At 46.1% G+C, this 144,179-nt stretch overlaps 1 protein-coding gene across 2 annotated transcripts; it reads left to right on the forward strand.

The window, feature by feature from the left end:
- The first annotated feature begins 8,802 nt into the window (after positions 1–8,802).
- SSH3 (slingshot protein phosphatase 3) lies at positions 8,803–98,521 on the forward strand. Of its 2 annotated transcripts, none has more exons than XM_089683716.1 (14): positions 8,803–9,004; positions 35,895–35,932; positions 36,115–36,280; positions 38,235–38,353; positions 39,631–39,702; positions 39,780–39,845; positions 42,869–43,057; positions 45,570–45,651; positions 50,653–50,781; positions 53,170–53,216; positions 62,939–63,085; positions 83,764–83,964; positions 87,025–87,475; positions 96,352–98,521. In XM_089683716.1, the coding sequence occupies exons 1-14, from the start codon at positions 8,942–8,944 to the stop codon at positions 96,568–96,570; spliced, it is 1,989 nt and encodes a 662-aa protein (XP_089539842.1). In that variant the 5' UTR covers positions 8,803–8,941; the 3' UTR covers positions 96,571–98,521. The 2 variants fall into 2 exon arrangements, with proteins under 2 accessions (XP_089539842.1, XP_089539841.1); XM_089683715.1 differs by having other exon boundaries at positions 8,805–9,004; positions 96,316–98,521.
- Positions 98,522–144,179: the final 45,658 nt, after the last annotated feature.

Here is a 144,179-nt window from a genome sequence, read left to right on the forward strand (position 1 = left end):
AAATATGTTGCGCATCAGTTAAAATAAAACTGCTTTTTTCACATTTGTCAGCATATAATAAAAATTCTTATATTTAATAGGTATTTATTAAAAGTGTGCCAATTAAAAGCCCTAGGAGTCTACAAAAAATAATTATTATGTCAGGTAAAATAGACACAGAGTTATTGTGAGGTTAACCACTGCCTACTATGACTGCTACATTTAGCATGAGCTTCCTGGTCTCATTGAGCCCTGGTCATGATCAGGTCAGGGATTGGAAAGCAAAACATAAAGTAGGGGCGCACTTGTGGGGGGTGGGGTGGTGGTGTTGAGTCTGCAGGTGGGCTATATAACCAGCCATTGCTGGGGTGAAGAAAATCTCATCTGAGTGCTGCCTGTTGCCCATCTGGCCACTCTTCATTTCTCCAAAAAAGAAATATCTTTGGTCAGCCAAGCTGAACATGCCTGTTTGTCACCACCCTTAGAGAATAGTGCTCAAAGTTATTGGAAGCTGGACTAGATGTCTGAGGGCCTGTACATGCTTGGTTTCATTGTGGCCACAACACATTTTATTTTGCTTTGCAGTGCATTCCATTACCCCAGCCTAATTATTGTGAATGGGTTCCCAACATGGGAAAATGTTCCTCCTGGTTTTTTAGTTTTTTTTCATGGAGCTTTATCAGGATGTACAACATGTGGTATGCTGTGTTGTGGACATGAACTCTGTAGATGTGTTGGGGTGCCATTTATAATGAATAGGCACTGCAATGCCTTGCCAAGTGCTTTGTGGACTGTTGTATCACAATGGTGTGAATAGGCCCTTCACTGTCCTGTTAGCACCTACAGTGCATTCATAGAGTATTCAGACCTCCTTCACGGTTTTCAATGTTGCAGCCTAATGCTACAGCTGTTTGCATTAATTTGTTTCCTCATTAAGTGAGAATTTTAGAAATGTTTGCATATTTATGAAAAAGGAAAAACTGAAGTATCACATTGGCGTAAGTATTCAGACCCTTTGCAACAGCACTTGAAATTTAGCTCAGGTGCCTACAATTTCTCTTGATTGTTGCTGAGATGTTTCTGTCTTGATTGGAGTCCATCTGTGGTAAATTAAATTGATTGGACATGATTTGGAAAGGCACACACCTCTCTATAAGACTAGGTTCACACCTATGCAGGTTGCTTTTGAGCCGTTTCTGAATTGCGTTGTGTTGCGTTTTGCACCTGCGTTTTTGATGCGTTTTTTTTTTTTGTTAGGCAGATTTAAAACTCAAAATGCGGCAAACACACAGCAAAAACACAATACATGCTTTTCTGCAGCATTTCCATTGAAATCTATAGAAGCAAAAACGCAAATTTTTGCTTGCAAAAAAGTTCCTGACCCTTTCCAAAAAATGCACCGGGTGAAAACTCAAAATTTGTGAACATGTCCCATAGGAAATCATGTTATATGGACTGTATTGCATTTCTACAAAGTGTTGCAGAAAACGCTTAGCTGTGAACCTAGGGTAAAAGGCCTCACATCTGACAATGCATACTGTGTCAGAGCAAAAGCCATGAGGTCAAAGGAACTGCCTGCAGAGCCCAGAGACAGGATTATTGCAAGACACAGATCTGGGGAAGGCTACGAAAATAAATTCTGCTGCACTGAAGGTTCCCAAGAGCACAGCGGCCTCCATAATTCTCAAATGGAAGAAGTTTGGCACAACCATGACTCTTCCAAGAGCTGTCCGTCTGGCCAAACTGAGCAGTTGGGGAATAAGGGCCTTAGTATGAGGAGTGACCAAGAATCTGATGGTCATTCTGACTGAGCTCCAGAGATCCTGTATGGATATGGGAAGTTCCAGAATGACAACCATCATTCAAACTCTCCACCGATCTGGGTTTTGTGGCAGAGTGGCTAGACGGAAGCCTCTGCTCAGTGCAAAACACATCAAAGCCCACTTGGCGATTGCATGATCCCCTGGCCAATCAAAGTGGCCGGGTACTGGCAAGTTGGGGTACCACAAGTGTGCATGTGCGAAACGATGTACGGATACGTCACTTAGCCTGTAGCTGCTGCCTGTCCCCAGTATTTGTACTGTGGTTGGTCAGCAACTGGCTAAACAACTGTAGTATCAGGCTGCAACACAACAAAATTGAAAAAAGGGGGTCTGAATACTTTATGAATGCACTGTACATTCTTCAAGCACCATCCATTGATTGAATTGTACCAAGGTACTAATGAAAGGCTATGCAAACCCTAAAAAATTACTTTGTTTTGGTCGGTTAAATATTGAAAATATGTGGCAGCAGCCCCTTTGTGCTGCCCAGCAGAATGTTGCTTCCCTGCGCTCCACAGGGAGAAAAAAAGTGTTTATTTCTCATACCTGCACTCTTTTTGACCACAAGGGAAAACTCAATTGGCTACTGCAGGGACAGAATGTGATTGGTCACTGATGCTGATGGTACTGTAGCTCTGTCTACCACTGTAGGGTAGTCGTAGTCAGCCCAGAGCTAGAGAGATAAGAGGCTGCTGCTGGTGTGTCTGTGCCCAAGGGCCCGGTGACAAGGGCTCAAGGCTGCTCTAAGAGATGGAGTCTGCAAGGATTCCGTGACCTTCAGGGCAGAATGGCAGTAGAAAAGCTGCTGAGAGAACTGCTATGCAGAGAGTGAAAAAGCCGCAGGAAACTGCAGGACTACTGTGTACAGGCCAGAGGAAAATGACACAAAGAGAAATATACTACACCCAGATGGACTCCCCACAGAGGCGAACTGACAGTGCTCCTGCGCAAAGTGTCTTCCCAACACTGAAACAACTTGAAAGTAAGGAGTGAAGAGCCGGTAACTCGTCCTTCCAAAGAATTGCTTTATTACATTGAGTAGAGTGTACAGGTAAAACTGGCTTGTGTGTTTCAGCCATAAGCCTTAATCATGGCCTCACGACCTCAGAGACCTCATGACCTGCTAAAAGTCCATGTGGTGGAGGGAGCTGATTTGCTGGACCATGATGTGGTGCTGCTGTGGGAGGGCCACCTGCTATTGTTTTAAGAACCAAGCTGCAGAGAGTCTGTTCACGGGGGGAGATTCAGTGTCAGAGCAATATAGGGTAGAGCCCCATGAAGAGAATCACAAATAGAGTGCAGGATTGAGAGGAAGGTCTGAAGTTACCTGACTTCACCCAGGAACTGTGGCCTAGCAGAAGTCTACATCCATCTTGTCCATAGGACCACTTGCAATCAAAGGGACATCCTCAGAATTTCTGTATAGCGAGCGGCCTGTAGGCCACCATCACGCGTTCTTTAGTTGCCATTTTTTAAAGCTATGCTGATGAGTTTTGCCAAGAGGGGACTGTGTGTTTACTGGACATCAAGTATACTTTGCTGAGATGGAGTGAGTGCTCCACCAAAAATTGTATGGCTCCAGTGCCAGCAGGACTGTGGCTACATTTTCCACTGGCCAGTGGCTCAGGCAGAGACAGAAATTGGTAGGCCATTCTCTTCAAAACTGTCTGTTTTAATTTTATCTGACATTCATGGAGCCACTATTTGATATTTTGCTGACCTTGTGTTTTTCTATATTTCCCTAACACAACCTTTTCAGGAATTTTGCTAGTTGCCTTCCAGAGGCTTCCCCCCCCCCCCCCCCTTCCTGACCAGGCCATTTTTTACAATACAGTCCTGCGTTAACTTAACTGACAATTGCGCGGTCATGCAGCGCTGCACCCAAATGAAATTTATGTCCTTTTTTTCCCCACAAATAGAGCTTTCTTTCGGTGGTATTTGATCGCCTGAGCGGTTATTATTTTCTGTGCTATAAAAAAAAAAAGTCCGACAATTTTGAAAAAAAAAAAAACTATATTTTTGACTTTTTGCTATAAAACATATCCAGTAAAAAATCTAATTTCGTCATAAATTTAGGGCAAAATGTATTCTGCTCCATGTCTTTGCTAAAAAAAAAATCCCGATACGTGTAAATTAATTGGTGTACGTGAACGTTATAGCGTACACAAATGGCGGTATATATACTGGAATTTTTTTTTTTTAAGTAATGGCGGCGATCAGCAACTTCTAGCCCAACTGCAGCAGGCATTCTGACACTGGGGGGAACTGACTTCCCCAGTGACACCAGTACAGTGATCAGTGCTAATAAAAAGCACTGATACTGTACTAATGACACTGGGCAGGAAAGGATTAACATCTGGGGCGATCAATGGGTTAACTGTGTGTGTTTCACTGTAATCACACTGCTTTGTATGGCTGTGCTATGCAGATCCATACAAAGCAGTGTGCAGGAGCTGAAAGGGGAAATATCTGTATTGTTTACATACAGGTTTCTCCCCCGTCGGAAATCCTCAGAAATCGCAGTGTGACGGTGATTGACAGGCAAGACCGCAAATGGTGGTGCGGGTAGGGCACGTGCGCAACCTACCCAGAACTTCAAAATCACGTATATATACGTGATTTTGTGCACCCATGCCGCCCCGTAGCAGTATTTCCAATAACTCCTCTGGTGGTGGTGCTACAAGTATTTTGCTATATTTGTTTGGTAAGTGCAAAAGAAATACCTGTAATACCAAAAATCCCGTGAGCTGATAACTTCCTGTGCAGGAGGGGGAGGGTTCGTAGTCCTGTCCTATGGTCACAAAGCTGCTCCTGCATATAGACAGTATTACGAGTGAGTGTACAGGATGTGTGTTACTAGAAGTAAAACGCAGGGTTCTGCTGTGCGGGGCAGCTGTCAGGTGGAGGCCTGGGAAGAGACAATGTCATGCATAGATATAGATTTGTATAGCGAGCGCTTACTGTGGTCAAAATCAGATACAAGCCGCTAGAACACCAAAAAAGGCAACCAACATAACCTTCCAAGACAACGTATAGAGAAAAGGTGCAGCGCTATTAGTATGAATAATCGAATATCAATATTGCTTCAAAATAAAGACATTAAATTATAATTCTCATAAATGCGTTATTCAATCTAGTGTCCAAAAACATAAAAAAGTGTGATGTGCAGGTTCTGTCCGGTCTCCTTCCTTAATAAGGATAAATGATCCGAAGATGAACAGGGAAATAAATGAAATAAGCACTCACCAGAAGTGTGTTTATAAAACGCATAAAAGAAGTTGTCTTTTCTTGTCCGATACATCTAGGTCCTTGGCTCTCAGGTAAAGCTGTGTTCTCTGGTCCTCACCACTCATCCATTATGGCCAGGTTCCCTGATTCCTCAGACATTCATGCACCTCTGGGGTCCCTCCTTAAGCTTGGTACTGCAAAAGGGTGGTGCTCATAAAGAGCCCAATAAGGGACATCACATAGCGTGATACTGCGTAAAATACTTTATTTTCAAAGCAGAGGTGAAAAGACAAAGGAACAAAAATACTGACCCCAGTGATTACAGATGGCCACCAACGGTGGCTAAGATGTCCAATTGCTGTACCCCATCTGACGCGTTTCGTGCTATGCACGTTCTCAAAGGGTACAGGGCTTACAGCAGGGACATCTTCACAGTTCTATTTATATTGTAGACTGGCAATCGCGCTGATTGCGCCCGCCATTTTGCCGGCGACCAGCGCATGCGCAGTACGCCGGCGCCATTTTGCCGTGGATCGTGTCTATTAGCAATGTTCTCCCTTTAGTCTCCTGGCTTGTGTGTGGCGACGCCATTTTGTCATGCATGTTTTACCCCCTTCATGACCAGGCCATTTGTTGCTATTCACTGAGCTACCTTGACCCCCGGTTCACATATATACGGCCGTGTGGGCCGCGTTTTGCGCGGGCATGAGAGCCCATTCATTTGCATGGACTCCCGTGCCCCGTGACACGCACTTCTTCTGAAAACGCAGCCCACACAGGAACCTCGGTTCCCAGAACTGATGGCACCCGTCCACAGGTCCGCATTTCTCTGTGCGGGTGGTGCGGCTGCACGGATTTTTGTGCGGATCCACAGCAGCACCACCCGCACAGATGTGAACCTAGTCTAACAGGCAACTGTGCTGTCATGCAACACTGCACCCAAGTGAAATTTATATAATTTTTTTTTTCTCACACAAATAGAGTTTTGGCGGTATTTCATCGCTACTATTTTTTTTCTTATTATAAAAATGAAAAAAAAGACCAAATATTTTTGAAAAAAAAAACATTTTCTAGTTTCTGTTATAAAACATATCCAATAAAAAAAAAAGTTGTATTTCTTCATAAATTTAGGCCACAATGTACTCTGCTGTGTGTCTTTGGTAAAACCTCCCGATAAGTGTATAATAATTGGTTTGAATGAAAGTTATAGCATCTACAAACTATGATATAGATACCGGAATTTATGCCGCTATCTGCGCACTTGAGCGCCCATATTCCAGAAGCAAGCTGTTAGCTGAGCCTGCACCTGCCGCCCGCTAACAGCACATAACACCATGTACTTTTTTTTTTTTTCTTCTAACTTTATAAAAATGTCAAAATGACATTTCATTTATTTTTATGCACTGTGCTCATCTGCTATGTGTAGAAATGGATACTACATGAGCACACAATAGGCATTTTTTTTACTGCAGTGAAATATGGACATGAATTTGATTGAACATTACAATGTTTTTTTTTCAGCAGAGCAGTGTGAATGGATTGTCACGCAGAAAAACGTGCATTAACCACTTCCTGCCCGACCTATTGAAAAATGACGGCTGGGCAGGACTTTCATCTTTCTGGGTGGACATCATATAACGTCCTCCCAAAAATGAGCCGTGCTGAGGTACGATCTGTCCAGTGGACACAGCCAATGACAGATCACTGTACCGGGCTGCTGCCGGTACCATGTGATTGCTGTGACTAATCAAAGCAGATCATATGACAATTTTAACCGCCTCCCACTCTAACTGCGCGTGCGTGCCCCCTGGGACACAGCGGATCACCAATCAGTGGAAAGAACTGATGATTTCAGCTCTGTCACGTGATCAGCTGTGTCCAATCACAGCTGATCGCATGTAAATATGGAAATGCCAGTTACCAGTATTCCTTTTCTCACGAGCTGTCACACTGACAACTCGTAAGGATAGAAGAGCCGGTAATCGGCATTTCTCAGAGGGGACATGTACACTGATCATCAGGGCACTGGTGATCAGTGTAGCCCCATCAGTGTCACCTGTCAGTGTCCATCAGAGCTGCCTATCAGTGCCATATATGAGTACTACCTATCAGTGCCTCCTCATCAGTGCCTCTCAGTGCCATATATGAGTACTGCCTTTTAGTGCCCATCAGTGATGCCTGTCAATGCCCATCAGTGCCTTTTCATCAGTGCCCATCACTGCAGCCTCATTAGCGTACATGTGTGAAGGAGAAAAATTACTCATTTACAAGTTTTCAGTTGTTTTTGGTTTGTTTAGCAAAAAATAAAAAACGAAGTGGTGATTAAATACCACCAAAAGAAAGCTCTGTCTCAAAAAAATGGTAAATGTTTCATATGAGTACAGTGTTGCATGACCGCGCAATTGTCATTCAAAGTGCGACAGCGCTGAAAGCAGAAAATTGGCCTGGGCAGGAAGGGGGGGCAAGTGCTCGCTGGACAAGTGGTTAAACAATGAACGGCTTTGATTCATGACATTTATTGTGTACAGTTGTGTTGCTAGCTGAGATTGGTCACAGTGTTGACATGGGTCAGACAGGGACAATCACAGCCCATCTGTACCATGTGATTAGCTGTGGCCAATAAAAACAATACACGTGGAATGTATAAAATTCATTCTGTAAAAATGGTTGCTTATACCAGTGAAGTTCACTGGTATAAGCAATCATAATGTGTAAAAAAAATAAATACATTCCTGGGTCACTACCCTTGAGCAGGCGTGTTAGAAAAAATGTAACCTGAAAATTTTTTAAAATTTAAAAAAAAAAAAAATGTCATATATACTATCAGCAGTGTCCTTCATGCTGTCCTCCCCCATAGTCTGCTCCTGTCCTTCTCAGTGTCCTCCTGTCCCCTTCATAATGTCCTCTTTCATAGTGTCCCCCCTCATAGTGTCCTCCTGTCCCCTTCATAATGTCCTCTTTCATAGTGTCCCCCCTCATAGTGTCCTCCTGTCCCCCTCATAGTGTCCCCCCTCATAGTGTCCTCCTGTCCCCCTCATAGTGTCCCCCCTCATAGTGTCCTCCTGTCCCTTTCAGTGTCCCCCCTCAGTGTCCTGTCCTCTCTCATAATGTCCTCCTGTCCCCCTTCATAGTGTCCTCCTGTCCTCTCTCATAGTGTCCTCCTGTCCCCCTTCATAGTGTCCTGTCCTCTCTCATAGTGTCCTCCTGTCCCCCTCATAGTGTCCTCCTGTCCTCTCTCATAGTGTCCTCCTGTCCCCCTTCATAGTATCCTCCTGTCCCCCTTCATAGTGTCCTCCTGTCCCCCTTCATAGTGTCCTCCTGTCCCCCTTCATAGTGTCCTCCTGTCCCCCTCATAGTGTCCTCCTGTCCTCTCTCATAGTGTCCTCCTGTCCCCCTCATAGTGTCCTCCCTCAGTGTCCCCCTCATAGTGTCCTCCTGTCCCCCCTTATAGTGTCCCCCCTCAGTGTCCTCCTGTCCCCCTCATAGTGTCCTCCTGTCCCTCTCATAGTGTCCTCCTGTCCCCCCTCATAGTGTCCTCCCTCGTAGTGTCCTTCTGTCTCCCTCATAGTGTCCTCATGTCCCCCTCATAGTGTCCCCGTCCCCCTCATGTTCCAGGAGCGCTGATAGAATGTAGTGCTGTGACCCCCTCGGTCCTCCTTCTCCTCCCCCTTCCTCCCTCCGGGTCTCTTCCCTCCTTGTAGGGCCATCATCTCACTTTCCCCTCTTCCCCCTCACATACCTCTCCGACTCCTCCCCCCTCCTTCAAGGGGCTGTCCTCGTCGTCTTCTTCCTGATTGAGTCGCAGGCAGAGTGTAGAGCGGAGACAGAGGACTGGAGCTCCGGGAAGTCTTCTCTGAGGGGACAGACAGACAGACACCCGGCGGGGAGCTGTGAGGAGGAGGCGGCCGGTCATGGCTCTGGTCACAGTCCAGCTGTCCTCGGTGGACGGGGGGGCGGAGCCCACTCCACTGCAGGTAATGGGGTTCAGGTGAGGGGCTTGTGTGTGAGGGGGGGCTCCTTCCTCCTCCATAGGGGGTGTGTATGTGATCCCTCCCGTCCCGGGAGCGCCCCTCTGCTGTCCCGGGCGATGGTGATAAGGAGGTGCAGTGTGGTGTCTGCATGGAGCCCAGATCTCACACCTATCTCCAGTCACAGGAGCACCCTGACCTACAGGAGGGCCTTTCTACACCCGAGCAGCGAACGGCACATTTCTAGGATATTGGCAGCTTTTTGGTTAAAAAAAAAAAAGAAATTCAATTAGAATACAACCTATTATTTTAAATGGGCATGTACACACAGGAGAGTCAATTCTGTCTTACTGGTCATTATTGTGCATAGATTGTGTATGTATATGTATGTGTGTGTGTGTGTATATATATATATATATATATATATATATATATATATACACACACACAGAGTAGATATACTTCTATCTAGTGTGTATATATACATTATATTGCCCACAGTATCGGTTGGCCTGCCTTTCCTCACAAATTAACTTTTTAACCCCTTCCCGCTGGTGCCTCCCGGCCCTTTAAGAGTTTCAGAAGTCGGGACAGGTGGGATTTAGGGATCATGTGACCGCCGTGACGTGTCATCACGGCGGTCACATGATCGGGAAAGGTCCCGATCGAAAGATCAGATCGGGACCTTTCCGTGTGTACCGGACATGTGTGCTGGGAGCGCGCAAGGTGTGCGCTCTCAGCACATGTTTTTTGTTAATTGCACGCAAATGTGCGGCCGCTCAGCGTCTAGGCCCAAACACCGGGAGGCCGCACATTTGTGTGCTGTCGGCGTGAAGAGGTTAATGGCCTCCCAGTCTTTGTCTGTACGGTTCAATATTGAGTTGGCCGCCCTTTGCAGCTATAACAGCTTCAACTCTTCTGGGAAGGCTGTCCACAAGGTCTAGGAGATGTGTGTCTATGGGAAGGTTGGACCATTCTTCCAGAAGCACATTTGTGAGGTCAGGCACTGATGTCACAAGAGAAGGCCTGGCTCGCAGTCTCCGCTCTAATTCATCCCAAAGGTGTTCTTTGGGGTTGAGGTCAGGACTCTGTGCAGGCCAGTCAAGTTCCTCCACCCCAAACTGGCTCCTCCATGTCTTTATGGACCTTGCTTTGTGCACTGGTGCACAGTCATGTTGGAATGAGAAGGAGCCATCCCCAAACTCTTCCCACAACGTTGGGAGCATGAAATTGTCCAAAATATCTTGGTATGCTGACGTCTTAAGAGTTCCCTTCACTGGAACTAGGGGGCCAAGCCCACCCCTGAAAACAACCCCACACCATAATCCCCCCCTCCACCAAACATTACACTTGGCACAATGCAGTCAGTCAAGTACCGTTCTGGCAACTGCCAAACCTAGACAGGTCCATCGGATTGCCAGACAGAGAAGTGTGATTCATCACTTCAGAGAACACGTCTCCACTGCTCTAGAGTCCAGTGGCAGCGTGCTTTACACCACGGCATCCGACGCTTTGCATTGCACTTGGTGATGTAAGGCCTGGATGCAGCTGCTCGGCCATGGAAACCCATTACATGAAGCTCTCTACGCACTGTTGTGCTAATCTGAAGGCCACACCAAGTTTGGAGGTCTTTAGCTATTGACTCTGCAGACAGTTGGCGACTTCTGTCCACTGTGGTTCAGCATGCGCTGACCCCGCTCTGTCATGTTACATAGCCTACCACTTGGTGGCTGAGTTGCTGCTGTTTCCAGTTGCTTCCACTTTGATACAATACCACTAACAGTTGAGTGTGGAATATTTAGTAGCCAGGAAATGTCACGGATGGATTTATTGCACAGGTGGCAACCTATCACGGGACCACGCTTGGAATCACTGAGCTCCTGAGAGCGACCCATTCTTTCACAAATGTGTGTAGAAGCAGTCTGCTCGCCTAGGGGCTTGGTTTTATACACCTGTGGCTATGGAGGGGATTGGAACACTTGAATCACATGATATGGAGGGCGGGCCCAATACTTTTGGTAATATATTGTGTGTGTGTGTGTGTGTGTATAATATATACACACAAACGTCAGCCATAACTTTATGACCACCCCATAGTACTGAGTAGGTCCCCCTTTTGTCACCAAAACATCCCTGACCCATCGCAGAATGGCCTCCTCTGGACCTCTGAAGGAATGCTGTGGTATCTGGCACCAACCAGTCAGTAGCAGATCCTTTCAGTCCTGTAAGTTGTGAGGTGGAGCCTCCATGGATCAGATCTTGTTTTTCCATCACATCCCACAGGTGCTTGATTGGATTAAGATCTGGAGAATTTGGATATGTTGAAGGGTTGGGGTGACCTTCGGGTGATAGGAGGTCACACCTGATAAGAGTGCCATGTCCTAATATAGATTATTGAAAGAAGGAATGTGAAAATGAACTTTCCAGGCACAGAAACTTTGTACACAAAAAGATAAAATCAATGTTCCTTAATTAAACATCACATCATCTCTAAAAAGTATCTTGTATGATGTCATTACATATTCGCCCACAGCTGATATCCCATAACCCACCAACGTGTTGCCTGCACAGCCTGAATATCCCCTACCTCTTTGAAGGATTACCTTGTTGGTATTTTCTATATTTTTGTATTTCAATGGTTTTTATTAATTTTAAACAGTATAAAACAGAGGCAACAAAACACACCCACGCAGGGGATATCAATTGCACCAATAAAAGAGGCATAATAGAGCAGACAACGCTCTAATTCCAATAAGGCTAAACGTATGCCCACGCAGGGGCTATCAATGGGACATAGGTTACAATAACATCAATAAGACTCTGACTATCGCAACTAAAGACAGTTGTCCACTGTCACATCAAAACAAACAGAAAAGGAGAGAAGAAGAGCAGAGAAGAAAGGGAAAAAAAAACAAAACAAAAAAACAAACAAACCAAAGAGCAGGGGTCCACGAGCGCCAATACCAAACTCCATTACCTCCCCACACTGGCCGGGGGGAGCGTGGGAAAGGCGTATTGCAACCACGGCTCCCATACTTTCAAAAATTTATGTTGAGAGTCGTTGCATATACTCGACATCTGTTCGTTGAGCATCATAGTAGTCCTACGATCCTGCACCCCCTGGAAAAGTACAAATGGACTCTTCCAGGCCTGAGCAATTGTCCTAGTAGCCGATAAAAACAAATAGGAAGCCAACCGCTGCTGACGAGCCAAGAGGCCCGGTATGGGGCAATGAAGCAAAGCATACCGAGCATCCCGGCGTATGGAGAGATGAAACAAAGTGAAAAGGAGGCCAAACACACGAGACCAAAAACGAACCAACCTCGAGCATGACCACCAGATATGCAGTACATTGCCACGATGGCCACAACCCCGAAAACATCGATCACTACAGGCAGGGTTAGCCTGGGCCAGACGAGCCGGAACCCAGTACCAACGGAACAATACCTTGTAGGCTGCTTCCAGCGTGGTCGTATTAAATGAACATTTAGCTATGAGTGACCAGGCCCTACTCCAGTCCCCCGGATCCACAGCCACTCCCAGGTCGCGTTCCCACTGAACAACATATGAAAGAGAAGTGTGAGACGAGCGTCTGTTCAAAACTGCGTAAAGAAGGGAGATAAGGCCCGGGGCGCCCGGGTGCTGCTGGCAAAGCCGTTCAAAGGCAGATTTCTGATATGGGAAAGCAGAAGTGGCCCTCAGCGAAAGTAGCCAGTGCCGCAATTGAAGGTACCGAAAAAAAAAATTCCACTGGGGGAACATCCCGAGACTCCCGAAGGACATTCCAGGCGGGAAAGGACCGAAAAGTCAAAAAGTGTTGCACCTGTGAGAAACCATGAGCCACCCACCAAGAAAACGCCCTCGGGCAATCTAGACCCGGTGGGAAAAGAGGGTTGTTAACGATTGGAAGCAAGGGCAAAAAGGGTGACATCAGGCCACTGGAGTAACGTACCGAGTCCCAGACTTGTAGGCTATGGAGCAACATCGGACTCAGCGCCATAGGGCGCAGGGCAGGGGGAAGCCATAGGAGTGTCGACAGTGCGATAGGGGCACAATTAGGTAGTTCCAGCAGGACCCAGAGAGGAACATCGGAGGAAGCGTGCAACATAGACAGCGGGGCAATCTGGCTCGCCTGATAATACTTAGCTACATTGGGTACCCCTAGACCACCCTGGAGTCTATGAGCAAAGAGCGTATTTCTAGAGACTCTGGGGTGTTTATCGGCCCAGATAAAACGCATGAACTTCGCCTGAAGCAACCAAAGAAAGTGAGGGGGAACCCGCACCGGGAGGGTGCGAAAATAATATAACAATTTCGGCAAGATGGTCATTTTCACTGAATGAACCATCCAAGACAGGTGAGGAAATTGCCAGGAATGCATAAGAGAAGATAAAGAGCTAAGCAAAGGATAATAATTTGCAGCAAAAAGGGAGTCATAGGTGGGGGTCAAGCGAATGCCCAAGTATTCCAAAAAAGAGGAAGCCCACTGGTAAGGGAAGTGGGATTGTAGGCGCGAAACCAAATCCGAAGCCAAAGTAATATTAAGAGCGACGGTTTTATCCAAGTTGATACGTAGACCCGAAATCAAGGAAAAGCGCTCAAGAACTCGTTGCAAGTTAGGAAGCGTTGTCAGAGGATTAGTAAGGGTCAAGAGGGCATCGTCCGCAAAGAGGCTCAGCTTAAACTCCTGTCCCGCGTATGGAACCCCCGATATATTGCAATCGGTCCGGAGCGCTAAAGCCAGTGGCTCAAGCGCCAGGACAAAGAGCGCCGGGGACAGCGGGCAACCCTGCCTCGTCCCTCGCCTAACAGGAAAGGGATCCGAGAAATACCCAGCGTATTTAACGGAGGCCGAGGGAAAGGAATATAAGGCCTGAATCCAAGAGAGAATAGAATCCCCGAAACCCCAACGAGACAGCACAAACCGCAGATATTCCCAAGATAGAGAATCAAAAGCTTTATATATGTCCAAGGACAGTAGGAATCCTGGGATTTTCCGTTGTTGCAGAAAATGTATAAGATGGACCACCTTACGGACGTTATCACCCACCTGCCTCCCGGGGACGTACCCTACTTGGTCCCGGTGGACCAGGCTACACAAATATTTATTGATGCGAAAACTAAGGATCTTGCCCAATATCTTCAGGTCTTTATTAAGAAGAGAAATGGGCCGGAAGGCTTGCGGTTCCTGGACATCGTCGGTCGTCTTAGGAATCATAGAGATATGTGCCCTAAGTGCGTCCGGAGAGGGCAAACAGCCCTGTCGTAACTCATTGAAATAGGCCGCTAAAAAGGGCGCCAATAGGGCTGAGAATTTTTTATAATAGAGACCGGAGAAGCCGTCGGGACCTGGGGCCGCGGTGGACCGTAAAGATTTGATCGCTTGGAGCACTTCCAGTACGGTGACACCAGCGTTGAGGGCTGCCTGTGCTGCCTCGGTTAATCCGGGAAGATGGAGGTCTTGAAAGAATGCCTCTGCCTGGGCCACAGGGAAAGGATCTGGGGCAGCATAGAGGCGCGAAAGGAAGTCCGAAAATCGGGAAACAATCTGCTGGGGATTAGAAGTACAGCCACCTGTGGAAAGTCGAAGTCGAATCGGTTTATGGGGTTTCCCCACAGAATTGAGTTTCCTGGCTAGCATGGGACCGGGCGCAGGAGTAAAATTTATGTCTGATCCAACGCAGGGCCCGTTCCTCCTCCGAAGAGGCGAGGAGGTCCAATTCTGTCGCCAGAGCGTCCCGAGCGTGTTTATGGGCCACGGATGGAGATGACTTCCAACGTGCATCCGCAGAGGCCAGGAGAGAATGAAGCTCCAAGAGTCGGCGTTCCCGCTCCCGCTTCCGGACCGCAGCCAGCTGTATAACATGACCCCGCATCGTGGCCTTATGCGCTTCCCAAAGGGGCACTGCTGAAGAGACCGATCCCGAATTTTTCGCAAAGTATGTTCGTAAAAAGAATTCTATTTGTTGGCAGGTAGCCTGAGTGGTCAGCAAAGAGTCATTGATGCGCCAATAAAAAGGGCACCGTTCCGACCCAGAAAGGGCAAGGAGGAGAACCAAGGGATCATGATCTGACCAGGGTGAGGAGGGAATAGTTATTCGTCGGACCGAGGGGAGCTGCTGGACCTGCATGAATATATGATCAATTCTACAAAAACTGTCATGAGGATTGGAATAGAACGTAAAGTCGCGTTCAGTTGGATGAAGTTCCCTCCAGACGTCCGCTAGCCCCGCTGTCCGCAAAAGAGCGCGCATACGTTCCTCCAGCACCAAGTCATGAGAGGGGGTCGCTCCCCGTGCGTAGCGCCTATCCAATGTGGAATCCAAGGTAACATTCGAATCCCCCATAACAAGAAGAAGACCCTTAGAGTGTCGAGAAACAATGGTGCAAAGATGCGAAAAGAATTTATGCTGGAAACGGTTAGGCGCATAGTAAGAGACAAAGGTAACCTCCTGGTCCCAGAGGGTGCCTTGCAGAAGCAAATACCTGTCTGTGGGGTCCGCTATATGCCTAGAACAGACAAAGGGGAGATTGCGTTTAAAAGCTATCAGAACACCCCGGCGCTTCTCAGGAGCCGAGGCCGTGTAAAAGATGGGATAGTGAGGTGAAAGATAACGCGGAGCGGAGGACTGAGAAAACCTGGTCTCCTGTAGACATACCACATCAGTTTGTTGCGATTTGAGGTGATGAAAAACTTTAGCCCGTTTCTGAGGCGAATTGAAGCCTTGAACATTTTGTGAATGTATTTTCAAAAGGGGCGAGGCCATGGCGGTATCAACGCAACACGCTCAGCAGAAAAAAGCCCAAAGCAGCCAGCAATCTCCACTCCCAATGGCGATCGGACCATGGCGTCCCGGAACCCTGCAGAAAACAAAAACGAAAAAAAACAGAGAAAAAGAAAAGAACAAAGAAAGAAAAAAGGGAAAAGACACAAAAAGTATACACAACAGTGCAATTGTGTCACACCAATGGTGACGTGCATCCTACACATGAAGGATACAGTTAGGGGTAACTCTACCATCGGACACACGGCTGCAAATGGAAACATCAAAACAGAAGCCCTCAGAGGGCAAAAAGGTAATAAACATAATATAATGTAGTAAAACTGAATAAAACTAAAAGTCCCAGGAGCAGGGACCTCCGCGATAACCTCCTCATAGAAACCTGGAGAACCATAGGGGCCAATCCCCTTCCACCCAACCAGGCCCACCGGGTCAACCTCCCACCCCGGAGCCCGAGGAGCAGTATCAACCCGGAATGCAAACAAACTGGGGGAGCTCCAAGGGCCAAACTCACGGTCCCGTCAGAGAGTTCATCGGTGAGATGATACATGGAAAATCCAGGACGCATCTTCAGCCCGGAGAAGAACAGGAAGGACTTGATCGCAAAGGGGTCTGAGAAAGGGCCCTCTTCCTATTGGACGACCGCTCCCAGATGCGGCTCGGAGGAAGCGGCCTCGCCGGGGATCCAGATGAATGAACTGGGCTCCGATCCGCAGCCTCCGGCGAAAGAAGGTGTAAGGATTCCAGGAGAGAGTGAGCCTCCTCTGGTGTAGCCACAGAGTGACTGCGGCCCTGGTAGGTGAAAGCCCCAGGCGTATTTAATACTATGTTTCACCAGGACCGAAGTGAAGGGCTTCAACTGGCGGCGCTTTTGAAGAGTGGTCTGGGAGAAGTCCGCGAAGAGCTGATAGCGATGCCCCTGGAAGCTGAGATCAGGTTTATTTCTGGCCGCCAAGAGGATGGTTTCCTTAGTGCGGTAATAAGTGAACTTGATGATAATGTCTCTCGGGGGCCCATCCGGTCGTCTGTTGGCCCAATGCACGATGTATGCGATCAAATTCAAGACGGTCAATGGGAATGGCGGACGTCAGCTCCTGGAACAGAGCAGTAGCAGTGGAGGTAAGAGCTATAACAGTTTCCGGGATACCCCTTAACCGCAAATTATCACGGCGGGAACGATTTTCAAAATCCTCAAGCCGTAGCAGCGCGTCCGCCAATTCTTTCTTGAGGTCGCATAAATCCTGTTCGTGATTTTCAAGGACCGTAGCCGCTGTATCCATTTTATCTTCAAGGTCGCTCGTCCGACTGCCCAACTCCCGAATTTCCCGCGAGAGACGGTCGGCCAGCTTGGAGGTAGCGGAGGACAATTCTGATTGTAACATAAACTGGAAGCGGCGCAGGAGCTCAGCATCCCGCAGAGATGGCATGGGAGACTGCTGGGATGGCTCTAATGGCATGGGAGACTGCTGGGACGGGTCCTCCACACGGTATTTTTCTATATTTTTATGACCTTTTGCAATTCTCCTAACTGGTTGGTGGGTTATGGGATATCAGCTGCTGGAGAATTTGGAGGCCAAGTCAATACCTGAAACTCGTCGTTGTGTTCCTCAAACCATTCTTGAAGCATTTTTGCAGTGTGGCGGGCACATTATCTTTCTGAAAGAGGCCTCTGCATCAGGGAATGCCATTTCCATGAAGGGGTGGACTTGGTCACAACAATGTTTAGGTTGGTGGTACGTGTCATGTAACATCCACATGAATGGCAGGAGCCGAGGTTTCACAGCAGAACATTTCCCAAAACATCACACAGCCTCCACCGGCTTGTCTTCTTCCCATACTGCATCCTGGTGCCATTTTTTTTCCCCCCAATTTTTGTTTTGTTTTTCCCAAAAAAATTGTATTTTACGAAAAAAAAATGTTTTTACAAGAAAAACAAATAATTTGCACATTAAAGAAAAGAGAGTCTCAATATTTAATAAGTATCCTGTTTTCCTAAGTTCTGGTTCACATCTGTGCAGTCTTGCGGGCTGCGATTTACATGGGCACGAGCGCCCATTCATTTCAATGGACTCCCGTGCCCCAGGACACGCAAGGGAAGAAGTCCCTGCACTACTTTGCAAATCACAGACTGCACGAGAATAGAGGTTCCCAGTACGGTTGCAATTTCCAGTGCAGGCAGTGTGCCATTAGAATTAATGGCACCTGCCTGGGGGTCCTGCATTCCTCTGTGGGTGGTGCTGCTGCCAGTATTTGTGCGGGTCCCGCAGCGGCACCACCTGCACAGATGTGAACCAGGTATAATTCTCTCTATAACCCATCTCTGACTACTGAATTCCTGTATACTTAATTCATTATTAGTTTCTCTCCTCCACCGCTCTCTTGCTATATACACATTTTCCCCTATAGCTGGAAACCTGGAATCTTAGATGTAAAATATAACCTATTTATTCTAACATTTATATTAACTAATAAATGCTTTTCACTGGATTAGTACCCTGTGGTAGTTGTGCAGTTTTCCTCTTCCCTGCGTTGTTTGCACAGGTGGATACCCCCCTCCTCCTTTATTTGCAGCTTCCTGCTCTGATGGTTTTCACTGGTCTTATTTATTTACATTTAGTTTGTTTCTATTTTGTTACCTTGGGCCAGTTTAGTTATCTTTTGTTACATAGTATCTTTAACTGAGTTTTTCTGAGAATTGAGTGCTGTGCACAGTGACTAAATGGTTAGCACTTCCACCTGGCAGTACTAGGGTCGTTGGTTCGAATCCCAACCACGGCACCACCTGCCTGGAGTTTGCATGTTCTCCCTGTGCCTGCGCGGGTTTCCTCTGGGCACTCCGATTTTCCTCCCACACTCCAAAGACATACTGGGAGGTGAATTGGATCCTGTCTAAATTGGCCTAGTATGTGTACGTATGAATGTGAGTTAGGGACTTTAGATTGTTCGCCCCTCGAGGGTTGGGGACTGATATAAATGTACAATATAGACATGTAAATTGATTGTGCTATATAAATATCTGTAGTAATAATAAAAATATAGGTGCTCAGCTTTTTTTTTTTTTTTTTTTTTTTTTTTGTTGACTGAAAATATATTTAGGCTGTACATATAAATACATAAATGCTGCATTTGGTGGCAAGTACATCTGTAGCTGAGGTGTAAAGCGAATTTAAGCCAGCCATAGATGGGTCGAATCTCAGTTGGCTCAGCATAGACCGACCAGGATACGACGCATGTATGGGCAGGCTAATTGTACCCAGTTGCAGGAAAGAAAATTGCATGTCTATGACTGGCTTTAATGATAAAATTTCAGGCCAAGCTGGGCCTGTGATAAGTGTGCTCTCAGGGTCATAAAGCATTGTCTGAAAGTATACAATGGAAATAGTTGTAGAGCATGTTCTTCAAAAGAAACTTGCTTAGTTAATTGCCTGATAGAGGACATCAAAGCAATTATCAGATCAGCCAGTCATCAACCCTGCCAGTGTCAGTCACTGATATGAACCTGTATATCAGAAGGAAGTTTTAACTTAGAAGGAGGAGTATGTAATAAAGATCATATCTGGAGTTCAGATTTAAAGTGCTACTAAACCCAGGACCCGGCGTTCACTGTATCGGCTCTCCCCGGACCCTGCGTTCACTGTATCGGCTCTCCCCGGGCCCTGCATTCACTGTATCGGCTCTCCCCGGGCCCTGCGTTCACTGTATCGGCTCTCCCCGGGCCCTGCGTTCACTGTATCGGCTCTCCCCGGGCCCTGCGTTCACTGTATCGGCTCTCCCCGGGCCCTGCGTTCACTGTATCGGCTCTCCCCGCGCCCTGCGTTCACTGTATCGGCTCTCCCCGCGCCCTGCGTTCACTGTATCGGCTCTCCCCGGGCCCTGCGTTCACTGTATCGGCTCTCCCCGGGCCCTGCGTTCACTGTATCTGCTCTCCCCGGGCCCTGCGTTCACTGTATCGGCTCTCCCCGGGCCCTGCGTTCACTGTATCGGCTCTCCCCGGGCCCTGCGTTCACTGTATCGGCTCTCCCCGGGCCCTGCGTTCACTATATCCGGTCTCCCACAGTACAAAGAACATGGAAGTACAATTACTTTAGTAAATATAAACTGCTCAATACCTTTTCTCATCAGCAGTTAGAGCAGTCTTGTGACTTCTATTAGTTTCCAGCCAAGCACTGGTTAAAGCTTGGAGGAGGAGGTTTCATGTTGCTCTAGAGCACGGGTGTCAACCTGGTGGCCCTCCAGCTGTTTCCAAACTACAAGTCCCATGATGCATTGCAAGATTGACAGTTACAAGCATGACTGCCAAAGGCAGATGCATGATGGGACTTTTAGTTTCACAACAGCTGGAGGGCCACCAGTTTGACACCCCTGCTCTAGGAAGATGCAGAACCCCTGACCTTTGTCTGGACAGTGGGGATTGGCCCTGTGCTGATCACATGCACTCTTCCTAGAAAAAAATATAAACCTCTCTAGCAATACACATCAAACTGAGCATGTGCAGAGTGTCTCCACACAATATGCCCTATCAGGAGATGAGGGGGGAGGGGGCACTGGAAGAAGGAGAGGATCAGAGAAGTCAGGATCATTACACAATGCAGAGGATTATCCCCTTAGGTTCCACAGTGAGTATAACAAGCACGCTTTAATGCATATACAGACTGATTTTACTATTGTGGGTATAGTAACACTTTAAGCCCTGGTTCACACCAGTGAGACTTGTCATGCAAATTGACAGATCAGAGTTGCATGAGAAGTTATACCCTATTTGCAGCTGACTCTGGGTCGTACCGGCTTTGAAACAGGTTCCTGCACTATTTTTTGCAGTTTCATGTGTGTCTTGTATTCACATCTGTGCATGAAACCTCACAGATGTTGGCAAGTCACACATGAAGTCGCACTGATCAGCTTTGAAATCGAGCTGAAGTAGTGCAATTTCAAAATTGTGTTCAGTGTGAACCAGGCCTAAAGGATAAATGCAACTTTTTGTAACATGTTACATCCATATTCAGATGCACTAGCCTCCAGTCCCTTGTTTTGACAGCTAGCAGGGGATCTTCTTCCCCCGTTGGCTGTCGTAATCCTCCCACCAGGATCCCATATGCGGAGAGAAGGAGGGTTCAAAGATGTAAACCTCAGATAAAGGGGAACCCAACGGACAAGGCAAGAGCCAGGAGTCCTAAATCACAGGCAGATCCAGCAACTTCCAGCTACAAGAGGGGCCTCCAATGTATGGTGTTAAGCACAGGAAGAACAAAGTGAGCCATATATCCTCCTTCCCAGCATTCCCACACATCTTCATTCAAAAGTAGCCCCAAAAGGTGCCTATAGATATGTACATTGCCCACTTTGGATGTTTTCAGCTGTGTTGGGTGACCATCTCCCATCTATGACTTTGTACAAACAGGGCTGCAGTGACCAAATGCTTGTACTGAGCCAGTGATTCCAGAAGCAATTATTCCTGGGACTGCCAGGAAACTAGCATTTTTAGAAGGTTAGACATGGCTGCTTTTCCCTTCAATTTCTGTCATAGACACGCAACAAGCGTGAGGAAATCTCCTTTACCCCAGGTTCACACCTAAGCGTTTTATGTTTTTTTGCAGAAACGCACAACAGTCCACTTAACATGATTTCCTATGGGACACGTTCATATCTCCGTTTTCACCCAGTGAGTTTTTTGGAAAGGGTCAGGGGATTTTTTTGCGTTTTTGGTTCTGTAGACTTCACTGGAAATGCTGCATAAAAGCATGTAGTGCATTTTTGATGCATTTTTGTGTTTTGCATTATAATTTGCCTAGCAACAAGAGAAAACAAAACACAACACACTGCTGAAACGGATCAAACGCAAACTGCATAGGTGTGAACCTAGCCTAAATGAGAAAAAATTTGCCTCTTAGGCCTCATTCACAGAAGCCTGCCTTTTTCTTTTGACAACTCTGAGCCTGGGTTCACACTTGTGCGGTGCGGCATACCGCATGTGATTCACACAGGAACTGCGCCGCGTTCCTTTGTAAATCCTAAGCGAATTCTGTGCGGTGCAATTTGAGCTATACATACACACTTAGCGGTTTGCATGAACAGGGTGCGATTGTGATGTGGGTGGGGGGGGGGGGAATTTGCACAGAAACTGGTGCAAATTCCACACCGCATCAGTGTGAACCCACATTGAAGTGGATCGCTTTTAATGCCAGTTGAGATTTCTCAAAAATGAGATGCCTCCTGGATGCCTGTTTTTTTGTTTTGTTTTTTCTTGCAGGGGGGGCGGGAGTCTTTCTTACCCCACAAATGCATACATTGGATGCAGTTGCAGCATGGTCCCATTCTCTTGAATAGGGCATATTTGGTGGCCATACTGCCTAACAAAAGTGGCATGCTGTAAAGATTTGATGCTCCACAGTTGCGTCTATTTACAGACAAGACAGGATATCGGCGGTGGGCAGTAAAAAAGGAGGATCAGCCGACTGTTTTACCACCTCCCTGCCACTCGTGTGCAACGAGGACTTTGAAAGTTGTCATCAGAACATTTGTCTCCGTTGGAAAATCCCCCCCCCCCTCCATCTTTTTTTCCAGTGACAACTCTTAACAGTTTGCATTTCCTATCCCTTTTGGGCTATATGACAATGGTTACAAATAGACAGCAAATCTCACCAGCAAGGCCACTGACAAGAATAAAACCTTTCCAGAGGGTTCTGCAGGGAGCAGTACAGCATGTGCTTCCTTTTTTTTCCCCAACCTTGTTTCTCTTCTTTCGTGTCACTGCACAGTAGGATGCATTGCTGTTCAGTGACATGTGGGGCCATCCAGTGCGTTGCCGGAAAATGCAGACATGATGCATTTTTACAACTCTGCACCTGCATTGTGGTATTACCAAGGCACATAGAAAACAATTGTGTTCTATGTACCCTAGCACTAAACTGATAGTGTGAACAAGCCCTTTAAAAAAATGTTGCTTTTATCTGCCCATTGACACTTCAGCACTACTTGAAGATTGTACAAAGCTTGCTAAAGATTGCTTAAAGTGACAAGTCAGCATAACCATTGAGATCTAACATTCTTCTGCTGCAGCTGATGTTTGCTTTAGGCCTTTTTGTACTGTAATGTTGCAGTGCACACCTTGCATGTGTCACATGTTAACAGGCATAACATGCTTTGTGCTTTGTGTATTTCTTCTAGGTCTATGCGGTGATCCAGTGTGACACTTTACCTCTGTGCAGGAGGTTCCTGCGCTAAAGCCCATTCAGTGCTTCGCTGTCTCCTTGTACAGCAGGAGCGTAAATCAGGGGAGCCAAACCCCTCCTAGAGCATCCATAGTACAGCAGCTCATGCTGACAGCCAATGCACTGACATTACCTTGTCTGTGCCTGTCAGGTCTAAACACAGGCAGCTACAGTTCAGAGCGATGGAGCCTGCTGAATGTCTTCATGATGGAGGAGATTTGTAATGGGGGGGGGGGGTTTATTTGTACTGGGGAGAACTGTACTGAGGAAAGTGGGGGGGGGGGGGTTGTCTACTGGGAAATTGTACTAAGGGGGATCTGTACTGGGAAGAAAATGTACTAAAGGAGATAGGTCTGAACTAAAGGAGGAGAAACTTTACTGGGGATGGGGGGGGGACTGTACTAAGGAGGGGGGGGTGCTGTACTAAAAGGAGAGATAATTACTTGGTGAGAGCTGTACTAATGGTGGGAGGCTGCTGTACGAATGGGGGTTATCGTTACTGGGGGTGCAGCTGTGCTAAGGGGGAGATCTTTACTGGGGAGGGAAGCTGTAGTAACATGGGATATCTTTACTGGGGGGGGGGGTGGATCTTTACTGGGAGCGGGGCTGTACTAAGATGGGTGATCTTAACTTGGGGCTGTACTAAAGGATGGGGGTGGGAATCTGTGCTTGGGGGTAAGCGGCACTAAGAGGGTAGTTCTTAGGGGATGATCTGTGGTGGTGGAGATCTTTGGTTGGGGGAGACATGTACCAGTATTTGGGGGAGGGGGGGAGCTGTAATGTGGGTAGATCTGTGATAGTTCTGCAATGCTGACCCCTGGTGTTTTATCCACTCCTGGCCCCTGTTGAACCCAAACTAAATACGGTACATTATGCTGTGTGTTTCATACTCCTGACCACTGCACTCCTTATGTTATACTGTACAACAATTGCTGGTTGCTCAGTAGTCAATGACCTTGTTTTTTAGTGTTACTAAACCCACAACCGTAAAATCAGTCTGTATATGCAGTAAAGCATGCTTGTTATACTCACTGTGGAACCTAAGGGGTTATTCCTCTGCAATGTTCCGGGGAGAGCGGATATAGTAAATGCGGGGTCCGGGGGAGAGCGGATATAGTGGATGCGGGGTCCGGGGGAGAGCGGATATAGTGGATGCGGGGTCCGGGGGAGAGCGGATATAGTGGATGCGGGGTCCGGGGGAGAGCGGATATAGTGGATGCGGGGTCCGGGGAGAGCGGATATAGTGGATGCGGGGTCCTGGGTTTTGGAACACTTTTAAGGTAGGCTTTGCGCAGAAAAGCATATGTAATGGAAGTGTTTGTTTTACAAACTATTGCTCTGAGCTTTATGTGAGTCTGTTAGACTCTTGCTGAGCATAGTAATTACAAAATATTTTTTTGGGTACAAGACCTGTTGCAAATGTTACTGCGTGCATAGTAAGTGGACTAAATTATAAGCCCCTCCCACTGTTCGCATAATTTTGCCACACCCACAATCCCCTGCTGCTGCTGCCTATTTTTCCTGTTGTGCAGGATGACTGGTCTTGTATCTGGCCAACTCCTGTAGTTTTCTGCATTCAACCTGAAGTGGATGGACTTGCTGGGCCCCTCTCAAAGTTTTGGTTTTTGCACAGATAATGTATGGTGCAGTGATGATGTCACTACTACTTTTACAAGGTAAAATAATTGATTTACGAAAGCATTTGCTGCACATAGTAGATTTATAGTTTTTGTGAATAGGTTGAGAGAGGCTGATTTACATATATATCTTAATTGCCACACAGAGGAACCCTAGAAATAACTCTGGTCTCAGAGGACTTCTGTTAAAAGCTACTATACTTGCAACTCATGATACATTAGTGCAGTGGTCTCCAAACTGCGGCCCAAGGGCCAGACGTGGCCCTTTGCTTCATTTTATCTGGCCATTGGGGCATTATTCCCTCACTGTTATCAACAATGGGGCACAGTCCCTCCCGCTGACCCCAGTCATGGGGCACGGTCCCTCCTGCTGACCCCAGTCATGGGGCACGGTCCCTCCCGCTGACCCCAGCCATGGGGCACGGTCCCTCCCGCTGACCCCAGCCATGGGGCACGGTCCCTCCCGCTGACCCCAGCCATGGGACACTGTCCCTCCCGCTGACCCCAGCCATGGGACACGGTCCCTCCCGCTGACCCCAGCCATGGGACACGGTCCCTCCCGCTGACCCCAGCCATGGGACACGGTCCCTCCCGCTGACCCCAGCCATGGGACACGGTCCCTCCCGCTGACCCCAGCCATGGGACACGGTCCCTCCCGCTGACCCCAGCCATGGGACACGGTCCCTCCCGCTGACCCCAGCCATGGGACACGGTTCTTCCCGCTGACACCAGTAACGGCGCATTTTTTTACTGCCACTGACACTAAGACTTTTTCTACTCCCGCTGGCCACAGTCCAGCCCCCCAAAAGATTGAAGGACCGTAAACTGGCCCTTTTTTTAGAAAGTTTGGAGACCCCTGCATTAGTGTGAAGGTCAGTGGGAAGAATACTCCTTACAGTCATGGTCAGTGGAAAAAAATCAGTGGTGTTAGCGGTAACTTATCTGAGAGGAATAAATTACTTCTTGCTCAAGGAACCCCTATCAATCTCTGGAGGAACCCTGGGGTTCCATGGAAACCCTAATTGAGAAACCCTGATGTAGATTAACACTTTCCTGCCCAGAGTTAAGCGTTAATGCTTTTTTCCCCATGAGCTGATCCTGCCATTAACGCACTTCCTGTCCTAGTGTGACTACACTCACTTGCCATACAATATCTATGGAGGAACAGCATTGTTGCCCTAGGAGGGGACTAAACGCCTCCCTCTCTCATTTTTTTTTTTATAATATAGGGGGAGGTCTTCTGTAGTTCACAGATGAGGAAAAGGCTGATGACAACAGTTTATTTTAGTTCAGCGTGCAGGAGGTTAAAAGGAGGAATATTGACAGGTACTTTCTGTAGTTGCAGCCGATGCACTTGGCATGAAAAAAAAGAAAACAAATGTAGCCACTACATGTAAGAACTGGTGTACTGTAGCATATATTACATTTTAGTTGTTGGGTTTAGATACTGTATATTTCATGGTAGACCATTAATTTTGAATGCCAACACAACAGAATGCAGCAAAAAACAGACGCAAAAAACAGACACAAGCCTTTTTTTTTTTAACAGTTTATTAAACAAAAGTTTATCCAAAATGTATGCAAGGGAATGAAAGCAATACTTTAGTTTGACTGAATATTGACTCAGTTGCTGGAGTGCTGGGACCTACCGTGAGTTTCGGTCTTAGTTGGCCAACAACAACCGCAAACATGCAGTATTTTTATTGTGCATTCTTCTACCTCCTAGAAAAGTGAAGGATTGGCCACCGTTAAAAAGAGGTATCCTCCTATCCCGCTCATTTTAGGTGATGAGTATTGCCCCTCCTCCCCTCACCTTGAAGGTCTCCAAAAGCTGTATGTTCTGCTATTTTTTTTATGTACCTTTTGCAAAATATTCAGGTTCTTTAAATGGCAATCAGGGTCTTCCTACTCCCTTTTTTTTTTTTTTTTTTTGCCTCTTCTTCAGCAGCAGGCAGTACTCGATACAGAGAGTGGTGCTGATGTGATAACATCAGCTCTGTTCCTCACACCATTACACAGGGAGTGCAGATGGTGACACCTCCTCAGGGGCGGATTCATGATGGTCTGTAGTTGCAGTACGCCCTTCCAGATTGAGTCACCCTGGGGTCATTCACCTGAAAGGCTGAAAGCATTTTATGATGAAAAGAGAGTACTGTGTGCTGAGAAAAGCCTGCTGTGCTCTTGCCCCTGTAGTGGCAGTCCAGGAGTGCCAGAAAACTCACTTTGGGGTAACAAGCTGTGTTTTTAGGTATGGCCCCATGGTCACAGCCTTCTTGCATGCTTTGTTTCCATACCTGCCTCCTGGTCTGGGCCTTTTGGCTGAGACCAGAGAGGTTTTTACTGGCTGGAAGGCAAGCCATTGTTTTGCACTTTGGCACCCCTAAGAACTTGTTTATTTTTGCAGTTTGCACAGCTTGTAGCACTTACTCCCAATTAGCAGGGTGTAGGTCCTTGGACTTGCCCTGAACGTCTTGAGTGGAGGGCAGGTGACCTTATAATCAGGTTCTCCTGCTTCCATAGGGTCTCCCTTCAGGGGAGCCCCACCTAGTACTTGGGAGGATCTTGCTGCGGAAGGTCCCCTAAAGAATGGGGTCTGCTTGGTTTCGGCTAGGTGGACCATGAGTACCCAGTCCCCATTAGGAGTCTTGCGCCCCAGGCGGTCAGGGTTAGGGTCCTTTCTTTTCAGAGGTGGACCATATATTATACCCTGTGCACTCTTCTGTGTGCTTCACTTTTTGTGTGCTTACTCGTTGGGTGTAGTATATTACTACAGTTTACATTGCTAATTTGCATTTCTAGATGTGAACAGGTTGGAAAGCAGAAGTTATTAGAGGGTGTAACATACAGTATAAATATCTGTCACTGGTAGTGAAATTGCAACGCTGCAGAGCATTATCACATTCTATTCTCTTCCTGCAATGTGTTTGTAAAAATAATCAAGTGCATCTAAAACCAGGAACAGAAATGTAATATATTACAACTTTCCGGTCCTTAGATGTGGTGTCCTCTATTAGTTTTCCTTGTTTCTGGCTTTTTCTCCTTTTTGTTTTCACCTGCTGAGTCTTCAGGTAATACATTTCTGTCCTAGGATGATCACGCTCATTCACTATACTGTACTTTGGAGGAGTAACATTGCTACCCTAGGACAGGACGCCTAACCCACTCCTCCCCATCTTAACATAGAGATGGTGTTCTGTAGTTCACAGAAATCATCTCAGTATGAAGAACCTCACTGTAGTATATCTGCCAATACCTGGGCACTGCTGCTGGTTTTGGCCTGCAACCCTCTAGCTGCGATCCCTGCTTGTTGATGCTACCTACCGGTCACCATGTTCAGAGCTGTGCAGGAAAGCTGCATTGAGCAGCTGCAGAGCATAGTAACTTCCTCATGCAATGCCTGTGCTTTGTCATGTTACACCATAGATGACATGACTAACTATAGGAAACACATGAGGGCGCATTACTGCATTCTTTTGTAGCTTCATGCTCTAAAGGATTTGGCTGACCAACGCCTATCCTCTAAGGCAGCCTTTTTCAACCAGGCACCCTGGGGTTCCTTAACCCCCTTCAAGCCTAAGGGTAAAATAAAATCTAAATGCCTAAGCACAATTTTGCAACGTTGACATGTGTTAGTAAAACCATACATATCATCTACTTTGTACATCCAGGTGAATTATACTGCATTTTTTTCAGGACAAATTGGGCTTTCATTTGGTGATAAATGGTAATGGATCTCTCCTGATGATGATTGATTTTTTTTTTTCCTTATCAAAGGAAAACTGGCCCAAAATAGTGAAAAAAAAATTTTTTTTTTTTTAATTTAGCTGTGTGTTTGTTACTGCCATAACCTACCACCAAAGAACAACCCAAAATAAATTCTCCAGCTTTTATTTTTTAATATTTATTAATCTCTTTATTTACAAACATTTTTTTTTTCTCTCTATGCCAGGAGTTAGTGCGATACAATGTATCTCTCTCCTCCATTCATAGAGAGAGGTAAAAAAACAAAGCGGCCGGGCTGTATAGTGACTGATCATTGTGATAGCTAATCAGAGGCTATCACAGTGATCATGTGACCCGGAGTCGGGAATCCTGGGTCCCGATTGTTACAACGGAACTCGGGGCTCTCAGTGACACCCCGGTCTTTGTGCTGGGAGCGCGCTAGACAGGTATGCAAATATGCAGCCCCACGGGAAAAAAGCCTAGTTCTATGAGGCTGCATATTTGTGTTACGTCGGCATCAAGGAGTTAAAGTTTCTTCAGGGGTGCCTTGGCAAAATGCATAAAAATTACCCAAAACTTGTATACAAGCCAGCTGGTGGATCAAGCCTGCTTTATAGTTACACAAAGCTAGAGGGTTTTCATTGTGCACCATTACAAACTTCTAGCCATCGGCGTCCTAACAACCAATGATCAGTTGATGTGGAGAATGTCGGTCGCCTGCATGACATCCTTGTTTGACCCTCCCCTGCCCTTCTTTGCCAGTAATGGTGTCAAATTAGCTGAGTGATGGAGAGAAACCAAGAGGGAAGAGAAACCTTGAAATACTATTCAAGGTGCAAAAGTGTATATTCTCTGGAAGGATAAATCCCCTCTAACATTGGGTGTCCTACATGTGTGGGTGTTGCTACATTAGGTAAAACTACAAGAATAGGTTTTTTTTTTTTTGTTTTTTTTTTTTTTACATTTTAGATTGGGGTGCCCTGAGACTGTCCCTGATTTTAAAGGGTGCCTCAAGATTGTTCAGAACTTTAAAGGGTGCGTTGTCTGAAAAAAGGTTGAGAAACATAGCTCTAAGGCCTCGTTCACACTGGCGTACTATAGTATACACCCATGCAAGGGCAGTGTTTCCTGCAAAGGAATAGATAGGTGTTCCATCCCCGTGCAGGCAGTCCCATTCATTACAATTGGGATACAGCAGGTGCATGGCTCTGAGCACAGGCAGTGTGCATGCAGGACCATGCACCTGCACACACACGGCTGTCAAATTGGGAGCAGCGGCTTTCAGTGCAACCGCTGTGTCCCAATCGACATAAATGGGGATGCACAATACATTATGTAGTTTTTGTTTATTTTCTGAAATGTTTTAATTTATAAACCTTGAGATAAATGCACATTTTATACAGGATAATCGGTGATATACAGTTGTGTTCAAAATAATAGTCAGATATCACTAACCTGATCAATCACTGTTTCGGTAGAAATTATATTTCTACATGGCATTTACTAGCAGGTGTAGTAGAATAATAGAAATCCAACAGACCCAACAGTCATGACATGCATGCTGCTGATTCTGTGTATTTGAATCACTCATTGAAAGGGGCATGTTTAAAAAAATAGCAGTGTGGATTTCTATTAGTGAGGTCATTCATTCTTTGAAAAACAGGTGGCAATAATTATTGCCCTTATTTAAGGAAGGAAGGAAGGCAGCAAATGTTGTACATGCAGGTTACAGTGCATTTCTCTCTGAAATTCTGAGGAAAATGGGTCGTTCCAGACATTGTTCAGAAGAACAGCGTACCTTGATTAAAAAGTTGATTGGAGAGGGGAAAACATATAAAGAAGTGCATAAACATATAAAGAAATGCAAAGAAAATGATAGGCTGCTCAGCTAAAATGAACGCAAATGCTTTAAAATGGCAACCAAAACCTGAAAGACGTGGAAGAAAGTGGAAAAACTACCATTCGAATGGATAGAAGAATAGCCAAAATGGCAAGGACTCAGCCAACAATCAGCTCCAGGAAGATCAAAGAAGGTCTAAAGTTACCTGTGAGTACTGTTACAATTAGAAGACGCCTATGTGAAGCCAAGCTATCTTCAAGAAGCCCCTGCAAAGTCCCACTGTTGAAAAAAAGACGTGCTGAAGAGGTTACAATTTGCCAAAGAGCACATTGACTGGCCTAAAAGAGAAATGGCGCAACATTTTGTGGCCTGATGAAAGTAAGATTGTTCTTTTTGGGTCTAGTGGCCGGAGACAGTTTGTCAGACGACCCCCAAACACTGAATTCAAGCCACAGTACACTGTGAAGACAGTGAAGCATGGTTGCGCAAGCATCATGATATGGGGATGTTTCTCATACTACGGTGTTGGGCCTATTTATCGCATACCAGGGATCATGGATCAGTTTGAATACATCAGAATACTTGAAGAGGTCATGCTGCCTTATGCTGAAGAGGAAATGCCCTTGAAATGGGTGTTCCAAAAAGACAACGACCCCAAACACACCAGTAAATGTGCAACATCTTGGTTCCAGACCAACAAGATTGACGTTATGGAGTGGGCAGCCCAATCCACGGATCTTAATCCAATAGAAAACGTGTGGGGTGACATCAAAAATGTAGTTTCTGAGGCAAAACCAAGAAATAGAGAAGAACTGTGGAATGTAGTCCAATCATCCTGGGCTGGAATACCTGTTCACAGGTGCCAGAAGTTGGTTGACTCCATGCAACACAGATGTACAGCAGTTCTCAGAAACAGTGCTTATACAACTAAATATTAAGTGATTCAAAGGAAAGCAAAATCTTCAAACATTTTCAGTTTATATAGTGAATGTTTGAGTTTGTAAAGAAGAATACAAACACTGCAATTTTTTTGAACAGTCTAATATTCACTTTTCTTCAATTGTTTTTAGAGGAACAACACAAATTTGATATATTTTTCTTCATGTTTTGATTTGGAATAGAATGTGTAGTGTTCCCAATGCATTTGTGTGTATGGAAATAAAAGCTATTAGAACGATTTTGAGCTTTATTCACTTTTTTTCAACACACTGCTATTATTTTGAACACAACTGTATATACAGTGGGTATAGAAAAGTATCACCCTTCAGCCTCTTGGCTGACATGATGGTTTTATATCTTTCACTTGGGTGTTCTACGTTGCACTGAGTAAATGCAGCTGGATAAAACAAAAACTGTGTCTCTGTCTGTCTTCATTTCAGGCTGCAAAGCAACAAAATGTGATTATTTTAAAGCGTTGGGGGGTGATTCTTTTCTACACCCCCTGTATATACCATAACCTTTTTATAAATTTTTAATTTACGTTTTACTGTTGTTATTGGTTGCAAATCCCATGACAATTGCAATTTATGTTTATGGCTTTTCCTTTGCACCAAAAGGGAAGAAAGTTTGATTACAAAAAAAGGAAAGAAAAAGTGAAAGAAACTTTGCCTTCAAACCACAGACATTCTGGTGAAGCAAATTGCATAATTTGTCAGCTGTGTGAAGGTTTTGTTCACAAATGCAGAACACAAAGTAGCTACTTAGGCAAACTCGACAGAACAAGGTACAACGTGAACTCAGCTAGTGGGGTCTGAAGTCAACTGTGTAGTCCTTTGGCTATAGATAAAAAGGCGTTCTGTTCATAGGGGCAACAGAGACTTTTTTAAAATTTTTTTTTCTTCCAGACACATGCAATAAGTATTTCAGATATTTGTAAAAGTGCCTATATACCATACAACACAGCAGTGATTTGGGATTGGGACTTTGCAGGCATGCAACTGTGTGTATAGGATTATAACTATTTTTTTAAACGGTTGAACTGAAAGGACTTTTGTCTTTTTTCAGCCAGACTAACTATGTCAACTATTAGATTATACGTAAAATGCAAATTTTTATTTCTCACATGATACAAAAAACATTAAAATTATACAAAGCTATTAAAACATCTAGTGATCACAATACAACTTGACTTCTAACTGCTGCGTTTTGAGCTATTCTCTTCTTTAAGGGAAATGAGACAAAACCCAATGGATCCAATGGCATACAACTGACAAAAAATACATCACACTTGATGGGCGCACCACCATCACTCCCCATTGGGACCTGGAACATCTCACTCAGCAAAGTCCACAGATGCCAGTCTTAATATACTAAGAATGTTGGAACACAGATCGTCCTACTCAGAAAACTCTATGGGGGCCCAAGGTGGAATATACAGCAAGCTATGTCTAGGACCAGGGTTGCCCTCTCCAAAGGGAACTAGGAGCCCAAATAGCGTGTTATAGAAGAGTTAGACTTCAAGAAAGTGCTCCTGACAGATGAGAGCATGTGGGCTAACCTTCCCCAGGTGGGCACAGTAAGGGTTAGAAAGTGCCTATAGACTATCCCACCACCTATTCTACAACCTAGTGCAATGTCAGGACTGGGTCATTTAAGGCTAGGTAATGAGTATTTGATATCTTCATGTCAAACTCTATGCTAACGTTTTTTAAAGGAAATGTCCCCCAGTTTGTTTAAAAAAAAAAAAAAAAGCAGCTCAGGGTGCAATACTTACCTTAAATCCAAAGATGTCACCGTAGTACCATTTTGTATCCACGAGGTCCTCGGCCCTCCAGGTTGAAAGACACCCAGAGTCACTCAACTCAGAAGACGGAGGACATGTTGTGAGTGCAGGGCATTACCACCGCCTTGTGCTATGGTGCAGATTTCCCTACCCGGACATCATCTTTAGCTCCTGAGCACGGCCACTGCTCTTCCTCAGATAGACACACCTTAAAAATCTGAACGAAGAAGAAGATTGCAACACCTGAAGAATTTTCCCCATAATGTTTGTGAGGAATAGACACATAAGCTGATTTCCCATTTGCATCTGACATTCCCCCTTCACTCTGCGATGTTTGAAACCTCAGCAGGGGGTGTAAATCTGCTGGAGATCCACACAATTGTGCCCTCCTGAGCAGTGGTCCAGACCTCCAGAATGCTGCTGACACAGAAAATTTTTACAATAGCTGTGAAAATGTGAAATAGACTCCCACAAGAGTTGGTTCTGGCCAGCTCAGTGGATTGCTTTAAAAGTCCTGGATTCTTTCTTGGATACACAGAATATAACTGGATACTAACATTTACACCCCGGTCACATCAAACCCTTACGGTTAAGTTGCACGATTATAAAGTCAGATGACATATGCTGATTTGAGGTACGATTTGGAAGACCTCAAACACTGATGTCTATGCAAACCATACCAAAAGTAGTGCATGTACTGCTTTAGAAATAGGGGCAGCTCCGACCAAGTTGGAACTGCACCGATATGACCGCTCTAATTGCGGAAAATAGGGTGAGACTTGGCATGCGATTTGTAAGTCGCATGGCAAGTAAATTGCATGCAAATTCACATGCAGAGTGACCAGTGACTTTTATAGGTAAAGTTGATCCAGGGAATATCCGATTGCCTCTCGGGGAACCGGGAAGGAATTTTTTCCCCAGCAGGAGCAAATTGGATCATGCTTTGCTGGGTTTTTTGCCTTCCTCTGGATCAACTGTGGGTATAGGATTATAACTTTTTATGGTTGAACTGGATGAACTTTTTGTCTTTTTTCAGCCAAAATTACTATGTAGCTGCATTACACTAGTACATCAAAAAAATTTTTTATAAAACCACTGACACAGCCTTTACTGTTTATGCAGACTATTATTACAGTAATAATAATGAAGTTCAAAAAGTTTAAATGGGCTTCAAAACATTGTCTTTTATTTAACTAAATGGTTCCTCCTGACTATAAAAGGATTATAATAATTTATGTAAGCTAAATTGACTTTGTGTGACTGTCTTGCTACAGCTGGTACAGTGCCATGCTATGTCGTGGCCTTGCCCAGTATGTAATTTAAAGGGAACCTTACAGGGCAGATCTAGACGTAGCCTTGTTTTTGAAGGTGCAGTCTACAGGGCCTTATGGATCATTTCTCTGGTTGGATTTTGTACATGATGACAGATGTTACTAAATGTTTGGTGCAGGGGAACGATGAAATTTAACAAAACACCATTTCTAGAGTATCATCCAGTACATATAACTCTACAGAACATCCCTGTCTGTACCACTGTGAGCAGTAGCTAATCATATGGCAGGCAAAAAGTGGCAGTTGGTAAGTTGCTATGAACTCAGCACCAGCTCATGAAAAGACCTCCTTACGTATGATAATTGATGGTAAGAGTTCTCATTATCTCCTGCAGTTGGCAGTTTATGAGGGAATCTGTAGCCTAAGTTTAAAATGCTGTTAATGAGAGGTTGCCATGTCTTACATCTGACAGATTTTGGAACGCCCTATTCTATGTGACAGTTGAGCTTGAGAGATCCTCTAATCTCTCGTGGGCCGCAGTTGGAGGGCCCTTATTTCCTGTTATGAATGACTGTTCATGAGTGATCCCAATTCATGGGATGGTTGCTTGTGAGAGATTCACCTGTCAAAAATGGCCAATGATGTAGTTCAGGGGTCTCCAAACAAAGGTCCAGTTTACTGTCTTTAAGACTTGGGGGGTAGAAAATGCCCAGGCATCAGCAGGAGCAAACAATGCCCTATCATTATTTTTAATGGGAGGAACTGTGCCCCATTGTTGGTATATGTGGGAATAATTGTGCCCCATTGTTGATGTCAGTGGGAGGAATGGTAGCCCATCATTGCTGTCAGTGGGAGGAATGGTGCCCCACCACTCGTGTCAGTGGGAGGAATGGTGCCCCTGTCCAGGGGCGGACTGACCATTTGGAAACTGGGGCACTGCCCGGGGTCACTAGGGGGCCCCATGAGATGCCCCTAGTACCTTTTTCATAGGCTTTTTTTGAGTTTGGGCAAGGACACGGGCCCCATGAACCCCTATTGCCCGGGGGCCCCATGAGTTGTCAGTCCGCCCCTGCCCCCGTCATTGGTTTTAGTGGATGGAATAGTACCTCAAGGGTCCGATAAAGGCCAGCACAAGGCAACATGCAGCCCCCAAGCAGCAGTGTGGAGACCACTGCTGTAGTCTAATACAAGTGACAGCTAATTAGAGCGCTCTTGTTCTACTTTATAGGTGACCATTCATGAGGGCTTTCTTATCTTTGGACAGCTGATATAATATTCCCACTTTTTTTTTACAAGTAACAGTTAATGGGAGATCCAGTAACTTATTCAATGTAGCAGTTTAAAGGTAGAGCCATTATACATGGAAGTTAATGGTGGGAGATTGCATGTCCTTTCTCATCATGAAGTTCATGAGAAACCGTTTGAGGTCCAGAGATTCCTATATCTCTTCTAGATGGAATTTGAACTGATATCTCATAACAAGTGTCAGTTCACGAGAGATTTAATTTATATATGGTAATTTATGGTGAGCAATCCCATTCCCCTAAAAGTGGTAGTTGATGAGAGACTCGGGAAGCCATTACAAGTGGCATTTGATGGAATATTCTCTTACACAATCAGTTTGTTTTACTTTTTGCCACAGACCAACAGATTTGTATGGTAAAATGTGATTTGAGAGAATGGCTTATGTTTTTTTCATTTTTATTTTATAGGAAGATGCGAAAAACCGGAGAAAGCGCATGCAGAGACGGTGAGCAAAGGCTAAATTTTATTTTCTTAGCCTTCCTTCCTTTGCATTATAATGGAGATCCTTTTTATACAGGCCCTATGTACTAGAAATGTATCTCTGCTTTGAACTTTTTTCTTCACCTTCTCTTTATCTCTTAACTGTTCACCACCTCTCCCTCAATATATGCAATTTTCATCCCACAGGCAGAGCTTTGTTATGGTTAAAGGAGCTGCCCTTCTACTCCAAGATGAGGGTGAGCCAGAAGAGGATAAAGAACCAGAACCCTCACAGACTGCAGGCCCTAGTGAACAGCAGCTTCACTTACAAGCGATGCTGAGACTTCTTCGGGAGGAAGACACTTTAAAATTGGTGAGACGTTTTCTCTTCCTGCTTTCCATACTATTTCAAAGGATGCCAAGAACAAGGTTTCTATTGCCACATTTGATGAAGTTGCTCAGTCACTGACCTTTTTTGGGATACCCAAATCTAGAAAGAAATTGGCACCATTCCTTTAAACTGCAACTGTATAGACCAGGGTTTCTCAGTGTTGTATGGAGCCCTAGGGTTCCTCCAGAGCATGCTAGGGGTTCCTTGAGCAATTTTTGCCTCTCAGATGAGCTTGCACTAACACCATTGATCTTTTTAGCTATCTGTAAGGACCATTCTTCCCACCGACCGTCACACTAATGTATCATGCGTCATAGATATAGTCATTTTTGGCAGGGGTTTCCTGAGACCTGAAAGTTATTTCAAGGGTTCCTCTATGCTGAAAAGCCTGAGAGGCTGGGATAGAAAAAAAAAACTAAACTCCCTAGAAACACTGTTCATATTAAACTTAAAAACATCTATGCTTACAAATGTATCCTTGGCACACTTACATGTGACTTACCAAAATCTAAAGTGGTATTAAAAGTTCAGAAAAAAAAAAATGTCATACTTTCCCTGTGCAAGGGTTTTGCACAGAGCTGCTCTGATCCTCTTCTTCTCGGGTCCCCTGCCGGATCCTGGCTCCTCCCCCTTGACCAGTGCCCCCAATAGAGTGCGTGTTTGCTGTTGAGCCTGACTCCATGCATTCATAAGACAGAGCTGAGACTTTGCCCCGCCCTCCATTCTCTCCTCATTGGCTAACTGGCTGCGATTGACAGTAGTGGGTGCCAATGGCTCAATGCGGTCTCAGCCAATGAGGAGAGAGAGTCCTGGTACAGCTGAGGCTCTCGTGCACATCGCTGGATCAAGAGGATGCTCGCGTGAGTATTAGAGGAGGCTTTTTGAGGGAGCAATACACAGAAGGTTTTTAATGCATGAAGGTAAAAAACCACCTGCCTTTACAACTGCTTTTAAAGGTATCCGGCTTCCCTGGATGAAATAAAATGACCAACTTGCTTAAACAACCAATACTTAAAATATAACTAAAGTTTTAAAAGGAGAATTTATCAGTGTTCCCTGGAATATACTTATACTCAGCTTGATGTGTTTTCCATCCAGGGGAAAAAAGTGAGATGACATCTACCTGATGAAGGCACACATATACAGCAGTGAAAACCTGCAGTTCTGAACCTTCTCCCAAAAGATTTTGCATGGTTTCCCACTTTAAGCAGTAATCTACTGATAATTTATTTAACCAACAAGTTTCCAATAAAAGTTATATACATTCAACATATTTTATGAATTTTATTTACCTGTAAAAGCTTCCCTTGTGTAGACATCCAAAAGCCCCGAGACTGCTGTCGAGTGCTAGCATCTTGTATGTGATGTCAGCAGCCTCTGAGTTGTCACTTAAATGATGCTCTATAGCAGGGGACTCCAAACTATTGCCCTCCAGCTGTTGAAGTACTAAAAGTCCCATCATACCTCCTGCCTCTGGGAGTCTTGCCTGTGGCTGTTAGTCTTGCAAGGCCTCATGGGACTTGCAGTTCCTCAACACCTGGAGGGCCATAGTTTGGAGACCCCTGCTCTATAGTATTCCTACCCCAAGAGCTACTAAAAGGAGTTTAGGTAGGAAGGTGAAGGGAGGGGTAGAGGAGCTAGGCCAAAGTAGGAAAGGACTATAATGGAGTGCAGGTAACTGTTCTAGAACAGAATTCCTGGAATGGTTGAATTCACCTAGCAAGTTCAAAGGCACATTGCTAGTGAATTAAAATTGGTTGATGAAAAGCAAAGACTCATTAAAAATATGTAATTTTATTGCGCTTTTACCTGTAATTTTTTTTTAAGTTGGTGACCGTGTCCCTTTTAAGAATGAGCACACTAAATGCAAAATATCCTTTAGAATTTTATGTTCAAGTTAACAACTTGAGATGTGCTTGGTATCTTTCCACCTCAGGCTGTCCGCTTGGAGCCTGTCCGGTCCTGTCTAACCAGATATCTGTTGGTGGTTTCCTCTGTGGGAAGAGCCAATGAGGAACAGACCATTCTGCTGGGTGTTGACTTTCCCCACAATGGGTAAGACTTTAATGACACAAAAAAACACTTTATTATGAGACACTGCAGTTGTACAAGAATCAAAGTAAACTCAGAATCATGTGTTTTTCTGTTCTCTTCGATTTAGTTTCACTTTGTTACTGGGGTCTGACTTCCATGACTTCTATGACTAAGCCTTTCCAAATGGCCATTCCAGGGTCCAAAAAAAATGCTTTGGTGGCACTCACTGGAAAGTAGAATGGCGGAGACTTAGCCATCAAATCAGGGAAAATTAGGCCCCAGCTGGCCAGTGCACAGCAATAATCACTGAAAGACTCAGATTCTGGACTGAGGGAAGTATGACGGGGGTAGCTTAGGTCAGGGAAGGAGGCAAAAAGGATAAGTGTACTGTTTTCCTTAAAATTTAAAGTGATTGTAATCCCCTGACATGAAATATGAACAAAGCATATCCCTATATAGTTGGAAAGAAATGTTATTTCTCTCTGCTGCCTCATTCCTCTGTCTGCATGACTCACTTCTGACAAGTTTTCCTGACACCAAGAACAAAAGGGTGATGGGGAGGAAGCTCCAGCACACAGCCTGTGATTGACAGCCTCAGCTTTGTTGCTGTGGGGAGGGGGCGTCCCTTCCCTTCAATCAGCTCTCCCTACTGAACTTTGCAGAGTGTAACATCAGCTCCCCACCCCCTGCTTTCTGAACGTTCACACAAGCTGTATAAATTCTGCACTTTGAACAGCTTTAGAGAAGAGCGCTGCAGGTAAACAGGCAGAACTTACTGTATGTAGGTGGATTTGTTTCATCTCTGTGTATCCTCTGAGGCTAATCACGTCACTGGGTATATGTAAGGGTTTACATCCACTTTAAGTCAAGGTTACTTTAAGCATTCACAATTGCCCCAGGCAAGTGTTTATCTGTATATCCTGGGTAGGCAATCCAGGCCACAACCATATCTAAGATGAACTATAGTGCCTGATCCAGAACAGTTCTTCCCCTGAGATTGCGATGTACCTGAACAGGTCAGGCAGAGCCATTAGACATACTATGGTACTCTGTTCAAGTGTAAAAGGCCACAATGGGCAATGATTCTCTCTTAGCACACTTACCTAGCAGTATATTACGAACAAGAGAACACGTGTTTTCACTGATCTACTGGATATGGTAAATAAATATAGCTTTTTATTAAAATGGATTTGCAGATATGGCAGACTGACCTATTTGTGTTCTGTGATGTGTTGATTCTGATCATAATAGTATGCCAATGACAAGTTATTACTAACTAACCTTCTTCACTTTCATAGGTCCAATGGCTGCACAATTGGCAATGTTGTGCCAATATGGAGTAATACACAGGTCTTCATAGATGGAGATGGGTAAGTTGTGTTATGTAAATCTGTCAGTCAATAACTTTTTGGCTATGGATATCTAATCCCTTCCAATGTTTCTTTAGTGGATTCAGCGTTACAATCGGGATGGATGTCCGATCATTTAAGCCTATATCTGTTCAAACAATGTGGTAAGTTAAAAATTAGTTTGCTTATTGAATATTTATGCTATTCTTCCTATATAGTAGTCTAGTACATTGGCTATTCCGACACATGATTTGTCACAGTGCAATCTGTGGATAGCTCTGTCAATAGAATGTAAAGCCCATTTAAAACAAAAGGTGTGGAAAGTCTTAGTTTGTTTTCCTTATAAAGCAGCCACAGCCTGAGTAGAAAAGCCTGTCTTCTGCCAATATGCTGCAGAGAAGGACCCTTGTTCTCTGTGTGGTCTGACTTGAGGTCTGATACACCCCTGCTGAGTTAGAGCTAAAGCTATCCAAACAGCAAAACCTAAGCTCCCTGCTGATTGGGGAACTTTAGCTCTGACTCAGGGGGTGTCAGACATCTGCAAAAAGATCACTGTTTGTACACAATGAGCAAGTACTCCTCTCTGCAGTATGCTGGCATGGGACAGGCTTTTCTGGTCAGCTGTGCCTGTTTTAAGAAGAGACATTTGCACACCTTTTTATTTTTCACCTGGCAAGTATATTGCTAATTTAACCACTTGCTCTCCTGAGGATTTACCCCCCCCCCTTCCTGATAGACCGTTTTTTACATTACGGTGTTGCGTTACTGTAAATGACAATTGCGCTGTCATGCAACACCACACCCAGATGAAATTTACGTCCTTATTTCCCACGAATTGAGCTTTATTTCGGTGGTATTTGATCGCCTGTGTGGTGTTTTTTGTTTTGGTTTTTTTTTTGGTTTTTTGTTTGGTTTTTTTCCGCTATAAACAAAAAAAAGGCTGACAATTTTGAGACAGAAGGTTTTTTTTTTTTTACTTTTTTGCTATTAAACGTCCAGTAAAAAAGTTTTAAAAATCAAATTTCATCATAAATTTGGGCCAAAATGTATTCTGCTACATCTTTGCTAAAAAAAAAAAAATCCCAATACATGTAAATTGATTTACATGAAAGTTATAGTGTTTACAAATGGCAGTATAGATACTGGAATTTTTTTTTGTCTTCTTCCTACTAGTAATGGCGGCCAATTTACTTAACCACTTGCTTACCAGGCACTTATACCCCCTTATTTACCAGGCCAATTTTCAGCTTTCAGCGCTGCCGCACTTTGATTGACAATTGCGCGGTCATGCAACATTGTACCCATATGAAATTTTGATCATTTTTTTTCTCACAAATAGAGCTTTCTTTTGGTGGTATTTAATCGCTACTGGGCGCTTTACTTTTTGCGCTAAAAATAAAAAAAGTAAAAAATTTGAAAAAAAAAAAAAAGTTTCTTTGTTTCTATTATAAAATTTTTCAAACAGGTATTTTTTCTCCTTCACTGATGTGCGTTGATGAGGCGGCACTGATGGGCATTGATAGGCGGCACTGATGGGCACTGATAGGCAGCACTAAAGGGCACTGATAGGCAGTACTAATGAGGTGGCACGAATAGGCGGCACTGATAGACAGCACTAATGAGGCGTCACGGATAGGCGGCACTAATATGCGGCACTGATAGGCGGCACTGATAGGTGACACTGATGATGGGTACTGATAGACGGCACTGACTGGCATCACTGCTGGGCACTGACTGGCGGCACTGACTGGTGGCACTGACTGGCAGCACTGCTGGGCTGCACTGGTGGGTGGCACTGCTGGGCTGCACTGGTGGGTGGCACTGCTGGGCTGCACTGGTGGGTGGCACAGGTGGGTGGCACTGCTGGGCACAGGTGGGTGGCACTGCTGGGCACAGGTGGGTGGCACTGCTGGGCACAGGTGGGTGGCACTGCTGGGCACAGGTGGGTGCACTGCTGGGCACAGGTGGGCGGAGCTAGTGGGCGCACTGCTGGGCACAGGTGGGCGGAGCTAGTGGGCGCACTGCTGGGCACAGGTGGGCGGAACTTGCGGGCGGCACTGCTGGGCACCGATCATCAGGGCACTGATGATCAGTGCCCTGATGATCGGTGCCGATCCCCGCTCTGACAACTGCCGGTTCTCGGCAGTACTTTCCTCACGATCTGACAGCGTGAGGAAAGTGCAGCCGAGAACCGGCACTTGCATTTCCCTCTGATCAGCGTGTCATTGGACACCGCTGATCACGTGGTAAAAGGCCGCTGTGATTGGCCTTTTACCACATCACATGATCAGCTGTGTCCGTAGGACACAGCGATCACGGAAATCGCCGGGTGCGCGCCCCCTGGGGCGTGCAGGAGAGCGCGTTCTGGGAGGACGTCATATGACGTCCACCCAGAACTGGCCGGCCGCACTGCAGCCGTCATTCGGCTATCTGCGGTCGGCTACTAGTTAAAAAAAAAAAAAAAACTGTTCGTGCAAAGGATCAGGGGAGGGATAATGTATTTGTGTGAAGACCCCCTTAAGCGTTAACTTGAAGTGTAACTATGGCCAAAATTTAAAAAAAATAATATATATACAGTGGGGCAAAAAAGTATTTAGTCAGCCACCAATTGTGCAAGTTCTCCCAAGTTGTTTTTCAACTCCCTTTGACTGACCAAGCTGTTCAGCAAAGGTGGCTGAAACAGACCTTTTAAAGTGGAAGAAAAATTGAAAAAATTGCAAACAGGAGGGCTTTTTCTGACAGACGACGACATGCATTGTCTCTAATGCAATAAAATAACTTACCTGCCTGTTCGCAATCCCCTGTGAAACGTACACTGATATGTGCATGTGCAGCTCAGTTTATATTCCTGTTCACTGCCTGTGTGCTGGGATGACTACCCTCCTGCGCATATGCAGGAGTGACCTCATCCCACAATGGCCAATCAAGGTGGCTGAAGAGCAGCACCTGGAAAAAGTTTGGGGAGAAGATGCCACCTGTGAGAGATCTCCATGACCATTGAAACGAAGATAACTATTTTTACTTTTTAGTTCCGCTTTATCACTGGCAGGGGTGCATACAATAGTCAGCTTTTATTAATTTACAAAAATTATCCCAATATTAAAAAAACAAACAAATAGAAGTTCACTATTAAGGTGTACATACACGTTATATTGTAGTTACATGCTTTAATGTGTTTTGATTGCAGGTCCCTACTTCAGATGCTCCACAAAGCCTGCGAAGCTGCAGAGTCTTATAACTATATCCCAGGCAACAGTGTCCATTCTGGGCTGGCATATTACCAGGACCATCGTCGCTCACCCCAGGGCTGTATTAACGCTTGGATGGCCACAACAGACTTAACGTCTATCTGCAGAGATGCCACCACACAAGAAAGGTCAGAGAAAATTGGCAAAAATCAGAGTATAAGGAGACTATTTAAGTAAACCCATTGAAAAATCAACCCTTCTTCCTACCCTAACTGCCCTGCACTATTAGAAGAATACAAAAACAAAAAAAACAAACCTGTCTTTTCTATGTCTGTCATAAGGAACAGCACAGGGCTCCCAAGGCAGTCAGTCACGTGACAAGATTAGCCAGTTGCCCAGTGCCACATGATCTTATCTAAACTAGGGGGATCAGAGTTCAAGCACTAAACTCTGCATCAGTGTCATTCCCCTAATGCTCTTTGTAGTGCAGAAGCTGATAAACACATAGAGTTTTTGCTAGAGAACAGTATTTCAAGCAACAGACAGTATGGATTCATGAAAGACTCAAGCTGTCAAACAAATCTGATTTCTTTTTATGAGCAAGTAAAGGAAGCAAAAAACGTAGACGAAGGAGTGGCTGTTGATATAGTATACTTGGATTTTGCAAAAGCGTTTGACACAGTTCGCCACACACGGCTAATGTGTAAGGTAAGGTCTACAGGCTTGGAAAATCTGTATGTAAATGGATAGAAAACTGGCTAAAAGATTGTATTCAGAGAGTAGTGGTTAATGATTCATACTCTGAATGGTCTGGGGTGTCAGTGGTGTACCCCAAGGTTCAGTGTTGGGACCCTTATCTATTTATTAAGGATTTAGAATTTGGTATTAAAAGTACCATTTCTGGGCTAGGGGTGGTGGAGGAGGTTGGTTTCAGTTCAGTGGGCAGCATTCAGAAACTTTCTATTTTTTATCTTTTCATCTGCTCTTGTTCCTTCTCCTTCCTTCCTCATCTTTACTACTTTCCTTTTTTTCTTTTTTGGTGTATGCACTTTCTCTCATCTCTTCTTTGTTTCCAAGTGTTATTAAAGGTGCTGTTACGTAATCTGATTTCACCCTCTAGATTGTTTTCTCACGAATACGTAAGCTCTCAAACTGAAATGGATGCCATGGTCAATACTATAAGGGCCAGTTCACACTACAAAAATTTACTCCGGATGCATTCAGGATACGTTTTTGCTTACAGTTCACACCACACGCAGTTTGCCATGATCCAGTGTGGTTCTGTACAGAGAAAATTCAGCCTGCTCCTTTTTTTTTTTTTTTTTTTTTTTTTTTTTTCCTCTGCACTGGAAACTGCACTTGTGTGAACCAGAGCCATTGGAATACATGAAAGACACTGTGCATGCATTTTTGATGCAGAAAAAAAGCGCACTGAACTGCATCTAGTGTGAACTAGCTTTCAAAACCTTAAGCCATTCTATACATTAAGGCTCCTTCTATTCCATTGGCTTTATATTCCAATGTTTGTGTTTTATTCCTTGTCATTCCTACTAGACAGCTATTTATGCTTAAGGGATAGGTTCACCTTTTAAAAATAAAAGCACTATTAAAAATGTGCATTTATTATTTTTTTTATTTTGCCTGGAAAGCATTGTACCAGTGATCAGATCACTGGTGCCTTGCTAGACGGTGCCATGGTAGTTCACTGAGAACTACAGCCCCAAAGGATGTTGGTATTTTGTAGTCGATTTCATTCAAAATGCCCTGTGAATGAATGACGTGGCTGAGTGGGCGGAGCCCCGCACAGCCACACTTTTTTTTTTTTTTTTTTTTTTTTAAAGTGACAGCTGGTACAGGGTACAATGCGTTTTTGTGTATTGTATCAAGTTAGGCAACCAATTTAAAAATGAATAGGCTGTGACACTCAACACCAGAAACCTTTCTGTCCTGCTGCATATTTTCTGTATACCACAACGCACACCAAAGAGAACGTGGGAACAAAATAAAACCCATCATTGGTGTCAGTGGCCCTAATTAAAACCCTCAGCATTGGTGTCAGTTGTGCCAATAATACCCCTTGCATTGGTGTCAGTGGTTGCAATTATAATCCCCAGGTTTGGTGTCAGTGGCAACAGCGATTAACTCCCACCACCGGTGTCCGTGGCCACAGCGATAACTCCCAGCACTGGTATCAGACAGATTATAACTTGTATGGTAAGCTTAACATGGGTGTTCTGTAGTTCACAGATGTAGACAGGGCAGAGCTGATAACACTACTTGATTTCTGTCAAGATTAATAGAGTTGGACTATTTTATTTTTGTAATGTTTTCAACCAGACATATACTTGCCAGTCAGGTTCTACTGAGAAATATTCAACACAAGCTCAGTATTACCTTTGGATAAGGGCCCATTTACACTTCAGCATTGCTGTAACACACTCCATAATGCATAGCAGTGCCATTGATTTTCAAAGCTCCCCCAGCATACCAATGTATGCTGCATCAGAGAAATATGGTGCATGTCCAATTTTCTGCCTGTTGTGTGTTAGCAGTCCAATCAAAACAGACCAGAAAGCTATGAATGGGTGCTAAATGTAACTGGCATTTCATGGGCAGGAGGCGGGGGGCAGATTTTACAGCTGTTATTTTGAAAAATATTATGCGTGCAGACCAAGATGTATTTTTGTCCTTTAATTTCAGAGAGGAGACTGAGAAGATCATCCGAAAAAAGCTGCGAGATATCTTGAGAGAAAGCGACCTTGAGAATATAACGTCTAAGCAGGTGAGTGGGGAAAAATACAAAAGACGGCAAATATACACTTGTACAATAACTTGTATGCCTATTTTCATACCTAAATTACTTTTACATTGGTTTTTAAATTAAAAAAATGGCTTTTATTTTTACTTATATTTACATTGTTTTAAAAATATCTTGCTGTATTTTTTTTTTTTTTTTTTATTACAAGCTGACAAATGGACAAAAATATATAGAAACCTTTTTATTTTTCTATACATTTTAGTGATTTCTTACTCTCTATCTCTCTCTATGCATTATAAGGCTGCGTTCAAATCTGAGTGTCGCGTTTTTGCTTGCATTTTTTGTACAGCATTTTTAAAGCGTTTGTTGAGCTTTGGCGGTTTTTTTTTAATAGTCGATTAAAAAAAAATCTGTTTATCATTTTTGTATTTCAGTTTTTTTTTTAGCTTTTTCATCAGCTTTTTTTATTTTGCTTTTATTTTTTTAGCTTAGAGGTTAGGGCTGCAAGTTAAGGTTGGGGTGAGGGTTAATCTATGTATTTATTATGATTAATTTATTCAAAATAAATATACAAGGGGAGTTTAAGTCAAACCAGGACTTTTGTGTTTTTATATACTAAAGCACAAATTTCAAGGAGTGGAAACTACATTTATTTTTAGACATACTCCCCTGCTACATTTATACACATATCTCAGCATTTAACTAATGCTTGGAAAGCTTTGGCATAGAAAGATTTGTCAGTACGTCTGAACCATCCAAGGACAGCCGGCTTCACTTCAATGCTGACCATAGAAACCCTCTTGTGCAATTTCACAATAGGCTATGCGTCGATCTATTTATTCCATGCACGCACTAACACTGTTGTCTGCCTTCTTGATTAATGGTCTCTGGACTGGCCTGCGACATGAGCACCGCCTATCAGTAATAGGACACACTTGCCACTTACTACTGCGTGTAGTACCGCCACACTAGCATCCCTTTTTTATACCTTTTTAAAATTAAAGTCCCAGTTTGATTTGAACGCCGTTTGTAAATAATACATTTTATTTTATAATTTTATTTATTAATTTTTTTTGTTAGGGGTTTGGTTTACGGTTAGGGGTTCATTTATTTTGTGGTTAGGGGTTAACTTTATTTTATTTAACTTTTTGGTTAGGGGTTAATTCATTAATTTTATATATTAATGGATTTTTTTTGTTTGATTCTTATTTATTTTATTTAATATGTATTTATTCATTTATTATATTTAACTCTTGTGTTTGAGCAGAAAAACTCTTTAAGAAAAACAAAATGCATGAATTGCTCATTTCAATGGCGAAAAAAAAAAACTTCAAAAACACACCATCTCCATTGAGAATGATTGATTGATTTTTTTTTTTTTTCTCCCTGGGCGTTTTGGAGCTTCGACCTGCAAAACTCTCAGGTGTGAATGGGGCCTAAGTGATCACAAAGAGGAACAGTGCCTTCTGAAAACCAGAACATTGATAGTGTTATGCATCAAAAATCACCTAATTAAAATAGATCCTCATTTTATGACATATTAAAAAAAAAAAAAAAAAATCAGAAAAACGTCATGTGAATCATAATCGAGTGTCAGCTCATACAGCAAAGTGTGCAATTTCGAATTACACAGTACCTTTCTTTGACAAAATTTCAGTGATCTCAATGATTGGCTGTTGTTGTGGTCACAAGATTAGGAACAACATGTAATATTCCTAGCCTACAACTGCAGCAACAGTTATTGTTCTCACACTGTTAATGTTAATTTAGAGACTAGAATAGCCAAGGGGTCAAAGAATAACACTTTTAAAACACCTGAGCTTATTACATCCAGGCAAATCAAGCAAGCTGGCAAAAAACCCTTTTACTTCATCCTTCATTCTGCATCCATGGTGCACAGTTCTCTGCATAATGGGTTGTATCTAAGAAAGCATCATCTGGATCCACCTAGAGATACAGTGCTTGCCTCCTAATTAGCTCACAGCTGGCTGAAAGGTATTAGGGGAGCATGCATATGTAAAAAGATATCAGGGATGCTTTCTTTCATATACAACCTCCTCCCCTTGGGATATCTCTTTATGTATGTGCATCCAGACCTTTGAAAAATAAAAAAACCCAGAGGTGATTAAATACCACCAAAATAAAGCTCTATCTGTCACAAAAAAAATGATAAAAATGTAATGTGTACAGTGTTGCATGACCGTGCAATTGTCATTCAAAGTGTGACAGTGCTGAGAGCTGGAAATTGGCCTGGACAGGAAGGGGGTATAAGTGCCCTGTAGGCTAGTGGTTAAATATATTCCTTAAATAGCCACAAATAATATAAATCCACTTTGTGTGCAGGAAATACCTTTGTATTAATTACCTCTTAAAAAAAAAAAGTGATGAGAAGGCCTGTACCAGTCAACCTTTAGGCCTCATTCACATGGACATACTTAAAGCGGAGCTCCACCCAAAAGGGGAAGTTATGCTTTAAGAACTGGTCCCCTGTTCCCCATTAAGGATTGGCACCTTTTGGGCAATGGGTACCTGAAATTGACAGGTACATACTCCCACTTCCGCTGCGATAAGCGGAAGTTGTCCTCTGCTGCAGGCTGTCACAGCTGGGTGCCCACACTGAAGATGCCGACGCCAGGAACACAGGGTGGTCGGTGAAACTGGCTGTGGGGAAGACACTGTGGGATCGAGGGACAGGTAAGTGTCCGTTTTTTTATAAGTCAGCAGTACAGTTTTTGTAGCTGCTGACTTTTCTTTTGTTTATGTTCACTGGAACTCTGCTTTAAAGTGTTATTAAACCCATGCCCCTGCATTCGCTATATCTGGTCTCCCCGGACCCTGCATTCGCTATATCTGGTCTTCCACAGTACATACAACATGGAAGTGCAATTATTTTAGTAAATATAAACTGCTAAATACCTTTTTCTTAGCGGATAGAGCAGCCTTGTGACTTTTATCAGTATCTAGCAGAGTACTTGTTATAACTTGTAGGAGGAGATTTCATTCTCCTGTTGGAGGATGAAGGACCCCTAACCTCTGTCTGGACAGCGCTGATTGGCCCTGTGCTGATCACATACACTGTCCCAAGTAAAAAAAACTATCTCTAACAATACACCCCAAACTGAGCATGTGCAGCTTGCCCCTGAGCCCCTGTTCAATCAGGAGACACTGGAAGGGGAGAATCAGAGAAGACAGGATCAAACGTCCTTTTTACACAATGCAGAGGATTGACCCCTTAGGTTCCACAGTGAGTATAACAAGCACGCTTTACTGCATATACAGACTGATTTTACTGTTGTGGGTTTAGTAACACTTTAAGCACACGCCTGTGCGAGGACTGCATTTGCCCACATGGAGATGCACAGGTGTTCCCTGCTTTGCTGTGCTGGCACTCTCGTTGTTCATATCAGTTGGGGCACAATGGCTACATGGGCAGAGCCACTACTCCCAACTTGACAGCTGTGTAGGTGCTCGGCCCCAAACACAGACAGTTTGCATTCAGGGCCACACGGCTGTCAGATTGGAAACAGCGGCTGAGTACATACAGCTACTTGGCCAGATAGACCTACGTGGGCTGCATGCGGGCAAACACAGCCCACGCAAGGGCATATGCTTAAAGCGGAGCGGCACCCAAAAGGGGAAGTTCCGATTTAATGCTTTGTCCCCCGCTCCCTGTTAAAGATTGGCACCTTTTAGGGGGGGGAGTTGTCCTCCCTCCACCCCCTGTAGTCTTCTGGGACACGTGACACGACTTAGAAGACTACAGGGCTATTCATTCACAAAGCGCAGCACTTCTCGTGCATGTGCAGTGGGCACCCAGCTGTGAAGCCGCAAACTGTCACAGCCGGATGCCCACACTAAACATGCCAGCGCCAGGGAGAGAAAACGGCTGGTGAAACCAGCGGTGGGGAGGACGCTGCTGGACTGAGGGACAGGTAAGTGCCTGTCTGTATTTTAAAAGTCAGCAGCTACGGTTTTTGTAGCTGCTGACATTTATTTATTTATTTTCAGCTGGAACTCCGCTTTAACTACGGCCATGTAAACAAGGCCTTAGGAGTGGAGAGAGCAGCAGTGCCTGTTCTTAATAATAGGAAGCTTGTGCACAATGGCAGAGTACAGGAGAAGTTTCATGGAAGATTACTGCACAGATCTGGAAAAAATACACAAATGACTCTTAAGTATGAATGAACATGCCTCTTGTATTTAGAAAATTAGGGTTGCAATGATACCATCTTTTATCGGAGAGTACAAGTACCGATTACTTCTGCTCAAGTAGTCACCGATATCTTTGCAGAGCGATATGAGCCCATACAAAATAAATGGGCTTAAATCACACTGCAAAAAAATAGCATATGGTGTGAACAGGAATGCGGTGCGACTCTTGTTGGAATTGTGTGTGGTTTCTCGCACTGCTCCTGTGTGAACCCAGGCTGAAGTCACTATGACAAGCCTTGATTCACACAGGAGTGGTGGGTGAAACTGTATGTGATTCGGACAGGAATTTCATTCTTGTTCTAATCTCATGCCATTCTTTGCAGTGTGATTTTAAACCCATTCATTTCGTATGGGCTCAAATCGGGCCACAAAAGAATATGAGCTGGGTATTGCAGCATTTTGAGCAAATGTTTTGGTATCGGTAATCGAACAGAATTTTTTAACTTTGAGTTCTGCTTTAACTGAAGGCTATATCGATATTGGGATTTTAAGTCGGCTAACACTGTAAGCATTAAAGCTAACCTATACTATGACACTTGCACTAGGTAATTATTTCTGACAGCTCCTGAAAATACTATTTAACCAAATATTTTCACTATTTTCTGGGTCTCTGACAAGTATTCAGTTCAGGCAAGTAACTATTTTCAGCACTGGCAGCCTGTGAATTTTTTTTCTCTCTGCAGGTTTGTGTGAGGCAAACCTTAATATTGTTTTTACTGGTATAAAGCTATTAAATAACCATTTAGGTTTTTCTTATTCTACACATTTATCATGATAAAGTGAAATCTGATGTAGCTGTATCCTCTCTTTTAGGTCCGGAATGCTCTAGAGCAGCACACTAATTGCAACCTGCAGCAGTACACAGAGTTCATTGACAATGAGATGATTATAATCTTGGCGCAAATGGACCGACCTTCAGAGATCTTCCCCTACTTATACTTGGTATAGTCTGATTGACAGTTCTTCTTGCAAAAAAAATCACAATCTGGCTATCATTTTAAGTTGTAAAAATGAGATGATTGGTTGTTCTGGGTAGCATAGAGCACTTACAAGTTAGTCATTATACTAACTTGTTACATAAAAAACCCTGAAAAAGAACAGTGTATTTACTCGCCTTCCCTGCAGCCTGTTCCGCTGAACACCCTTGAAACTTGTTCGACTGAAGTCTGCTGGGAAGCCGACACTTCTGGAATGTAATGTTCTTTAGTCCCCCACTGTGCCCACTAGTACATCCTGCTGAGCCCACGAGTTACAAGATAGAGTGATGTCATGGAGGTGAGCAGCAGGAACCAGTGAGCGCTGCCGGAGATCCTGGAGCTCAACTCTCCTATGCCAGTTTTCCAGTGGGCTTCCTGGAACATTTACCAGCCACAGAGTGGTGTTTATTGACCATCCTTTAACTCTGGTCCTTGGTGGATTATAACAAGGTAGGGTCCTTTCACACGGGCGTTCGTTTTTTTTTCATCAGATCAGTCACGTTTTTTTTTTATTTTTTCAAAGAAAACGTGGATCAGTTTACATCCATTTTTCATCAGTTTACATCTGTTTTTTTCATCTGATTACGTCGGCTTACGTCCATTTTTCATCTGTTTACATCCGTTTTTCATCCATTCACATCAATTTTTAGTCCGTTCCATTTCTTTTTTTTTTTACGGCAGAACATTCAAAAGAACGAATGTTAACGGATGTAAACGGATTATCATCGGTTTGCATCCGCCAGTCCATAGAAATACATGGGTGTCCGTTTTTTTATTCGTAAACGGAAATACAGAATGCCCATGTGAAAGAGGCCGTATGTTTTCCAAATTTGCAGGTAGCAGGACAGCATTGTCAAGTTTTCCTTCATCCACCTTTTTTACTTATTTTTTTTTCACAAAACAATAGTGCAGCATTAGGATAAATTAAAATGTAAGTGCAATACAATAGTGTAGTGCAAATATATCAAACTCTTGTGTCACCTCAAATTGAAAGAATAAAACAAAGGAATCCAAATGTGAAGAAAAACCTGTGAATTCAGTGGTTCTTTGATTATGAGAGAAATGACAAATGCGGATATCAAAAGCATCTTAATGATAAACCACACCGCAGCTCGGTGTACAATAGAGAAAGGCTTACCAGAATCCTATGACTCCCAATGAAGAGTGGTCAACCAGCACTTGTGTGTCAATACAAGATGCCCAGCTTTCCTCAAAACCACATGTCAAATGATGGTACTGCTGTGTTATATCAGATCGCTGTGCATATGTACTCAGATGGACACAGTATCATGAAAAAGAAAGACATGCTCTCATAGTGTAATCCTGATTTAAACAACTTTAATGTAATATATGCACTTACAATGAAAAGCTGATAACCAGGCACTTCATATCATATAAACAACTCATGTTCCAGAATCCAAGATGGCCGCAGCGGGATAACCTATTCGTAGTGGCATATGTCTCATCTCTGCCCTACTAGTTTCATCAAAGATGATGTCACCAGGAGCACAGGGATCCTGATGACCATGTGACCATAGTTTTAAGTGCTAAAATCATATTATATATATTTTTTTTTTTTTTTGTAGAGCAGGGGAAGGCTGGAAACTCCTATTAATTTTCTTTACTGCAGCACATGTTCAGGTTTTCCCCCACTTTCTCTCCGGTAAAACCATTGTCACCTGGACAGAAATGAAGGAAAAATCTAACAGAGCCTGAGATGGCAGTAGAAACCAGAAAAGATTTCTCATCAAATTGACCTTAAAGGATCAACTTTTGAAAAAAAAAGCATATGTTTTAGCAGGTAAAAGAAATGTGCATTTATTATTTCTTTTCCAAGGAGCCTACAGAGCATTGCACCTGCGATCAGCAGATCACGGATGCAATGTCAGGCTCCTGCAGACTTTCAGAATAGCTTTCTGCCTGTCCCTTCGGTATGGGCAAACAGTTACTTGAGAGCAAGAAGATCGATAAACTAAGAGAGCTCTCACCAGCATCCTTGTAGTTCACTGAGAACTACAAGCCATCAGCTGCAACATCTGATGGTACTTGTAGTCTATTCATTCACAGGAAACTGTGAATGAACAACGTGGCTGTGTGGGCCATGCTGTTGTCAAAATGTGACAGCAGGTGCGTTAGAAGATCCCCCGCTGGCTGTCACAAGGAGGCGGGGAGGGAACCTTTGGGAGAGGGGGTGGATGCTGAACATATTACATGTTACACCGTAAATTCAAAAAGGTGACCTTCTCCTTTTAAAAGAATTACACAAATGATTTTACCTGGGAACTTGCTTGTGTTGGTGACCGTACTTTGGAAACACATTCTAAAGCTCATGCTGTCGTCTTGGTTTTTTCAGGGTTCAGAATGGAATGCTTCAAATCTGGAAGAACTTCAGAAGAACAAGTAGGACCTGGCTGCTTGTTATACTGCAAATAATCAGCCTCATGTACTGTATATATTATGCTGGGCTTTTAATACACAGGGCTGCTTTTTTCACTGAGAAATAAATGAGGTGCTCTGTACCAGATGCCGAAATGTAGACAGACTACCCAAAACCTATGCAATTTCACCTACAGGGGCGGACTGACAACTCATGGGGCCCCCGGGCAATAGGGGATCATTGGGCCCCTGTGTCCTCGCCCACTACCAAAAAAAGCCTATGAAAAAGCCAATAAAAGGTACCAGGGGCATCTCATGGGGCCTCCTACTGACCCCGAGCCCTCGGGCAGTGCCCGAGTGCTTGAATGGTCAGTCTGCCCCTGGTCACCTAGTATTTTCGTAAATGTGTCAGAGCCAGATTATAATAAGCCACATTGCTGTCTCTAGGCCCCAGTTTTATGTGTCTTTGTCTAGTGCACACAGCATTACTACCTCTTCTTTATATGCCCCTGTTCTTCCATACACTATTATTATAATTATTATGTATTATTATACAGAATTTATGTGAAACCAACAGTTTGTGCAATGCTTTCAAAAGAAAGAGACAGCATAGTTGAAGTACAATTCAAGACGAGGGTTGGGAGGACTTGTTCATGATGGCTTACAATCTAAGGCAGGGGTCTCCAAATTTTCTAAGCAGAGGGCCAGTTTAGTATACTTCAGACTATAGGGGGGCTGGACTGTGGCTGTTGGGAGTAGAATTTGTCCTGGCTTCAGTGGGAGGAATAGTGCCCCATCAATGGTGTCCGTGGGAGTAATAAAGCCCCATCAATGGTGTCAGTGGGATCAATAATGCCTCATCAATGGTTGCAGTGGGAGGAATGGTGCCCCATCAGTGGTTTCAGTGGGAGCTATGGTGCCCCATCAGTGGTTTCAGTGGGAGCTATGGTGCCCCTTCAGTGGTTGCAGTGGGAGGAATGGTGCCCCATTAATGGTTGCAGTGGGAAAAACGGTGCCCCTCGTTGGTGTCAATGCGAGGAATATTGCCTCGTTGTCTGTAGCAGGAATTATGCCCCATTGTTGGAGTCAGTGGGAGGAAAATTGCCCCAAGGGCGAACAAAGGCAAGTAAAGGACTGCATTTGGCCCCTGGGCCGCAGTTTGGAGACCACTGATCTAAAGGATCAAGAATAGGTTGATATGCCACCTAGACTGTTTTTGCTTTGAATTTGGAATCCTTGATTCCAGTCCAAAAATATCATCATTGTTCCAGTTGTTTCCATGTCCCTACTACTTACCTGTATTTTTTTTCTTCTTTATATTTATCACATTCTTCTATCCGTATCCCCTTATGAGTTCCGGCCAAGGCAAGATGTCTGTCACTGGAACCTGTGGAAAAACAAAGTTAGGCAAAAAAAAGCCAGAACCTTTACTGCCATCACTTCTCATAGACAATACACAGAACATGTTTTACTGGTCCTTAGCTGGCTTGGTATATCGACAATGGGTAAAGAGACTTATAGGAAATCACTGCATTTCTTCTAAACTTTTAAAAAAATGTGTAGCTAATAACTACGCAGGGAAAGACCACCTTGTGTTTCCTGCCAAGTATAGGCATAAGCCTTCTGTGATTAAAATCTATATAAAACCTAGCAATACATTTCTTATTTTAGCTTCCCTCTGATCTGTTAATTATGGCGTTTTTGATTTATCTGTTCAGTAGTGTAAAAAATACTTGTTGATCCTCTCAGAATTTCCGTGAGCTCCCAACTTCCATTAGTGAGCTACCAACTCTGCCTCTTCAGCACTGAAATCCCAAGCTGAGTTAGGCCAGATGAGTTCCCTGTGGACCACAGAACACCTCCCACATTTGTAATGGAGATAAGAAGAGGAGGGGGTGTTCTGTAGCCTGAATTTGGAGTGAACAGCCTAAGGTAACAAGACATCATAGATACAGTATGGTGATAAAGCACAGTTACCCCAGGGCACCAAGTGTATTTCTGGCTGGATCACCAGGTGAAAATACAGGAAAACACCTGAAAATTGCAAAGACTACAATATACTTTTTTTTTTTTTTTTTTTAATTTTTAGGTTTAAATAAAATTTTAAAGTTGTAGTAAACGCACCAAAAACCAAAAAATGGGCCTCCTAGCAGTGTAAGTCACAATGTGCTAGTATGCATCGAATACTAGTGCATTATGACACTTACCTGAAAATGAAGCCCTCCAGCGGCACACTGTCACCACTGTAGGCGTTTCCATCTTCACCTGGTCTTCTTCCCGGGTTTGTGCGTTTCGGCCTTATGAATGGTCGAGCCACCGTGACGTCCTAACTGCTTCCCGCCTGCCTGTAATGTACTGTAGATGGGCGGTAGCTGCAGGCAAAGCGAAGTACCCATACGTCGCTCTGCTCTTCCGCGTTTAGAGTGTGCATGGCCCCTCCTCCCCCACGGCTAGCCCACGCTGTCATTCGCTTTAGAAGGTGTATGGGTGTATGTCAGCAGGTCTCGGCCAGTGATTTTGGTTGGGACTCTGCCGATCTCCTACAGCATATGGAGATGCAGAACTGTCCCTAAATACTTGCACAGGATCTAGCTGGTTCTTCTCTCCCTAGAAGCATTTTGTTCGAGAGAGAGAAGAAAGACATTACACGTAAGTAAAAGCAGCACACTGCACCCACATACGTTAGACATTTTAACCCCTTGATTGCCATATTTAACACTTTGATTGCCCCCTACCAGTGCCATTAGTACAGTGTCAATGTGCAGTATTTTTCACTGATCACTGTATTAGTGCCACTAGTGACGTCAGATAGCATCAGGGTCAGTTAGCGTCCCTCCCAGCTAGGGTCAGCTAGCGTTAGGTTGCCCACACACTATCGCACTCACGCTATAGTTTGCTGATCACCATCATTACTAGTATGATGCCCACACACTATCGCACTCACGCTATAGTTTGCTGATCACCATCATTACTAGTATAGTGTTTGTACGGATCAATATATTGATCACGAACAAAGCTATACCTGTGCCCCCTTAGTATTAATGTCCCCAAAAACGCAGTGAAAGCAGAATCATTCCTGTTCACTGCCAGCACAAGTGTTTAGCCCCTCCCCCCCCTTCCCCCACTCCTAACAAGAAGTGCAGTGTCAGTGTAATTTCTGATCACTGTCACCTGCAGTGTTCGCAGAATCAGGCCTGATCTCTGCCAGCATTAGCAGGTGAATTTTATTGGTAGCGGTTCAAGCAGTCCCTGACAGCCAGGTGCTCCTTCTTTTTTTTTTTTTTTTTTTTTTCTTCCTGTGAGTCACACTAGGTACCTATGAATTTAAAGCCCAAAATGTCCAACGAAAGGTACACTAGTGAAGAGGCCTACATGATTCTGAGCATGTCAGGTGAGAGCGAGGGGGAAGACTCCCTGACACAATCGGCCTCAGAATACGAACCAGTAGAAAGCAGCAGCACCCTGACAGGTAGCTCAGACGATGGAGAAGAGGTCCGTGTTAAGATCAGGCATACCTGACCCCATGAAGCTAAAGTGCTAGGATTGCATGACTTGTCTCATATGCAGCAGAGTGCCAGTACTAGTGCCGCACTACCTTTTTGGTGAGCTGGTGAGCACCAGCGGTCTAGTATATCCTGGTCTTTTTATATACCAGCACTGCAGTATCACTTGGTGATGTGGTGAGTCCCATAAGTGCAGTACAAGCTGGTGCGGTGACAAGCAGCCACCAAGAATTTGCCCGCAGAGCCACTAGTGTCCTTCCGGACGTGCTTGCAAATCCTGATTGGCAGCCCACAGATTCTGCAGCACCCGTACTCCCCCCCCCATCCCCCCCACCCACCCACCCACCAACCATTAACTGCCCAACCCAGAATTCAGGTGAAAACTGCAAATTTAAATGCTCCCCTTGATTTTTTGGAGCTGTTTTTCGCAGATTTGTACAATTTGATTGTGGGCCAAAGTAATTTCTATGCTCTACAATATATTGCCGCAAACCCAAATTCAAACCTTACCAGAACATTTGCATGGAAACCCATTACGGTTTCCGAATTTAACATTTTTTGGGCTTACCCTCAACATGGGCATTACAAAAAAAGAATGAGTTGCGGTCGTATTGGTTCACAGACCCGATTCATCATATGCCCGTGTTCTCTGCTGCCATGGCCAGGCATAGATATGAGACGGTAATGCGCTTCATGCATTTCAGTGATAACGCACTCTGTATTCTTGGGGTGGCCCTGAACATGACAGGCTCTACAAAATTTGACCCCTCATAAACCACCTCACTGAGAAATTTGCAGGTGTGTATACGCCCCAGCAAAATATCTGCGTGGATGAGTCCTTCATTCACTTTACTGGCCGCCTTGCATTCAAACAGTACATCCCCAACAAGTGTGCCAGATATGGGGTCAAATTTGCATAAGCTCTGTGAGAGGGCAACATGCTATATGTGCAAATTTAGGGTTTACGAGGGAAGAGACAGCGATGTAGAGCCCCCAGACTACATGGGGAGCAGTGGCAAGATAGTTTGGGACTTGGTGTCTTCTTTGTTCTGTAAGGGGTACCACATATACGTGGACAATCTCTATACAAGTGTGCCACTATTTAGACATCTGTACAATCTTGGAATTGGCTCATGTGGCACCGTGCGACCTAACCGCCAGGGCTTCCTCCCAACGGCTTGTAAATACCTGATTTAGAAAGCCTGCTTGAGTAATGATGAATTGCTTGCAGTGAAGTGGAAGAATAAATGGGATGTTTTCATCCTGTCTTCCATTCAGACATCCAAAATACCACGGCAGCTGGCGTTGTTGAGAAACCCCTCTGTCCACGACTAGAACTTTAACATGGGAGGGGTGGACTTCAACGACTAAATGATAAATCTGTACCTAATTTCCCAGAAAGCTCGACACTGGTACAAAAAGGTCTTTTTATTTCAATTGGCTATATATAACGCTTTTGTAATTTACAAATCAACTGGACCAAGTGGATCCTTCCTAAAATTTCAGGAAGAGATCATCACGGCCCTTTTGTATCCAGAAGGTGCTGTCAGTTCTCAAATCCAGATGCAGTTAGCTGGCTGCATGAGAGGCATTTTCCGGATGTCCTCTCTGGTATCTCAACCCAAAGGTCACCTCAAAGCAGATGTGTCTGTAGCAAACATGGAATTCCTTGGGGTGTCTACTGTCCAAAAAGGGGTCATTTGGGGGGTGTTAGTGCTATCCTGGCATTTCAGGACCTCTGAAACTGTGATGGGTAGTGAGGAAGTGTAATGAGGAAGTTGCGCACTTTCAGGCTTTCAAAGTGGTCATTGGATTTCAGGCTCCTGTATGTGGCTAGGCTCCCAAAAAGTCTCACACATGTGGTATCCTCATACTCAGTAGAAGTAGCAGAATGTATTTTGGGGTGTAATTCCACATATACCCAATGGCTTGTGTGAGCAATATATCATTTAACTGACTTTTTTTTTTTTTTTCCTAGAAAAAGGTTTGTCATTTTTTTCCAAAAACTTGTGGAAAAAAAAAAAAAATCTTCCATGGACTCAACATGTCTCTCAGCAGATAGCTTAGGCTGTCTACTTTCCAAAAAGGGGTCATTTGGGGGTGTTTGTACTGTCCTGGTATTTTAGCACCTCAAGAAATGTGATAGGCAGTCAGAAAGTAAAAGCTCTGTAAATTCTATTATCTATACCAGGGGTGGGCAAACTTTTTGACTTGAGGGCCGCAATGGGTTCATATATTGGACCCGGGGGCCGGACCAAGAGTAGATGAATGATGTGTATGTGTGAATTAATATAAATTAAATTAAAATTTGTAACATTAAATGTTTAGATTATTTTATGGTAGAAAAGCATAAAAAGTTATTTTACAAAACTTTTATGCCCCCCACTAGCTGCTGGCCGGCCCAGCCACTACCATGCCATCCATAGTAAGTATAGTAATATTCCCCCATAGTAAGCATAGTAATTCATCCCCCCTATAGTAATTCATCCCCCATATTAATTCATCCCTCATATAGTATTTCATCCCCCATAGTACTATTCCCCCCCAAGTAGTAAGCCAAGTCCCCCCTGTGTCAATTTACTTACCTTTGCTCCGCGCGTTCCTCTCGCCGTGTTCCCGCGCTGTTCCGGTCTTCAGGGCGGACTGTGAGAGGAGCCTAGCTCCCCTCACGTTCGTCACGCTGCCCCTCCTACACACATCCTGACAGCCAATGTTTACCTGCCCTGTTTTTTTTTTATCACGCTCCGCGGGCCGGATTAAAAGGTCCGCCGGGCCGTAGTTTGCCCATTGCTGATCTATACCATAGTTTGTAGATGCTATAACTTTCACACTAAGCAATCAATATACAGGTATTAGGTTTTTTTTACCAAAGACATGCAGCAAAATACATTTTGGCTTAAATTTATGACAAAATTTGAGTGTTTTGAATGGTTTTTATGACCGAAATGAGGAAAAAAATATAATTTTCGGTCATTTTTTGTTTATAGCGCAAAAAATAAAAATGAGCAGGTAATCAAATACCACCAAAAGAAAGCTGTATTTATGTGAAAATAGGACTTACATTTTATTCATGTACAGTATTGCATGACCGCGTAATTGTGCAGCGCTGTATAGCAAAAAATGGCATAAATTGCAGTATCTATACCTTAGATTGTAGACGCTATAACTTTCACACAAAGCAATCAATATACACTTTATTGGGATTTTTTTTTCTACCAAAAACGTAGCAGAATACATTTTGGCCTAAATGTATTACTAACTTTGAAGTTACTATATATTTTTTATAGCTGAAAGTGAAAAAAAATGTTTTAAAACATTTTCGGTCTTTTTTGTTTATAGCACAAAAAATTAAAAAACCACACAGGTGATCAAATACCACCAAAAGAAAGCTCTATTTGTGTGGAAAAAAAAGTATGGAGTGTTGCATGACTGTGCAATTGTCAGTTAAAGTAACACAGCGCCGAATAGCAAAAAGAGGCCTGGTCAGGAAGGAGGGTAAATTCTCAGGAGGGCAAGTGGTTAATATAGGCTTAGCTATAGGCAAAATTTCAAAGGCGTTGCTCTACTACCACTACTGTACATTTGGCATTGGTTACTGCACCTAGCACTAATATCCTGCACTGCATTTAGTACTTTTAAATTATGTAACACAGAATAGATATGGATCAGGAGACAATATTGTGGCTCATTACCACCAAAGTTCTGCAGTTCTTGGACTTTGTAACAAAAGCAGCCAATTGCAGTTTTGAATAAAAAAGCAACAGTTACAATTGCCATATCATGTTTTTAAAACCTGGCACCTATTTGTATGAATAAGTCACTAGCTGACTCCATAACTTGCATAATTCATGTGCGTCAGGCTTAGTGGGATGTGATGGCAACCCAAAAGTCCGCACTGGGCTGAAGAAATAAAAAGAATCACTCGACTCTGTTGTAGACATCTGTATACACACTCGGACACCCCGTTTTGCATCTAAATTGAGTGTAAACCCTCAAGCACCTTTCACACCCCAGGTCCTATAAGGTCCACCTGTCAGTTTTTGAGGTCGACCTGATCAGATGGTATATTCATCCCTATGCACAGGCAGATCTAGACAAACTTGTCAGTTTACACCCACTTATCTCCTGGTCTGCTACTGTCTGCTGAAACAACCCTGTTCTGTTTAGGTGGATCAGAGCGGAGGGTGTAAACTGACAGCGGAGTCCATTTACACCTGGCCACCTGTAGAGCAGAGCGGGTTCTGTCCCTGGCCACTCTGCATAAACTGAGTGGTCACGGATGTCTCATCCACCCGCTTTGCTCTGATTGGCAGGGGATCTGTGAGCGGATCCCATGCTGATTGGGGTGGAGTCCAACCCTTCTGAAAGGGGCCTTGGACTATTTTTCAGTATGTAAGTAACAGCTTGCTGTGCGCTCTCCCATAGTTGGCTGTAAGGTTTTCTGAGGCCTGAAAGGTGTATATGCAGACCAACTGCTAACTAACTGTGCACAGCAGGCTGACAATGTTGTTGGTAATTGCTGTAGCTTAGAGGTGTCTGCTTAAAACAGGAAGTGCTGTTACTGGCAGGATCCAGAAAAATAACTTTTTCAACAGAGTGACCAAAAAATTTAACGAGGAATTCCAGGTATGGTATATTTTTACCTAGTTACATTGATCCAGTTTGAACCAATGTAACCATGTATAGACCATACTAGTCTGATGCCTCTGGAAGCTGGAAATCACTGAAGTAGACACCGCTACTCCAGTGATCTCCATGTGCTTCTAGGTCCCATGTTGAGCGGCTGGCCTGATGCACTCTGAACACAGCAGGTTGGCTATTTAGCATAGGTGCCATGCAGAGAATGCATTGCATTTTCTGAATAAATTATTATTATACAGTATTTATATAGCGCCAACAGTTTGCTTAGCTTTGTACATTACAAATACAAATTGTTCTCTGGACAGGTGGAGAAGCGAGGCAGTGCCATCATGCTCTCCACCTCGTCTAATCAAAGAATGCTTTGCCTTCATTCAGAAAATGAAAAACATTCTGTGAATGGCGACCATGCCGGCAGCGTACCCCCTGTGTTCAGATGGCAGCAGACGAGCTGCTTGACACAGGACCATGAAGCAAGTGGAGATCACCGGAGTAGTGGTGTCTACTTCAAATGGAGTTCCAGCTGAAAAAAAGCCAGCAGCTACAAAACAGTAGCTGCTGACTTTTAAAATACAGCCACTTACCTGTATCTCGGTCCAGCGGTGTCCTCACCACCGCTGGTTTCACTGGCCATCTTCTCTCCCTGGCGCCGACATCTTTAGTGTGGGCACCTGGCTGTGGCAGCTTGCTGCTTCACATCCGGGGGCCCACTGCGTATACGCGAGAAGCGCTGTGCTTTGTGAATGGCCCCGTAGTCTTCTGGGACCTGTCACGTGTCCCAGAAGACCACGGGGAGGGAGGACAACTTCTGTTTCTGATCACCTAGGCGATTGCAGCAGAAGTGGGAGCGGGTACCTGTCAAATTCGGGTCCCCACCCCCGCTCTCCAAAGGTGCCAGTTCTTAATGGAGAGCGGGGGACAAAGCATTAAAGCGGATCTTCCCCTTTTGGGTGGAACTCCGTTTTCACTTCTTTCCAAATTCAAGGGGCATCAGCCAGGATTTAAATGCACTACAAGTATGGCCTCTGTATCACACCTCACACTGTGCAGTAACACAATGAACCTCTTGTAATCAGGCAGTCTCTTGAATCTCGCAGTGACAGAAATGAAATCAGATGTGGTAGAAGTAACGTCGTGAGTACAGACTTATCCAGCCTTGTTCAGAATACCAATGGTTTTCAGATGCATACTGTTGGACTACAGATGCAGAACCACATACATCTCTACTTTGCACATCATTTCTGTTTGTTGTGCGTTACTGAAGAATTGAGATCATGTACCATGGCTAGATTTAAGTGTATCTAAACCTAAAATAAACAATAATATATTACCACTTTCTTTTCTCTAGATGTGATGGCTGCATTAGTTATATATTCATGTTTTTTCCCTAACACACTTCCTTTCCTAGGATGAGCACATTGTCATTGGACTACAACACACACACACACACACACACACTTTTCCATACCATTGGGGGAGGTTCTGTAGTCCTAACAAATTTCCTGAAAATATTGTTTGAGAACACTTTAATAGGCTTAAAGGAAGCAAATGTGAGAACTTTGTTTGCAGTTTACATATACTTTAATGCATTTTCTTTCTTCCCAGGGTTACACATATACTTAACGTCACCCGAGAAATCGACAACTTCTTTCCTGAAACGTTTAAATATCTAAATATTCGAGTTTTAGATGAAGAGAGCACCAACCTTCTACCATATTGGAAAGAGACCCATATCTTTATTTCCACTGCTAAGTAAGTCAAATATTCATGCAAACAAAGGTACTTTTAACTCTTTTGCTGCCACAGACAAGAGAAATAGGGTGGTCAGTAACTATGTACTTATAGTGGCACTATCCCCCAGATGCTGCTGAATAAAAGAATAGCTGATCAGTGGCTGACAAGCCACTGATTGCAGCCATTCATGAAAAATGTGAACCTCTCCGCCAATACTGCAAGACCCTTCGCTAGGCCAAAAATGGACATTCCTCTCTTCCACACCCCCCCCCCCAACTGAGTTGAACCTCTTATACTTTACTAAACCCCCAGCCCCAATAGTAGTAAAAGCACTTTAATTTAAAAATACCACATGGCGACCTGTTGCCATGCATTGTAGTGTGCTTAAAAAAAAAAAAGGGGGGGGGGTGCAAGAACCTTTGGGCACAATTTATGTGCATTGCTTCGAACCTTGCTGCTGCCTCCCAAGGCCCCTTTAGTGTGTGCCAAGTAGCTGGAGGCAGAGGTGGGCTTCCTGATCACATGACCAGAAGCTGCTGACCATGAGCAATGATGAGGAACTGTCCATGGCAGCTCAGTCACTGGGCTGGGGGCACGCAGTAAGTGCACTCTTAGCATTGAATAGCAGTACCCCATGGACACACGTGCATGGCTCAACGTTAATGCCTACGCATCCTTCCACCGCATACTATAAATACCCCCCCCCACACACACACACACACACACACCCACACCAAACTCTGGTAATGGATGCCTAAATCATTTTATTGCAACACACAGCAATGCAGAACACACATGGCAATGCAGGTTTGAGTTGTCATAGGCACATAGGTGTGCAATGCCCACCTTTCAGATTTATAGTGTTGTCTAGTTACAGTTTTGCATACATTCAATTTTCACAATTTTGCAGAAAAGACAATTCAAAATGTACAAATCATTATTTCATAACTAAACACAGTTTTATAAATGGTGAATACTTGTGAGCTATTATGAGATGAGGTGTTCAGTGGGTAATGTAAAGTGTAATCTTCTTATATGATGTGTAAGGTGCGCTGGCACTTGCACTGACTCACTTGCTAGTGTATATATAATATTATAGATAGATAGTGCCGCGCTCCTATATATTAATGTGCATAACTTATTTCTGAAGGTGCTTTTAGATGATAATCCAAAATAATACATATATAAACTACAATATAGATAGCAATTATGAATTGTTGATGAATCACTATACCTAGTGACTTAAACAGTTATTATGAATTTCAAAGAAGCCTTCATGCAGGTGACTAATGACTATCAGTCCTAAAGTTATTGTGACTTGAGAGGTACAATTAAATACAGATCCATACAATCTAAATTAGTGCACCTCTGTTCTACTGTGATCACTCTATTCACATTGTGCAAAAACATATAAAAATATATAAAATTGTGCACGTGCATAAAATAAGTATATATAAAGTCTTTCAAAGTAAAGTGTGCAGGTGAATTCCTTGTTTCCTCTCGCCGAGTGCTTAATGGTCTCCCTATGTGCTCACCTCTATATTTGCCTGAATAAATCCAGGCAAATACGCTTTTTATCCTTCCAGGATAGATGGGATAGGATGATACTCTTGTACTAGTTGTCCCAGAAGATAGATGTAGATTTAAATGGGTTCTCCTGTTCTCTCCTTTATCCCCTTGTCCAGCTGCTCATGGATGGATATCCTGACCAGCTCTCTGAGGATCACCCAGATCCCCTGCTGGGGTTGTCTCCTTCTCCAATCCTCCTTATACCAGTTCGGGGGGTGTTGGTCAATTGAAAAAGGGAAGAAAACAGACCATGGTGCCTTATCTTTGTGCATAAAGGAGATTTATTGCTGCCAATTAAGGTGTTGCACAATGGTATACAGCTCTTTTGTAATGCAGGTCAGCATAGATGACAATCTACAGAAATACTCTGCCTCTGCAGTGCTGTCTGCCTCCGTCTGTACTACGATCACCGAGCCTCTCCAATGCAACGTCGTGACGTCAGAGCCCCTCCCCTACGCGTTGCGTCACAGGGTCACGTGACTTCATCAGGGGGAAATGATTGGATGCCACGACTATGCTTTTCCACCTATTTATATCTCTCGGCCGCCATTTTCCTGAAGCCCATACGGGCGCGGCCATTTTCCCAGTGATTTCCTTTAGCTGTGTATAGGGCGAGTGTTTGTACATGTGTGTCCACTCGAGAATTACGTGATATCTGTCTGTCAGACGTTGCTAATTGGATCAGCTGTGTTACATCCCTTATAATGCAGTTTATATATCATGGCACATGGCTATACCTTATATTGCTAAATATATACCTATTGGCAGGCTAACTAAAAATCTATAAACACTCTTTATTAAAAATAAAATATTAAAACAATTAAAAAATTAAGAATAAAATTAAAAAATGAATATATGCTATTCCATAAAGAAAACTATTTCATGGCCAGCATACATATCATTATTTGCCTAATACTATCAGTTATCGTAATGTACTATATATCTTACATCTTTTTATATTTTTATGGATCCTATTTTTATAAATAGAAGGATGTTAAATGTAAATGTGATTGATTATTAAAAATGTATACGCTCTATAAGAGTGTATTATTATGCTCTCATTCTACTTTGAACCTACTAAAAAGGCCCAAAAATAGAACTGAACAAATAACGGGTACGTATATTTCATAAATCCCCAATCTATAAATAATTAGTGGGCCTCAAAGTATGGTTGTGTGCTATCTCCATACTTATTTGTTGCTGATAAAGCATGCAAGGTCAAACTCCTTGTTTAACCCATTAGGAGCCAGACAACCCATTTCATAGATCCACTTCGATTCCTTCTTACTAATTTCCCTTATTAGGTTGTCACCCCTCCAGTGTTGTACATGTTTCTCTATACCCCAGAACTCTAGTTTTCTTGCATCTTTGTTATGGTATTTCTTAAAGTGCTGTGACAAATGATGATATTTGTATCCCCTATTTATATTATAAACATGTTCTTTTATTCTTTCCCTTAGCATCCTTTTCATACGACCAATGTAAATTAAATTACATGGGCATTTTAGGGCATAAACAACCCCTCTTGTATCACATGATATAAATTGCTGGATAGTATAATCTTTTCCACTTAGGGGATTCTGAAATGTGAATCTTCTCCTAGGGTTGTTTATCAATCTGATGCAACTGTAGCATCTACCACAGGTATAAAACCCTTTTCCCTGAAAAAAGCTTATTTGATGATTTTTGACAGGTGGTGCTATTATGCTCTTAACAACCTTATCCCTAATATTGGGAGCTTTTTTATATATAAACCTTGGTATTGTTGGAATATTATTTTTCAGGTGCTTATCTAATGTTAAGATCTTCCAATGTTTCTTTATTATATTTTGTATTGATTTATACTGGGTGTTGTAGTGCAACACTACTGTTAGTTCTTCCTTTCCAGTATTCTCTTTTTGCTTATCTGCTATCAATACATTGCGATCCATAAAGCCTACTTGTTCCCTTTCTTTATGTATTATTTCTTTTTTATATCCTTTATTGATGAATCTTTCTGATATTATTCCACTTTGTTCTACATAGTCCTTCATCTTTGTACAGTTCCTTTTTAGTCTAATAAATTGGCCTCTGGGGATATTTGTTAACCACGCTTTATGATGGCAGCTGTCTATGGGGATATATGAATTTCTATCAACTGATTTGAAATGATTTTTGGTGTATAGTTGTAATCCCTCTTTGCAGATTTGAATATCTAGAAAGTTGATAGAGGTTTCATGTATGTCATAGCTTAATTTTATATTAGCTTCATTCCTATTTAGATCATCATAAAATTTCTTGAGTTCTACTTTTTCACCATTCCATATCACTAATAGGTCATCAATATACCTTTTATATATTATTATTCCTGTACTCTTATTCTGAAACACTGATTCATCTTCCCATTTTGCCATATAAAGATTAGCGATGCTAGGGGCGAATTTAGCGCCCATAGCGGCGACTCTTTTTTGGGAATAGTATGTATTGCCATACCAAAAATAATTGTGAGTAAGACAGAATTTTAAACATTTTATGATGAATTTATTATGTCTAGTGGTGTTATTCCCGTGGTGTTATTCCCGTATACAAAGGGATACAAAACATGTGATACAGGAAATGAAGGATATACTAATAGATAAAAACACGCTTTTGAGTACAGCAGATGTAGTAGCACTGTACACTAACATAGACCATCAGGGGGCCATAGAAGCAGCCAAATGGGCACTTAACAAATACGGGAATAACACCACTAGACATAATAAATTCATCATAAAATGTTTAAAATTCTGTCTTACTCACAATTATTTTTGGTATGGCAATACATACTATTCCCAAAAAAGAGGAGTCGCTATGGGCGCTAAATTCGCCCCTAGCATCGCTAATCTTTATATGGAAAAATGGGAAGATGAATCAGTGTTTCAGAATAAAAGTACAGGAATAATAATATATAAAAGGTATATTGATGACCTATTAGTGATATGGAATGGTGAAAAAGTAGAACTCAAGAAATTTTATGATGATCTAAATAGGAATGAAGCTAATATAAAATTAAGCTATGACATACATGAAACCTCTATCAACTTTCTAGATATTCAAATCTGCAAAGAGGGATTACAACTATACACCAAAAATCATTTCAAATCAATTGATAGAAATTCATATATCCCCATAGACAGCTGCCATCATAAAGCGTGGTTAACAAATATCCCCAGAGGCCAATTTATTAGACTAAAAAGGAACTGTACAAAGATGAAGGACTATGTAGAACAAAGTGGAATAATATCAGAAAGATTCATCAATAAAGGATATAAAAAAGAAATAATACATAAAGAAAGGGAACAAGTAGGCTTTATGGATCGCAATGTATTGATAGCAGATAAGCAAAAAGAGAATACTGGAAAGGAAGAACTAACAGTAGTGTTGCACTACAACACCCAGTATAAATCAATACAAAATATAATAAAGAAACATTGGAAGATCTTAACATTAGATAAGCACCTGAAAAATAATATTCCAACAATACCAAGGTTTATATATAAAAAAGCTCCCAATATTAGGGATAAGGTTGTTAAGAGCATAATAGCACCACCTGTCAAAAATCATCAAATAAGCTTTTTTCAGGGAAAAGGGTTTTATACCTGTGGTAGATGCTACAGTTGCATCAGATTGATAAACAACCCTAGGAGAAGATTCACATTTCAGAATCCCCTAAGTGGAAAAGATTATACTATCCAGCAATTTATATCATGTGATACAAGAGGGGTTGTTTATGCCCTAAAATGCCCATGTAATTTAATTTACATTGGTCGTATGAAAAGGATGCTAAGGGAAAGAATAAAAGAACATGTTTATAATATAAATAGGGGATACAAATATCATCATTTGTCACAGCACTTTAAGAAATACCATAACAAAGATGCAAGAAAACTAGAGTTCTGGGGTATAGAGAAACATGTACAACACTGGAGGGGTGACAACCTAATAAGGGAAATTAGTAAGAAGGAATCGAAGTGGATCTATGAAATGGGTGGTCTGGCTCCTAATGGGTTAAACAAGGAGTTTGACCTTGCATGCTTTATCAGCAACAAATAAGTATGGAGATAGCACACAACCATACTTTGAGGCCCACTAATTATTTATAGATTGGGGATTTATGAAATATACGTAGCCGTTATTTGTTCAGTTCTATTTTTGGGCCTTTTTAGTAGGTTCAAAGTAGAATGAGAGCATAATAATACACTCTTATAGAGCGTATACATTTTTAATAATCAATCACATTTACATTTAACATCCTTCTATTTATAAAAATAGGATCCATAAAAATATAAAAAGATGTAAGATATATAGTACATTACGATAACTGATAGTATTAGGCAAATAATGATATGTATGCTGGCCATGAAATAGTTTTCTTTATGGAATAGCATATATTCATTTTTTAATTTTATTCTTAATTTTTTAATTGTTTTAATATTTTATTTTTAATAAAGAGTGTTTATAGATTTTTAGTTAGTCTGCCAATAGGTATATATTTAGCAATATAAGGTATAGCCATGTGCCATGATATATAAACTGCATTATAAGGGATGTAACACAGCTGATCCAATTAGCAACGTCTGACAGACAGATATCACGTAATTCTCGAGTGGACACACATGTACAAACACTCGCCCTATACACCGCTAAAGGAAATCACTGGGAAAATGGCCGCGCCCGTATGGGCTTCAGAAAAATGGTGGCTGAGAGATATAAACAGGTGGAAAAGCATAGTCGTGGCATCCAATCATTTCCCCCTGATGAAGTCACGTGACCCTGTGACGCAACGCGTAGGGGAGGGGCTCTGACGTCACGACGTTGCATTGGAGAGGCTCGGTGATCGTAGTACAGACGGAGGCAGACAGCACTGCAGAGGCAGAGTATTTCTGTAGATTGTCATCTATGCTGACCTGCATTACAAAAGAGCTGTATACCATTGTGCAACACCTTAATTGGCAGCAATAAATCTCCTTTATGCACAAAGATAAGGCACCATGGTCTGTTTTCTTCCCTTTTTCAATTGACCAACACCCCCCGAACTGGTATAAGGAGGATTGGAGAAGGAGACAACCCCAGCAGGGGATCTGGGTGATCCTCAGAGAGCTGGTCAGGATATCCATCCATGAGCAGCTGGACAAGGGGATAAAGGAGAGAACAGGAGAACCCATTTAAATCTACATCTATCTTCTGGGACAACTAGTACAAGAGTATCATCCTATCCCATCTATCCTGGAAGGATAAAAAGCGTATTTGCCTGGATTTATTCAGGCAAATATAGAGGTGAGCACATAGGGAGACCATTAAGCACTCGGCGAGAGGAAACAAGGAATTCACCTGCACACTTTACTTTGAAAGACTTTATATATACTTATTTTATGCACGTGCACAATTTTATATATTTTTATATGTTTTTGCACAATGTGAATAGAGTGATCACAGTAGAACAGAGGTGCACTAATTTAGATTGTATGGATCTGTATTTAATTGTACCTCTCAAGTCACAATAACTTTAGGACTGATAGTCATTAGTCACCTGCATGAAGGCTTCTTTGAAATTCATAATAACTGTTTAAGTCACTAGGTATAGTGATTCATCAACAATTCATAATTGCTATCTATATTGTAGTTTATATATGTATTATTTTGGATTATCATCTAAAAGCACCTTCAGAAATAAGAGTTATGCACATTAATATATAGGAGCGCGGCACTATCTATCTATAAACACAGTTTTATTTTTTAGATTTGGAAGACATTTTGTAAGTTAAGCTGTATTTGTATGTTAGTAATGATTTTAGAGTATTTTTAAAAATTTAGGTCTGTAAACATTTGTGCAACTATCATGTGACCTACAAAATCAGTTGCACCAGTCCTATTCTTTCAGAAAATGTGTGGTTTGTGTGGGCTTTTACAAACTCTGAAAGCTGTAAGTGTAAAACAAAACACATTGCAAAAATGGTCTAGCTATGGGCCCTGAGGTTAAAATTGGAGCTCAGAGTCTGACAGAGAAAAGGGTTAAAGTGAAATTCCTCCTATGAGCAAGATGGGAAGGAGACATTTGCCTGTATTCTTTAATGTTGGCACCCAGCCGTCTCTTACCTGGATACAGAGCCTGTCATGAAGATAGTGGCCCCTTCATACTGCTTTTGGTCCAAGCACCTCTGGGTTAGTGGGTTAGAGAATGGAGTGGCATGAGCCTTGATGGATTTTTGGGGTTACTGGAGCTTGGGATAGGCTGAAGTGTACTACTACAGGCAGTCCCCGGGTTACGAACAAGATAGGTACTATAGGTTTTGTTCCTAAGTTGAATTGTATGCCAAGCTGGAAATTTTTTTAAAGTTTTGGATCACATAGGGAAGGGTTAACTGGCCATACAGTGATGGGAGATAGCTGACAGGTCTGCCAGACAATAAGTAGCAGCATGCGGTGAGCAGCAAGATGGCCGCCTGGCGGTTTCCAGGACCAGTGTGACGTCACATTGCCTCTGTACTTAAGAATGCGTCGTATGTAAGTTGGATGTTTGTAACTTGGGCATTGCCTGTAATGCAGGTCACTGATTGGGTTGGAGGCAGGAAGCAAGCTGCACTAGCAACATGGATGTGAAAAGTATCAAAAGCAGGCTTGCAATATGCAGGCAAACCCCCCCCAAAAAAAAAAAAAAAACAGGAGTGCAGGGGATGTCATCACTGCATGCTGCATTCAATGTGTAATTGCACAACACTTTCTGTATCAATGAGAACCATCCATCCCAGAGAAGAGAGATTGGACCGGGCGGCCTCACATGACCAACCAGAAGACTTAAAAATAGGCGAGTATTAAAAAAAAAAATATATATATAGCATAATATACAGTACATCTTGGGGGACCTTCACGAGTGAAAGGGGTGACTGGGATGGGGGAATAGATGTGCCAAATCCAGAGTTGGGCTTTAACTCAACATTTTCCAGCTTCTCTGAGAACAGTCACTGATGAATTTACACATTAACCTCTAATCACTTTTTATTTTCTCATTTCTGACTTGACATTCCCATCATTTTTCTAGCTTGAATGGCTGTCTCGCTTCCCGCAAAGGAGGTTACGGGTAGAAGTACCTCTGTTTTCTGCCTGCTTTCCTGGTTTGACTTCTACTTATCCTGGATCTTCTCTAGTCTGCTGCCTTCCCCAATACTCCACAGGGTTCGTTCTCCACCTCGCTTTGCTGCATGCTTTGGATTCCGTTTTTATGTTTAGGATGTTTTTTGTGATCGTTTTTTTTTTTTTTTTTTTTTTTTTTTTCTTTTCTTTTTCCTGTCTTTCATGAGTTACTAGGTTTCATTCAACATCTGTTTCTTTTAATTTTTGTTTTTACTTTTCAATTCAACCAGTTGTTTCTTTTATGTATTTTTTCACTATTCCATCTGCCTAAAATTTATAGTCGACTACATGTAACAATTCACACTTTCTCTGTCTATATGCAGTAGAGGATGAATAATCTTTTGTTAGTTACACCGATCCGTTATAACATTATTACCACCCACCTAATATTGAGTAGGTCCCCCTTTTAGCCTTCAGAACAGCTCTAAAAAATGCATCATACTGCCCAGGTAAGTGACATGTGCACCCAGCCATCCACTTGCTGTATAAGAAAACAGGTTTCGTTAGACCAGGCCACCTTCTTTCATTGCTCCGTCGTCCAGTTCTGATGCTCACATGCTCATTGTAGGCACTTTTGGCTCTGGACACGGGTCATCGTGGGCACCCTGACTTGCCGTGTAGCTACACAACCCCATACACCACAATCTGTGATGCACTGTGTGTTCTGACACCTTTCTTTCGGAACCACCATTTGCTGTTTTAGCAGTCTGAGCTACATTAGCTCTTCTATTAATCAGATTAGACAGGCCAGCCTCCGTTCCCCACATGCATCAATGAGCCTTGGCTGCCAATGACCCTGTTGCTGGTTTGCCGGTTTGACTTCCTTGGACCACTTTTGGTCGGTCCTGACCACTGCAGACCAGGAACATCCCACAAGAACTGAAGTTTTGACCCAGTCGTCTATAATTTTGGCCCTTGTCAAAGTCGTTCAAACCCTTACACTTCAACTTCAGTTACAACAGGTTCACTTGCTGCCTAATAAATCCCACCCACTTTCAGGTGCCATTGTAACAATGTAATCATTGGTATTCACTTTACCTATCAGTAGTCATAATGTTATGGCTGATAGATATATATTAGTTTATCTGTCATTTTGTACAAACGGGGTGGTCTTGATTTTACAGAAAGCTATCTGAGCTCCAAGGCAATTGTAACAGGTGTGCAAAATTAGGATGAAATAATCTTGCTCTTGAATTAGACAGCATTGAAGTATTTTCAAATTTAGTAGTATTTAGTAATACATTGCTCAAAAAAATTTAAAGGAACACTTTAAAAACACATCAGATCTCAATGGGGAAAAATATCATGCTGGATATCTATACTGACATGGACTGGGTAAGGATGCCCCATTGTTTGATGGAAATGAAAATGATCAACCGACGGAGGACTGAATTCAAAGACGCCCCGAAAATCAAAGTGAAAAAATGATGCAGCAGCAGGAAATTTCATTGCAGCAACTAAAAATGGTACTCAGTAGTTTGTGTTGCCCCCACGAGCTTGTATGCATGCCTGAAAATGTCTGCGAACTGGAAAAAAAGGCGCTGTGGAAAATGCTCTCAGACAAGCACCTTAGTGGAGGTGCATCTTTATTGGGTGAGATAAAGTAGCAAGTATAATAAAATTAACCAGCCTGAAGTGGACAGTGTGATTCCAATGGACGGCCCGTCCGCTCTGAGAGGAGCTGAGATCAAAGAATGCTCCTGTCATTCACTTCTCCCTACTCCCTTCTTTGCCCATATACCCATAATTACCTCACTGTAAACGCAATTTTTGACATAGCTTCCATGAACCAGCGATGTCATTTTTAACTTGTGTGGTTTTTTTTTTTGTTTTTGTTTTTTTTTTTTTTTTGTTATTGTATTACCTTTATTTTACTAAAGATGAAAGTATGTCACGCTTTACAATGCTATTGTTTTTATACATATCAATTTTTATAACTTGCAATCTGTACCTTTAAATTTGTATTCAGCATTGCTTCAGGACGAGCCGTCCGCTCTGATTGACACCCCATCCCCTGCTAATTACACTCAGCCAGCCTTCCCTTTAATGGTCTTCTATATAATGGCCGCCGGCCATGGTTACCAGAGACTTGACAAAGCGCAACTGCGCGAAACATGTCGTCTTGGTAACCCCACATATGCTCCCAGCTGAAGCCAATGCCGGACACTGCCTTCGTTTGCCATGGTGACACCACCCAGGACGCTGGTACGCTGACACCACGTGATTTGAAGCCGACAGGAGCATTCTTTGATCTCAGCTCCCCTCAGAGCGGACGGGCCGTCCATTGGAATCACACTGTCCACTTCAGGCTGGTTAATTTTATTATACTTGCTACTTTATCTCACCCAATAAAGATGCACCTCCACTAAGGTGCTTGTCTGAGAGCATTTTCCACAGCGCCTTTTTTTCCAGTTCTCTTCATCATGCATATGATTAACAAGGCAGCAGTGGTGAGCTCATGATTAACTGTTCACATGTTTCTACCTGGAGTGGCCTCTCTGCGCTCATTTGTATGAGTTTTCCTGAAAATGTCTGGGCATGCTCCTAATAAGACGACCGATGGTGTTATGGGGTATTTCCTCCCAGATCTGGACCAGGGAATCGCTGAGCTCCTGGACAGTCTGAGGTGCAACGTGGTGGCATCGGATGGACTGAAACATGATATCCCAGAGGTGTTCTGTTGGATTTAGGTCAGGCAAGTGTGGGGACCATTCAATGGTATCAGTTCCTTCATCCTCCAGGAACTGCCTGCATACTCTCGCCACATGAAGCAGGGTTTTGTTGTGCACCAGGAGGACCCAGGACCCACTGCACCAGCGTAGGGTCTGACAGTGAGTCCAAGGATTTCATCCTGATACCTAATGGCAATCAGGGTGCCATGGTCTAACCTGTAGAGATCTGTGCGTCTCTCCATGGATATGCCTTCCCAGACCATCGCTGACCCACCACCAAAATGGTCATGCTGAACGATGTTACAGGCAGCATAACTTTTTCCATGGCTTCTCCTGACCCTTTTACTTTTGTCACGTGTGCTCAGGGTGAACCTGCCCTCATCTGTGAAAATCACAGAGCGCACGTGGCGGACCTGCAAATTTTGGTGTTCAATGGCAAATGCCAATTGAGCACTATGGTATCAGGCAGTGAGCACAGGGCTCACTGGAGGACTTCGGGTCCTCAGGCCACCCTCATGAAGTCTGATTCTGATTGTTTGGTCAAAGACATTCACACCAGTGGCCTGCTGGAGGTCATTTTGTAGGACTCTGTGCAAGGAGGAAGAGGATGAGCACTGCCAAAGGAGCAGATACCGGTCCTGCTGATGGGTTAAGGACCTTCTACAGCCCTGTCAAGCTCTCCTAGAGTAACTACCTGTCTCCTGGAATCTCCTCCATGCTCTTGAGACTGTGTTGGGAGACTAGGCAAACCTTCTGGTAATGGCATCTATTGATCTAATTGTTGTCCATCTAGTGCACCTGTTGTTTCAGCTATTTTGCTGTTTATGAAATTCACAACCCCCTCTGCTACTTAATTGACCAGATCAATATCCCAGGAATTTCATTGACTTGATGCTATACTCCAATTAAAAAGTGTTCCTTTAATTTTTTCGGGCAGAGTACATGGGTGGTAAATATAGCCATACAGATAATTTCCTGTAAACTGATTGCTTTTTCAGCACAGGTATAACATAAATATAGAGCCGCTTTCCAACCTCTTGATTCTCTTAAGTGCAATATTTTCCTTTTCAAGGAAGATTATTGGCAGCTTTCACAATAAACGGGGATACCAAGTTATTTAGTTGAGCACAAAATATGTACAGTAGGCTGTAATATATAATGAGGCAAATTCCAAATAAAAAGATTACGGATTGTTACTATAAGATATGTACAAGTAACAGTATGTCAACATCAAGGACTTTGATAGCTGTACAATGAAATTTTTCATATAAAGACAACTAAGGACTAGAGGTCACATCTTGATGCTCAGCTGTTAAAGCGGAGCTCCACCTAAAAGGGGAAGTTCCGCTTAAAGGATTGGTCCCCTGCTCTTCATTAAGGATTGCCACTTTTTGGGGAGCGGGTCCCCGAAATTGACAGGTACCCGCACCCACTTCTGCTGTGATCATCTAGGCGATCGGAAGCGGAAGTTGTCCTCAACCCCCCCACCCCGTAGTCTTCTGGGACACGTCACAGGTCCTAGAAGACTACGGGACCATTCACAAAGTGTAGCGCTACTCACGCATGAGCAGTGAGCACCCGACTGTGAAGATGCAAGCTGTCACAGCCTGGTGCCCACACTGAAAATGCCAGCTCCCGGAACACTGGGCGGCCGCTGAAATAATCCACCGCTTCTAATCTGAGGGGACTGCTGAATCCCCAGTGAGCAGAAAACCACTAAACAAGAAACAGGTAAGCTCACTGTGGGTCCTCAGAGCTAGATGACCAGGATTAGATGGGAAGGAAAGTGAATTCTCCATTGAAACTGAGCACTACAATGTCTTTATTGCACTTGTTGGGGCCTAGTTGGTATGAAGTAGAGTTGAGGTTTGGGATATAGTTCCTTGGGATGATAACACAAAAATAGTGAAGAATTAAAGGAGATTTGACACCTTTCCTCTTGGTGGTAGCAAATTAGGGCTGGGTCCCCTTTAAAACACTCAACATGGGCAGATTTGAAGTAATAAATGGAAACAATTGGCATAAATGTCTGTAGGCAAAGACAGCTCCCTTTTGTATATCAAAGGCAAAAGTTAACAGTAATGGGAATCCTGCTTTGTTGAAGAAGGATAACTTGTTTCAGTTGGCACTGCTGTATGCTGGCCTGCAACTGTATGTCCTGTGGTCAGCATGGATAACCTTTTACAACCAAGAAACCTTTTACAGACAAAGGATACGGCCATAGGAGCCAGGTTTGCTCCAGTTACGCTAATTTGTTCATGGGTTATTGCTAGAAATTCCATATATGGAGTAACAACCCATTTGGGGCGAACCTGGTTCTTTTCATGAGATACATTGATGACATTTTGAGAATATGGGATGGCACAGATGACAAACTAGAACAGTTCTTTATACATTGCCAACGCAACCCCTTTAATATCAAATTCACCAAAGTTGTTGATGAAAACACACTGGTGTTCCTAGATCTTGATTTGATGTTTGACAGTGAACTCAACATCATCTCAAAGACCCATTTCAAGCCCACATCAGGGAATTCATATTTGCATGCCGCCAGTCATCATCATCCAAGATGGATAAAAAATGTTCCCCTGGGACAATTCTGTAGGCTAAAAAGAATCTGTTCACGGCTTGAGGATTATGATGGTCAGAGTAATATCCTTAGGAGAAAATTTGCAGAAAAGGGATACTCTTCGGCTGTCCATTGAACATGCATATACAAAATATAGAACACAATACTCTTTGGTCATTCCAGAGCAAGAACCAGTCCCCCCTAGAAAGAAAACCGCTCACTACATATGCTGCCTTTGTACCCGATGTAACCCTAAGGCCTTCCAGATCAAAAACATTTTCAAAAAATACTGGGGCATTCTACAACAGGATCCCTTCCTTCACAATGCCATCCCAGAGTACCTGGAGATCATTTTTAGAAAACCCAAAGACTACAGAGGTTTTATAGCCACCAGTAGAGTTCAAAGCATTCAGACCTCTTGGACCGTGCTCTTCGACCAGAAGGGCAGCTACAAGTGCGGTGTCAGCAATTGTGGTTGTTGCAAATATATGTGGCACAGGAAAAAAGAGGTCATGGGGAATGATGACAACTCATACAACATCAGACAGTTCATCAACTGTAGCAAACCGTATGTGATATACTGTCGCGTTTGCCCCTGTGGCCTGGTATATGTGGGTAGAACCATCCGCACTTTGCACATCTGATTTGAGGAGCATAAAAGGAACATTAAATATGGTCGGGACACTCCATCCCCAGCCACTTCAAGTACAAACATAATAGGAGCCCAGTGGGTCTCAGGGTGTTTTGGCTGGACAGCATCCCCAGAGACATTGACATGGGCAGACGATTTAGTCGTTTATGCCAGAGAGAGACTTTCTGGGTCCATCGTTTGGGAACCCTGTCACCCAGAGGGTTAAACGAAGGGTTAGATATCAATTCTCTCATCTAACGAATCCACCAGTAGATAATTCCTCTGACCACACCACTATACATATACTCGCGTGAATGATGGAAATTTTGTAGGCACTGACACCCTCATACACTTTGTGTACTCTCCGCCAGGCACACTGCTTCCTGAGTTCTTAGAGATGCCACTTTTTCCTATTGGTTTTAATTATGGTCCTACTGTTTTCATGGTCCCACTATATCTATTGTTCCTATCGTTTTTTTTCATCAGTTATCACTCCTCATGGTTGTGCTTATTAACATCATTTGTCATGCATATTTTTACTAATATACATATATATATATATATATATATATATATATATATATATATATATATATATATATATATATATATATATATATATATATCTTTGCAAGTAATTTTACCAGTTCATTATGTTCTCATAATTTTTCATTTATATTTAGTATATTTATAATTCCCTTTTTTTTTTTTTTTTTTTTCCATTTATATTTTAATTTCATACATTAGTGTACATCTTTAGGCATTCTCAGCAACATATCATGTCTTATGGTGCATGTATATGTTTTATTTCACTATGATTATGACTCCCACCCCCCCCCCCCCAAATTACATTTTATGATATTTTATACTCCTTACTCTTTTGATCTTTGCAATTGATGTATGCATCTGTTTATTTATATATTTATGTATTTGACCTATTGTAGCACTTTTAATTAATCCCCTCTAATGAGCAGAGGAGGTGGAGCATTGCTCCTAAGGCATTCAGCTATGGCTGTTTATAGCATAACCTTCATACAGGCTGGTCAGTAGCTCTGAGGAAAGGGATTCGTCCCCGAAATGCGTCAGCCAGCTGACCACACTGACGGAACACCTTGCCTGTTGTTGCGGCCATCTCCATTATGCAAAGCATTTTATACATACTATATCTGTGAGTGTGTTTTTGTCTTTTACACCTTTGAATAAATCTTGGATAATGCACTAGATGTTTGCGCCACCTGTCTGCTCTTTTCCCTATGGTCAGCTTGTACAATAAACTGTAATGTAGATATATCCCAACGACGGCAGCTGCAAAAACTAGGCCGCAAACCGGGGCAACTATATGTAATGTTCACAACTATGTGTAGGTAGATTGCTGAGGTGGCAAACTGTCAGTATTCACGTAGTTAGTGGGTGCATTGGTCTCTCTCACCCGATCAAAGTAATCCAGCAGATCGTAGCAGTCTGACTTTATCTGTAAACGGAGTCAGTCCAAGGACTGTCCAGCTCAGACTCGCGTCCCGTCTGGTATCCTGCTGTCAGAATGGCCTGCCGGGCAGTGTGGCAGATTGGGCGGTCAGTAGTTTTTTTCCAGCTTTCCTCTCTCTCCAACCCTGGCTCCGCGGTCTAGTTCAACACTTAAGCCATCAGCACACTTCCTTTTCCTTCAGTCTCTCGCTGCACTCTCCTGGCCAATCTCCCAAGCGTTATTTATATTCCCCCTCCGACACACTACCCCTCTTGGGAAATGTAGTCCCTGATTGCCTGCTCACCAGCTGAGCTCAGCATACAAGTTCCAGAGAGCTGTTCTGTCCATGTGAGTGACCCTGAATGGCAGACCACCACCATCTAATGTCCATTTTAATGTATTGTGAGTAATAACCTTTCAATGTGTTACACATCAAATGGTTAGAAGAAGATGGTCAAATCTAAATGGGTTGACATACGTTGTCCAGGGATGCCAAACTCAAAGGAATTTGTATTGAGAGTCTGTTAGTATAGCTGTCATTTTTTTATTAACATTACATAATTTGCTTGGTTCTTCACCGCTGTGAAACTGAGAACGGGGGATTTCCACACCCTAGCTATAGTAAGCTTGTAAAGATGTTTGCAGCAAGCATGGCGGGTTCAGAATGGAGGAGAAATCATTGCAATATTTTTACCATGGCTTAAAGGATAAGTTCACCTTTGGGAACATGCTACATGTTCCACCCGTTTTTATGGTGAAACATGTAATATGTTCCCAATCCCAGAGCCACTGCCTGCTCCGTGACATCTAGTGACAGGTAGCGAGGGATCTTCTCCCCTCGTTAGCTGTCATTATATAAAGGGAAAAAATTGTGGCCATGCAGGGCTCTTTGCAGCTGTTGGCTTATAGTTCTCTGTGAACTTCCACATGCTGTTGAGCGCTTTAGTAGTTCATTGATTCTTCCTGCCAGTGTGTATCTGCTTGCCTGTATTAGTACAAGGAGACAGATACACTGACAAGTCTGCAGGAGACCTGCATGGCACCCGCTATCTACCGATCACGGGTGCAATGCTTTCTTTTTTTTTTTTTTTCTTTATCTGCAAAAAAATGTGCTATTTATTTTATTTTTTTGAAAAGGTGAATGTATCCTTTTAATATATTTTGAAAATTGTATTGAATCCATAAGCAAGAGTAAGGTTATCATGATGTAATCCTTGCTGGAAGACGCTGTTGGTTTTTTTTGTTTGGTTTTTTTGCATTGAAGGGATCTAACAAGCAACTATATATTAGATGGATTGGTTTCTCTATATATTACCCAAGGGTAAACCAATAATTTTTGTTCCCTCCATGCTTCATTACTCATTACCATATGCCACTAGAAGCTGAATTTAACATTTCAGCTGTTTGTGCAAGGGCTGATGGCAGTTAGTGAGCAAGTGTTGAAAGTAGCTATACACAGAACAATTAAAAGACCATTTCAATGAAAGACTGATTCAGTTGTTGGCAACTATTGATGAGTTGAATCATTTAAAGTGGAACTAAAATCTTCTGGAATGAGCTTGCTTTATGGCATACTTGCATATGAGAGTGCCTTTATCCAGCGCTAACAGATTCAGGCTCACAGTTGCTATTCCACCCCATGCCATCTTTACCACTTTTTCTTGGTCCCATCACTTCTTCTCCTGATGGGCAGCCACTGTTGATGCAACTCCTGTGCATATACACACAGGAGTTATATAGTTCTCTACAACTGGCTTCAGGTGCCGGGAATATACATTGCACGGCTCATGGACTGTACAATGTATGCTGCAAATGAACTAGAGAAAAGGAGGATGGAACTCCTTACTCCAAAGTAACAGCCCAGATGTAAAGAAGAGTAAAAGCGGCTTCAGCCCAACTTCTTTGCAATCACATCCTCCGTTCTTTAGTTCTGCCCACAGGGCTTAGTCCCCTATGATGCTGAACGCATCGAGGGGCCTGATCTGGGAGGAGTAGGGCTGAAGCCACTTTTACTCTTCTTTACTTCTGGGCTGTCCCTTTTTGGAGTGTGGTGTTCCATGCTGTGTGTGTGTGTATACAGAGCTGGGAGGGGCTCCCATAATGCCGACACCTACAATCCATGTGGGTCACCGCAGTATCACAGGATGACTACTTGGAGTGGCACCCGACATCTATATGGTTCTTGATCATATAGAAAAGAGGGAGAAGTGTTTTTGCCAGAATAAAATTTCATGTCCAGAATACACTAAGCTAGCTTAAGACCAGTAAAACAAGAAATTGTTATGTGCAGATGATTCTTACAGGAGGGCTTTTGCTTCAGGTGCTTGAGGTTGTGTGCCTTTTGGCTCCAGTGATGGAAATCTATCCTGGGTGGGTGAAGTTAGGTGATCTGGTATTCACATAATACTGAAAAAGTCTCAGAGACATAGATGAACCACCTAGTCAGCATCCACGCACAGCTGAAATATTCCGTTTTTTAGGGCTAGTTCACACTAGATGCAGTTCAGTGCGCTTTTTTTCTGCATCAAAAATGCATGCACAGTGTCTTCCATGTATTCCAATGGCCATAGTTCACATAAGTGCAGTCAGTTTCCGGCGCAGAAAAAAAAGTTAAAACGTGCTGCATTTTTTTTCTGCACTAAACCATACTGGAACGTGGCAAACTGCACCGGAACTGTGCGTGGTGTGAAATGTAAGCAAAAACTTATCCAGAGCGCATTTTTGTAGTGTGAACTGGTCCTTACTGGATTAACCCTTTCAAGATAGGCTTGGAGATTTTTACTAAATACATGTGGACCTCCTGGAATTGTCCTATACCTAGAAATCTTTAAGGGTATGAGGAAAGATTAGAGGAACTGAATTTATTCTCTCTTGAGAAGAGGAGATTAAGGGGGGATATGATCTCCATGTATAATACATAAGGGGGGATATGATCTCCATGTATAATACATAAGGGGGGATATGATCTCCCATGTATAATACATAAGGGGGGATATGATCTCCATGTATAATACATAAGGGGGGATATGATCTCCCATGTATAATACATAAGGGGGGATATGATCTCCCATGTATAATACATAAGGGGGGATATGATCTCCCATGTATAATACATAAGGGGGGATATGATCTCCCATGTTTAATACATAAGGGGGGATATGATCTCCCATGTATAATACATAAGGGGGGATATGATCTCCCATGTATAATACATAAGGGGGGATATGATCTCCCATGTATAATACATAAGGGGGGGCGGATATGATCACCATGTATAATACATAAGGGGGTGGGTGGGTTATGATCTCCTCCATGTATAATACATAAGGGAGGGATATGATCACCATGTATAATACATAAGGGAGGGATATGATCACCATGTATAATACATAAGGGAGGGATATGATCACCATGTATAATACATAAAGGGGGATATGATCTCCATGTATAATACATAAGGGGGGATATGATCTCCATGTATAATAACTAAACCACCTAATACACAGTTTATATACATTCAAGGGAGCTGCATTACCTGCAATTGAATTTGTATTTTTGTCCATCCAGTCCTCATTTACACAGTCTCTGGGCACTGAATTGTGGAAGAGCTAACACCATGTAACAATTGGGAAATACTTCCAGCCTGCTGACTGTACAGTTGAATAGAATCTGCAGACTAAGGAGGTCATCTTTCTGCTCACTGTACTCTCTCCTTTTGTCCACAGGTTCCTTGCATGCAGCATACTTGATTGTCCCTACCTCTCCCAGTCTGAGTGCTTCTGTATAGAGTACTGTGTAGGCTGATACCAAGTCATGTGCTGGCACCTACACAAACTGCACTAAAATATACAATTGAAGATTACTGTATTTTATTTTTTTTTTTGTTTATCCCCCCCCACCTACACATCGGAATCACTAAAGAATGCAGATATATACTTCTAATAAAACTTACACATGTGGGAATCTAAATTAATATATAGTTCGATAAAATAGGTGTATAGAATATGCATGTAATGTATTTTTCTTCTTTTTTTTTTTTTTTTTGTAGAAACAAAAAAGTGAGAGAATTTTAGGGTCTACACAAGCAACATATTTTCTGGAAGATTGTCTCCATTTTATGTTGTTGGTTTACCAGGGCCCCTCTACTTTCCAAAGTCTGTCCCTTGTTATATTTCCCACTCCGTGGTTGATGGATTATACTGTATGTAATCCATCCCACACTGAATCCCTAATATTTCCAATTTGCTATTTATCATCTCCAGTCTGTAAGCCCTAAAGAAGGGGTCTGACCCTGAATCATGCTGAATGTCTTACTTTTCCAAATAATGGAGTTTTTTGTAAAGTCCAGAAGTCCTTGAGACATTTCTTTACAGTGCTTCTCACCCTGAACAAGTAACTCATTGTTATTTATTGGTATTTGTAGAACAATACAGTCATGGAAAGGGTAAGCTGCATTCTCTGATTCACCAGCAGGTCATGCAGACCATGGGAATATGTAAGCACTGGGGGATCTTCCACACAATAATAGAATTCGTACAGGTTTTTTCAACCTTTTAGGATAATGCTGAGAAGGAAATGGTTATATGTAGCAGAATCATCTCTTTGAAGTCACATTACCTCTTCCTTCTTTCTCCTTCACAGACGCCAGAATACTTCCGTCCTTGTACATTGCAAGATGGGGGTGTCTCGCTCGGCCTCCACAGTGATTGCTTATGCCATGAAGGAATACGAGTGGACGTTGGAACAAGCTTTGAAACACGTCAAAGAAAGAAGGAGCATCGTCCAACCGAATGCTGGATTCCTGCGACAGCTGCAGACATACCAGGGCATCTTAGGAGCAAGGTGAATAACTTTTTTAGATGTAATGAGAAAAAAAAGATGTATTATAGGCTTCAGGCTTAAAGGTTCACCTGGACTCAAAATACTTGCTGTCTTACAGGGAACAATGAGATATGTTAATTGCGCCTAAGCAGTACCCTATAAATGTACCTTTTGGCTTGAATTCCTCTTGAAAAATACCAGTGAACTTCCTGTATCTATACCATTGTGCTGGAGAAAAAGCTGTAGCTGAGGATCTGCTACGCAAGGATGTCTCTGTGTCAAAGTTGGATAGACCAGTTGAAAGCATTCAAACAAGAGGGCACAAAGTCCTAGTTTATTACCTAATGAAATGTTTATTAAAACCAAAATATGCCAAAAACATACAAAAAGCCCATAGGCCAATAGCATTGTATAAAATTAACCCAAGTGACAAGAAGATCGAAATGTAGATGTGTCACAGAGACCTAGGCATCACTTAGATGTACATCCAGATGCACTTCAAGGGACAAGCCCTCATTCATTTGTATTTCACATTTACCTTTTAAATTAAAATCAAAATTGCACTAAATGACCAATACTAAGTGGGACCTCCCTGTCCCTCAAAGCGCAACAATAAAAAACTGGTTGCACTAAAACACAGTGAGTCTTTTTATAGATCTGGGGCTTGGCATTGTGTGGCATTGCTGTCTGTGATCTAAAGCACCCAAGTGTTGAGATTCCTCACTGATTCTCCCAGGAGAGCCCCTCCTGATGTGTATGTTTTTGGCATCCATGTGCATACTTTTCTCAGTATTGAACATAATCTGCCAACCCCCTATTTTATCAAGGTCTTCCTGTAATGCTGCCATATCCTGTGCCAAATTTATTTCCCTGCATGATTTGATATTTATTTATATCAGGTACTTATATAGCGCCATCAATTTACGTAGCGCTTTACATATTTATTGTACATTCACATCAGTCCCTATCCCTCAAGGGGTGTACAATTTTAAAGTCCCTAACTTACATTTATACATATACATACTAGGGCCAATTTAGACAGGAGCCAATTAACCTACTGGCATGTCTTTTGGAGTGTGGGAGGAAACCCACGCAGGCACAGAGAGAACATGCAAACTCCTGGCAGGTGGTGCCATGGTTGGGATTCAAACCAACAACCCTAGTACTGCCAGGTCTAACCATTTATCCACTGTGATGTCATCAAACGCTGAAATTGAGCTTTTAATTATAACCTCTATATCCTTAGTAAATTGAGCAGCTTTGGTCACAAAACAGAACCATGGGGCACACCACCCAAAACTTTGGACTGTTCAGAAAATGAGTCATCTATCACTATTCCCTGGGGCCTTTCACTTAACTAGTTTCCTATCCATGTGCATACATTTCCATCCACCCCACCAGACCTTAATTTTTAGATATCAAATGTGTTAGTAAAATCTATATAAACCACATCCATTGGACTTCCACCATCCAATTTTTCTTCCTTACAGAACAAAAACTGGTTAGTCTGACAGGAATGGTCTTTCATAAAGCCATGCTTGTCACTTATGATACCTTTTTATCATAGACAAACCTCTGAATACAGTCACTTAGCATTCCATCAAATACTTTACATACTAGTGATGTTAGGCTGACTAGACTGTATTTTTTTTTTTTTTTGTTTGTATACATCTTGGTCATTTTTTGTAAATCGGTACTACATTTGCACTAAGCCAATGAATTGGTACCATTCCAGCCAGTAAAGTGTTGTTTTTTTTTTTTTGTTTTTTGTTTTTAAATTCAAAGTGCTTTGCTTATAATTGAGATAAGTTCCCTTAGGACTTGTGGGTGTAAACCATCTGGACTTGGTGATTGTTTATCTAGTTTCTTGTACCTGGTCTCAGGTACCTTGATTTAATTGGTACCTTGGACACAGAGGTACCTTGATTTAATACATCTGCCTTTCCCTGTCTTTTTTTTTTTTAACATACTTTGACAAGAGCAGTCCAGTGTTGCCATAGTGACATTGTACAACTCTAGGGAGATGAGCATTTGTTTTTACACACGGATTGCTTATAACAGTGTTGATCATTGTTATAAGCAATAATTTTTATGAATGGCATCCATTCATTCACAAACATGCATTTAGTATCACAATAGTATTATTATTGGCTGCTATACTATACTAGTATTGGCTGTGATTGGCCCTGTCTGTACAATATAATTACTGTGATCAATCACAGAGCTCATCACAAAAGTATAATTATTGGCTATGAATAAACGCCATTCATTGCGCAGAAATGTCATGTGACTGCTGTGATTGGTCAGGGTAACAGATTGCTCCGCAGCGTGGCTACTAGGGGGCGCACACAAGGCCCGTGACTGGGAGGATGTCATATGAAGTCCACCCAGGATGGGAGAGTTCCCTCTCTGCCATCATTTGATAATAGGCTGGGATGAAAGCGATTTAATACACCAGTGAGTTTTTTCCTAATCCCTTATATAAGTGCACAAAATATCTCAGACTACAACTCCTAGAATACCGAGTAGCGGTAAACACACATGCATGGTGATGTCATGACCTCCAGCTCTGCCCTACACGTTTCGTCAGATATGACATTATGAGGAGTACCTTTAATCCTACCAGATATTTTGTGAGCAGTTAACTGCCTGTGCTGCACGCTTATCAGTTTTATATTCTCATCCCTGTGGACTACAGAATCCTGCTCCATGTGTTATAGAGAAGAAGAGATGGGGATGTGTTCTAGAGTCCTAATACACTTTTTGTCCAAGGCTGACAACACTGTTCCTCCAGTAGATGCAGTATTGTCAGTGAACATTGTCACTCCAGAGCAGGAAGCGCTACTGGTAGCTTCACTAAGTGAAATGCCTGAAAAAAAAAATTAATTCAACAACACATCTAAGAACTGCTAATTGGCAATATTACATTTTTGTTGTTTGGGTTTTGGTCATCTTTACCTTTTAGGCATTTCATACAATATTTAATGTTTTTTAGTTATACATAAAATAATCTTTTTTTTTTTTTTGTTTTTTTTCTTCTGTCTTTTTTTTTATATAACATTTGCTGGGCACTGAATACAGTAAGCAGCGCCACAGTTATTTGTGGGACCCCAGCTCTGCACCTGCCATTTCAAGGTACCCTAGCCCCCCAGATTCTCTAGCTACACTACCTTCTGCCCCTAAAAAGATGAACCTGCGTTTTCTTATGAGGTCTATCAGTGAGATGGAGGTTACTGACTCCACCCCTGAGTTGAAAGACAGGCCAACAGAAAGAGAGCGGAGTGCCTCTGAGAGGGGCAACGGCCAACTGGAAGACTTTGACAGTGTGCCCGAAAAAGAGGACAGCCTATCAAACCAACTGGATAGTCTGTCATCCCTGGATGACAGCTTGCTAGAGCGAAACGATAGTTCAATGGATCAAGACCAGAGCGAAGTGTATCCAGATGACCAAGATGGAGAATTGGCAGAATCCTCCACAAAGAAAAAAACCAAATGTGCGGCATTGCACGAGGAGAGTACGTCATTGGATGAGGTTAGTGCAAGAATATCCAAAAATGATTATGCTTTTATTAGTAATATATTGTAACATTGTCTTTTATCTTTATCCTTTTAGCTTTAAAATTCAGTTGCCTTTTGAAACAGGTTCAGGTTTTCCCTTGGCCATATTGTCCATCACGCTATTATCTGGTATATCCTGTACTTACTGCTTTATGATGGTATTTTCACACCAATCTGCCAGATAGACCATTTCAAAACCTTAAAGTGGAGTTCTATCCAAAAGTGGAAGCTCTGCTTAACTACCCATACCCTCCGCCACACTTGGCACCTTTTGGGGGGAAGAAGGGAAAGGGGACCTGGTTTTTGAGGAGTAGATGTGTTTTTTTTTTTTTGTTTTTTTTTTTTCATTACGATCAATAAAGAAGTCTGTGGATTATTTGATCTAAATTAACTGGAACCTATAAATAAACACAGCCAGGGTGTGCCTAGGCCTTTTTGTTTTTTTGGTAAGCTAGGTTAGCAGCTAAATACAAAGATTAAATACAAAGACTGAGATTAAGCTCTGAAGTCACTTTTGCAGCAGTTTTCCTTTTCTGGTTCACAATCCTGTGTAATGTCCTTTTGTGTCTCTTGAACATGTTGACTGCACTTATGCTTATCAGACAACCTTTTCCTGGAAACTGTATATGCCGTCATAACCTTTTATACTGCACCTCGCAACACGGCAAATAAATTGGTAACTTCAGTTTCAGAGGCATCAGCTAAGTGACACCAACAGTTTGCTCTCTTTGAAGCTCAGTAAGCTATGACATGACTCCATATTGCTAATAGTGCACACAGTGAATAAAAAAGGTGAGGCTTCCCACCCGTTAGCTAGGTGTCTCATCACACAGTGGAAGCAAAAGAATGTTACATCACTTCCACTTTCAACGCAAAACATGTCACTTTCACACCTGCAAATCGTGTAGTGTTTCTATATTTTTTTTACTTAACCCCTGCACCCCTACCTAAAGGAAAATTGGACACTAGCAAACAGTCCATGTACATAGAAGGTAATATTGGAGATTGACCTATGCTTTTTCTGTGTTGGACTGGACAATTGCAGGATTATTATTATACAGGATTTACATAGCGCCAACAGTTTGCGCAGCACTTTACAATATAAGGGAGACAGTGCAATTACAATACATTTCAGTACAGAAGGAATAGGAGGGCCCTGCCCGTGCAGCTTACAATCTGAAGGAAGGGGGAGGTGGTACAAAAGGTGATAGCTGTGGGGGATGATCTGGCGGAGGTGATTCAAGTACAGTTCTTAGGTGGAGGTGGGGTAGGCTTCCCTGAATAAGTAAGTTTTCAAAGTTCGCCTAAAGGCAGACATGGTGGAGGCGGACTGGACATACTGCGGTAGGGAATTCTTCTAGAGGATGGGAGAGGCTGTGGTTCGTCCTGGAGGCGAGCGTGGGAGGAGGTGACGAGGGAACTAGAGAGGAAGTTGTCTTGGGACGAGTGGAGCAGACGATTTGGACGATATCTGTGGATAAGGTTGATGATGTAGCTAGGGGCAATGGTGTGGATGGCTTTGTATATTGTGGTTAGTAATTTGAATTTTATACATTTGGGTTAGAGGAAGCCAAAGAAGGGAACGGCAGAGAGGGGCAGAAGTCGCTGATCTGTTGGTAAGGTGTATGAGTCTAGCAGGAGCATTCATAATAGACTGAAGGTGAGATAACCTGTGTAACGGTAGACCAGTGAGGAGAGAGTTGCAATAATCAAGGCGGGATATAACCAAGGCATGATTAAGTTGTTTTGTGGTATCATTGTTCAGAAAGGAGCAGATTTTGGAAATGTTCCGGAGGTTGAGGCAGCAGGATTTGGCCTACGATTGGATGTCGGGCCCAAAGGAGAAGTCAGAGACTAGGATTACACTTAGCACTCTGGCATGAGGGGAAGGACCAGCTAGCACAACACTATTGATCTTAATGGTAAAGTCGTGAGTGGGGGATCGGGGGAGGAGGAAATATTACAAGCTTGGTTTTGGAAAATTTGAGTTTAAGGGAGTGGTGTGACATCCATACTGATATGTCGCTTAGTAGATTTGTGATACATGAGGAAATTGAGGGGGTGCGCTGGGGAGTGGAGAGATAGATCTGGGTGTCATCAGCATAGAGGTGGTGTTGGAAGCCATAGGAGGTTATCAGTTGGAAGAGATGAAAAGGAGGGGCCCAAGGACAGTTAAGAGGAGAACCAGGAGAGAGCAGAGTCATGGTGGCTGATTATTATTATTATTATTATACAGTATTTATAAAGCGCCAATAGTTCGCTCAGCGCTGTACATTACAAAGGGGGACAGAACATGTGACAGAACAATACCAATACAATGCAAAACATGAGGGGATCAAGGGCCCTGCTCTTTCGAGCTTACAATCTAGGAGGGAGGGGGTGGTGGCACAGGAGGAGATAGCTGTGGGGGATGGAGTGGTAGGAAGAGTGGAGGAGGTCGGCAAGTTAGCAGGGGGTGGGGTAGGCTTCCCTGAAGAGATGGGTTTTCAGGGTGCGCCTAAAGGAGAGGAGAGTAGGTGATAATCTGATGGGTTGGGGCAGGGAGTTCCAGAGGATGGGTGACACCCTGGAGAAGTCCTGGAGGCGGGCATGGGAGGAGGAGACCAGGGAACTAGAGAGAAGGAGGTCTTGTGAGGAGCGGAGTGTGCGTGCTGGGCGGTACTTGGATATTAGGTCAGAGATGTAGTACGGGGCAGTATGGTGGACAGCTTTGTACGTCAGTGTTAGGATTTTGAATTTGATCCGTTGCGCAATCGGAAGCCAGTGGAGGGATTGGCAGAGGGGGGTGGCGGAGACAGAGCGGTTGGAAAGGTGAATGAGTCTGGCAGCCGTATTCAGGATCGACTGAAGCGGGGATAGCCAGCGGTGAGGCAGGCCAGTGAGGAGGGAGTTGCAGTAGTCGAGTCGTGATATGATGAGGGAGTGGATGAGATGCTGATGGAGTGTTTACTGAAGAGGAGCGGGTGATCGACTGTGTCAAAGGCAGCGGTAAGGTCTACGAGCATGAGTGTAGTAATGGCCATTGGTTTTAGCAGTTAGTAGGTCGTTAGTGAGCTTTAGTAGGGCAGTTTCAATGGAATGTTGTGGGCGGAAGCCAGACTGTAGAGGATCAAGAAGGTTGTTGTCGGTGAGGTAGCGGTTCATACGGTTGTGAACAAGGCACTCGAGAAGCTTGGAGGCAAACTGGAGCAGGGAGATGGGTCTTAAGTTATTCAAACAGGTGGGGTCCAGCGAGGGTTTTCTAAGTAGGGGGGTAACCAGTGCTTGTTTGAGCGGGGAGGGAAATGTTCCCGTGGAGAGAAGTGAGAGGTTGAAGATGCAGGTTAGAGTTTAGGATAGAGCATGAAGGAGGCTGCAATAATCGTGAGGGGACCGGGTCCAGGGGACAGGTGGTGAAGTGAACCTTGGAAAGGAGTTTAGTAACTTCCTTGGTGGTAACTGAGTCGTAGGAGGAGAGTGTTGAGTGTGGTGTTGGGTTGAGTGATGTGTGTTGGTTGGAGGAGGAAGCTTGACACTGGAGAGCTCATCATGAATTGTGGATCTTGTTCTTGAAATGACTGGCGATCTTCTGTGCAGTAAGTAAGTTGGTGGGCGGAGGCAGTGGTGGGTGGAGTAAGGAATTTAAGGCTAGAAAAGAGTTGATGAGGCTTGGATGAGAGGGTCTTAATGAGAGTGTTGTAATAGGTTTGTTTAGCAGCGTGAAGGCTGGCGTTTTATTTGAGAAGGGCTGATTTGTAGAGGGTGAAGGATTGTAGGGATTTAGTTTTGCGCCATGCTCGCTCAAGAACACGACTGCATCTCGAGTCTTCTGGTGTCATCTGTTTGCCAGGGTTGTGACAGGCGAGGCCTTGTTCTGCGCGTAGAGAGAGGAGCAAGTGCGTCCAGGGAGGATGATAGATAGTTGTAGGGAAATGTGGCCAGGTCTGGGCAAGACAGGGGCACAATTTTGTCATAAAGGTATGCAGTAGCAGAGTGAAAAAGGTCAGGGCTGAGGTGGTGGAGGTTTCTGCGAGTAATTTTTTGCTGGTTGGAGGCATGGGAGGTAAGAGACAGGGAGAGTGTGAAGCTGATAAAAGTTGTGATCAAGGTTGAGGATGTTGCCGTTAAAGTGGGTGGTAGTTTGTGTCCATTGGGTTAAAAAGAGGTTAGGTTGAGAAGTGGCTGAGGTGTTAACAATGACTGGGATGTTGAAGTCACCGAGGATGATGGCAGGTACCTCAGAGGAGAGCATGTACGGTAGCCATGCCGAGAAGTCATTAAGAAAGTGTCAAACTAGGCCTGGGGGCCTGTAGAGAACTGTGATCTTTAGACAAACAGGAGAAAAGAGATGAATACAGTGCACTTCAAAAGAGCAAAGGGACAGAGAGGGAGGTGTAGGAAGAATCTGGAAAGTGCTTTGTGGGGAAAGAAGTAGTCCAGCTCTGCACCCTCTTCGTCATCTGGGTTCTGGGCAAATGCGTCCAGAGGAGGCCACTATGAGAGAGTGCAGCGGAGAAGTATGCTTCCTGGAGCCAAGTTTCGATAATAGCAAGTAGGTTGTGGGAGTGGGAGAGGAAGAAATCATTGATAGTAGAAAGTTTAATAGAGACTGAGTGGGCATTCCAGACGGCACATAAGAGGGAAGGGCCAGCGTGTGGAAGCAGGGGAATTGAGATAAGAGAGTGAGGGTTGCGGCTGATGCCAGAGAAGGGTGACTGCTGCTTCTGTGGGTTGGAGTTTGATGGTGGAGGGCCAGGGTTTGGGGCGATGTCTCCAGCAGTTAGTAGTTGTAGGAGGGTGAGGGAGGTGAGGTGGGTACGGGCAAATGCCACAGTGACTTTGGAGAGGTGACCTTTTGTGGGCTAAGAGCAGTAGATAAGTACAATTATATTGGAAATACAGAAGTGAGGGTGATATGTACAGGTTGTGCGGTGGGGAAGAGAGGTAAAGAAGAGAGAGTTTGAGGAGAGAGGGCATTCTAAAAAAAAAAAGAAAGCTAGTAAGAGCATGTTGGCGAGTGAGGAGAAATAAAGGAAGGTTGAGAGAAAAAGATGGTAGAGGAAAGAGCACTTGCAGACTATTTGGGGTGGAGCACTAATGTTTGTACTGGCCTTAGTTAAGGTGCCATGTTCTAAGAGCCATACACTTAGCACCAGCATGGTACGTTGCGCAGGGAATGCCAGCCTGTTCCCTCGCCAGCCTTCCCAAGGACTGTACTGAGTTTATACTTGGATGGACTGGGGGAGGTTTGACAATTGTTCAATTAATAAATGACGCATGGTGGAGGTGTTCTGCCCTTAACAAATTGCAAGCAGGATGGACACAAGATGAGGCAAGGTGTTTTATCTCAGCTAAGGCACTATGAGACCAAGTTAACTTACTATAGACAAGTACAGACAGCAGTTACAATAAATCTAACAAAGCAGATAATTTCAGTCATGCAAAATAGCATAGCATTTGAGAGAGGAGTGGAGTCAGCGGTTACTAAGGGCCACAGCAGGATTTGCCTTGAATGTGTTCTTTAGACACTGGGCTTCACTTTTTAGAATGTTCCTGACCTTAGCGCACTGGTTGTTTTGGCCCTAGAGCACTTTCTGGATCCAGAGCCGTGACACAGTCTCTGATCTTACTCATTGAATCTGCAGTCAGGCTGAAGAACCAAGTGCTACCTTGTGCTTTTCACCATTGGACATCATTTCAACTTTCTTGGCTCCACTTCTTCCACCATATTAAGAATTAAGGCTGAGGGGTTGAGCACGGATGCTGTCTGCTGGGTGGCCATGTGCACATTGCATTCTCTTTCCTTCCTTTCAGCCTAGAAGCACCATTCTGCTGCTGTTCTTACTCCCTCAAAAATCCCAAGGGTCTGTGGTCTGTTTCCATTGCCTGATTACGGAGACCTGGTGAACTCCAGCTGTTTGGACATCCTTACCAGCATTATCTGCTTGGGTTTTTGTACTAGACGCTACAACTCTCACTGGGTCTAGTTGCATACTGTTGTGCAGAAGCACTATGTTTTCTCTAAGATGTACAGATGACTGTTCTGCTGTGATGGATGGCCCCAGTTTATACTCCCCTAGAGGTTCTGGGGATTTTCATCTGGTATCACCAGAAGGAACCGATGCCCCTAATTTGGAAACAGTGGTGCTCATTATGATTTGGTTTCCCCTCCTTGAAGGCTACTGCAGTTTCTTCAGGCTCCTTCCTGGCTATTTAAGTTTTTGGGGGGCATTTTTCCCATACAAGTTTCAAGCACACCCCAGCGTCTTCGACTGTAGAATTTATCTCCGACTCCCCTGAGCCATCAAGACACATTGAGCCTGCGACTCCTGTTAGTTACCATGTCTGATTCTAAATTGGTTACTACATAGTTTACTTTTTTATTGGTTGAACTAGATGTACTTGTCTTTTTTCAACCTATGTAACTATAGAAAACTAAGAGAACCTCAATACACATAATCCTATACCCATAGTTGATCCAGAGAAAGGCAAAAAAAAAATGGAGCATAGTCCAATTTGGTCCGGCAAGGAAAATAAAAATCCTTTCCAATCTCTCAGGAGGCAATCTGGATCAATAATTTCTGGTGTTATTACCTGTAGATGTTAGTAGCCAGTTATATTTTGTGCATTTAGCAATGTATTCAGCTCTTTGTTAAAACAATCTACTGAGCTGGCCAGAACTAGTTCCCTCCATACATAGAGAGAGCCTGTCACCTGCCCTCTATCACATGGGGGCTTTTCAACATCCTTTAATAGACCAAGCTGTCCATAATAGTGGCAGTTAGGTTGAGACAAAATATTTAACGCAGACAATGGTGCTTAGCTATGATTTATTTACGTAAAATCTTTATTCCAAAAGGAAAAAACACCACGCTTACGTTGCTCTTAGAAGCACTTTGTTCCGTCAGTGTTCTCCATTATCCAAAACTACTTTAACTTTTAGAATTTACAGTAATCCCAATGGATGTTGTTGGACTTGTCTGAGTAAGTTAACCCTACCCTAATTTTTTTTTTTTTTTTTTAGTTTACTGCAGACATTCCCATGTCAATCTTAATTTAAAATTTTCAGCCAGTGTACAAAATTGTAGAATATCATTCCTACCTATGCGTAAAAAAACCTGAAGCCGTCCAAAATGGATTAGAGATTTATTACTTTTAAGTTAATACAGTGGGGCAAAAAAGTATTTAGTCAGCCACCAATTGTGCAAGTTCTCTCACTTAAAAAGATGAGAGAGGCCTGTAATTGGCATCATAGGTAGACCTCAACTACGAGAGACAAAATGAGAAAAAAAATCCAGACAATCACATTGGCTGATTTGGAAAGAATTTATTTGCAAATTATGGTGGAAAATAAGTATTTGGTCAATATCAAAAGTTCATCTCAATACTTTGTTATATATCCTTTGTTGGCAATGACAGAGGTCAAACGTTTCCTGTAAGTCTTCACAAGGTTGGCACACACTGTTGCTGGTATGTTGGCCCATTCCTCCATGCAGATCTCCTCTAGAGCAGTGATGTTTTGGGGCTGTCGCTGGGCAACACGGACTTTCAACTCCCTCCAAAGGTTTTCTATGGGGTTGAGATCTGGAGACTGGCTAGGCCACTCCAGGACCTTGAAATGCTTCTTACGAAGCCACTCCTTTGTTTCCCGGGCGTTATGTTTGGGATCATTGTTGTGTTGGAAGACCCAGCCACTTTTCATCTTCAATGCCCTTGCTGATGGAAGGAGGTTTGCACTCAAAATCTCATGATACATGGACCCATTCATTTTGTCCTGTACATGGATCAGTCGTCCTGGTCCCTTTGTGGAGAAACATCCCTAAAGCATGATGTTGCCACCCCCATGCTTCACAGTAGGCATGGTGTTCTTTGGATGCAACTCAGCATTCTCTCTCCTCCAAACAGGATGAGTTGTGTTTCTACCAAACCGTTTTATTTTGGTTTCATCTGACCATATGACATTCTCCAAATCCTCTTCTGGATCATCCAAATGCTCTCTAGCAAACTTCAGACGGGCCCGGACATGTACTGGCTTAAGCAAGGGGACACGTCTGGCACTGCAGGATCTGAGTCCCTGGCGGCGTAGTGTGTTACTGATGGTAGCCTTTGTTACGTTGGTCCCAGCTCTCTGCAGGTCATTCACTAGGTCTCCCCGTGTGGTTCTGGGATTTTTGCTCACCGTTCTTGTGATCATTTTGACCCCACGGGGTGAGATCTTGCGTGGAGCCCCAGATCGAGGGAGATTATCAGTGGTCTTGTATGTTTTCAATTTTCTAATTATTGCTCCCACAGTTGATTTGTTCACACCAAGCTACTTGCCTATTGTAGATTCAGTCTTCCCAGCCTGGTGCAGGTCTACAATTTTGTTTCTGGTGTCCTTTGACAGCTCTTTGGTCTTCACCATAGTGGAGTTTGAAGTGTGACTGTTTGAACTTGTTATCAGTATAAAAGACACCTGTCCACAACCTCAAACAGGTGCCATTGATACAGGTAATGAGTGCAGGACAGAGGAGCCTCTTAAAGAAGAAGGTACAGGTCTGTGAGAGCCAGAAATCTTGCTTGTTTGTAGGTGACCAAATACTTATTTTCCACCATAATTTGCAAATAAATTCTTTCCAAATCAGCCAATGTGATTGGATTTTTTTTCTCATTTTGTTTCTCATAGTTGAGGTCTACCTATGATGCCAATTACAGGCCTCTCTCATCTTTTTAAGTGGGAGAACTTGCACAATTGGTGGCTGACTAAATACTTTTTTACCCCACTGTATATTCTGATGTCACACAATAGGTTCTTTATAGAGTTTTGAATTCTGCTTTTTAATGTTAATTTTTTAGGTGTTTGTTTCTCCATCTCTGTCTCCTCGCCCTCAGTCCTCATCAGCCCGTAGAAGATCAAGACGCAAAAAGAAGCTTCAGGCCCAGCAGTCAGTAGAGGAAACACGGGCAGGCCTATCATCAAAGTCAGAATCTGTGGCAGTGCTTGAAGACGCAGGACTTGTATCTAAGCGTTTGCAGGAGGTAGAGCAACAAGGCCGCAAATCTCGGATCATGCGACAGAGCAATATTGGAGAGATGCCAGAGGAATCGTAGACTTTCAAGGCTTCCACATGCATTTGGGCCAGGGAATGCAGGCAGTATTTAACCTGGGGGAGCATATTTTTATATTTTTGTAAAAAAAAAATATTTTTCCATTGCCATTACCACATAAAGTAGAAAGAGGAAGCTTTGAAAGAAAAGACTCAGGGATGGTATTCTTATTTTATATCTGGTTCTTGTTAAAATGTTTTTCTGTCATAATATTCATTTTAATAAATAAAATGGAGTCAGTTGAGTCTTTTAAAGACCAAATATCTTCAAAAGCATAGCTGGCATGGCATCAAAGGCAAAAATATACTACTTGTATGGTGGCAAATTTTACAGTCTTACACGCACATCATACCCATGGTGATATTTACACTACTTTTCATATATGAAGAGTAGAAGCTACCTGCAGTGAACTGATTCCAATTTTCAGTCTCCCATATTGCAATAGGACAAGAAGAGTTGGAACTGGGTTGGTTACTGATATAATTTGTATCTCTATCCATTCAGTCTTGACATTTATACAGCCCTGTCTGGCCATGCAGGAGAGCCTGCTGAAGTTCAGGCACATTTATAGGAGAAGCACCAGTCTGATCTTATCACACTGTTCTCCCCTCCTACAGCAAGAGACTAGTATCAAGTCAAATTCAGGTACTTATCGTGTTTGAAAAAAATGCATTTAAAGTGATATTAAAGGTTCCAAAACAGCCCCAATTCTCTTCTTCTTGGGTCTTCCCCTGTGCTCCTGGCTCCTCCCCCTTGACCTGTGCCTTCAAAAGTAAGCTGCTTGGTATAGGTGCACTGATGCCCACTTGCTCCTGAGTGTCCATAAGACACAAAGAGCTGCAGCGTGGCCCCGTCCGCGCTCTCCACATTGGTTGTGATTGATAGCAGTGGGAACCAATGACTTCACTGCTATGTCTTAGCCAACAAGAAGAGACAGCCAAGGTTCCCGGGCTCAGGTGAGTATGGGGGGGGGGGGGCGGCCTTCAGCCTTTACAACCACCTTAATGATAGCAAGCCCTATGTTGGTGGCAACGAAGGTGTTTGTCAGCAGCAGAAAGGACCTATAGACAGGCTCCTGGCTGTTATGGCAGCTTGGAAGGTTTTCACTCCACCGCCAAATGCTGGCTTTCTAGTGGAAACGATTGGGTCTGCTTTACAGCTGCAGCAAAAATTAAAACCCACCACTGTGTTTGAAGGGCAGTACCACTGCTGTATGTGACCCATTTAGATGACTGGGGCAACTGCGCTGCAGCTTCATGCAATGCAGGCAGTTGGAGCACAGTGGTGAGATATATCACCCCCCACCCAGCTGCCTTTCAACTGCCCTATAAAAAGTGATCACTGGAGACTGGTAAGCTGCAATGCAGTTGCCTGCAGTAGGAGACAGGCACAGACTGAAGAAGTAGTTCATTCCTGCTCTCTCTTATTTACAATTCCTTTGGTGTGCAGAGGCTGATGGGAATTCCAGATATAAAAGATTTCAGATATATACATTGTTGTTCTTCAGGGAATTGTTTTATGGCCAAAAATAACAAAGCTTTGAGTCCTTTTATATTTTTTTAGGAATAAACTATTAGGCTTAAGCAATAAGATCGTCAAGCACAAATGATTACACATGAAGCACAAAAAGCCCATAGCAACCAGTAAGAATTCCTCTTTGAGGCTCCTGTGGGTTAAGGTAGGATGGGTTGCTATGCACTGCGCTTTACGTGTTGCACTGCCTTGCTAAACAAGCCTGTTACAACTCGCACAGAATACAGATCAGTTTAGGATATTGTGTAATATTGTTTGTCTTGAACCTTTTGTCATACGGTTATTGTTGGAGACATTTTTACACACAACTTGTATATTGCATTTTAGGTGTATTTTTCAATTGTGCTGCTAGAGATAATGTTATATTGTGCAAATGCTAACGTTTTCTTTGTGGACTGCAAATATATTAATGTTATCTCAATCATTAATGTGCCTTCTCTAAAACAGAGAATTGTTGTGCTACGACTGAATTATTTAATGAAAACAATTACAAAACATATACTTTTTTTAAAAACTTACTACTTTTTTTTGTCATTTTCAAGGGTGATATTTTAGCCCTACCTGCCATAACATTAAAGTGACCCTGTAAAAAAAAAAAAAAAAGTAAACACCTTTTCCTGCTACTCACACCTCCAGCTGAAGTCTGCTGGCAAACTGACTTTTGCGGGAGTGTCTATCTACTTTGGTCTTTCATATTGGTCACTGGTTAGTACTGTTGATCACATCACTACTGTGTTCTATATTGACATGGAGGTCAGTTGAAAGAACCAGTGGTCTGGGGGGGGGATCAAGGCAATCGCATCTGGAAATATATCAGATGGCCAGAAGACTTTGGTGGAGGATTACTCTTGAATGTGCATGGGTTCTGTTGCAAAGGACAGTAAGGTAAAAATATTCCTTTTTTTTTTTTAATGCTGATATACATAGATTGCTGTAACGGTCCACTTTAATCACTGACCTGTAGTGCTGATTCTTACTCCAACAAGATTGGGACTATTTTTCAACAAGGTTTAATTTTATTCCCACTGACACCAACGACAGCAAAGCTTTTCCTCCCACTGACACTTATTAGTTTACCTCAATGATGGAGGACAAAGTCAATAGTAGAGAAGAACCTGGGTATTCAGTTTGGCATTGCATACTACTAAATCTATGATCTACTGGGAGTCTATACGTCTTTTAATACAAGGAAATATTTTGCTAGCTTTACAAACTGCAGAGAGAGACATAATTTTTCCCCTGTCCAAATCATTGGTAATATCTCATCTGGAATATGCAGTTCAGTTTTAGACAATGGCTCACAAAAAGGATATCTGAGAACTGGAGAAAGTTACAGAGAAGGGCAACCAAACTGTTGAGGCATGGAGGAGATCAGCTATGAGGAAAGATTAGCTGAACTGTCAGCTCTGTTGAGAAGAGGCAATTAAGGGGTATATCCTCACCATGTATAAATTCATAAGTGGTCCACATAATGAATTCAGTGTAGAATTATTCACTTTAAGGTGATCACAAAGGACAAGGGGGCACTCTTTACAGCTGGAGGAAAAGAGATTTACCTTCACAGAAAGGCTTCTTCACAGTAGGTTGGAGCTGTGACAAAGTGGAATAGGCTCGCTTAAGAACTAGTTCTGGCCAATTCAGTAGGTTTTAAAGAGCTGGGTGCATTCCTTAATGCACAACTGGATATTAACATTTATTGATAGCATTGTAGATTATTGATCCAGGGAATATCCAACTGCCTCCTTTGGGGATCAGGAAATAATTTTTTTTTTTTCCCCTCACTGGAGCAAAGTGGACCATGCTTCATAGGGGGTTTTTTGCTTTCCTTTTGATCAACTGTGGGTATTGCCTGCCACTTTATTAAGTACACCTGTTCAATTGCTTAGTAACACAAATGGCTAAGCAGCTAATCACATGGCAGCAACTCAGTTGCATTTAGGCCTGTAGACATGGTAAAGATGACTTGCTGAAGTTCAAACCGAGCATCAGAAGGGGGAAGAAAGGGAGATTTAAGTGACTTTGAATGTGGCATGGTTGTTAGTTCTAGATGGACTTGGCTGAGTATTTCAAAAACTGCTGATCTACTAAGCTTTTCACACACAACCATCTCTGGGGTTTACAGAGAATGGTCCAAAAAGAGAAAATATCCAGTGAGCGGAAGTTGTGTGGATGAAAATAGTCTGCCCATTCTCTTTTGACCTCAACAAGGCAGTTACTGTGCTATTCAGGGTAGGGTCAGAATATGGAAGTTTTTCAATTATTTTTGCTATTGGTTGAACTAGGTGGACTTTTTTCAGCCTTCATGTAACTAGGACACCAGCGATATGGGGCTCATTTTCTTCACACTGACACCAAACAAAAAGGCTAATTTTAATCTGCCAGGTACGAATGAAAATGGCTTTTTTTTTTAAAAATCCCATGGACAATGATGATGGAGCTTATTGTTCTACCATTGACACCAACACTATTATGACAGACTGACCCTGAAATGACGATGGCACAAGTGCTATGGGTAGAAAGTGTCAGGGAAGAAGGGGGGGAGCAATTAACTTTTAACATTAATTTTCCAGCTAACCACCAGGAGCTCTGGGGAAGGGGAAGGTCTGTGAGGTCTGAGGAAGAGAGAGAGGAGGTTAAAGGGGATCTGGAAAGATGATATGAGGTCTATAGAGCTCTGAGGAAGAAAGAAGAGGTCTGGGTGGGGTCTGAGAAGAAAAGAAAGGTCAGGGAAATAGTAGAGGGGAGGTCTGGGGCATTTGAGGAGAGAGAAGGATTTGGGGGTCTAAAAAGGAGGGAGGAAGGCTGGGAGGGGGGGGGGGGCATTCTGAGCAAAAAAGAGGAGGCTAAAGAGGTCTGAAAAATGGAAGGTGTGGGGGTTTGAAGGGGAGAGACAGGCTGTGTGTGTTTGGGGATCTGAAGATAAGAGATGATGCCTGGGAGGTCTGAGGAGAAGCGAGAAGACTAGGTCTAAAAAGGAGAGGTGATCTGGGGGGGGGGGGGGTCTGAGGTAAAGAGAGGAGGCTAATGGAGTCAAAGAAGGTCTGGAGGAGGTCTGGGAGGATTTGAAATGGAGTGAAATCTGGAGGTTCTGAGGAGGAAAAAGGTCTGGGGAAGGGTCTGAGGAGGAGATGGGATGTCTGGGGAATCTGACAAAGATAGAGGAGGTCTGGGGGGGTTTGACTATCCAGGCCTTTTTGCTATTCAGAGCAAGAGGAGGGGGGAATAGGGGGGTGTCTGAGGAGAGAGGCAATCTGGGGAAAGTCTGAGGAGGATAGAGAGGGCTAAGGGGATCTGAGGAGGTGAGAGGTGGTCTGGGGAGGAGATGGGAGGTCTCAGGAGAATGGAGGTCTGGGGGCTCAGAGGAGAAGACGGTAGGTTGGGGAGTCTGAGGAGGAGAGGGGAGGTTTCTGTGGTCTGAGGAGTAAATTGGTGGTCTGGAGAGGGGTATGGGAAGTCTGAGGAGGAGATGGGGGGTCTTAGGAGGAGAGGGGGGTCTGGAGGTGGTTCAAGGAGTAGAAGGGGGTCTGAGGAGAAGGAGGTCTGAGGAGGAGTGGTGGGTCTGGGGAAGGTCTGGAGGAGAGGGGGTCTGAGGTAAAGATGGGGGTTTGAGTAGAGTCTGATGAAGAGAAGGGGGGGGTGTCTGTGGAAGAGAGGGGATCTGGGGGTTCTGAGGATTGGTGGGTCTGAGGAGAAGGGGCTCTGGTGGGGGTCTGGAGAAGGGGTTCTGAAGCGGGGGGGGGGGTGTCTGAGGGGATTAAGGGAGAAGGAGGTCTGGAGGGGACTGAGAAGAGAGGGTTCTAAGAGCATCTGAGGCAGAGAGGGGGTCTGAGGGGATTTGAGGAAGCAATGGAATCTAGAGGGGTGTCTGAGGAGGAGATTGGGGTCTGGGAGGGTCTGAGGAGGAGAGAGGGGTCTGGGGGGTCTGAACAGGAGAGAGGGTATGGGGGGGGGGGATTTGAGGAGAAGAGGGTTCTGGGGAGTAGAGGAAGCTCTGGGGGATTTGAGGAGATGGGAGCTGTGGGGGTGTGCGGAAGAAAGGGGGGTCTGGGGTAACTTGAGGAAGTGGGGTGCAGGGTTTGTTTGAGGAGTTGAGGGGGTCTAAGGAGGAGAGAAGGGTCTTGGGGGATCTGAGGAATGGGGGGGGGGATATCCTAGGAGTAGATGGGGGTCTGGGAGGGACTGAAGAGGAGATGGGGGGCTGAAGAGGATAGCGGATTCTGAGGAGGAGAGGTGGGTCTGAGAAGTTTAGGGTATGGGGAATCTGAGGAGGAAAGGGGTCTGAGGAGGAGAGGGGGGTCTAAGGAAAAGTGGAGGGGCTAGGGTGAAGAGGAGAGGGGGGACTGAAGAGGAGTGCTAGGTTTGGGGGGGTCTGAGGAGTGGAGGCTCTGGGGGGAGGCCTGAGGAGGAGAGTGGGGACTGGAGGTGGTTTGAGGAAGAGAGGGGGTCTGAGAAAGAGAGGGGAGTCTGAGGGATCTGAGATGGAGAGAGGGGTCTGGGAAGTCTGAAGAGGTAAGAAGGGGTCTAAGGAGGTGAGGGGATGTTTGTGGTGGTCTAAGGAGAAGAGAGAAGAATTGGGGGATCTGAGGAGGAATGGAGGGACGGTGGTATCCCAGGAGGAGATGGGGGTCTGGGGTGTATTCTAGAAGGAGATGGGGGTCTGGGAGGGTCTGAGGAGAGGATCTTATGAGTAGTGGGAGGTTTGAGGAGGAAAGGAGGGTCTGAAGAGGAGAGGGAGTTATGGGGGATCTGAGGAGAAGACGGGAGGTCGGGGGGGGTATGTGGAGGAAAGAGGGGTCTAAGGTAACTTGGAGGAAGTTGGGATCTTGATGAGTCTGAGGAGTTGCGGGTGGTCTGAGGAGGAGAGGGGGGACTGGAGGGGGTATCCAAGGAGGAGATGGGGGTCTGGGAGGGTCTGAGGAGATTGGGGTCTGAAAAGGAAAATTGGGTTCTGAGGGGGTGAGGGGGTCTGAGGAGGAGTGGAGGGTCTGAGGAGGAGAGGGGGATCAGAGGAGCGGGAGGTCTGGGGGAAGGTGGGGGACTGGAAAAGTTCTGAGGAGGAAAGGAGGGTCAGAGGAGGAGAAAGGAGGTCGGAGGTAACTTGAGGAAGGAGTTTGGGGGGTCCGAGGAGGAAAGAGGGGTCTGGGGTAACTTGAAGAAGTGGGGTCAGGATGGGTCTGAGGAGGAGAGAAGGGTCTGCAGGGCTCTGAGGAAGAGTCGGGGGTCTGAGGAGGAGAAGGGCTTTGAGAAGAGGGGGAGGGTCTGGGGTGATTTGAAGAGGAAAGGGGGTCAGGAAGGGTCTCAAGATTACGCGGTCAGAGGAGGAGAGAACAGTCTGGGAGACTTGTGAGGAGAAGATAGGAGGTCTGGGGTGTCTAAGGTGGGGAAGGGAGGTATTGGGGATCTGAGGAGGGGAGGTGGGTCAGAGAAGGAGTGGGAGTTATGGGGGATCTGAGGAGGAGACAGGAGGTCGGAGGGGTATGCGGAGGTGAAGGAAGGTCTGGGGGGTTTGAGGAGGAAAGAGGGGTCTGGGGTAACGTGAGGAGGAAGATGGGTCTGAGGAGTTGAGCGGGGTCTGAAGAGGAGATAAGGGTCTGGGGGGGTATCTGAGGAGGAGATGGGGGTCTGGGAGGGTCTGAGGAGGAGATTGGAGTCTGAAGGGGATAGGGGGTTCTGAGGGGGTGAGGGGGTCTGAGGAGGAGAGGGGGGTCTGGAGGGTCTGAAAAGGAGAGGGGGTCAGAGGAGGAGTGGGAGGTCTGGGGTAGGGGCGGGACTGGAAAAGGTCTGAGAAAGAGAGGAGGGTCTGAGGAGGAGAGGAGGAATCTTTGAGGAGGAAAGAAGGGTCTGAGGAGCAGAGTGAGGTCTGGGGGGTCTGAGGAGGAGAAGGGAGGTCGGAGGTAACTTGAGGAATAAGTGGGGGTTAGGATGGGTCTTAGGAGGCGAGAAGGGTCTGTGGGGCTCTGAGGAAGAGTGTGGGAGGTCTGAGGAGGAGAGGGGCTCTGAGAAGAGGGTGGTCTGGGGTGATTTGAAGAGGAAAGGGGGTCTGGGTGGGTGTGAGAAGGACCCCTCTCCTTCTGAGGGTCTGAGGAGAAAAGGGAGGTTTGGGAGGTCTGAGAAAGGGAGAGGGCTCTAAAGAGGTCTGAGGTGAAGGTGGTCTGAAGAAGAGAGGGAGGTCTGAGGAGAAGGTGGTCTGAAGAAGAGAGGAACATCGGGGTGCTTTTAAAAGAAGAAAGGTTTTGAGGCTGAGAGGAAGGTCTGAGGAAGAATGGGGGGGGGAATAGGAGTGGGTCTGAGGGGGGAAAGGGTGGTTTGGGCGTCAGAGGAGGAGAGGGGGTCTGACTAGAAGAGGGGGGGGTTTACCGAGGAAAGGGAGGTCTGAGGAGATGGATGGGGGTCTGGGAGGGGGGTTTGAGGAAGGCTGGGGGTCCTTGAGGGGTCTAAGAAGGAGAGGGGTCTGGGAAGTCTGAAGAGGTGAGGAGGGATCTAAGGAAGAGATGGGAGGTTTGGGGTGGTCTGAGAAAGAGAGGGAAGGTTTGGGGGGGGTTTGAGGTGGAGAGGGGAGGTCTGGGGAGGAGAAGGGAGGTCTGGGGGAGGGGTGGTCTGAGGAAAAGAGGGGTGGCCTGAGGTGGTTTGGAAAGAAGGCAATTGAGGCTGGGGGGGGGGTTGGGGGAGGTCTGAGGAGGAAGGGTGGGTCTAGAGGATGTGTGAGGAGTAGTGGGAGGTCTTAAGAGAAGGGGGAAGTCTGAGGAGAAGATGGAGGTCTAAGGAGTAGCGAGGGGTCTGGGTGGGTGTGAGGAGGAGGGGGGGGGGTTTGAGGAGAGGGAGGTTTGGGAGGTCTGAGAAAAGGAGAGGGCTCTAAAGAGGTCTGAGGAGGAGAAGGTGGTCTGAAGAAGAGAGGAAGGTCTGGGGTGCTTTGAAATGTAGGAGGAGAACAGGAGTGGGTCTGAGGGGGAAAGGGTGGTTCGGGGGTTAGAGGAGGAGAGAGCGGTCTGACTAGAAGAGGGGGGTTTAACAAGGAGAGGGAGGTCTGAGGAGATTGGGATGTGGGGGGGGGGGGGTTTGAGGAAGATGGGGTCCTTGGGGGGGGGTTCTAAGAAAGAGAGGGGTCTGGGAAGTCTGAAAAGGTGAGGAGGGATCTAAGAAGGAGATGGGAGGTTTGGGGTGGTCTGAGAAAGAGGAAAGGTTTTTTTTGGGGGGGTCTGAGGTGGAGAGGGGAGGTCTAGGGGGTCTGGAGAGAAGGGAGGTCTGGGGGGTCTGAGGCAGAGGGGGTCTAAGGAGGAGAAGGGGATTTGTTTGGTCTGAAGTAGAGAGGAAGGTCTGAGGTGGTTTGGAAAGCAGAAAGGGATTGAGGCTGAGAGAGGGGTTTGAAGAGTTGAGGGGGAGTCTGAGGAGGAAAAAGTGTTTGGGGGGGGGGTCTGAGGAGGAGAGGGGTTGTCTAGGGGTTCTGAGAAGGGGGGGATCTGAAGAAGAAAGGAGAGGTTGGAAGAGGAGGGGGGGAAGGTTTGGGGTGGTCTGAGGAGGAGAGCAAAGGTTTAGAGTGACCTGAGGAAGAGAGGGGTGATTTGAGGAGGAGAGGGGGAATGTTTGGGGTGGAGTCTGAGGAGGTCTGGGGAAGGGTCTGAGGAGGAGACAGGAGGTCTAGGAGGAGTCTGAAGAGGAGAGGGGATGTTTGGGTGGATAAAGGTGGTCTGGAGAGTCTGAGGAAGAGAGAGGAGGGCTAAGGAGGTCTGGGGAGGAGATGAGTCAGGAGCAATGAGGTCTTGGAGGACTGTGGAGGAGAGGGAGCTCTGGTGGGGTTCTGTGGAAGAGAAGGAATATGAGAAGGGGAGAGAGTTCTAAGGGGGTGTGAGGAGAGTTGGGTCTGGGGGATTTGAGAAAGGGGGGGGGGGGGTCTGGAAGGGCCTGAGGAGGAGAGGGAGGAATAGGAGAAAAAGGTCTGGGGAGGATTCTGAGCAGGAGAGGGGTTCTGAACAGGAGCAGAGGGCCCGAGGAGGAGAAAAAGGAGGTCTGGATGGGGGGGGGGGATCAGAGCAGAAGAAGAAGAGAGGGGTCTGAGAAGGAGAGAGAAGTCTGAGGAGGAGAAAGGGGAGGTTTGGGGTATCTGAGGATACCGGGGGTAAGGAGGGGAAAGGGGAGGTCTGGGGGGGGATAAAAGGGAGGTGATCTGATGAAAAGGTGATCTGGGGGAATCTGCAGAATAGGGGGTCTGAAAAGGAGAGGGAAGTATGAGGAAAGGTTGGTTTGAGGAGGAGTGGGGGGTCTGAGATAAAGAGGTCGGGGAAGGCTTTGAAGAGGAGAGGGGGGTCTGGGAGAGTCTGAACAAGAGAAGGGGTCCTGGGAGGAGCTGAGAAAGGAAAAGAGTCTGGGGTGGGGGTCTGAGGAGGAGAAGGAAGGTTTTGGGTAGTCTGAGGAGGAGAGGAAAGGTAGGGGGGTCTGAGGAGGAGAGGGGAGGTCTAGGGGGTCTGGGAAGGAAGAAAAGTCTGAGGAGAAAAGGGAGGGTTTGAGAAGGAGAGGGTGGTCTGTGGAGAGAGGGATATAATTGGGTCTAAGGAGGAGAGGGGAATCTGAGGAGGATTGTGGGGTCTGGGTGAGTTTGAGGAGGAGAAAGGAGTCTGAAGAGAAGTTGTGGGTCTGGGGGCATCTTAGGAGAGAGGAGTCTGTGGGGGGTCTGAGGAGATCTGAGGGGGAGAGGGGTTATGTGGGGAGTATGAAGATGAGAAGAGAGTATAGGGGGGAAGATTGAGAAGGAGAGGGGCAGTGTAGGGGGTCAGTGGAGAGGAGGTTTGGAGGCGGCTCTGAGTAAGAGAAAGCGAAGGTCTGGATGTGGAGGTCAGAGGAGGAGAGAGATGTCTGATGAGGAGGTCGGGGGGTGGGGGTCTGAACATAAAATGGGCCTGGGGGGGTCCGGGAAGGTGGTCTAGGGGAATCTGAGGATCATAGAGGGGTCTGAGGAGGAGAAGGGGATTTGAGGAGGAAGGGGGGGGGTTTCTGAGAAGGAGAGGGGGGGGGGTCTGAAGATTAGAGGGGTCTGAAGAAGAGAGGAGAGGTCTGAAGAGCAGAAGGGAGGTTTGGGGTGGTCTGAGGAGGAGAGGGAAGGTTTGGGGTGGTCTGAAGAGAGGGAAGGTTTAGGGTGGTCTTAGGAGGAGAGGGAAGGTTGCGGGTGGTCTGAGGAGGAGAGGGAAGGTTGGGGATTCTGAGGAAGAAAAGGGAGGTCTTGGTTATCTGAGGAGGAGAGAGGTCTGAGTGGTCTTAGGAGGTGAGATGTTGCCTGGGGGGGGGGGGGGTGTTGAGGTGGAGAGAGGAGGCTTGGGTGTGGGGGGGGGTCTGAAAAGGAGAGGGGAGGTCTACAGGGGATCTGAAGTAAAGAGAAGAGGCTAAGGGAGTCAAAGGATGACACGGGAGGTCTGGGGGATCTGATTAGGAGAAGGAAGGTCAGGTGGGGGTCTGGGGAGGAAAGAAGTAGTCTGGGAGGGTCTGAGGTGGAGTGAGGAGGTCTGTATGGAGAGGAGAGTCTGGGGGGATTTGAGGAGGAGATGGGGGTCTTGGACGGTATGAGCAGGAGAAGAAAGTCTGAGAAGAGGGGTCCAAGGAGCAGATAGAGGTCGGGGTGGGGGGGTCTGAGGAGGAGTGGGAGGTCTGTGGGGGGGGTCTGAGGAGTTGAGGGGTGTCTGAGAAGGTCTGAGGAGGAAAAGGTGGTCAGAGGAGGGGAAGGGGGGGGTCAGAGGAGGGGGAAGGGAGGGTCAGAGAAGGAGAAAGGGGGTCAGAGGAGGAGAGGGGGGGTCAGAGGAGGAGCAGGCGGTCTGGGGGGGTCTGAGGAGGACAGTAGGGTTTGGGGGGTATGAGGAGAAAAGGGTCTGTGTGGGGGTTTGAGAAGGAGAGGGGGGTCTTGAGAGGAGTGGAGGGTCTGGGGGGTCTTAGATGGGGGGCCTGAGGAGGAGAAAGGGGCCTGTGGAGGGTCTGAGGAGATCTGAGGGGGAGAGGGGTGATGTGGGGGGGAGGGTCTAAAGAGGAGAAGGAAGTCTAGGGGAGAACACTGAGGAGAGGGATGGTGTAGGGGTCTGTGGAGAGGAAGTTTGGGGGAGGGTCTGAAGAGGAGAAAGAGGAGGTCTGGATGTGAGGATCAAAACAGAAGAAAGGGGTCTGAGGAAGAGAGAGACAAAAGGTGGTCTCAGGGGTCTGAGGAGGAGGAAAGAGGGGAGATCTGGAGTTCTGAAGATAAAATGGGGGACTGAGAAGGAGAGGGTGGATCTGAGGAGGAGAAGGGGGTCTGAGAAGGGGAGGGGGGATCTGAGGAGAAGGTGGTCTAGGGGAATCTGAGAAGGAGAGAGAAGACTGAGGAAGAGAGAAGGGAGGTCTGGTGGGTCTAAGGATAAAAGGGAGGTGATCTGAGGAGGAGGTGGTTGTCAGGAGGAGGGGGGAGTCCAAGGAGGATAGGGGGTCTGAGAAGGAGAAGTAGGTGAAGAAGGTATGGAGGAGTTTTAGATGGAGAGGGTGATCTGAGAAGAGAGGGCTTTGAAGAGGAGAGGATTGTCTAAGAAGGGGACGGGGTCTGAAAAGGAAATAGGGTCCTAGAGTGGTCTGAGAAAGGGGTCTGGGTGACGGGGTGAGGAGGACAGATGGGTGTGGGGGGTCTGAAGAAGAGATGAAGGGTCTAAAGAAGAGATGGGAGGTTTGGGGTGGTCTGACGAGGAGAGGTAAGGTTGAGGGGTCTGAGAAGGAGAGGAGAGGTTTAGGTGGTCTGGGAAGGAGTGTCTGAGGAGAGGGGAGGTCTTGGGAGGAGAGGAGGCCTGTGAAAGAGAAGGGTGATGTTGGGGGGGGGGGGGGGTCTGAGAAGGAGAGGGAAGATCTGAGTAGGAAAAGGGGTGTCGTGGGGTGGGGGAGTCTAAGGAAGATAGGGGGGCTTGAGGAGGAGAGGTGGGGGATGAGGGTGTTTGAGAAGGAGAGGGGGTCTGAGGAGGAGAGAGGATTCTGAGAAGGAGAGGGGGCTTTGTAAAGGGTCTGAGGAGCAAAAGGGTGTCTGGGGGGGGGGGCTGAGGGGTAGAGGGGGATCTGGCTGGAAGACATGTGGGTCGGGTGGGGGGAGTCTGAGGAGAGGGGGATCTAAGGAGAAAAGGAGGGGTCTGGGAAGGTCTAAGGAGGGAAGGGGGTCTGATTAGGAATGGTGGGTCTGGGGAAGTGTGAAAAGGAGAGGGACGTCTGAGGAGGAGACGGTGGTATGGGCGGTTTGAAGAGGAGAGGGGGCTCTGGTGGGGGTCTGAAGAAGAGAGGGGGTCTTGGGGGATTTGGGGAAGAGAGGGGAGTCTCAAGGGGTCTGAGGAGAAGTGGGGGGTCTGAGAAAGAGAGAGGGGTCTGAAAAGGAGAGAGGGGTCTGAACAAGTGTGGGGGTTCTGAAAAGGAGAAGGGCATCTGGGGGGTCTGAGGAGGAGTTTGGGAGCTGGGGTAGTCTAAGGAAGAGAGGGACCCTAAAGAGGAAAGGGGGTCGGGGGGGGGTATGAGAAGGAGAGAGAGGTCTTCGTGGATCTGAGGAGGAGTGGGGCATCCATGGAAGATCCGAGGAAGAGATGGTGTTTGGGGGGTTGAAGAAGGAGTGAGGGCTCTAAAGAGGTCTGACAGAGAGCAGGGTCCGGGGGGGTTCTGAGGAGATGTCTAGGGATTTGAGGTGGGTCTGAGGAGGAGTGGGGTGCCCATTGGGGGGTCTGATGAGGATACGGGGGGGGGGGGTCAGAGGAGGAGTGGGAGGTCTGGGGGTCTGAAGAGGAGAGGGGGGCTAAGGGGGTTCTTAGAAGGATGGAGGGGTCTGTGGGGGGGTCTGAGGAAGAGAGTTGGGTCTGGGTAGGTTTGAGGAGGAGAAAGGGGTCTGGGGCAAGGGAGTGAGGAGAGGGGGATCTGAAGAGTGGTGGGTCTGAGGCAGATAGGGGAGCCTGTTGGGGGTCTGAGGAGTAGATGAGCAGTGCGTGGGGGTCTGAGGATGAGAGAGGCAGTGTGGGGGGGTCTAAAGAGCAGAAGGGAGTCTGGGGGGAGGGATGGGAGACTGAGAAGGAGAGGGGTGGTCTAGGGGGTCTGTGGAAAGGAGGTTTTGGGGAGGGTCTGAGGAGGAGAAAGGGGAGGCCTGGATGGGTGGGTCAAAGCAGAATAGAGGGGTGGTCTGAGAAGGAGAGAGGGGAGGTTTGGGGGGGGGCTGAAGATAAAATGGGGGTCTGAGGAGGAGAGGGAGGTATGAGGAAGAGAGGGGGGTTTGAGGAGGAGTGAGGGGGGTCTGGGGAGGTCTGAGCAAGAGGGGGAGGTCTGAGCAAGAGAGGATGGTCTGGGGGGGGGGGGGGGGGAGTCTGAGGAAGAGGGTAGTTCCTGGAGTTGTCTGAGATGAAACGGGTATTTGAGGGGGTCTGGGGGATCTGAAAACGAGAGAAGTTTAAAGAGGACAGGGAAGATTTGGGGTAGTATGAGTAGAAGAGGGAAGGTTTTGGGTGGTTTGAGGAGAAAAGGGGAGGTGTAAGGGTCTGAGAAGGAGGAGGGAGATCTGGGAGGGTCTGAGGAGGAGGAGAGGGGAGGTCTGAGGAGGAGAAGGGAAGTTTTTGGGGGGCTAAAAAAGAGAGGGGGAGTTTTGAGGAGTTAGGGTGTCTGGGGAGATCTTAGCAAGAGAAGGGGGACTGAGGAAGAGGGGGGTTCCTGGGGGGTCTGAGATGAAAGGGGAATCTGAGGGGGTGGTGGAGGAGAGAGGGGTCTGGAGGGTCTGAAAAAGAGAGGCGTCTAAAGAGGAGAGGGGGGGTTTGAGGTGGTCTGAGACGGAGAGGGAAGGTTTTGGGTGGTTTGAGGAGGGCAGTGGAGGTCTAAGGAGTCTGGGAAGGAGGAGGGAGGTCTGGGAGGATCTGAGGAGGAGAGAGGAAGTCTGAGCGGTCTTAGGTGGAGAGAGGGGGTTTAGGAGGAGATAGGAGGTCAGAGGGTACGAGGACAGATGAGGCCTGGGGGGATTTAAAAAGGAGATGGGAGGTGTGAAGGATGAGAGGAGCCTAAGGAAGTCAAAGGAGTAGAGAGGAGGTCTGGGGGATCTGAGGAGGAGAGGGAAGGTATTGGGGGGGGTCTGAGGAGGCAGTCTGGGGAGGAGATGGAAGGTGTAAGGTGAAGGAAGGTCTTGCGAGTGGGGGGGTAGCCTAAGAAGAAGAGGGTAGGTTTGGGGGGTCTAAGGAGGAGAGAGGGAGTCTCAGGAAGAGAGGGGAGGTTTTGGTGGTTTGAGAAATTAATGGGAGGTCTGTGGAGGGTTCTGAGGAGGAGAGTGGAGGTTTGGGGGGTTTGAGGAGGAGAGAGGGTCCTGAGAAAGAGTGTGGGGTCTGAGAAGAAAAAGAGGGTCTGGGTGGATTTGAGGAGGAGAGGGGGTTTGGGTAGGTTTGAGGAGGAGAAAGGGGTCTGGGCAGGGATCTGAGGAGGAGAGGGAGGTCTTGGAGGGTCTGAGGAGGAGAGCGGGGTCTGAAGAGGAGTGGCAAGTCTGGTGGGGTTGGTGGAGGAGAAGGGGGGATGAGGAGGAGAAGGGAGTTTGGGGTGGGGGGAGACTGAGAAGGAGAGGGGCGGTCTAGGGGGTCTGTGAGGAGGAGTTTTGGGGAGGGTCTGAGGAGGAGAAAGGGGAGATCTGAATGAGAGGGGTCAGAGAGGAAGAGAGGGGCTATGGTGGAGGAGAGAGGGGAGGTCAGGGGAAATTTGAGGATAGAGGGATCTAGAGGGGAGGAGAGAAGGCTCTGGGGGGTCTGAACATGAGTGGGGGGTCTGAGGAGCAGTGGGGGGTCTGGGGGGTTCTGAGGAGGAGAGGTGCGACTGAGGAAGAGATGGAGGTTTTGTAGGGTCTAAGAAGGAGATGGGATTCTGGAGGGATCTGAGGAAGAGAGAGGGGTCTTAGAAGTAGAGGGAGGTCTGAGGAGGAGTGGGAAGTCTGGGGGGTCTGAATAAGAAAGGGGGCCCTGGGGGGGTCTGAGAAGGGAAAGGGGTCTAGGTGTTTCTGAGAAGGAGAGAGGAGTCTGGTGGTATGAAGAAGAGAGGAAGAGTGGGGAGGTTTGGGGTGGTATGATGAGAGGGAAGGTTGGGGGGTCTGATGAGGACAGTGGAGGTTTAGAGGGTCTGGGAAGGAGGAGAGGGGGTTTGAGGAGGAGAGAGGGTTGTAATGGGGTCTGAGAAGGAGAGGGGGGGTCTGGGGAAATTTGAGGAGGATAGAGGGGTCTGAGAAGGAGAGAGGGCTTTGGGGGGGTCTGAACTGAGGAGCCATGGGGGGTCTGAGGAGGAGTTCGGGATCTGGGGGTTCTGACGAAGATATGAAGGTCTTGTAGGGTCTCAGAAAAAGATGGGGTTCTGGGGGGGGGGGGGTCTGAAGGAGGAGGGGGGTCTGAAGAGGAGAGAGAAGTCTGGGGGGGTCTGAGGAGGAGAGGTATTAGAAGAGAGGGGAGGTCTAGGGGGTGTAAGAGCAGGATACAGGAGTCTGAGGAATAGAGAGGGTTCTGAGGAGGAGAGAGAGGAGGTCTGGGGGGTCTAAAGAGAGGAAATATTTTGGGGGTCTGAGGAGGAGAGGAGAATTCTGGGAAGGAGAAGGTTGTCTGTGGGAAAGTTTGAAGAGGAAGAAGTGGTCGAGGGGTGGGATCTGAAGAGTAGAGGAGGTCTGGCGGTGGAGGTCTGGGAAAGAGAGGGAGGTCTTAGGAGGAGAGGAGGGTCTGAGGAGGAGAGGGGAATCTGGAGGAGTCTGAGGAGGAGAAGGGAGTTCCAGTGGCACTGGGAAGGAGAAAGGAAGTCTGAGGGGGGTCTCTGGAGGAAAGGCGATGTTTTGGGAGGTCTGAGGAACAGAACAGGGATAAGAGAAGGAAAGGGGGGTCTGAGGAGGAGAGGAGGGTTTGGAAGGGGTTTGAGGAGGAGAGGGGGGTCTGAAGAGGAGTGATGAGTCAGAGGATCTGAGGAGGAAAGGGGGTTCTAAGGAAGAGAAATGGTCTTTTGGGGAGGGAGTCTGAGGAAGAGAGAGGAGTTTGGAAGGGAAGTTTGAGGAGTGGGGCAGTGTGGGTGGTCTGAGGAGGGGAGAATAGAGGTCTGGGAGGTCTGAGGAGGAGAGAAGAGGGCTGCGGGGGGGGGGGGGGTCTGAGGAAAAGATGGAAGGTTTGGGGGGTCTGTGGAGGAGAGGGGTGTCTGTGGGAAGGTCTGAGAAGAAGGTTGTCTGGGGGGTTCTCAGGAATAGAAGGGGTCTGAGGGGGAGGGGTCTTAGAAACACAGGGAGGTCTTAAAAGGAAGGGCACGTGGCCTGGTAAGCCGGGGGGGGGGGGGGTTTGGGGTGTTGACTCGATCGTCCCTCCCTTTCCTGCCCTGCCACGTCTGTGCTCGGATCAAGGGTCTGATAGGAATTTAGGGGGGGGCCCATGCTTATTCTCCCCCATTTTTGGTGGTGGGGTTAACCTTAAAACTTCTACCAGGCCTGGTATAGCTTTTAGGGGGAACCCCATGCACTCCCCCCCCCCCCCATTTTTGGGAGATGGGGTTTACCCTAAAAGTCCTGCCAGGCCTAAAGGGCCTGCTATGGCTTTTAGGGGGAACCCCACACGCTTTTAAAAAACATTTGTTTTACTATGGGGTCCAGTAAGCAGTGTAAGCAGCTTTATATAGTGTGGGGTGTGGACTTTCACCGTGACTTCGGGAAATCATGGCTCTCACAGTGCATTGTGTTGTGATTGGCCAAAGCATTGCATTTTTACAAAAAAGTGAAAGTGTAACACCCTCAGAACCCTTGTCCTTAACGTAACTTATACCACTATAAATAGTGAATATTGATAAACATTCCTGATTAGAATAGTCCCATCAACATAAAAGTCCATACAATACACAAATTGGTGTAAATATGTGACAATGTGAATGTCTTCCTCTTTCCACACTTCGGTGCACCACCACCACACCAGGTGAAAGACCTGCTCACCTCCAACTTAAACCATTAGCGCTCTTCAGGATTTTTTCATACAGACTCAAGTCTTCCTCTAGACTCCTCTTTCCCTCTTTTTGGTCAGATATCCAGCAGGGATGATCTCATGAAACATAAAGACCAACACATAGTGCTCTTTATATAACACTTTATTATAGCCCCACTAAAATAAAACTAACAGAGTAAAATATAAAACTCGCATAAAGTAAGTCCACATCCAGCTCACCGCTCCGTTAGCAAGAAGGTGGCGGCGTGACTTCCCAGGCTCAGCTCCACTCCCCTAGACGTGTTGTGCCCCCTCTCACGGCTTCCTCAGTAGGCAAGGAGCCGATCCACCCGAGCCCTATGTATAGCCCCACACTCTCCCTAAAATCTCCTCAATCTAGTGCAAATGGGGACACTAGAAGTACGTCATCACTAAGGGTGGAAGTGAACCAACCAGTGACATCTCCGACCATCATGGGCACGTGCACCATCGGAAGTAGACCCTTGGCCATCTTTAGAGAGAAAAGCCCATCTCCCTTCTCAACTTAATACGCATACTCCCGTCCCACCTACAGAGATTGGGCACCACAATACCTTCTGGGGCATGAGCTATCTAAAAATAGATATAGAGAACACCCAATATATCGAACAAACATACTGGGATCACTACATCTATATATCCCCAGTCGAGCCTACATCTAGACAAGCTCTGCCAATTTCATAATATTCAATATAAAAATAGGGCATCACATATACATAAACAAGACAATATACATAAAATGGATAAATAAATGTATAAATGAACGCATAATTACTTCAACTGTTACTAATAAAGTAATTCAAATCAAATTCAATGTTTAAACCTCCGGGGGAAAGAACCTTAGTATCAATAATCCTGTAAATTCTTTCACTCTTTTCTTAAGAACCTTGGATGTATTACACGCCAAGCATTTACCACAAGTATAAAAACCTAAAAATTCTAAAACCACTTTACCTGCATATTTAGAGGGGGGGTCCACTACACCAGAGGATGTTCTATATCTTTAAACTAGGAGCTTTCCTATAAATGAATCTAGGGTTCTCCAGTAGTACTTCTTTCAACACCCTGCCATTACGAAATATACCCCAATGCTTTCTAATAATATTCTTAACTTTTTTGGATTGTATTGTATAATCAAAAATGATCCTATATTCGTCCCCTTAATTCTGGCCCCCGCACAAACCATTATCCTCAACAAGCGATCTCCTATCCAAATTCATAATTTCCTCCACTTTACTTTTAATGAATCCCTTGTCATAGCCCTTCTGGACAAACTTTCTTTCAAAAATCTTCGATTGCTGTAAAAAATCATCTTCCCCAGTACAGTTCCTCCGCAACCTCATGAACTGCCTTTTGGGAATATTAAGTAACCAAGGCTTATAGTGACAACTGTCTATGGCAATATATCCATTCCTATCTATGGGTTTGCAGTAGCTTTTTGTGTATGTAATCCCGTCCCTCATCGAGATATCCAAATCCAGAAACACTATATTACAATTGTCATATTTGCGGGACTGACCCAAATTGTGCTTGAGTACTTCCGTTAGAATATTTCCCCGTACAAACACCAACAACAGACACCACAGCCGACCATACAAGACTAGACGACACCAGTCTTGAAGTAAACCAGGAGGTAGACTACTTTATTTGAATAGAGATACAAGATATATACACTCAGGGGGAAATCCCCCTCCCTGCATAATGACACAGGGTGGGGCAATCTACATTTAATAACAAGAGACACACAGGTATTCAAACTTCACACCAGCAGACAGTCCCATCAGGAGGGAGGGCTGCTGGAGACATCCCCCCACTATGATAATACATACATGCCATAATAGTTTGCTCCCAAGCCAGACAAACAATAGAACAATGGGATGCAGCCACATGACATTAAACAATCAACAACCCCCCACCCCAATAGTAGAATAGATCACCCTGTACCCCTAACCGACACAGGGTGATTTACACATAAGAGGGATATGGGGAGCTGAGACAGGGGTCTCTCCACCTCTCCAAAGTGAGCTGGTTTCCATATGCCCCCCACCCAAAGTGACTCCCATCACAATTAGAATTCAATTTATCCATAAAGGCAAGAAGATTGCCCTCATCTCCAACCCAAATCAAAAACAGGTCATCAATAAATCTCATAACAAGTGAGTTGTGGTAGGTGATCCTTAAACACCACTTGTGCCTCCCAGTTTGCCAAAAATAGATTTGCCACTCTGGGAGCAAACTGGGCTCCCATGGCTACTCTTGTCATCTGTAAGAAGTATTGGTTGTCATACCAAAAATAATTATGACCTAAACCAAACCTCAAAGAGTCAATAAGGAACCTCCAATGTTTTGCAACAAGAGTGAGACACCTCTAGGGCCCATTTCACCGAATCAATTGCATCAGTATGTTTGATGTCAGCTCATTATATACATTTATCAGTCATGATGAGATCGCATGGATCCTTAACTTTAATGTTCTCCAAAATGTGTAATAAATCTTTGGAATCCTTAAGGTATGCCTCAGTCTTGGCTACCAAAGGGTTGTAAAAAAATATTAATGTGTTGCCCTATCCTGGATGATAGAAAGTCCACCCCATTCACTATCGGTCTCCCTGGGGTGTTTTATCATTCTTATGCATCTTAGGTAAGAAGTAAATTACCAATGTCCTACAAGCAGAGAGGTTAAGATACTGGGCCTCCTTATTATTCAAAATATTCCTTTTAACTCCTTTTTTTAATTACTTTACATAGTTCTGCTTTAAATTGAACCACCAGATGCTTATTCAAAATTTTATACATGTCCCTATCCTCCAAAAGTCTATTCATCTCAGTTTTATAGTACGTTTTAGACATGAATACAACTCCCCCCCCCCCCCCCCCCCCGCCCCTTATGACAAATGACCTGACGGGGTCTGATAATCACATCTTTGTTTTTTTCCAGTGCTCTCACTTTTCTAACTTTCAAAGACTCCAAATCACTAACCACCATACTCTTGAACACCTCAATATATTTATTATCAGAAACCGGTGGATTAAACGTAAAAGAGCTCGGGTGGATCGGCTCCTTGCCTACTGAGGAAGCCCTGAGAGGGTCTGAGAAGGAGTGGAGGGGAGGGCGTCTGAGAAGTAGATGGAGGTCTGGGTGGGGGGGGTCTGAAGAGACAAGCATCTGAGGGGGTGTGAGTAGGAGAGGGGGTTCTTGGGGATTCTGAGGAGGTGAGGGAAGATCCTGGGGTGTCTGATGAGAAGATGGGAGGTCCTCTGAGGAGGAGAAGGGTGGTGTGGGGAATCTGAGGAGCAGGGGGGTCTGAAGAGGAGAGGGGGGGCCTGAGGAGGAGAGGAAAGGTCTGCGAGGTCAGAGGAGAAGAGGGGAGGTCTGCAAAGTTGGAGGTGGAGAGGGAGGGTCTGAGGAGAAAAAGGGAGGTTTGGGGGGGTCTGAACAGGAGTGATGAGTCATAGGGTCTGAGGAAAAGAGGGGATTCTAAGGAACAGAGGGGACCTTTGGGGGGTCTGAGGAGAAGGATGGTGTGGTGGTGGTCTGATGAGAAAGGGGGTCTGAGGAAGAGAGGGGAGTCTGGGGGAAGTTTAAGGAGTGGGGTGGTCTGAGAAGGGGAGGTCTGGGGAGGGGAGGACTGGGGGAGATTCTGAGGAGAGAGGGGAGGTAAGGATGTGGTCACAGCAGAAGAAAGGGGTCTGAGGAGGAGATAGAGGAGATCTAGGGAGGTCTGAGAATAAGAGCATGGTGGAGGTTTGAGAAGAGTGGTGTCGAAGGATGAGAGGGGAATCTGGGGGGGGGGGGGCCTGAGGAGAAGGGGTCTTGGAAGGTCTGAGGAAAAGTGGAGGGGTCTGAGGAAAAGAAAGCAGGTTTCGGTGGTCTTAGGAGTACAGTATAGAGGATGTGTGAGGAGGATAGGAGAGGTCTAGGAGGTCTGAGGAGGAGAGGGGAGGTCTGAGGAAAAGAGTGAAGGTTTGGGGGGGGTCTGATGAGGAGAGGGGTGTCTGTGAGGAGGTCTGAGGAGGAGAAGGTGGTCTGGGGGGGGGGGGTCTGAGGAGTAGAGGAGGTCTGGGGGTCTGGGATAGAGAGGGAGGTCGTAGGAGGGGAGGGGCAATCTGAGGAAGAGAGGGGAATCTGGGGGTGTCTGAGGAGAAGGGAGTCTTGGAGGGTCTAAGATGGATAGGGGATTCTGAGAAAAATAGTGGGGTCTGGAGGGTCTGAAGAGAGAGGAGGGGTATAAGGAGGTGAGGAAAAGTTTTGGGTGGTGTGAGGAGAGAGGAAATCTGGAGGGTCTGAGGAGGAGAAGGGAGGTCTTGGGGGGATCTGAGGATAAGAGGGTATGTCCGGGGGGTTTGAAGAGGAGAGGGGAGGTCTAGGGGGGATCTGAGGAGGAAAGGGGAGGTATATGGGGGTTTGAAGAGAAGTGAGGTCTAAAGAGAATAGGAGGAGGAATGGGAAGTCTGGGGGGGAAAGTGGTCTTTGTTTCAGGATAGGGGAAATCTGGGGAGGAGAGCGGAGATCAAGGGGGAGTCTGAAGAAGGAAGAGGGCTTTGAGGGGAGAGGTGAGGTCTGGGGAGGAAATGGGATCTAGGGGGGTCTGAGGAGGAGACGGGTTTGGCTGGGTCTGAGGAAGAGAAGAAGGTCTGGTGTGGTTTGAAAAAGTGAGGGGGTCTTAGAGGAGAGTGGGTCTGAAAAGCAGGGTGAGTCAGAGGGGGTCTGAGGAGGAATAGTGGGTCTGGGGGGGGGTGAGTAGTAGAGGGAGGTCTGAGGCGGAGAAGGGGATCTGAAAAGTATGGTGAGTCGGGGGGGGGGAGGGGGGGAAGTAGTAGAGGGAGATCTGAGGTAGAAAAGGGGGTTTGAGGAGGAGAGGGTGGTTTGGGGGGTCTGAGGAAGAGAGCATGGTTTGGGGGGGTCTAAAGAGAAGAGGAGGTCTACAGCGGTTTGAGAGGAGGAGGTTTGATAAGAAGAGGGGTTCTGAGGAGCAAAGGGAGGTTTGTGGAGAGGGAGGTCTGAGGAGGAGAGGGGGGTCTGAGGAGGAGAGAGGTTTTGAGAAGGAGAGGGGTTGGGGGGAGTCTGAGGAAGAGCGCAGTTACATAATTAATCTAGCTGAAAAAAGACAAAAGTCCATCCAGTTCAACCATTAAAAAACAAAGTTATAATCCTATACCCACAGTTGATCCAGAGGAAGGCAAAAAAAGGGAAAAAATCCTTTCTGATTCCTCGAGAGGCTATCGGATATTCCCTGGATCAACTTTACCTACCATATTTTTCGCCGTATAAGACGCACCTGACCATAAGACGCACCTAGGTTTTAGAGGCAGAAAACAGGAAAAAAAAAATTCTGAACTAATGGACTGCAGACACAGTACAGGAGATGACCAGAGACTGCGGACAGCACAGGGATGACCAGAGACTGCGGACAGCACAGGGATGACCAGAGACTGCGGACAGCACAGGGATGACCAGAGACTGCGGACAGTACAGATGACTGCTGACCTTTGGGGAAGTGGGGAGCGTGTACCGGAATTTGACAGGTACCCGCTCTTACTTCCGCAGAGTTTTTGTTTGATCTTACCTGTTCCTCGATCCAGCCACGCGCTGTCTTCCCGGCTTCTGTAATGGCACTCGGCATGACAGTCGGGTGCCCAGTGCGCATGAGCGAGAAGCACTTGCGCTTTGTGATTGGTCCGGCGGCTTCTGGGATCTGTCATGTGTACCAGGTACCGCCTTACCATTCACAAAGCGCACCGCTTCTCGCGCATGCGCAGTGGGCACCCGGCTGTCATGCCCAGTGCCCACACTACAGAAGCCGGGAAGACAGCACGCCGCTGGATAGAGGAACAGGTAAGGTCCCGCTGCAGAGCTGAGCGGCCGGCCCGCTATTCTGACACGGCCGCGGTGGAAATACTGGACCAGCCGCTCCATATTCGCCTTAGTGCGTCTTATACGGCGAAAAATACGGTATAAATGTTAGTAATGTTATATTGTGTATCTAAGAAAGAATCCAGGCCTCCAGGCATCAAGGCCCAGACTTCGGGAGGCTGCACATTTGCGTGCAGCCGACGCCAAGAAGTTAAAGGAAGAACCAACTCTTGAGGGAGTCATTCACAACTCTTACTGTAAAGAAACCTTTCCGTGTTTGGAGATTAAATTTCTTTTCCTCCAGACATAAAGAGTGCCCCCTTGTCCTCTGTGATGACCTCAGGGTGAATAGCTCTACACCGAGTTCACTATATGAACCACTAATGTATTTAAACATGTTGATCATATCCCCCCTTAATCTCCTCTTCTCAAGAGAGAATTAATTTCCTCTAATCTTTCCTCATAGCTGATCTCCTCCATGCCTCTTATCTGTTTGGTTCCCCTCTCTGTACTTTCTCCAGTTCCCCAATGTTCTTTTTGTGAATTGGTGCCCAGAGAAAGAGGGGTTGGGGGGAGTCTGAGGAGGAGTGCAGTGTCTGGGGTGGTCGGAAGAGCAGAGAGAGCTATGTCCAGGGTAAGAGGAGAGAGGGTTCTAAGGGGGTTCGGGGAGGAGAGGGGGGTCTGGGGGTACTTGAGGAGAGGGGGGTTCTGGAGGAGACTGAGAAGAGGGGGGTCTAAGGAGAAGAGGGAGGTCTGAGGAAGAGAGGTGGGTCTGAGCAGAAGAGGGGGGTCAGAAGAAGAGAGGGGGTCTCGGAAGAGGTGTGTCTGAGGAAAGGGTGGCCTGAAAAAGAGAGGAGAGTCTGAGGAGGAGCGAGAGGTCAGGGAAGTCTGAGGAGGAGAGGAAGGTTGGTGAAGGAGAGGGAGGTCTGAGAAGTGGAAGGTTTTAGGAGCAGCGGGGTCTGGGGGGGAAGTCGGAGTAGAGGCGACGTGAAGAGGAGGGGGAGGGGTCGGAGGAGGAGAAAGGTCTAAGGAGAAGAGGGGGGTCTGTGAAGGAGAGAGGGGTCTTAGGAGGTGAGGTGGGTCTGAGGAGGAAAGAGAGGCCTAGAAAGTAGAGGGCAGTCTGAGGAGGAGAGGGCGTCTGGAGGGGTGTTTGAAAATGAGAGGGTGGTCTGAAGAAAAGAAGGGGGTCCAGGGGGTCTGAGGAGGAGAGGGAGGTGTCAGGAGAGGGGGTCTGAGGAATCCTTCTCAGGGGCATCTAAAAGGAGAGATTGTGGTCTGAGGAGAGGAGGTCTTTGGTGGATTTGGGGATCTGAAGAGAAGATGGGGGTCTGAGGAGGAAATTTGGGTCTTGGGGTGGCTGTGGAGAAGAGGGATCTGAGAAAGAGAGGGCAGATTTGGGAGGTCTGAGTATGGGGGGGGTGGAATGATGAGAGGGAAGGTCTTGGGGGTCTTAGGCAGAGAGGGGAGGTCTGGGGGGGGGTATGTGGAGATGGGAAATCTGGGGGTCTGAGGAGGAGAGGGGGTCCAAAGAGCGGTCTGTGGAGGTTAGGGCTGTCTGGGGGTTCTGAGGTTGAGAAGGTGGTCTGGGGGGGGGGGGGGGGTAGTCTGAAGAGGAGGTCTATGAGCGTCTAAGGAGGAGAGGGGGATCTGAACAGGAGTTGTGGGTATGGTGGGGTCTGAAGAAGAGAGGATGGTCTGTGAAGGGTCTGTGAGGGAAGTGGGGTCAGGGGAGGAGAAGGTAGTCAGAGGAGTTCTGAGGTGGAGAAGCTGGTCGGGGGTAAAAGATGATTGGGAAGTCAGTGGAGGAGAGAAGGATCTGAAGAGGAGTGGTGGGTCTGGAGAGGTCTGAGGAGAGGATGGTCTGTGGAGGAAAGGGTGGTCTGGGAGTCTGAGAAGGAGAGGGGGTCTGAGGAGAAGGGGGGGGGGGTCTACGGGATCTGAGGAGGAGAGGAGAAATGGAATGGTTTTGAGGGGGTCCAAGGAGGAGAGGGAAGGTTTGGGGGTTCTGAAAAGGAGAGGGTAGATATGGGGGATCTGAGGATAAGAAGGGAGGTCTGGGGGGCGTTGATTAGGAGAAGGGAGGTCTGGGGGATCTGAGGAGGAGAGGGAAAGTATGGGGGGGGGTCTCAGGACTAGCAAGTTGGACTGGAGGGGTCTGAAGTGAAAAGAGGGGTATGGGGGTTCTTAGGGGGGTCTGTGGAGGAGAAAAAGGTCTTGCAGAAATGAGGAAAATAAGGTGGTCTGGGGGGGGGGGGTCTGAGATGGAGAAGGTGGTCTGGGAGGGTCTGAGGAGGAGAGGAAGTGGGGGGGTCTAAAGAGGATAGGGGTCTCTGAGGAGAGAATGGAGGTCTGTGGAAGATAGGGGGATCTAAAGGAGTGGTAGGTCTGGGTGGTCTGGAAGGAGAGGATGGTCTGTGGAGGATAGGGTGGTCTGGGAGGTATGAGGAGAGAGGGTCTGGGGTTTGAGGAGAAGAGGGGAGTCAGAGGAGAAGAGGGGTCTAGGGAGGAATGGGATGGTTTTAGGGGGTCTGAGGAGAAGAGAGAAGTTTGGGGGTTCTGAGGAGGAGAGGGGAGGTCTGAGGAGGAGAAGGAATGTCATCTGGGAATCTGGGGGAGGGGGGTTTGAGGAGGAGAGGGAAGGTATGGGGGGATCTGAGGACTAGAGGGTTGGACCATGGAGAAGAGGACCTGTGGGGGGTCTGAGGAGGAGAGGGGTGGACTGCAGAGAAAAGGGGGGGGGGAAGGTCTGTGGAGGAGAGTCTGTTAGAGATGTCTGTGGAGAAGAGGAGAGGGGGCTCTTGTGGGGGTCTGAGGAGGAGAGTGATCTCTAAGAGGGTCTGAAGAGTAGGGGGTCCTGGGAAATCTGAGGAGGAGGGGTTTGAGAAGAGGGGGGTGTGACGAGGAAAGGGAGGTTATAGGAGGATGGGGGGTTCTGAAGAGGAGAGAGGGGAGTCTGAAGTGGAGAGAGGGGTCTGGCGGGTGTCAGAGGAAGCGAGGTCTGGGAAGGAGAGGGTCATCAAGAGGGTCTGAGGAGGAGGCACCTAGGGGCATCTGAATAGGAGAGAGGAAGTACGGGGAGGAGAGGGGTGTCAGTAGGGGTGTCTAAAGAGAAAAGGGGCAGTGTGGGAAAGTCTGAGGAGAGAGTGGGGGGGTATGAGGATGGGAGTGGGGTTTGGGGCAGGTTGAGGAGGAGAGGGTGTGGTTTGAGGAGGAAAGGGGAGTCGGGGGGAGGGGGAGTCTGAGAAGGTGAGGGTTGGTCTGGTTGGTCTGAGGAGGGGAAGTCTGAGGAGGTTAGGACTGGGGGAGAGTCTGAGGAGGAGGGAGAGGAGGACTTGGTGGGGTCTTAGAATAAGAAGGTGTGGCGGAACCGTTCTCCCTGGGCTTCCTTGTGCAGAGCGATGCGTCTCAGCCAATGGTCCCCTTTTCTGGCAAGGCTTCCAGTGCGCTGCCAAGACAATCCTTTCCTGATATCCCAAACGATGAGTCGGCATTTCGTGTAGGGTGAATGAATGAATGCTTATTTTATACAGCACTTCCTGGCAGTAATCCCTGCCTGCTTCACCCCCACCCGCCAGTCTGACACCTGGTTTTCTCCACCCACAACAAAACTCTACAACACAACAGCAATCAGCACAGTATGAAATCTAGAGAAGTGAAAGATTACAAGTTCACATTACCCTAAACAAACACTGTAGAATGCCTGTCTACATAACAGCTCCTAAACATATACAGCTTTAAAAAGGGTACAACGGGAAGACCACTTAACAAGGGGGTAAAACCTGAACAGAAAGAGCAAAATGTTATCACAAAGGGATAGTTCATCACAGAGGGTGGTCTGGGGGTTGGTCTGAGAAGAAGGTGGTTTGGGGAAATCTAAGGAGAAGAGGAGGTCTCAGGGGGTTTGAGGAGGAGTGGTGGGCCTGCCAGGGAGGGGGGGGGTCTGAGGAAAAGAGAAGGGTCTGAAGAGGAGAGGAGGAGTCTAAGGAGGAGAGGATAGGTTGGGGGGGGGGGGTTGGGAAAAAAGGGTGGTTCTGAAAAGGGGAGTTCTGGGGAGGAAAGCGGACGCTTTGGCTGGGACTGAGAAGGAGAGGGGATATGAGTAAGAGAAAGGGGGGGGGGGAGCAGGAAAGAAAGGTCATAGAAGGAGAGAGGGTTCTGAGGAGGAGAGAGGGGAGGTCTGGAGAGTGTGAGAAGGAAAGGAAGGTCTAAGGAATTAGGAGGGGGGGGAGGGAGCAGGAAAGAAAGGTCTTAAGAGGAGAGAGGGGAGGTCTGGAGAGTCTAGAAGGAAAGGAAGGTCTAGGGAATTAGAGGAGGAGAGGGGGTGGCGGGTCAGAGCAGGAGAGTGGGTTTAAGAAGGAGAGGGGAGGTCTGTGGTGGGGGTAACTATGGAGAAGAGAGGAGGTCTGGGGGGGGTCTGAGGAGGAGAGGAGCAGGTCTGGGAGGTCTAAGAAGGTGAGATGGTGGAGGAGAGCAGTGATCTGGGGGATTTGTGGAGAACAGAGGAGGTTGGAGGTCTAGGGGGGGTATGGGAGGGAATAAGGAGGTTTGGGGGGGTCTGAGGAGAGAGAAGATCTGAGGGGGGTCTAAAATGGGGAGTCAGGGGGGAGGGGGAGTCTGAGGTGAGGGGTGGTCTGGTTGGTCTGAGGAGGGGAGGTCTGAGGAGGTTAGGACTGGGGGAGGGTCTGAGGAAGAGGGAGAGGAGGACTTGGTAGGGTCTGAGAATAAGAGGGTGTGGCGTAACCGTTCTGCCTGGGCTTCCTCGTGCAGAGCAATGCATCTCAGCCAATGGTCCCCTTTTCTGGCAAGTCTTCCAGCGCGCTGCCAAGACAATCCTTCCCCGATATCCCAAACTACAAGTCGGAATTTCGTATAGGGTGAATGAATGAATGCTCATTTTATACAGCACTTCCTGGGAGTAATCCCTGCCTCCTTCACCCCCACCCAACAGTCAGGCACCTGGTTTTCCCCACCCACAACAAAACTCTACAACACAACAGCAATCAGTACAGTATGAAATCTAAAGAAGTGAAAGATTACAAGTTCACATTAACCTAAACAAACATTGTAGAATTCCTATAAATGTGTGAGTTAGCGAGCGTACCATATAAAGCTGCTAATGCACCAAAAGGAACCACAAAGCCTTTCTAAGAATACAACATAAAAATAGGGTGTGCAGCGCTATACAGATAAACACACTATCATAGATATGGCAAAAAAGGAAGAAGTCCTGTAAACTGAATGGTAAACAGTCTGAGGTAATATATATGATTTCAATCCAAATGGGTATATTCCAGTGATGCAGTATATATGACTTCAATCCAAATGGGTATATTCCAGCATCCTGACATGAAGGTGTAGAAAAATTGCCCACTCACTGGAAGTGCAATTTTAATGTGCACATAGAAATTCCATGTAGCCGGAGGTCCCGTGAAGGTACAGCCTGATGATAAAGGTATCCTCTGGTGCAGTGGTCGGCAAGCCGCGGCTCGCGAGCCACATGCGGCTCTTTACACGCTTTAATGCGGCTCTTGTGTGCCGGGCGCCCGCTCCCCTCCCTCCTCTCGGGCGGCAGGGACTCTGCAGCGTGATCCAAAAAAAAAACAGCCAGGGCAGCGCGCTCAAATGCAATGATTGGCCAGTCTCGCTGCCACTCACATCCTGATAGCCAGTGATTGGCTGTCAGGATGTGTGTAGGCGGGGCAGCGTGACGAACGGGAGAGGAGCTAGGCTCCTCTCACAGTCCGCCCTGAAGACCGGAACGGCGCGGGAACACGGCAAGAGGAATGCGCGGAGCAAAGGTAAGTGAATTGACACAGGGGGGACTTGGCTTACTACTTGCTACTTACTTACTACTACTATAGGGAGGATGAATTACTATAGGGGGGATGAATTACTATGGGGGATGAATTACTATATGGGGGATGAATTACTATGGGGGATGAATTACTATATGGGGGATGAATTACTATAAAAACTTATTGAAACTAAAAACAGTGTACCATCCTATGTATTTTCAGTTTTAAAAATGTGGCTCTCAAAATAAATTTCAATCGTGGTTTTGGCGAGATTTGGCTCAGTTGAAAAAAAAAAGGTTGCCCACCACTGCTCTGGTGGTTATTGAGGTGACATCTGCCAGGGATGATGGTCTGGACCTATTTCCCAAATCCTCCAGCCTGGGCGGACTCCTGGAATGCTGGGCTGAGATGTGAAGGCTCAGTGCCTGGTAACAGTGATGAAAACTCTCATAGTGTAGTAATGTAAAATTTATTATGAATATTATGGTATAAAAATGAGCGTACAGGGTGATTGTAACCAATACAAATAATCATGAGCTCTTGACTACACTGACCAGTGGATAAATATGATGGGCACCGGACCTCCTGATCCGGTGGCGTGACAACAAGGCGTGCAGAGGCTCCTCCTAGACGAGCTTCGTGTAATAACACGTCTCCTGTAGGGGTCTGAGGTGATTTAAGAGGGCTAGGGGATCCGTGGTTTGGGGGGTCTGAGGTAGAGTGAGGAAGACTGAAGGATTCTGAGGAGGGGAGGTCTGAGGAGGTAAGAGTAGGTCTGGGAGGTCGGAGGATAGTGGTGGTCTGGGAGATCTGAGGAGAAGAAAGGAGGCCGGGGGGAGGGGGGTCTGAGGAGAAGAGAGGAGGTCTGAGGGGAGTATAATGTGGAGTGAGGAGGTCTAAAGGAGAGAAGGTGGCCTGGGGGAGGGGGGATTCTGAGATGGAGAAAGGAAGCTAAGGGGGTCTGAAGGAGCAGAGAGAGGGTCAGGGAGGTTGGGGTCTAATGAGGACAGGGGAGATCTGGAAAGACTGAGAAAGAGAGAGGCGGTCTGAGGTGGAGTAAGGAGGTCCAGGGGGTCTGAGAAGGGTTGGGGGGGTCTGAGGAGGAGTAAGATGGCTAAGAGGGTCTGAGGAGAGAAGAGATCGGGGGGGGGGGTCTAAGGAGGACAAAGGATGCCTGGGGGGTCTGAGGAGAGGAGGATTGGGGACCTGAAAAGATCTGAGGAGTAGAGAGGAGGTTTGGGGGGGGGGGGGACTGAAGTGGAGTGAGGAAGTCTGGTGGGGAATTTGAGGAGGGGAGGGTAAGTCTAGGGGGTCTAAGGAGTTGAGATGAGGTATAAGGTGGAAAGTGGTGGTCTGGGGTGCATGACGAGGAGAGGGGAGGTCTGGAGGGGTCTAAAGAGGAGCGAGGATGCCTGGCAGGTCTAGGGAGGAGCGAGGATGCCTGGCAGGTCTAGGGAGGAGCGAGGATGCCTGGCAGGTCTAGGGAGGAGCGAGGATGCCTGGAGGGGAGGGGAGGCCTAGAGGCTCTGAGGAGGAGAGAGGAGAACTGAGGGGGGTCTGAGGTGGAGTTAGGAAGCTAAAGGGATCCAAGGAGTAGAAAGGAGGTCTGAGGGGCTCTGAGGTGGAGTGAGGAAGTCTGAGGGGGTATGAAGAGGGGAGGAGTTGAGTTGAGGTTGTAAGAGGAGAGCAGTGGTCTGGGGAGGGGGGGGGGGGGGTCTAAAGAGGATAGAGAGGTCTGAAGAGTAGAAAGGAGGCCTGGGATAGTCTGAGGAGGAGAGATGAGGCTAAGTGGTCTTGAGGAGGAGAGAGGAGGTCTGGGAGTTTGAAGGAAAAGAGGAGGTTTGGGGGGGTGTTCTGAGCGCCAAGGGGGTCTAAGGAGGGGAGCAGAGGTCTGGGGGGTCTGAGGAGTATAAGGGAGGTCTGGAGGGGGTCTGAGGAGTAGAGGAGAGGTCTGGAGGGGGTCTGAGGAGTAGTGGGGAGGTTGTGGGGGAAGGGGGGGGCGGTGTGAGGAGATGAGAGGAGGTCTGGGGAGTTGAAAGGAAGGTCTGAGAAGAAAGGAGGTCTGGAGGGGTGTGAGGAGTAAAGAGGAGGCTTGGGGAATCTGAAGGAGGCGGCTAAGGGGGTCTGAGGAGGAGAGAGGAGGTTGAGGAGGAAAGATGGCTAAGGAGTTCTGAGGAGGTGAGAGGAGGAGAAGGGAGGTCTGAGAAGAAAGGAGGTCTGGGGGTGGTTTGAGGAGTAGAAGGGAGGGCTGAGGGAGGAGGGATCTGAGGAACAGAGAGGTCTGAGGGATATGAGGAGGAGAGATGAGGCTAACAGGATCTGGGGGAAGGGGGACTGAGGAGGAGAGAGGAGGTCTGAGGATTCTGATGAGAGAGCAGGTCTTTGGGGTCTGAGGGGGAGAGAGGAGGTTAAGTGGGTTTGCGGAGGAGAGAGGAGATGTGGGAGTTCAAAGGAAAGGAGAGGAGGTTTAGGGAGGGTGTTATGAGCTGGAGAGAGAAGGTTTTGGGAGGAGAAAGAAGGCCAAGGGGGTCTAAGAAGGAGAGCAAAGGTCTGGGAAGGGTCTGAGGAGGTGAGGAGAGGTCTGGGGGGTCTGAGGAGGAGAGGGAAGATCTGGGGGGTCTGAGGAGGACAGGGAAGGTCTGGGGGGGTCTGAGGAGAAGAGGAGGCCTGGGGGTCAGAGAGGAGGTCTGGGGAGTTTCATGAGGAGAGAGGAGGTCTTGAGCGTCTGAGGAGGGGGGGGGGGGGAAGGAGAGTCTGAGGAATATAGGGGAAGTCTGATGAAGATAAAGTAGGCTAAGGGGGACAGAGGAGAAGGTTTGAGGGGTCTGATGAAAAGAGAGGAGGTTGGGAGTAGGAGATAGAGGGCTAAGGGGTTCTGAGGAGGTAAGAGGCGGTAGGAGGTCTGGGGGGGTCAGGACTGAGGAGAAGAGAGGAGTCTGGAGGGGTTCGAGGTGGAAAAGAAAGGTCTGAGGAGGAGAGGGGGTCGGGAGAGGTCTGAGAGGGAGAAGGGGGTCTGGGCAAGTCTGAGGAGAGGGTGGTCTTGGGATGATGAGAGGATGCTCTGATGAGGGTCTGAGGAGGAGAAGGGGGATCTTTATGAGTCTGAATAGGAGAGGGGGGTCTGAAAAGAGAGGGGTGTCTGAGGGGGAGAGAGAGGACTGGGAGGTCTGAGGAAAGTGGGGGTCTGAGGAGAGAGGGGTCTGGGGGGGGTCTAAGGAGGAATGGTGGGTGTGGGGGGCGTGATTATGGTAGGGGTCTGAGGAGGAAACAGGGGGTCTGAGGAAAGGAAGAGAGAAGGTCTAGGGAGGTTTGAGGAGGAGAGGGGGGCTTGTGGGGGGGTCTGAGGAGAGAGGGGTCTGCAGAGAGAGGAGTCTGAGAATGAAAGTGGGGTCTGAGGAGAAGAGGGGGGGTCTGAGGAGGAGAGGGGGCTCTGAGGAAGAGAGAGCGGTCTGAGGAGGAATAGCAGGTCTGGGGGGGGTGTGATGAGGGGAGGGAAGTCAGAGGAGGAGAGGGGGGTCTGAGGAGGAGAATGGGCTCTGGCAGAGGTCCGAGAAGGAAAGAGCAGTCTGGGAGTCTGGGGAAGAGAATGGGGTCTGAGGAGGAAAGGGGCGTCTGAGGAGGTCTAGAAAAGAGAGGAGCTGTCTGTGGGTTCTGATGAGGGAAGGTCTGGGAAGGAGAGGGGAGGTCTGAGGAGGAAAGGTCTGAGAAAGAAAGAGGGGAGGTCTGAGGGGGGGTCTTAGGAAAAGGTATTAGGGAAAGAGGAGTGATCTGAGAAAAAAAGGGGGTCTGATTAGGAGGGGGGGGGGGGTCTGGTGTGGTCTGAGGAGGAGAGGGACATCTGGGGGGGTCTGAGGAAAAGAGGGGATGTGGGGAAGGTATGGGGGTCCGAGAAGGAGGAGAGGGGAGGTCTGGGAAAGATACCAGGGTCTGTAAGGGGGTCTGAAGAGGTGAGGGACAATGTTGGGGGAGCATGAGGAGGGTAAGGTCTGAGGGGTAGAGGGGGAGGTCTGAGAAGGAGGTCTGAGGAGGGGAGGAGGGTCAGAGGAGGAAAGGGCGGGCCTAAAAAGAGGGAGGTCTGGGGTGGGGGTGTCTAAGGAGGAGAGAGGAGGTCTGTGGTCGATCTGAAAAACGGGAGATCTTAGGGGTCTGAGGAGAGGGTAGGTCTGGGGGAGTCTGAAGTGGAGTGAGGAGGCTAAAGGGATCTGAAGAGTAGAAAGGAGGTCTGAGGGGTCTATGGTGGAGTGAGGAAGACTAGGTGGTCTTGGGATGAAAGAGGAGGCTAGGGGGTCTGAAGAAAAGAGAGGATGTCTGAGGGGGATCTGAGGAGGAGAGAAGAGGTCTGGAGGGGAGGCTGAGGTGAAGAGAGGAGGCTGGGGGGGGGGGGGGGGCAGGGGAGGAGAGGGGAGGTCTGTAGCGGTCTAAGGAGGAGAGAGGAGGTATGGGGGTCTGAGGAGGAGAAGGGTGGTCTGGGGGATCTGAGGAGGAGAGAGAAGGTCTAGGAGACTTGAGGAGAGAGAAGGGCTGAAGGGGTTCTGAGGTGGAGAGAGAAAGACTGGGGGGTTCTGAGGAGAGGTCTTGGGGGTCTGTGAAGAAAAAAGGTCTTGGGGGGGGGTCTGTAGAGAAGAGAGGAGGTCTGGGGGGGGGTCTGTGGAGGAGAGGAGTAAGTCTGGGAGGTCTGAGGAGGTGAGATAATGTCAGTGGAGGAGAGCAGTGGTCTGGGGAATCTGAGGAGAAAAGAGGTCTAGGGGGTCTGAGAAGGAGAGAAGAGATCTGAGGAGGGTAGAAGTCTGGGGGTCTGAGGAGGAGAGAGAAAGTTGGAGGAGAGTGGTGGTTTGGGGTATCAGTATATAGGAGGTCTGGGGGGTTCTGAAAAAGAGAGAGAAGGTCTGAGGAAGAGAGAGGTGGTCAGGGGGGATCTGAGGAGGAGAGGAGAAGTTTGGGGGGTTCTGAGGTGGAGAGAGGTGACTAAGGGAGTCTGAGCAGGAGAGGAAAGGTGTGTTGTGGGGGTGTCTAAGAAGAAGACTGGAGGTCTGGAGAGGCCTGGAGGAAGAGAGGGGGGGCTTAGGGGGTGTGAGAAAAAGGGGAAGAGTAGGGGGGGTCTGAAGTGCAGTGAAGAGACTAAAGCAGGGGTCCTCAAACTACGGCCTATGGGCTGGATACGTCCCACCAAAGACATTTATCTGGCCCACTGGGCCAGCCAAAAAAAAATGGTGCCGTCCAGAAAATAGCTAGGCTGCTCACAGCCTGGAAGCCCCGGATTTCACCTGCTGCAGCCAGAAGAGCAACAGGAGAGGAGGGCACACCGGGTGTACAGTACAGTGTGTTACAGAGTATAGTGCATTGCGGTGTCAAGTGCGTTACAGTGCACAATGCATTGCGGTGTCCAGTGCATTTTAAATATTGTATTGTTTTTTTCGCACTACAAATAACATATGTGCAATATGCATAGGAATTTGTTCATATTCTTTTCAAACTATAGTCCGGCCCCCTGTTAAAAAAAAGTTTGAGGACCCCTGGGCTGAAGGGATTTGAAGATTAGAAAGGAGGTTTGGGGGGTCTGAGGTGGAGTGAGGAAGACTGGAAGGTTCTGAGGAGGGGAGGTCTGGGAGGTGAGATGAGGTCAGAGGAGAGTGGTGGTCTGGGGGATCTGAGGAGGAGAGAGGAGGTCGGGGGGAGGAGGGGTCTGAGGAAAAGAGAGATGAGGTCAGAGGAGAGTGGTGGTCTGGGGGTTCAGAGAAGGAGAAAGGTGGTCGGGGGGCAGAGGAGGAGAGGGGAGGTCTGGGGGGCCTGAGGGAGAGTAGGCTTAGGGGGTGTGGAAAAAAAGGAGGTCTTAAGTGATTTGAGAGGGCTAGGGGGTCCGAAGAGGAGAGAGAGGATTAAAATGTGAAAGTGCTCGCGAGCTATTATGGTGAATATTAAGGTGCCTCAAAAATTAATCAATGAAGTTAAATTAACACACACGTGGTTCACTGACACTAAACACTTACTCATATAATAGTGCATATAACTGAATTAAAATAATTAATATGTGCCGCGCTCCACTAAATATTATAATATTTGTTACATTAATCTTGTGTAATGTGTACTCTATATATCTATAAAACGTGATTCAAACCCAAAATTATGAAATATATATTAATATATATACACATATACAAACACACACACACTAAAATCAACAAATTGTCCAAAAATAAATAAAGTTCACATAAAAAATTCACATAATCAATCCAAAAATGTGTCCACTTCGTGATAATATTCTGAACAAACAGCAACAACAAATGGACTGGATATGATTTTCTTATGCGCTCACCTTAATTTTAGCCTAACTGAAAATTAGGCTAAAACAGCTTTTTGTCCTTAAATGGACAGATGAGGTGTTTTCCAGTGGTAGATATCCTTCCTGGGTTGATGATTTGTAAATTGTAATATTTCTATTTTCCCACTTGGGGTCTCTCAGGTTAGCTGATCCCTGTGTTGGATTAGGATGGATGGATTTCTCCCTCTCCTCCAGTGCTCTAATACTTCCTTTCCCTCCTCTCTTTAATTCTCCTCAGTTGGGCGCTCCCCGCATAGGAGGTCTGAGAAGGAGAGGGGAGGGGAGGTCTGAGGAGGAGCGAGACTGCTAAGGGGGTCTGAGGTGGAGAGAAGAGGGTTGGGTGGGTCTAAGTAGGACAGAGGAGGCCTGCGTGGGTCTGAGTAGGACAGAGGATGCCTGGAAGGGTCTGAGGAGGAGAGGGAAGGTCTGGAAGGAGGGGGTTGGGGAAGGGAGGGGGGCCTGGGGGTGTCTGAGTTGGAATGAGAAGGCTAAAAAAAAACAAAAAACACAAAGACCTGAGGAGTAGAGAAGAAGATTAGGGGGTACTGAGGTGGAGTGAGGAAGTCCAGTGGGGGGATTGAGGAGGAGAGGGTAAGTCTAGAGGGTCTGAGGAGTTGAGAGGAGGTCTAAAAGGTGGAAACTGGTGAACGGGGGAAGGATATGTGGAGGAGAAGGGAGGTCTTGATGGGTCTCAGGAGGAGAGAGGATGCCTTAGGGGTCTGAGGAAGAGAGGGAAGGTCTGGGTGGTCAGGGGTGTAGTGAGGTCTGCAAAGGGGATCTGAGGAGGGAAGGCCTGGGGGGTCTGAGGAGGAGAGAGGACTGAGGGGGTCTGAGGTGGAGTTAGGAGGCTAAAGGGATCTATGGAGTAGAGAAGAGGTCTGAGGGGCTTTTAGGTGAAGTGGAAGTTTAAGAGGGTCTGAAGAGGGGAGGTCTCTGGGGGTTTGATAAGTTGAGGTCAGAAGAGGAGAGCGGTGGTCTGTGGTGGAGTCTAAAGAGGATAGGAAGGTCTGAGGAGTATAAAGAAGGCCTGGGATAGTCTGAGGAGGAAAGAGGAGGAGTGGGTTTGAGGAGGAGAGGAGGTCTGGCAGTTTAAAGGAAAAGAGAGGATGCTTGGGGGGTGTGTTCTGAGCAGGAGAAAGTTTTGGGAGGAGAGAGCAGGCCAAGGGGGTCTAAGGAGGAGAGTAGAGGTCTGGGGGGGGAATGAGGAGTCGAAGCAAGGTCTGGAGGGGGTCTGAGGAGGAGAAAGGAGGTTGGGGGAGGTTGAGGAGGAGAGAGAGGGCTAAGGGATTCTGAAGAGGTGAAAGGAGGTCTGGGGAGAAGAAAGGAGATCTGAGGAGGAGAACATGGTTTGGAGAAGGAGAGGGTTTGAGAAGGATGTTGTGGTTTAGGGGGTCTGAGGTGGAAAGGAAGGTCTGAGGAGGAGAGGGAGGTTGGGAGAGGTCTGAGAAGAGGGTGGTCTGAGAGGAGAGGGAGGTCTTGAGAGGAGGAGAGAAAGCTCTGGCGAAGGTCTGAGGAGGAAAAGGGGGTCTGGGCGAGTCTGAGAGGGGGGTCTGAGAGGAGAGAGGTGTCTGAGGAGGAGAGAGGGGTCTGGGGGGTCTGAGGAGGAGAGAGAGGTCTGATGAGGGGAGGAGGATCTGGCAAGTGTCTGAAGAGGAGAGGATTGTTTGGGGGAGTCTAGGGGGTGTGATGATGGGAGGGGTCTGAGGAGGAGAGGGGGCTCTGAGGAAGAGGGGGGGGTCTGAGAAGGAAAGAGCAGACTGGGGGGGTTTGAGGAAGAGAGTAGGGTCCGAGGAGGAAAGGAGGCTCTGGTGGTGATCTGAGGAAGGGGGGGGGGGGTCCTGAGGAAGAAAGGGGGGTCTGAGGAGAGGGGGAGGTGGTTTGGTGGGTCTCAGAAGGAAAGAGCAGTCTGAGGGGTCTGAGGAGAAAAGGGGTTCTGAGGAGGACAGAGGGGAATCTGAGGAGGAGAGAGCAGTTTTGGGAGGAGAGTAGTCTCTGACGGTAGTCTGAGGAGGAGGGGGGGGGTCTTGGGAGGAGAGAGGGTTCCGAGGAGGAGAGTAGGCTCTGGTGGGAGTTTGAGGAGGAGAGGGCCACCTGATGGGGGGGGGGGGGAATCTGAGGTGGAAAGGGAGTTCTGAGAGGGGGATCTGGGAGGGTCTGAGAAGTAGAGAGGGTTTTGGAGGGGTAGAGAGGAGGGGTTTGAGAAAGGGCAAGTTTTGGAGGTCTGATGAGAGAAGGGGTCTTAAGAGGAAAGGGTAGGTCTGGGGGGTCTGAGAAGAGAGGAGGAGATGGGAGGTCTGGGGGTATGCAGAAGAGAAGGGAGGTCTGGGTGGTCTGAAGAGGAGAGGAGGGTCTGAGGAGGAGAGAGCGGTCTGAGGAGGAGATGGAGGTTTGAGGAGGGGTAGGGGATCTGGCAGGGGTCTGAGGAGAGGGAGTTCTGAGGAGGAGAAAGCTGTCTTAAGACAAGAGAGGGATCAGAAGAGGAATGGTGGGTTGGGGGGGGGGGGTGTGATGAGGGGAAGGAAGTCTGAGGAGGATAAAGGGGTCTGAGGAAGACTGGGGGTCTGAGAAGGAAAGAGCGGTCTGGGGGTCTAAGGAAGAGAGTGGGGTCTGAGGAAAGGAGGGGGGTTTGGGGGGTCTGAGAAGAAGAGTGGTCTGAGGGAGGGAGAGGGTTTGAGGAGATAAGGGAATCTGAGAAGGAAAGAGCAGTCGGGGTGGGGGGTCTGAGGATGAGTGAGGGATCTGGGGGGGATCTGAGGTGGAAAGGGAGGTCTGAGGAGTAGAAGGGGGTATGGGTGGGTCTAAAGAGAGAGGGTTTTGGGGGGGGGGTCTGAGGAGGAGAGGAGAGATCTGAGAAAGGGCAGGCTTTGTTGGTCTGAGGAAGAGAGGGGGGTCTGAGGAGGAAAGGGTAGGCCTAGGGTGCCTGAGGAGGAGATGGGAGGTCTGAGGGTATGCAGAGGAAAAGGGAGGTCTAGGGGGTTTGAGGAGGAGAGGGGAGGGCTGAGGAGAGTGGAGGTCCTGGGGGGGGGGGGTTGAGAGGGAGAGTGGGATCTAAGGAGGTGAGAAGGGTCTGGGGGGGTCTGAGGAGGAGAGAGAGGTCTGAGGAGGGGCGGAGGATCTGGCAAGAGTCTGAAGAGGAGAGGAGGGTTTGGGGGGGGTCTAGGGGGTATGATGATGGGAGTGGTCTGTGGAGGAGAGGGGGGGTCTGAGAAGGAAAGAGCAGACTGGGGGGTTTGAGGAAGAGAGTGGAGTCTGAGGAGGAGAGGGGGCTCTGGTGTTGGTCTGAGGAAGAGAGGGGGGGGGAGGTCTGAAAAGGAGAGGGGGTTTGGGGGGTCTGAGAAGAGTGGTCTGGGGGCTTCTGAGGAGGAAAGGGGGGTTTGAGGAGAGGGGAATCCGAGGAGGAAGGGGTTTGGGTGGTCTCAGAAGAAAAGAGCAGTCTGGGGGGTTTGAGGAGGAAAGGGGCTCTGAGGAGGAGAGAGGGGAATCAGAGGAGGAGAGAGGGGTTTGGGGAGGAGAGTAGTTTCTGGTGGGAGTCTGAGGAGGAGAGGGGGGTCTTGGGAGGAGAGTAGGCTCTGGTGGGAGTCTGAGGAGGAGAGGGGCACCTGGGGGGGGGGGGGGGAATCTGGCTGGGTCTGAGAAGGAGAGAGGGTTTTGGGGGTTTGAGAGGAGGGGTTTAAGAAAGGGCAAGTTTTAGAGGTCTGAGAAGAGAGGGGGTCTGAAGAGGAAAGGGAAGGTCTGGGGTGTCTGAGGAGAGGGGAGGAGATAGGAGGTCTGGGGGTATGCAGAAGAGAAGGGAGGTCTGGAGGGTCTGATGAGGAGGGAGGGTTCTTGGGAGGAGAGAGGGGTATGAGGACAAGAAGGAGTCTGGGGGGGTGTGAGGAGGAGAGGCGGGTCTGAGGAGGAGAGAAGGGTCTAAGGAGGAGATGGAGGTCTGAGGAGGGGTAGGGGATCTTGCAAGGGTCTGAGGAGAGGGAGTTCTGAGGAGGAGAAAGCAGTCTTAAGAGAAGAGAGGGATCAGACGAGGAATGGTGGTTCTGTGGGGGTGTGATGAGGGGAGGGAAGTCTGAGGAGGATAAAGGGGTCTAAGGAAGACTGGGGGGTCTGAGAAGGAAAGTGCGGTCTGGGGGTCTAAGGAAGAGAGTGGGGTCTGAGGAGGTGAGGGGGCTCTGACGAGGGTCTGAGGAACAGAGGGGGGTTTGGGGAGATTTGAGGAGAGAAAAGGGCTGAGGGGGTCTGAAGTGAAGTGAGGAAGACTGGGGGGGTTCTGAGGAAGGGAGGTCTGGGGGGGGTCTGTGGAGAAGAGAGTAGGAAGGGAAAGGGGGGGGGATCTGAGGAGGAGAGGAGTAGGTCTGGGAAGTCTTAGGAGGTGAGATATCGTCAGAGGAGGAGAGGAGTAGGTCTGGGAAGTCTTAGGAGAACAGATGAGGTCTAGGGGGGGTCTGAGATGGAGCGAGGAGATTTAGGGGAGGCCTAAGAAAAACTGACGTGGAGTGAGGAGGCTAAAGGTATTTGAAGAGTAGAAAGGAGGTTTGGGGGGTCTGAGGTGGAGTGAGGAAGACCAGAGAGTTCGGAGGAGGTGAGATGAGATCGGAAGAGTGGTGGTCTGAAGGAAATAGAGAGGTCTGGGGGGAGTCTAAGGTGGAGCGAGGAGGTCTAGATGGTTCTGAGGTGGAAAGAGGTTACTAAGAGGGTCTGAGCAGGAGAGGGGAGGTGTGGTGTGGGGATGTCCGAGGAGGGGAGTAGAGGTCTGGGGAGCCTGAGGAAGAGAGAATAGGCTTAGGGAGTGTGAGGAAAAAGGGCAGGTCTGAGGTGATTTGAGAGGGCTAGGGGGTCTGAGGAGGGGAGTGGAGGTCTGGAGAGAGGTAAGGGGGTAAGAGGGATCTTAAGTGGAGAGGAGATCTGGGGGGGTCTAAAGAGGGGAGGGAAGATTTGGGGGGGACTGAGGTGGAATGAGGAAGTCTAGTGGGGGGGTTTGAGGAGGATAGGGTAAGTCTAGGGGGTCTGAGGAGTTGAGATGAGGTCTAAGATGGAAAGTGGTGGTCTGATGGGTATGAGAAGAGAGGAGGTCTGGAGGGGTCTGAGGAGGAGAGAGGATGCCTGAGGGGTCTGAGGAGGTGAGGAGAAGTCTAGGGGATCTGAGAAAGAGAGGGAAGGTCTGGCTGGTCGGGGGTGGAGTGAGGAGGTCTGGAAGGGGGATCTGAGGAGGAGAGAGGAGGACTGAGGGGGTCTGAGGTGGAGTGAGGAAGTCTGAGGGGGTCTGAAAAGGAGAGGGGAGGTCTGGGGTTTGAGGAGTTGAGTCGAGGTCAGAGGAGAGCGGTGGTCTGGGGGGGGGGGGGTTAAAGAGGATAGGGAGGTCTGAAGAGTAAAAAGGAGGCCTGGGATAGTCTACGGAGGAGATAAGGCTAAGTGGGTTTGATGAGGAGAGAGGAGGTCTGGGAGTTCAAAGGAAAAAAGGAGGTTTGGGGGGCGTGTTCTGAGCTGGAGAGAGAAGGAAAGAGTAGTCAAAGGAGGAGAGCAGAGGTCTTTGGGGAAGGGGGGGGGGTCTGAGGAGTAAAAGGGAGGTCTGGAGGGGGTCTGAGGAGTAGAAGGGAGGTCTGGAGCGGGTCTGAGGAGTAGTGGGGAGGTCAAGAGGGAATTGGGAGTGAGGAGAAGAGAGGAGGTTGGGGAGAGGCTGAAGAAGAGAGAAAGGACTGAAAGGTTCTGAGGAGATGAGAGGAGGTCTAGGGAGGAGACGGGAGATATGAAAAGAAAGGAGGTCTGGAGGGGTGTGTGGGGGTTGAGGGGGTGGCTGAGGAGATAGAGGGCTAAGGGGTTCTGAGGAGATGAGAGGAGAAGGGAGATCTGAGAAGAAAGGATGTCTGGGGGGGGGGGGGGTTGAGGAGTAGAGGGGAGGTCTGTGGGTGGAGGGATCTGACGAAGACAAAGAAGGTCTGGGGGATGTGAGGAGGGGAGAGGAGGTTAATGGGATCTGAAAAGAAGAGAGGAGGTCTGAGAAGGAGAGGGGAGGTCTGAGGATTCTGAGGAGACAGTAGGTCTTGGGGTCTGAGGTGGAGTGAGGTAGTCTGGGGGGAGGTCGGAGGAGGAGCAAGGAGGTCTGGGTGTGTCTGAGGTGGAGAGAGGAAGCTTAAGGTGTGCAAGGAGCAGAGAGGAAGTCTGGGGGGGGGGTCCTGAGGAAGAGAAAGAGGAGGTCCTAGGGGTTTGAAAAGGTGAAAGGAGGCTAAGGGGATCTGAGGAGGAGAGAGGAGGCTAAGGTTGCCTGAGGAGAGGAGGTGGCGTAAGATGGTGAGAAGAGGTCGGGGGTGGGGAGTAGAAGAGCAGAGACTAAGGGGGTCTGAAGAGGAGCAAGAAGGCTATGGGGGTCTCATGAGAAGAGTGTCGGTTGGAGTGTCTGAAGAGAAACAAAGCTAAGGGTATCTGAGGAGGAAAGAGGAAGTCTGGGGGGTGGGTCTGAGGATAGGAGGGGAGGTCTAGAGGGTCTGAGCAGAGGGGAGGTGTGGGGGTCTGAGGAGGAGAGCAGTAGTCTGGGGGTTCTGAGGAGGCAAGAGGAGGTCTGGGGGTCTGAGGTGGAGAGTGTGACGAGAATCACTTTGGGTGGGGGGGCCCATGAAACCCAGCTCACTTTGGACAGGAGGAGATGGTGAATCCCTATCCCCAGACACCAGTTCCAGAGACTGGGGATTTGATTGACTTTTCTGCTGAGGAGGAACCAGCCAGTGCGCCTCCAGCAGAAGAGCTGGCATCAGAGCAACAATCAGCACCGCAGGAGCTACAGGAAGAGGATGCAATCGGCACCTCACAACTGCAGCTTGAGACTTCGGTCTCCACTGACACAACCCCAGAAAAGGGTCTGGCATTGGGACAGGAGCATGTCAGCCTTACTTTGCGAACACTGGGGGATGTCCATCAAGTGAAAGTGGATGAGACTACAGTCACCACCTGGATACCCCAGGGATGCTGGGTAGTCGGCCCAAATCCCCAACAGCATGATGGAGTTGGCCCAGCCATTCTGTCTTCTCTCCAGCGGCTGAGAGGACTTCAGGGAGAAGGACCAGTCCGTACTTCTCCCCAGCAGCGGGTATGTTCTACGAGAGAGGCAGAGGTTGGCTGGGTGAGTAATGCTTTGTGTGGGACAATTTGCTTGGGGTACTGTGTGGGTGCTGGCATTGGGGGACTGGAAGTACAGACTAACTTTGGAGTCAACCCATTTGGGGTCTGCTCCTGTGTTAGTCCCCTGCTGAAAGGGGAGATATGGTGGGAGGCCCATGGATCCCAGCTCACTTTGGAGAGTTGGGGAGACCCCTGTCTCAGCTCCCCATATCCCTCTTATGTGTAAATCACCCTGTGCCTGTTAGGGGTACAGGGTGATCTGTACTAATATTGTGTGGGCTTTGTCTCAGACTGTGTAGACATGTTTAGGAGATAAGTGGGATGGGGGTTGTTGATTGCTTAAGGTTATGTGACTGCATCCCATTGTTCTAATATTTGTCTGGCGTGGGCGCAAACTATTATGGGATGTATGTGTTTATGTGTATTAGCTTAGTGGGGAGGGGGCGGTGTCTCCAGCAGCCCTCCCTCCTGATGGAACTGTCTGGTGGTGTGAAGTTTGGATACCTGGGTGTCTTTTGTTACTAAATGTAGATTGCCCCGCCCTGTTTCATTATGCAGGGAGGGGGGATTGTCCCGAGTGTATATATCTTGTATCGGCGTTTAAATAAAGTAGTCTACCTCAGGGTTTACTTCAAGACTGGTGTCGTCTAGTCTTGTATGGTCGACTGTGGTGTCTGTTGTCGATGTTGGGACGGGGAAGTGGTATTCTAACGGAAGTACTCAAGCACAGTCTGGGTTGGTTCCATTACAGAGAGGGGAGGTTTGAAGGGGTCTGAGAAAAGAGAAAAGAGGCTAAGGGGGTTTGAATAGGTGAGAGGAGGTCTGGAGGGTCTAAGGAGAAGAGAGGAGGTCTGAGTAGGGGAGAGAAGGCCAAGGGGGTCTGTGGAATAGAGTGGAGATCTGGGGGATCTAAGGGGAGAGGAGGATAAGGGGGTCTGAGGAGGAGACAGGAGGTTATGGGGAGGGCTAATGGTTTCTGAGGTGAGAGAAGAGAGGTCTGAGTGTTCTGAGGAACAGAGGAGAGGTCGGGGATGACCAAGTAGAGAGGGTGCTAAGGGGGTCTGAGGAGGAAGGCTGGAGGTTTCTGAGGTGAAGAGGGGAGGTCTTGGGGATCTGAGTAGAGGGGAGGAAGAGTATGGTTGTCTGAAGGGGGGGGTCAACAGAGAAGAAAGGAGGTCTGAGGAAGAGAGAGAGGACCCTAAAGGGGGCCTAAGGAGGTGGTTTGGGGAGATGATAGAGGATTAAAGTGAGGAAGTCTGAGGAGAATGTCTAGAGGATCTGTGGAGGAGAGAGGAGTTCTGAAAAGAAGAAGCGAAGTCCGAGAACAGAGGCGGTGGGGGGGGGGGGGGGGGTTCTGAACAGGAAAGGGGAGATCTGTGGGGGGTCTGAAAAGGAGAGTGGAGGTGTTCATGTCAAAGTGGGACTTTTAATTGTAAAGGTAAAAAAAATTATGCTAGCATGGAGGTACTACACTCAGTGTTGCGGACCAGTCCAGAGACCGTTAATCAAGACGGCAGACAATAATGTTCATGCATACATGAAACAGTATGTGGTGATGAAGTTTTGAACAAAAAAAAGTGTAAAACCCACAACTATCTACAGATTACTTCAAACACAGTACAGCGATGAGAAGCTCAACCGCAGTAAGACATTTGAAAGGTGAAAAGTTGAAACGTTTCAAAGATGGCTATACATTCATCAGTGACATTCCCGGCCATGGTGGTTCCCAGCCCACAATAGTCATTCCTGTGAACATTCAGTGCGTGGAACACCTGATCCTCGATAACCTACTCATATCCTGACGTGAAATTGCACAACGGATGAGTCTTTCTGTAGAAACGGTGAACACGATGACGAAGTGAAGCAGGCTATCCTTGGATGGTTCATCCATACTGACAAATCCTTCAATGCCAAAGCTTTCCAGGCATTAGTTAAACACTGGGATAAGTTTATAAATGGAGCACGGGAGGATGTCGAAATAAAAATGCAGTCTCTATTCCTTGAAATTAGTTATTTTATTATATAAACTCATAAGTCCCAGTTTGACTTTAACGCCCCTCGTACAGTCATGGCCACAAATTTTGGCACGCCTGCAGATAACGCACCACTTTGCCCAGAAAATTGCTGCAATTACAAATGTTTAGGCATTCTTATGTTTCTTTTGTTTGTATTGGTAGGACACAAAGTGGAGAAACAAAATGCCAAATCTGACACATTCCACCCAAAACTCAAAAATGAACAGGACAAAATTATTGGCACCTTCTCAAAATTGTAAGAACTAATCGCATTTCAAGTTTGATACAGGTGAACTTAATTACAGGAGCATCACAATTACCAGGCACTGACAATATAGAAATCACACTGGCAACCAGTTAAAATGGTGAAAAATGTACTCAACCTTTCTGTTGTGTGTGTTTGTGTGCCAAATGGAGCATGGAGAATGTAAAGAGCATCAAAGAATTGTCTGAGGATTTGAGAACAAAAATTGTGGAGCAAGTCCATCTCCAGAGATCTTAATATCCTGTGTCCACTGTGCGCAACATTGCCAAGAAGTTTACAGCCCATGGCACTGTAATTTCCCGGATTGTGGATGAAAGAGAAAAAGTTATCAAAGATTGCAACGAATTGTTCGTATGGTGGCTAAAGAACCTTGATCAACTTCCAGACAAATTCAAGCTGACCTTCAGGCACAGGGTACAACTGTGTCAGTTCTCACTATATGTCGCCATCTGAAATGAAAGAAACGCTATGGTAGGAGACCCAGGACGACCCCACTGCTGACACATAAAGCCAGATTGGAGTTTGCCAAAACTTACTTGAGGAAGACAAAATCCAAAATCCACTTGGAATGTGCTCTGGACAAAACAAAAATTACAGCTTTTTGCTAAAGCCCATCATTCTACTGTTTTCAGAAAAAGCAATGTGGCCTTTAAAGAAAAGAATACGGTTCCTATAGTCAAACATGGTGGAGGTTCACTGATGTCTTGGGGTTGCTTTGCTGCTTCAGGAACTGGATGTCTTGACCGTGTGCATGGCATTATGAAATCCTAAGACTAGTAAAAATATTTGGGCTGCAATGTAGGGCCCAGTGTCAGAAAGTTGGGTCATAGGTCTTACAGCAGGACAATGACCCAAGCACATGTCAAAAAGCACCCAGAAATAGTTTCAAAGCGCTGGAGAGGACTGAACTGGCCAGCAAAAAGTCCAGATCTCAATCGCATAGAGCACCTGTGGAGAGACCTCAAAACAGCAGTGGGGGGGGGTCTAATCTGAGAGACCTGGAGCAATTGGCGAAAGAAGAGTGTTCTAAAATTCTAGTAGAGAGGTGTGAAAAAACTTGGTGGTTACAGGAAGTGACTGATCTGAATTTTTATTTTCCAAGGGATGTGCTACAAAATATTAAATTGAGGGTGCCAATAATTTTGTCCAGTCCATTTTTGGCATGGTGAATGTGTCAGATTTGGCTTTTTGTTTCTCCACATTTTTGTGTCCTACCAATACAAACAAAAGAAACATGAGAATGCCTAAACATTTCTAATTGCAACAATTGTCTGGGCGAAGTGGTGCATTATCTGACAGAAATGCAAGGGTGCCAATATTTTTGGCCATAACTGTAAAAAAAAACTGAATTAAAACTGTATAAAAAAAATTAGACATTTTTGTTTCTTTTCAGATGCATTAGTTTCTTGAAGAATTTCGTTTCGTCATATTCATTCTGTAGAACCTATTTGTTTTTGGAATTTGTTTCGTATATTTGTTGGACTGAGTGGATTTGATCAATATTGCAATTTTTCCAAAGATTGCTATACTTTTGATATAGTATCGAATCAGGATTCGATATTTTCAGATACTAGTCCAACTCTCCAGGAGAAATTACATGAGTTGATTGGACAACATGGACTGGTGTCATGTGCATCCTAATTAACAAATGTAACAAAATTCTGATCCATTCATTTTCTGAATATGAATTATTGAATGAATTTGAAAATTTTCCTATGGGCTCAAACCACTATCGCATTATGTGACATCATCCGAATGAAACAAAGGCATTTGCTAATTTCAGAGATTTGGATAAATCCGAATCTCCGAAAATGAACTTTTGAATCAAAACTAATTGCACGTCTATAAATAATATGTAAACATTAACAATATAGATAACAAGCAATCTAGCTTTACAGTAAAACTCAAACAGCACGACAAAATGTGAGCATGATTATGGAAAAACCTAACCCTGAGAAAAACAAGTTCTGCAGTGAGCATAATCAGGTGGTCAAAATCAGGTTGCACCTAACAATGGAAAGGGCTTAAAGAGGGATGATTAAACAAAACCCAGGGATGTTCAATTTGTATCGCCCAACGCCCAGGACTTCTAGTTCTGGGCACCGGGCAGGTAGTTTCTTATAACCCTTAGCCCTGCTGCGGGCAAGCAGCAGGGCTCACCTGTCAGGTGAAAGCATTTGGGTGAAAGCCCCCTTCAGTTCTAGCCTCCTCCTCCGCCCCCCCATCCATAAACCGCCATCTTGCCCACTGTCTCCTGAGCTCCACTTGCCCATCTACAGGCCCAGGACCTATTCGGGGAGTGCCAGTAGGTAAAGGGGAGAGAGGAGAGCGGACACTCGCTCTCCTCCCCTTCTGATCCTGACCCGAAAGTGATGTTATGACTTTTTTTTGACAGTCTAAAAGTAGAACTTGGTATTATACAACATGGTATGGGAATAGAGAGAGAGCAAAATGGAAGAGAGGGAGAAAAGGAGGGAGCGGAGAGCGAGAGGGGAAAGAGAGATGGAAGAGAAGAATGGAGAAAGAAGGGAGGGGAATGGGAGGAGAGAGGGGAGTGGAAAGGAAAGGAGGGAGACCGGGAAAGAGAAAGGGAGAAAGAGGAGAGAAGGATGGAGAGGGAGAGAGGAAGAAAGAAGAGAAGGGTTAGAGGAAGAGAGATGGTTAGAGGAAGGGAGAGGGGCAAAAGGGAAGAGAGAGGGAGATGAGAGAGCAAAGGGAGAATTTGGGAGAAAGAGGGAGAAGAGAGGTTGAGACAGCAAAGGTTCATTAAAAAA

The sequence above is a fragment of the Staurois parvus genome, unplaced genomic scaffold (genome assembly GCF_062004578.1).
Source record: "Staurois parvus isolate SC_StPar_1 unplaced genomic scaffold, SC_StPar_1.0 ptg000320l, whole genome shotgun sequence".
In the NCBI taxonomy this organism is placed as follows: Eukaryota; Metazoa; Chordata; class Amphibia; order Anura; family Ranidae; genus Staurois; species Staurois parvus.

Bases quoted from the DNA above. Each gene is read 5' to 3' on its own strand.
- SSH3 (XM_089683715.1), top strand. From the start codon at position 8,942: ATGGCTCTGGTCACAGTCCAGCTGTCCTCGGTGGACGGGGGGGCGGAG. The intron at 43,058-45,569 runs GTCAGAGAAAAT...CTTTAATTTCAG, and splicing joins GATGCCACCACACAAGAAAG to AGAGGAGACTGAGAAGATCA. The intron at 45,652-50,652 runs GTGAGTGGGGAA...CCTCTCTTTTAG, and splicing joins AGAATATAACGTCTAAGCAG to GTCCGGAATGCTCTAGAGCA.